The sequence below is a fragment of the Protopterus annectens genome, chromosome 9.part0 (genome assembly GCF_019279795.1).
Source record: "Protopterus annectens isolate FY-2018-M chromosome 9.part0, PAN1.0, whole genome shotgun sequence".
Classification (NCBI taxonomy): Eukaryota; Metazoa; Chordata; order Ceratodontiformes; family Protopteridae; genus Protopterus; species Protopterus annectens.
This window is the reverse complement of record NC_056743.1, coordinates 473,172,884-473,317,062: the sequence shown is the minus strand read 5'-3', so window position 1 is coordinate 473,317,062 and position 144,179 is coordinate 473,172,884. Positions and strand designations below refer to the sequence as shown.

Genomic DNA, 144,179 nt, shown 5'->3' with positions numbered 1-144,179 from the left:
GGTGGACTGTAGTACCAATCTGGATGGTGATGAGGACTGTGAATATGACTGCTTCCACTTGACCACACCTGGGGTGTGCCCTCCTCCAACCTTGAGCAACATTGCCAGTGTTTTGATGGTGAAAGTGGTGATCCTCTTCAAGGAGCTACACGTGGAAGTGATGTGTATCACTACAGACCTCATCACACCAATCACTACTGTGTCTCTGGCCTCCATGTCCTCATGGATGCTTCACAACACAACAATAAGATCCATGTTGGATTGGGTTGCAGCACATTGTGCCTTAATGATACTGTGACACATAAGCTGACTGATTATAATTTCTACTCCCATGGCAGGGGCCACCTGTGACACGTGATGATGCAGAGCACTGTTGCAAGGCTGGAAAATGATGGATATAATAATTTCAGGTGCAGACAGTGCCCCTGCTACCACAACCACACATAGAGCATTGCTGGTGATGCAATCATTATATTACATTGTTACAGGCATGATTAACAGGCTAACATTTTGTTCCTCAGGAAAGTGACTCCACTTCCACAGGAGATTCAAGACAATGGCAGCTCTGCTGCTACCCAATGGAGAGCACTTGCTTGATACATGAAGGAGATGAAGATTATTTATTTTATTTTTTATTTATTTATTTGACATTTGTTAACCAGGTTACCAACTGAGCCAGATGCTAATTTTCAGTGGGGACCTGAAGAGAAAAGATCCAAAAAGTTCACAATCATGCTAAGTTTTTAAGCATAAGAAAAACAAACAGTTGTACAAAGATATAACAAGAATAACACTAGAACAGTTAACATCATTATATAAATGTAGCTGAGATACAATTATAAATAAAAAATAAGATTATGTATTTGGTACAAGATATACAGCATATATTATGATTTATTTCCTTTGTGGCTATTTCAGGGATTACCTACTCAGGTCCTGTAGTGATGCATTTAAAAAAGATGATGCTTTGTATTGTCTGGCTGAGGAGCTGCCTAGGCCATAAGCACTGATAGGATGGGGGGGGGGGGTTAGTGAAGGCTTTCTTTTAACAACCGGAAGTACAGAAACCCTAATCTCTATGAATGGGAAATGGAGCTAAGGCAACAATGCTTTGAAAGGTGTGGTAAGGTTTGGCATTGTTGCTGCTACCAGCAAGTTTCTATTCATATCATCTTAGGATTTAGGTATCTGCTGCTATCTGCATCTTCTGTGTCAGGTGCTGGTGGTGGTACTGGTGTTGAGGTGGTGGTGACAGAGGTGGTGGCACTGCACAATGAATGTGGTTTTCTGTAGGCCACTGTTCTGTGGTGGGCTTATGCTGCACCATCTCCAGATAAATGTGCACTTCCTTGTGTGCTGGCATGTATACCTAAGCCATATTCTAAGTATCTTAACAGATATTCAGGGGACACAAACTTGCCTGCTGTCTGCCATGCAGGTAATGGGAAATACTCATAAGACTGTATCTATCATTTAGCATTTTAGCTTGCAGTTATTATGGTTTACTGATGTCCACTTATGATGCAAATCTTGTCACACTTTTGACAGCAGGCAGGAGACTATTATGGTCAACCATGGTTAGTTCCTCTGACAAGTATTGACATGTCTGGTAAGTATATTCAGTCCACTGTCAGCCTGAATTCACTTATGGCTACCTTTTCATTTTGTCTCCTTATTGGATGGCTGGACAAAACCTTCCGTGGTGCTGCAGCGGTAGCGTTGTTGCCTCACAGTAAGAGGTTCTCCCATTCGATTCTCGGCTGGAGTGCGGGGAGTGCCTTCTGTGTGGAGTCTGCATGTCCTCCCCACGGTTGGGTGGGCGTTCGAAAGACATGCGTAAATGGGCATGCCTTCATTGAAGGTTGAACGTCGAGCTGAAACCTTGGCATTCGTCAAAATCTACTGCCAATCATTAGCGAACCGGAGTTCCACTGTGGCTACCCCTAACCGGGAAAAGCCGATAGACAACAACATTGGATGGCTCAGTGGATGGGAGTTCTGGCTCCTCACTGAAAGGTAGCCCAACTGCATTGTCGCAGATAGCCAGTTATATTTGGAGCAGGTCAAGGAGGCTGTGTGTAGAGATCAGTGGACAGATGTATGACCCAGACAGAGTGCCTCCTTTAGTGAATTGTAGATTTGTTCAACTGAACAGTGACACCCATTGGACCACCAGAGGTAGGTTTAGCCCATAACAGCAGTCACCTTGATCTGTCATATCTTGATGAATCCATGTAATGTCCTTCTGGGTCAGAATGGGAGGCAACACACTAGCTGCTAGTACATTGCCCTATCCCCAGCCATGTGTGCTCCCCTCCACTTGTTTCATGACCCTCACCTCATATGTTATCCAGTTCTCCTGCCACCATTTGTGTGCTCTGTGTTTCTCTCTCTCTCCATTCCATATCACTCCATCCAGTTGTGTGAATTTCCACTCGTGTGTATGTGCGGTTCTGTGTTTGTTTGCATGTCTGCCAAAACAGAAAAAAACACATTTGGAATTAAATAAGCACTTTAATATCCCAATTTAGTGCTGTTTGCATTTATATTGAACAGCTGGACATATAAAGCACTGCATCTTAAATAATAACTAAGGCAAATCTCTTTAATAACCTGTACCCAATCACAACCGGCAACACTTAGTATAATGTGAAATATGTACTTTAAAACATACTTATTGTATAAATATGTATGCATGTCAGATATCAAACCAGAGCTGATTCATTACAGTAGGTGGGTTCAATTTTGTAAAAATAATTACAGACTTGAAACTTTCAACAGAAAACTTCAGTTTTAAAGTAAGGCAATATGATTGGGTTTACACTTAATGCCACTGTAAGGAAATAGTAATTCACCCCACCTCAGATTACTAAGATCACATGTGAATGCTGTTTTTGAGCATAAGACCATGAAAAAAAAAAAGAAGTTATGTACCTACCATAACGTTCCATGTTAGTTGTCTTCATCTTGCCTTCTTTCTTGCTGGTTGGGATCAGAGCTGATCCTCGGCTCCAACTCGGCCATCTTCTCGAGAGCTGTTTACTGGCTCGAGGCTATCCCTTATCCCATGATGCCTAGCGCTAGCTACCCAGATCTCATTTGTAATAGCTAACCCCAGACATAGCCAGAGAATCAACCTGTCCAAACAAACAGGTTGAGCATACCTGTCATACTCTCTAAGTCAGCAGAGGAAACAAAACCAGAGAACACTCAGCCAGTGAAACCAAAACTCCTCTCGATCCAATAGGACAGGGGGACAGGGGGTGGGACGCAAGAAAGAAGGTGAGATGAAGACAACTAACATGGAACGTTATGGTAGGTACATAACTTCTTTATGCTAAGTTGTCTATCTCACCTTCGTTCTTGTTGGTTTGGACAGCGTCCCTAGCACCTACAATCCTGGGTGGCTCATTGGAACAGACTCTTCAGAACAGTGGAGCCAAAGTCAGCTCTGCTCCTGGAGACCATATCTAGCTTGAAATGAGAAATAAAGGTATGAGGATTTGCCCACGTAGCAGCTGCACAGATATAATCCATGGGCAACCTAGATTGGAAGGCTACAGAGGTGGCCAAAGCCCTAGTAGAATGAACTTTTGGTTTAACAGGCAACTCTTTGTTTCTCAATTGATAAATGAAAGTAATACAGTGAGACAACCACCTGGATAAGGTCACTTTGGAAACTGGGAGACCTTGTTTGCCTAGGGCGTAGGAAAGGAATAGTTGGTCCAACTTCCTTATATCCTTAGTTCTATGCAAGTAAAAACGCAATTGTCTATGAACGTCCAATTGGTGTAATTTGTATTCTGCCTTGTTGGTGTGGTTAGGGAAAAACACAGGAAGATCTATAGATTGGTTTAAATTGTTTTCTGAGCAGACTTTCGGAAGGAATGAGGGATTAGTCCTCAGAGCAACCCGGTCCTTATGAAAAAGCAAGTATGGAGTATGAACACATAGTGCCTGAAGTTCAGAGATGCGACTGGCTGAAGTAATAGCTACCAGAAAAAGTGTTTTCCAAGATAGAAACTTAGTGGAGCAGGATGCTGCAGGTTCAAAGGGGGGCATAATTAAAGAGGTTAGTATCACATTAAGGTCCCAAGGAGGAGGGGGATCTCTCACTGGATGTCTAAGGAGAGTAGTCCCTCTTAAAAAGGCTTTACAGAGCTTATGAGACATAATGTTTGAATTAGACAACCCAACATGAAAGTTAGAAATAGCCACCAATTGAACCCTGATTGTAGCAGAAGCAGACCCAGAATGAAAAACTTGTGCTAGGAACACCACAATTTTGTGGACTGGGGCTGAAAAAGGATCTATGTTCCTAGCCTCCGCCCAACAAGAGAAACGTTTCCATTTGCTAGCATAAATCTTTCTAGTTGTGGACCTGTGAGAGGAGACAATAATCTCACGCACGGCTGGGGAAATGCTGGGAAGCCTGGCTAAGGTTGGAAGTGGAGCAACCAAGCTGTGAGCTGGAGTGTTTGGAGGGACTGATGCAGCCCGCCTGATTGATGAATCAGTAGGTCTGGAATCAGATCCAGAGTCCAGGGCTGATCGAGAAGGTAATGGTGCAGGAACGGAAACCATATCTGTCGAGGCCAGTAGGCAGCAATGAGGATCATTTTGCAACCCAATGATATTGCTTTCTGTATGAGTTTCGGTATCAGGGGAAATGGAGGAAAGGCATAAAGAAGTCCCTGAGGCCAATCATGGACCAGAGCATCTCTGGGTGTGTGAGCTGGAAGTGGAGGAAGGGAGAAGTAGTTGCTGCATTTGCTGTTGAAGGGGGTGGCAAAAAGGTCACAGCAAGGCTGTCCCCATTTGCGGAAGATCAGATCCGCAACTACCTGATTCAGAGACCACTCGTGAGGCATGAGAATAGCTCTGCTGAGCCTGTCCACTATGACGTTGGATCTCCCAGGGATGTGCAGGGACTGCCAAAGTCTGAGTGCTTCTTGACACAGGGGGTAGGACCTGGTTCCAGCCCTGCTTGTTGATGTACCAGACCACTGACATGTTGTCCGTTTGAATTGCAATGGTCCCAGAAGGGAGAGAGTCTTGAAGAGCTTGCAATGCTAGGAGAACAGCTCTCATTTCTAGGATGTTTATATGCAGATGGAACTCGTGAGGCTGCCAAGTGCCTTGGACTGTCCTGCCCTGATAATGCCCCCCACCCTATCAGGGAGGTGTCTGTGGTCACCGTGGCAATTGGAGGGGGCTAAATGAAGGGTCTGCCCTGAGTCACTAGTGGGGAGACCATCCACCAAGAAAGGTGCCTTTTGCATGCTTCTGTAATCATGATCATGTGAGACATGGGCAGCTGTTGGAAAGACCACTGTGTGAACAGAAGCCACTGAAGGATCCTCATGTGAAAGCGGGCCAGAGGGATTAGAAAAACTGCAGCTGCCATGGAACCCAGAGTTTGAAGGACGAACCTGACTTGGATCCTTTTGCTCTGCATTAGAATTTGTACTTGCTGGCGAATTGTAGACACCCTTTCTGGCGGTAGCCTTGCGGACATGTTCCTTGTGTCTAAGTCTGCTCCTATATAGGTGATAGATTGACAGGGCAACAAGGCAGATTTTTCAAAGTTTATTGTAATGCCTAGCTGGGAGCAAATTGTGATAGTGTAGTCCCTGGCTTGCAGAAGTTGATGCCTGGCAGTAGCAGTGAGAAGCCAGTCATCTAGATATGGAAACACCTGGAATCCTCGACATCTCAGGTGAGCCGTGACCACTGCCATACATTTGGTGAACACCCTGAGGGCTGTGGTGAGACCAAAGGGCAGAGCTCTGAACTGGTAATGACTGGCTCCCAGCTGGAAGCGAAGGAATGTCCTGGATGATCTGTCAATTTTGATGTGGTAGTACGCATCCTGAAGATCTATGGAGCACATCCAACTGTCCTGACCCAGAAAGGGTAGAATGGACTGTAGCGTGACCATCCGAAACTTTGTTCTTTGAACAGACTTGTTTAGTCTGCTGAGATCCAGAATCGGTCGCCAGTCCCCTGTCTTTTTTGGTACCAAAAAGAACCTTGAGTAAGTTCCGGATCCATGTTGGTCTGCTGGGACTTCCTGGATGACTCTTTTTTTCTAGCAGTCTTAAAACTTCTATGACTGCTTGGTCCCTCAGATTGGGTGGAACATCTGGAAGGAATCTGCTCAATGGCAAGGGGGGGTTGAGAGAAGGGAATTTTGTAACCTCCGGATATAATTGACCGTACCCATTTGTCTTGTGGTAAATTTTGCCAGGCTTTTGGGTACAGTGAAAGTCTTCCCCCGACTGCCTCCAGAGGCGGGCAGCTGGGCAACCCTTCAGGGATGCTGAAAGGGCTTCTCAGAGAAGGATTCTCTGTTGCCCTGGTTCTGTGGACCCCCTCTGCCACGAGGGTGGCATCTATTGTTGTTGTTTTCCCCTCTGCCCCTGGAGGAAAAATCGCTACGTGTGTCAGGCGAGACTCCCTGGGATTTTCGGAACCACATCTTACCACTCTTCTGACCCTTGGGGTATGGTCTGGAAGGAGTGGAAAAACAGACTCCCACGGCAGAGAGAGTCTTACCTTCTTGCTCACACCTAGTCAAAGTGTCTTTCACCTGTGGTCCAAAAAGAAAGGAACCATCAAAGTGGGTGTTGGGGAATGACGCTCTAAAGGGTTCCGCAAAGTTACACAGCCGCATCCATGCATGTCTCCTAAGGGCCACACCCATACCTGTAGCTCTACTTGCACCATCAGCTGCATAGGAAATGAGCCTTATGGAGGAGTTGAATACAGAATTAAGGGTCACCAGATGGGAAGCCTCTTTAGCTTGAGCCCCCTCAGCTGATGGATCTTGAAGGGTGTCTCCGTGCTCTTTAAGGAGATCCCTGTGAAGCGACGTAAAATGGCATAAGTAGTTCAGTGACCTCATAGAAAAGGTCGCTGAAGCAAACATTCGCTTCCCATATCTGTCCATGGTCCTAGACTCCTTGTTAGGAGGATGGACAGATGAAGAGGTTTCCGCTAACTCTTTTTTGGTGGCTGCTGCTACCACCATGGCATCAACAGGAACACCTTTGGTAAGGAACTGCTTATCATCGGGTGCTGTGATGAACTTGCCAGGTCTCCTTGGAGTTGGTTCCACTGTATCCAGGGCTGACCAAGCCTTTCGAGCCACCACAGATATAAGTGGATCGAAAGGCGGAGAAACCCAGGAGGTGGAAGGTTGGGAACCGAATGCATCCAGGAATACAGACTCATCCTCGGTAGGGGCTAGGGGATTCCAGTTCCCTCTCTGCTTAAGCATTTCGAGGATGTCCAAAAAGGAAACATCTTCAGAGGGGGATCTAGGGGACCCTTCCAAATCATCTAAGTCTGTATCAGAAGTGACAGACTCAGGGGAGTCAATGTGCTTCCTCTTGCACTTCTTCTTATGAGGGGGCTCCTCTGAATGATCAGGGGAGGCCTCGGAAAAAGAGGAAACACCCAATGGGGTGCCCTGGAGCACCGGTTCCCCACGCTTGGGGTCTGGAGGAGGAGCAGAGGTTGGCACAGGCACTACAGGGGACGGAGCCGATGGGGCCGATAGTGGAGCTCAGTGGCCAGCACACTCCTCATGACATCGAAGGCGTCTCTGCCACAATGCAGAGAAACCTCCAGTTCCAAGGAAATCGGGTTCGGACAAGGGTCCTACTCACTCCCTCGGAGCCGACGATGGAACCGAAGGAGATAAGTTTAACGGAGCCGACGGTTCCACTACTCAAACCCCAACGAACTCCGGCTCCGAGCTCAATGGAGTCAGAGGAGGAACATCGATAGAAGTGGACGGAGCCGACACCTGTTGAGGAGGGCTGGACAACATTTTGGCAAGTGCCTGCGACTGTAGAAACCTACTGACCACTCTCTCCACGTCGTGATCCGAGAGCCTAGAGGATCAAGAGGAGTGAAAAGATCTGTGACTGTGCTCGCTTTGCAGTAGGGGAGACCGAGGAGCCAAATGTATCGATTCCAGAGAAGGGGACCTCAGCCTCTTGTGGCTCCATGAAGGCTCCAAAGTTTCTGATGGAGCCGACGGGGAGATAGTCTTATCGGTTCCAGCTGGAACCGAAGTAGCAGGTAGAGTTTGAACCAAAGACGGCTCCGAACTTGGAGACGATTTGGTAGTTTTAGGGGATTTCACAGGCTGAGTCTTGGCCGGTGAATCCTGGGGCTTTAAAAGGCCCCTGAGAATAAGCTTATTCTTACACTCCTGCAGAACTCTTGGGCTAAATGCATGGCAGATAGAACAAGAGTCCTGCTGGTGCACAGGGCCTAAACAATAGACGCAAGAAGTGTGCCCATCTGTCAGAGACATTTTCTGACAGCATGAGTCACACTTCTTGAATCCAGACACCTTGGATTCTTTGGAAATCCTGTAACAAAAAATACAACAATAGATAGCCAATCAAAATACAGTCTACAGAAAAAGACAGAGTACACTACAGATAAAGCTAAAGTTTTTTTTTTTTTTTTTTTTTTTTTTTAAGTAGGAAAGCCTCTAACTCAAACGACTAGCCTATTAAGAAGGTAGAAGGAAAGCCTCTACCTTAAATGGCTAATCTGACAAAAAAGGAGTAAGGAGGGGGAGAACTCTCTAAATTAAACGAGTTCTAAAGGGAAGGGAAGGAAGCTACAAATACACACTTAGCTAACACAACAAATATAAGACTAAAAACTAACAAAACCCCCTAGGAAAAGACTATTTCTAGCAAAAAGGTTCTATAAAGAAACTTTATACAAGCCTGAGCCAGAAAAACGACACCTCGCAGCTGAAGTGGCAAATGAGATCTGGGTAGCTAGCGCTAGGCATCATGGAATAAGGGGTAGCCTCGAGCCAGTAAACAGCTCTCAAGCTATAGAAGATGGCTGAGTCGGAGCTGAGGATCGGCTCCGATCCCAACCAGCAAGAACGAAGGCGAGATAGACAACTTAACATCATTAGTTTAAGGAAATAAGGTTTATAAAGGCTGAAAAGTGGGGAATCATTACTATTAACAACACAGATTATATTAAAACAATATTACTTTACCTTGTGATAAAAGTACTTAAAAACTTGTATCACTAAAAGAAATTAACTCTGCATCTAAGCAAATAGATGGGGATCTGCAGAATTTGCTATGTAGTGGCTAACAAACTATTGATTTACATAATGTAAGTGCCCTTTCTAAAAACTTGCATTGTCTTTGGTCTACCAAAAATTCACAAAAAACATGTGAAAATCTCCATTTTGACCAACTGTACCTGCAAAGGGGTTCTGAGAAAGAATAATTTACAGTAAAAACTGATGCCAAGTTAGACATAGTTATGCAGGGAGAGCCTTTGTTTTATAAAGACACTTGAAACTCATTAAAATCTGATATCTCTAAGCATTAGTCTAGGATTATCCTACTGACACCTCCAGGCATCCAATATTGCTTGTTCATATTTACTTTAATAAATGCAAAAAATCTATTAATTGATATAATACAAAAAAAAAGTTACTGAAAGATTTCATCTTATCACCTACGTGATGGGTAACACAACTGCATTGATATCTGAGCTCTGTCTAGTGCAGCTAAACACATATTAAAACTGTTCGTACAGTATTTACTTATATTGCTAGAATTTCTTATTTCCCTAAATGTCTCAACAAGCATTCAACACAGACAGGACTGCTTAGACTCATAAGAAAGCTCACATCTGGATAAATAAAATGCTGCTGACAACATGGTACTGAAGTATTGCATGATGGTTGCAGAAAATGCCGAAAATAGTATTTACTGTGCTTATTTTGACTTATAAAATCCAGTTTAAGAACTAGAATATAATGAATGGCACCACTCTAAAAACTGATTTGTGCTGAACAGTTTGCCATGTATTCTTCGTTGGAAGCACCTATTATTCTAGAGAAATGAACACTTGTTTGCACTGTAAGGATGTAACCTGATTGTTAAAAGGCTGAGGATACAGCCATTGGAAATTTAGAGCTCCACTGCAGGGAATGAGTTAAGAGTGTCGACTTAAAAACTTTAAAGAAAGCTTTTCGTTTTGTTATTGTTGATGTCACGTCATTCTATACTTGCATTCCACAGAAAGAAGGCATTAAAATGATTACAAATTATCTGACTGAACTGACAACGTAGGAGCAGGATGGCGTTTGTTATGTTCTTTGATAGAACTAGTATTAGCAAATGCTGCAGGTGTACAGGTGTGACAATGGTGTTGGCATTATCTACAGCATTTATAAGCCTAGTCCTTGCAGAGAGGAAAGTTTTTTTTTCTTGAGATGATTTATTTAAGTTACTAAAGTACACTAAGATGAATTTTATAAGCACTTTATTGATGAAACCTTTTTAATATGGAATAAAATTACGTGCAAATTGGTTAATTTCATTAGAACTTAGAATAGCTGCATATCATTTTTAAAATGTTCAGTATATTATCATAAGAAGGAAATTCATTTTGTGGATAACACAGTGAAATGTGATAAGTTACAATGTTTTGCATCTAATGTTTATAGGAAACTTACATATATAAATTCTTTACTAGATTATACCATTCAACATTCAGTAAAAAATGTTTTCAGAGACTGACCGATAAGATTATTCAGATGAGCACTCTGCACAGTCATTTTGAAAATGAGGTTAGTAAGCCGGTTGCAATTTTTAGAGATGTTAGAGTCAAAAACTTAATGTTACACAACAGGCAAAACTAGATATAAAAGTAACTTATGCTCTTATACTACCATCTTTAGAAATTAATAATGTGGTAATGCCAAAAGATTTTAATTTGTACATACCCTAATGAATGTTATGTTAATGTTGCAGCCATAAAGAAATGCATTGTTAATAACTGCAAGATTTTATAAAGCAATAATGAAGTTCTTTAGACATTGGATTAATTCCCCTATTTATCTACAAAAGGACTAATGATTGAAAAGATGCCTTTGTAACAGTTCTTGTTCGGTTAATGTTGGATAGACCTGCAGGGACATTCAAATGCTGATGTCTGTCACTGCTACAAGTACATAAAACATGGTCCGGGATCTAAAATCTGTAAATAAAACCCATGGCATGAATCAACATTTTACATGCCATAACCATGGCATATTTGTGTGTCACTGTGCTCAGTCTGTAACAGCATCTACATAGGCAAAACCACAAGGAGGATGTCACAAAGAATATATATTTATGACATTAGAATAAAAGGTAAAAGCAACACTGCATAAACATAGTAGTATATGTTCAAATACAGAAAATGTACATTCTTTGTCATTGCTGAAATAAAGCTGGACAGCAGAGGTAGGGATTTCAGTTGTCTGTTAGACTCTTAACATTTTCAATGGGAGATTTGTTGCAATGCAAGATTCCCCCTGAACAGTTGCACGTGAAACACACACTTAAAGCCAAAGCCCCAAGGTAATTTCACTTGTATTTATTCTATATTTATATTATTTTAAATAAATGCAACATATTTATACTGTTTTTATGTTGCAAATCAACTGGTGCTTGATATTTGACATGCTCAAACATATATATATATATATATATATATATATATATATATTAGGTATATTTATTCTCTGTGATTGGGTATATAGATTAGCCATGTAATGTCCCTTGATTATTGCTTAAAATGCTGTGTTTTACATGTCATATTGTTCTGAGCAAGTTGACAATTACAAAACAACAAAACCAGTAAAGTGGGTAATTAAAGTAATTTGATCATTCCAGCAGTGTTTTTTATTTTTTTATTTATTTATTTTTTTCTGTCTGTTTTAATAAAGGCAAGAGTGGCCAAGTCTATTACTGGCTGAATAATTTCTGAAATTAGACAAGTACTGAGGAAATTCCATTGCTTATGCAAAAGGTCAAAAATGGTATCTCCTTGTTGAACATTGCCTATGTTACATTGACTAACTCTTAGAAATCAGCAAATTAAAGGCACCCACATCCAGATCTAGGCAACTAGAGGGTGATAGCTGAAGGAGATAAATGGCATACCACAAAGAGCGAATAGTACTGCTGTAAATGGCCAAAACCGACAAATACCAACCCAGAATGAATGCATACTGTAAAGAAACAGGACACAGTTCAGCCACTCCAGGTACTGAGTAACACAGGCATGATATTATTTTAGCAGTCAGCTCTTGTAATAAAATATGTGTGATTCTTAAAAATTGTTGTTTTTCCAGTTATAAGAACACCACCACGACAGAGCATCACCATTTTTGCAGACTCAGGTAATAGCTGACCAGTTTGCTCTTACTCTACATTCTGTTTGACTTAGCGGGGACATGAGCTATAGACCATTGTCTGTAGGAATGCATCAGGAGCCTGATAAGCTCCCACATGAGATGCACCAGCTTGCTTATGCACAACCTACTCGTAATGTTCCATGAAGATTTTTTTTTAATTTGTTTTAGTCCCCTAAGACCTCATCAACCAGCCTGGCCCTAGGTGCCCCACACCAGGTCTACCAGTCATCCTCCTACCCCCTTAACTAGTCCAGGTCTGCTGGGGCCACTCATGGATCATAAGGGTGCCCTGGGGGCTCAGCTGTCTGTGCTTCTGTCCAGGAAGTGTTTCTTTTTATATGCCCTAGCGACTCCCCATATGCCCATCAACTACATCCAAAGGTAACACACTCTGTGGAATACCTCCCCTTAGAGAGTGTCATCAATAAGCACCTCCCATTCTGGATGGGCACACCCATCCCTCTATGCTATTCTGTCATCCACCTGAGCTGATAACCAAACTCAGGTCACCTGGGCCATAGGCAATGCTTTATCCCGTTACACCACTGGAGTGGCAGTTTTCCCTGAAGATAATGATTATGTTCACAGTGTGGCCTTTCTGTGGCCTGTATTGTGGTCTGTATAATCAGCCATCCTTAAGTCCTTATAGTGCTCTCTATAGCTTTGTAAAATATGTTCACATTGGTTCCATTATTGTTTATTCACATGGACATTCACATCAGTGTAATACTGTCCCTTCCAGTTGTTTTTGGGGGTATAAACATTGACACTTGCATATGTTCTGCAGATGCACCTAAATGAGCATTTGTTATATTCTGGCAAGTGGAAGATTATTTATATATATATATATATATATATATATATATATATATAGGCAGAGCATGCAGCCTACATATGCAGACTTCTTCATGTGTATACAAGTTGATTTTGAAGTCATTGTGTTATTTCCTGTATGTGTACCATTCTCTATGATATCACATATGTCAAAATAGTTTGTAAGGTTTTGCATGAGGTGAGTTGTGTGTTTTGTCATAAAACATGTATTATGCAATGACTGGCAATTAACATTCAAAATCGAGCACGGTGATTGATCAGCCCAACCAGTGTGCCCATTGTAAATTGAATATATCACAATGGAAAAAAAGTCTGGTTGCGTGGACTTTCTTCCATTACTATACACTATTAAAATTAATCAGAATTCACCGAATTTATCGAGCTAACTTACACTGCTTTAATTGTAAAAACGCTAGAATGAGTAATAAGAAAAAATAATTTTCTCACCACACACGATAATCAGAACAGACATTCTGCTGATAATTACTGATATAGAAATAAGTGTAATAACCAAGCATAAGCAAGAAAACACTACACTCTTGCCTAAAAACTCAACACCGAAGTTTTCTCCGAAAAATTAAAGTAATGGAAATTAACTCAGCAGATATAAACTTCACCTGTTTCCAAAAAGAAAATAAGAGATGCTGCCTGTCCTGTGACATCTGTTTAATGGCTGCAGTATTTTGAGTGTGTGAAGGTAGCATAATCACTTGTCCTTCAATTAGGGACATGTATGAATGGCAACATGAAGGTTCCTCTGTCTCCTCTATCGAATCAGTGAAATTGATTTGCCTGTTCAAAAGCAGGTATTTATCCATAGGCAGAGAAGACCCTGTGGAGCTTTAAACTCTAACGTTAAGCACTAGTGTAAACAAATACTTCAAGTAAACTGACGTTAAATGTTTTCGATTGGATTACTAGGGAGAATAAAAAATCCTCCACAATGAAAGGACTCTGCTATGTATAGAAAAACTCTTTATAAACAAGAACATCTGGCACACCTGACCGAGACAACTGATCAATGAACCAAGTTACCCCATGGATATCAGCACAACCTTTTCTAAAAGTCCCCATCGACAAAAGAGTTTACAACCTCAATGTTGGATCAGGATATCCTGATGGTGGAGATGCTGTCAAGGGTTTGTTTGAGACTTAAAAAAACAAGAGGGATGGGACAGAGACAAATATTAAGATAATCAGGTATGTGATGATAGGAGGTACTGACAGCCATGCTAGGAGAAGTAGGGCAGTGGATGTATGACTTGTGCCAGCACAGCTAGCTGGAATTTTGTAAATAATTATATGTCATTTTTATGTCAAACTGATTTGTACAGATGCGTCTGATGAAAATGTATTTGTGAGGTTTCCTTGTGTTAAAATGTATTAATTGGGCATCCTGCTGGAATGAAAAGAAATGTATATGTATTATTTTAACTGAATTAAATGTATACATTTTAATAGAGGATACTGGCACAGCACAGGTTAACCAGCTAGCTTACTTTAAGAAAAATAAGAGAAATGTAAATGAGCTGTTAAACCATTAAAATATCACCCCACAGTGCTGAATAAGACCGGAGATGGTAGGTCTGGGAGAAGCCTTTGTTCATTAACTCAGTAAAAACAGGGGAAGCCCCAGGCACTGCCATAAGTATTGTAGCCAAGTATGATAAATTCCTGTCTGAGCTTCAAAGGGGGATACTATGAGAACCTAGTGTCAGGTGACCAGATGAGGTCATTTTGTAAGCCATCTTGGATATTATATTTTACAGGGAGTAATCTCTGAGTATTCTGTTTTGGGGAACCTGAATAGAAAGACTGCTCATATATTTCATTGTGCCTTGCTCTATCAAGTAACTTATTAGGGAATAGTGATTTTCCCAGATTCAGTCATGAATATAGTGAAGCTTAGTTTAGATATTGTTTTTCTTTATTTGTCTGAATCTGTCCATCAATGTTCTTTTCAATATTTTCTGTGATTTGAACTCTGTGGTTTACTGTGAACATATATTCAGTATTTTCATGCTCTTTTATTATTTATTATTAAATATATTTAAAACTTTTATTGTGAGGGTCCTTGTAGAAATGATTTAACCATTGAGAGTGCTTACATTTATTTGATGACACTGTGTGGGCCACTCCAGAAGACAGAGATGTCTTGGTCAACCACTACCATTTGTACTGGTGTTAATATTACACAGAGTATAACTGGACACCCTTTGTTAAGGCCCTTAGAGTAGCTGATTGTGGAGTGTCTAGTGGCAGTGATAAATACTTTATACTCTAAGCAGAAGGGGGCACTTTGGGTAAATCTGTATCAGCCTTTCCCAGGTGTGTGTGTGTGTGTGTGTGTGTGTGTGTGAAAAATCAAATCTCTCAGTGTGTGCATGAATCAGCTACTTGGGTCAGGCACACAAAGCACTGGGTTTACAGAGAGGGTGCTGGAGGACTTGGCTTAGACACTCAGCTGAAGACCTAACCCTGCAGCTGTACCAGTGGGAGTCTTACTGGGAACCTGGAGGGAAATAATTATAGAGAAATCCAGACCCTGGGCTGAGTGTGATCACTGTGTACTCTTAAGGGAAACTCTGCTTGATGCAGAGAGGTCTGCATCTGGAAATACTGAGTGCATCCATTTGTATTCCAAGTGCACATCTCTCTCCAGTGTCAGTGGTGAGGATTTAGGCTCCATGGTTACTGATCCAAGGTGGTAACATAACAAGGAATGCTATACAAAACTAAGAGAAATGTATCTGATTATCCTTTTATTTTCTCTGTCCCTTCTCTCCTGTACATTGAAAGTCTCTGTATTTCTTTTTTTTAATTTAAAAAAGAAAAAAGCAATGGAAACCTTCCTTTCTCTGTTGCTTCCTTTACACATCACTGATGTACTGCATAAGCGTGGGAAGGAAATTCCCATATACATGCACAGTACATTAAGGAAGTCCCACAAAGAAGAGCAGCACACTACCCTTATACAAAGACATTATTTAAGAAAAGTAAGTAACTTTTTTTCTTAAATAATGTTATTGTATAATAGCAACAACCCATAGCTAGCGGTGAGTAATGCTGGATTTACCCATGGTTGGTTTTGTTTGGTCACTCGGGCTTTGCCCTTGGGACCAAACCATGCCAACCCTGGGTAAATCCAGCATTACCCACACCCAGCCATGGGTAATTGCTATATTATGCATGTACATATTTTACAAACTACACAGCACTGCATATGCCCACTTGAAGGATACTTTCTATTAGCAGTCAATTTTACTTCCCCCTCAGACACATAATTTCAGTGTGTGTGTGTGTGTGTTGGCATATATATCTTGGTGGCAAAACAACTTGACAAACATCTAGATATCTTACCTATTGTATAATGCATATGTAAGTAGTTACTGCAAGGTTCATCATGATTTTGTACGTATATGCAAATGATTGCATCCATTTTCTTGATATTCCAAAGTGGGAGATTCCTATGTAAGTAGTTACTGCAAGGTCCACCATGATTTTGTACCTATTTTTCTACCATTTTCCTGATGTTCCAAACTGGCAGATTGCTTTTCATAACTTCAATATGCAAGCTCTCATTATGATTTCTTTTTCAGAAGAATAGAAGATTTCACAACCTCTGGAAGAAGACAGGAGGGTTGCGGTACTCAATATGACACTGAGTGCAGTCAGCAGGGAGGGGAGGCAGAGGAGAAAAGGAGGGCTGCAGTAAAGCAGCAGGTGCTATGTGCAGTCAGAGAAGTGGTGGGATGGCCACAAGAGGATAGGAGGGGTGAAATACAGCAGCAGGAGCAGTGTGCAGTCACAGAAGAAGAGGTGGGACTGACACAGGAGAACAGGAGGGGTGTAATACAACAGCAGATGCTGTGTGTCATCAGAGAAGAGGTGGGACAGATACAGGAGGATAGGAGGGGTGTAATACAGCAGCACGTACTCTCCGTCATCAGAGAAGAGGTGGGACAGACACAAGAGAACAGGAGGGGTGTAATACAGCAACAGATGCTGTGTGTCATCAGAGAAGAGGTGAGAAGGACACAGGAGGACAGGAGGGGTGTGGTGTTGGAAAGCTGGTGTGGCTCACTAGGTTAAGGGCATTAGCATGGTTGATGGTTCAAAACTGACCACACCTACAACATTTTTAAGGTCTGTGTGACATTGCGGGTTAATGCAGTGTACTGCAGGTGTGATGGGCTTGGGTTTGAAACAAGGCAGAGGTGTTTATTTGATGAGAGGTTGGCATAATGGTTAAGGTGTTTACCTTACAGACACAAGGTGCAAGGTTTGATTCTCACATGGGATAATTGGTTAGGCTTAAAATGGCCCACAAGGGCAGTTAGCCTAGTACTAATCTATGAACGTATGATGTCAATGAAGATGTGGGATGGACACAGGAGGACAGGAGGGCTGCAATCCAGCAGCAGGTGCTGTGTGTCATCACAGAAGAGGTGGGATGGACAAAGGAGGACAGGAGGGGTGTAATACAGCAGGACATGCTGTGTGATGCCAGAGAACAGGTGGGACAGACACAGGAGGACTGCTTACATCACAAGGTCATCAGAGAAGAGGTGGGATGGACAAAGGAGGATAGGAGGGGTATAATACAGCAGGATGTGCTGTGTGATGTCAGAGAAGAGGTGGGATGGACACAGAAGGGCTGCAGTATAGCAGCAGGTGATGTGTGTCTTCAGAGAAGAGGTGGGTCAGATGCAGGATAGGAGGGCTGCATACCTCTCAACTGTACAGATTTTCGCAGAATGTCCAGATTTTATCCTGATATTTTTGGTCTGTTTTTCATAACTTTTTTCTGGCAAAGTAGTGGCAAATCATTAAAGATTAAAGTTAGAAAATAATGACAGACATTTGAGTTTCAGACTTCATACCCTTCACAAAATTCATGCTAATGGAAAACCTGTTATTCTATCAACTTTCTAAATTTGTAAGAGCAATATTTAAAAATTGTCCTTATTTTTGGGCCTTTGTCCCACTTTTATTTATAGCTTTATCCAGATTTCTTGGGTGTAATATGGCAGGTGCTGTGTGTCATCAGAGAAGAGGTGGGACAGACTCTGGATGACAGGAGGGATGTATTACAGTAGCAGGTGATATGTGTTGTCAGAGAAGAAATGGGAAGGACATCGGAGGACAAGATGGCTAACGTACAGTAGCAGGTTCTCTGTATCATCAAAGAAGAAGTGGGATGAACACAGGAGGACATGAGGGTTGAACTGCAGCAGCAGGTGCTGTGTGTTGCCAGAAAAGAGATGAGACAGTCAAAGGAAGACAGGAAGGGTGTAATACAGCAGCAGATGCTGTGTGTCATCAGAGAGGAGGTAAGACGGACACAGGAGAACACGAGGGGTGTAATATGGTAGGTGCTGTGCGTCATCAGAGAAGAGGTGGGATGGACTCAGGAGAACAGGGGGGCTGCCGTACAGCAGCAGGTTCTGATGTGTTAGCAGAAAGAGGTAGGACAGACAAAGGAGAACAGGAGGGGTGTAATACAGCAACAGGTGCTGTGTGTCATCAGAGAAGAGGTGGGACAGACAAAGGAGGACAGGAGGGCTGCAGTACAGCATCAGGTGCTGTGTGTAGTCATAGAAGAGGTTGGACAGACAGGAGGGGTGTAATATGGCAGGTGATGTGTGTCATCAGAGAGGAGATGGGGCAGACACAGGAGGACATGAGAAGTGTAATACAGCAGGAGGTCTGTTTGATGTCCAAGAAGAGGTGAGACGGACACTGGAGAACAGGAGGGGTGCAATACAGCATGTGCTGTGTGTCATCTGTGTGCAGGTGGGATGGACTCAGAGGGACAGGAGGGGTGTAATACAGTAGGAGGTGCTGTGTGTCATCAGAGAACAGGTGGGACAGACACAGGATGACAGGAGGGGTGTAATACAGCAGCAGGTCCTGTGTCATCAGACAAGAGGTGGGGCAGACACAGGAGGGTTGTAAGATGGCAGACGGTGCTATGTGTCATCAGAGTACAGGTGGGATGGACTTAGAGGGACAGGAGGAGTGTAATACAGCAGGAGGTGCTGTGTGTCATCAGAGAAGAGGTGGGACAGACAGAGGAGGACAGGAGGGGTGTAATACAGCAGCAGGTGCTGTGTGTTATCAGATAACAGGTGGGATGGACACAGGAGGACAACAGGGATGCATTACAGCAGCAGCTGCTATGTGTTGTCATAGAAGGGGGGAAGGACACCGCAGGACAGAAGGGGCTTAGTACAGTAGCAGGTGCTCTGTGTCATCAGAGAAGAAGTGGGATGGACTCAGGAGGACTGGAGGGGTGTATTACAGCTGCAGGTGGTATGTGCTGTCAGAGAAGATGTGGGAAGGCCACAGGAGGACCTGAGGGGTGCAACACAGCAGCAGGTGCGCTGTGTCATCAGACAAGAGGTGAGACAGACACAGGGTAATGGGAGAGGTGCAATACAGCATATGCTGTGTGTCATCAATGTACATGTGGGATGAACTAAGCAGGACAGGAGGGGTGTAATACAGCAGAAGGTGCTCTGTGATATCTGAGAAGAGGTGGGATGGACACAGGAGGACAGGAGGGGTGTAATACAACAAATGGTGGTATGTGTTGTCACATAAGATGTTGGAAGGACACAGGAGGACAGGAGGGGTGTAATACAGCTCCAGGTGCTCTATGTCATCAGACAAGAGGTGGGGCAGACACAGGAGACCAGGAAGGGTGCAATACAGCATGTCCTGTGTGACATCTGAGCACAGGTGGGAAGGATTCAGAGGGACAGGAGGGGTGTATGCAGCAGGCGGTGCTGTGTGCCATTAGAGAACAGGTGGGAAGGACACAGTAGGACAGGGGGGTTGTAATACAGCAACAGGTGCTGTGTGTCATCAGAGAATATACGGGATGGACACAGGTGGACATGAGGGTTGTAATATGGCAGGAGGTGCTATGTGTCATCAGAGTACAGGTGGGACGGACTTAGAGGGACAGGAGGAATGTAATACAGCAGGAGGTGCTGTGTGTCATCAGAGAAGTGGGATGGACACAGGAGGACAGGAGGGGTGTAATACAGAAGCAGGTGCTCTGTGTCATAGGTTCATACTAGGCTATCTGCCCTAGGGCATTTATAAGCCTAGCTAGAATGTGTTTGGCTTTCGCCACCCATTTTAAATTTATTTTGCTATGCCCTTTTTTGAGGTTAGTATACTGTGCCTCTGTCTAACAGTGACAAAGAAGTGATACCCGGGGTAAACCTACGATCTCCCATCCACTCATCAAGATTCCTCTTGAAGAGAGTCAATGAGGGACTCTGCCTAACCTGGACTGGGATTTTATTCCAGAGTGAAGGGAGCCTCTGGGTTATGAATCTGTCCCCTCCAGCATGTCCTATTTATTTCAGTGCTGAGGTTCAAGTCTCTCGAGCGAGTAGCTCGATGGGATTTGGATTTTCTGAGGTGCAGCATGTCCATTAATTCCGGGTTGGACATGGCTTTATACGTCAGGCACAGATCGCCTCTGAACAGGCGGTATGCCACTGAGTAGAGCTGGAGTTTCTTTAACCGGGCAGCATATGGCATCTGTTTGAGCCCTTTGATCCTCTTGGTGAGGTACTTTTGGGGTCTTTCCAGTTGCTGCAGGTGTCTGGTAAGGTACATCCCAAAAGGGGCATTGTACTCAATTATGGGCCTGATGAGGGATGAGTAAAGAGGCACGATGACCTCCCCTGATCTAGATGTGAATCCCTTCATGATTAGGTGGGCTATATAAAATGTTTTTCTAACCACTTTGGCCAATGAGAGATTGCTATCAACTTGGGTCCCCAGGTCCCTAATTACTTCTTCTGTACTTAATGGATTACCACCTATGTGGTAATATGTGGGCTCTTTGTTTTTGCCAAAGGGGATGACTATACACTTTTTGGCATTTAGCTTGAGGCCATGGCTCTGGCACCAGTTGTCTGTTTCTATGAGGCCCTTTTGGAGGATGTTTGTGTTGGCTGGAGAGTCGATTATGGCGCCCAGTTTGCAGTCATCTGCGAACTTGGTCAGCCACAGTCCTTCCGTGTTAGCCTGTACCTCTGAGAAATATATACTGAACAAGAGAGGTCCCAGGACTGAGCCTTGTGGGACACCACTTGTAACTGGTTTGGAGTCTGACATGGCTCCAGCAATTCTAACCATGTGGGTTCTGTCCTTGAGCCAGTTTGCAATCCATCTAGTGACATAGGGATTTATATTTAAGCTGGTGAGCTTATCTATAATGCCCGAGTGGGGTATTGTATCGAAGGCTTTTGCGAGGTCCAGGTAGGCTGTGTGGACCACCTTCCCCTCGTCAATGGCCTTGGTGACTGTTTCAAAGAAATCAACCAGGTTTAAGAGGCAGGATCTGCCCTTAACAAAGCCGAACTGGGTAGGATCCAGTGTCTGTAGGTCCCCAATATCTTTATTTATGAGGTCCATGATGATCCCTTCCATAGCTTTGCAGACCAAGCTAGTCAGGCTTATCGGACGATAGTTTCCAGGATCCATTGAGGCACCACCTTTATGGAGAGGGACCACTGTTGCTGTACGCCACTCTTTGGGCACATATCCTGTAATAAGCCTGAGATTGAACAGTAGTTTTATGTTTGGGTTTAGCTCTTCTTGGAGTTCATGTAGGACGCAGCCCGGGACACCGTCTGGTCCCATTGATGCTGTGTTTTTTGCTTTGGAAAGGGCGGCTCTTACCTGAGCATCTGAGATGTTGGGGGGCAGCACTCTGCTGGGATAGATATTTGCCCTTTTGGTGGGGGGGGGGGGAGTTTGCGCTGAACCTGTCAGCTAGGATGTTGGCAATGTCTGTGGGTTCAGTGTATTTTTGTCATTTTGGACTAATTCTGAGCATATCTGGTAATTACCACCCAGGTTCCTAACATAACTAAAGAAAGCCTTGTGATTATCCTTAGTGTCCTGTGCAATCTTTCTCTCGAAGCTGGCCTTAGACAATTTTATGAGTGCCCGTAGTTTTTGCTAATACTGATCAGTGATGCCTTCCCTTTTTGGGATTTTGCTCTATCATTTAGTAGCTTCCTCCTTCTATTGTATAGTTTGTTTATGGCTGGGGTCCACCAGACAGGACGTCTGCCTTTGGAGGATTGGGTCTTGGTTTTATTTGGGATCGCATGATCCATGCATTCCTGAAGGTGTTCATAGAATGCATTTATAAAGGATTCTGCGGTCTGGGCCATATTTTCCACAGGCCCGGGGCTTTGAAGGATTCCACCTTGGTTTTGAGGAGTGTGAAATTTGCTTTAGAGAAGTTTTTCACTGTGGTTTTCTGGGCAGGGGTGGGGTCGGGATGTGAATATCCAGTGAGATTAGTTTATGGTCTGATCTTACCAGTGAGGGATACACTTCTGGTCTGGAGCATAGAGTCCCCATGTTGGTGATGATCAGGTCCAGTATGTTTTCCCCTCTTGTGGGAGTGGTAACAAGTTGTTCCATAGCATTTGAGTTTATAAATTCTAGGAACCTTTGGGCTAGGGTGTTGGAGCTAGAGTAATGCTCCCAGTCTATGTTTGGGTAGTTGAAGTCGCCCAATATAATGGTGTTTGGAGAGACCTTCATATTTTCCAGTGTTCTCAGAAAGGCCGAGTGGGGTTCCTGGGTTTGGGAGGGTGGTCTGTAGCAGGCTATAAACTGGAAGGCAGTTTTATCCACTGTTAGTTGCACATGGATAGTCTCTGATGCTTCGTGCTTTGCCACCAACCTGGAGGTGTGGGTATCTTTGATGAATATCGATACTCCCCCCTCCTTTTGTGGTTTGGTCCAAGTTTTGGGGCCAAAAAGCATGGTATGAGGTATAACCTGTTAGTGCTGGGGTGCTCTCGGGAGCCCTGAACCAGGTTTCTGTTACTACACAGATATCGATGTTCTCCATGCTAAGGAGAGTTTTGAGTGCATGCATCTTGAGGTTTAGACTTCTGGCGTTGAGTAGCATTACTCTTAGTTTCTTATCCCTTGTGATACCTATGGAGGTGGGTTTGTCTTTTGAGCCTTGCCTAAAAAAGGCACTATGGGGGTAGCAAGAGCCTTTGCCAATATCTGAAAGCCCAGGGGTGACAGGTGCAAGCATCGTGGCTTGTCGAGCATATCATCCCAAGCTGACAGGCATTGGATCCCCTTTGAATGACACCAGTACTTAAGCCAATTGTTGAAATTGATCATCTTGTCTTCATGTTGTGGCATCATTCTTGGTGAGGGTAAGATGCTACTCAAGGTCAGGGTCATACCAGCCTGGGCTACATGCTCAGAGAGCTCCTTTATGTCTCTTTTCATGTAGTTCAGGGAGGTACGTCTCAGGTCATTCACACCAGCATGGACAATGACTGAGTCATATTTGTACTTGCCTTGGAGTGACCTGAGTGCTTGTGTTATGTGGCGGATCCTAGTGCCCAACAGGCTGCTCACCGTGACCCTCTCCTTGTTCAGCCTGGTGAGCGGGACGTCAGTGTGCCTAATGATAGAGTCACCTATTACAAGTGTATCAGGTGTGTTGTTTAGTCTTAAGGGCTGCGACTGTTCGGCACACTGACTTTGTGAGATATGTGTTGCACGTGTTTTGTTTTGGGGTAGCGGTTGCTTGGGTGTCTGCTTTGGAGGTCTCTGCTGCTTAGGCAGATCTTTATTTAGAGCCTCCGAGTACGTTTTTGTGTGATTATGTGTTTGGTTTGTTGTCGTGGTAGGTCTATGTGAGACTGGAATTGTAGTGAGTGTGGTTTCCTTCTCCTCCTGACTGGTTATGCCAGTACTGAGTTGAGAGAGCTTAGCCTCCAGTTTGGCTATATGGTTGCATCTCTCACGTGTTGGAATTTGTTGGGAGGAGAAGAGGATTGTCTGTGTACATGAGGCAGTTGTAACATTGCCTCAAGATTCCCAGATTCACCAGCTGGACCGGAGAGGAGATTGACAACTGACCTTTGGACATGCTAGAATAATATTGGGAATTCCTTAATTGAAAACAAGGGCCAGTGGGGAGTGAGGGTGTAGTGCTTTTAATTTTTAGTGCTGACTTATATAATCAGACAAGAGATGGGACAGACACAGGGGAATGGGAGGGGTGCAATACAGCATGTGCTGTGTGTCATCTGAGTGCAGGTGGGACGGACTCAGAGGACAGGTGGGGTGTAATACAGCAGGAGGTGCTGTGTGCCATCAGAGAACAGGTGGGACAGACACAGGATGACAGGAGGGGTGTAGTACAGCAGCACGTCCTGTGTGTCATCAGAGAAGAGGTGGGACAGAGTCAGTAACACTGGATGGGTGTAACACAGCAGGAGGTGCTGTGTGTCATCAGAGAACATTTGGGATTTCCAGAGATGTAAATGGGTATGGCAGGACCTGTGAGCAGAGCCAAAAGCGAGGCAAGTCAGGAAACAAGGTGAAAGCTCATTTGATGCCCTTGCCTGTAATTAAGGAGTCATTTCAGGGGGTAGCTATGGATATTGTAGGGCCCCCGAGTACCCCAAGTTCCACAGGGAAAATGTATATCCTAGTGGTAGAAGATTATGCTACAAGTTACCCTGAGGCAGTGGCTTTGTCCTCCACTGAGGTAGAAAAGGTGGCAAATACTTTGCTAGAGATTTTTAGCACGGTAGGTTTCCCCAAAACAAAATACTGACTGATAGAGGTGCCAATTTCATGTCAGACCTGCTGGCCTGTCTGTGGAACCACTGTGGGGTGAAGCACCTGAAGACCACCCTCTACCATCCCCAGAGTAATGGTCTTATTGAGAGGTTAAACTCTACACTCAAGTCTATGCTACGGCCATTTGTAGACCAGTTTAAAAGGGAGTGGGACAGATATGTGCCCCATCTGATATTTGCTTACAGGGAGGGTCCCCAGGAATCCACAGGTTTTTCACCCTTTGAGTTGTTGTATGGGCATAGGGTGAGGGGGGCCTCTAGACTTAATTTGAGATGAGTGGGAAAATGAGTGTGAATCCCACAAGGAGTCTGTTGTGGCATATGTCCTAAACCTCAGGACAAGGCTCAAGGAACTCATGGGCTTGGCCCAGGAGAACCTAGCAGAAAAAGGTCTGGTATGACAGGAATGTTCGAGGTAGAGAGTATTCTTTAGGGCAGCAGGTGATGGTTCTTATTCCTGTCAGACACAACAAGCTGCAGGCAGCTTTGGAGGGACCCTACAAGGTGGTAAGGAAGGTTAGTGATGTTAACTACATGGTAGAACTGCTAGGCAGGAGGCAGGGGCATAAATTGTACCATGTTAACATGATGAAACCTTACCAAGATAGGGAGGCCCTTGTGCTGAGTATTTGCAGTGGATTGCAGGAGGAGTCAGAGGAAAGCTAGTGACTGATTCCTCAGTGAGGATCGGACTGACACCTCAGTGGAAGGGGTAGCAATGTCCCAGCAGCTATCGCCTACCAAGGTTTGAAACATCTGAGAAGTGTTACAGGAGTTTGGGGACATGTTCACTGGGAAACCAGGGTGCACCACCAGGTAGATACAGGACCCCAAAGGCCTATTAGACAGGCCCCTTATAGGGTGCCTGAGAGAGTCAAATAGACTCTGAGGGAGGTGATACAGGAAATGTTAGAACTAGGGGTAATTCAAGAGCCCAACAGTCCCTGGGCCTCCCCAGTGGTGCTGGTGCCAAAGAAGGATGGCAATACCAGGTTCTGTGAGGACTACAGGAAATTAAATAGTCACACAGAGTGATATGCCTACCCCATGCCTAGGACAGATGAGGCCCTAGATCAGCTGGGTGGGGCTAAGTATCTTACCACCACTGATCTTACCAAGGGTTACTGGCAGGTGCCACTGACTCCCAGTGCTACAGAGAGGTCAGCCTTTGTGAATCCTTTTGGCTTGTATGAGTTCACAAAGATGCCTTTTGGGATGAAAAATGCCCCAGCAACTTTCCAGAGGCTGGTAGATCATATCATAGCAGGAGCAGGAGGGTTTGCCCTTGCTTACCTAGATGATATTGCCATCTACCGCCACTCCTGGCAAGAGCACCATCAGAATGTCAGGAAGGTGCTGGGCAGACTAGAGAGGACAGAGTTTACCATTAAGCCCAGCAAATGTCAGGTGGGTATGGCAGAGGTCTCCTGCCTGGGACATAGTGTGGGGAGTGGTAAGATCAGGCCAGAACCTGCCAAAATGGAAGCTATTCAGGCATGGCCTGCACCTGTTACCAAAAAGCAGGTGAGGGCATTCTTAGGGACAGCCGGGTACTACAGAGTGTTTGTCCCCAGTTATAGTACCATAGCTGCTTCCCTAACAGATCTGACAAGGGAAAACAGCCCAGATAATGTAGTGTAGACCACAGCATGTAAGCAGGCATTCCAGAAGCTTAAAGAAGCTTTGGGAGGACCCCCTGTGTTAGCCAGTACAGATTACAGCCAATAATTTGTTGTGCAGATGAATGCTTCAAACCATGGGGTGGGGACTGTACTTAGCCAGATGTCATCAGAGAGAGAAGAGCACCTAGTGGTTTATCTCAGTCGTGGGATTCAACCTAGGGAGGAATGCTATGTAGCTGTAGAAAAGGAATGTCTAACCATAGTGTGGCCACTGCAGAAACTTCAGCCTTATCTGTATGGAAGGAAATGTTACAGATCACAATCCCCTAACATGGTTACATCGAGCCAGCCAGCAAAATGTCAAGTTACTAAGGTGGAGCCTAGGGTTGCAAGCATATGATATGTCGGTGCAGCACTGCAGTGGGATTAGCAATGCCAACGCAGATGGGCTCTCAAGACAGGGAATGGGATAAGGTATAACCAGATAGATTCAACCCTCTCAAACAACGTTTCTCAACAGTCTCTTGAAAAACTAGCTTGAGTTCTCGGGGGGGGGGGGGTTATGAAGGCTGTCAGCCTACCTAGATAGAATTTTGTAAATAATTCTATGTCATTTTACAACTGTGTATGATCTCATGCTCCAAGACAGGATGTCTGGGCTAGGAAATTCTTTCTATTGTCCTAAGACATAGATAATTACTATGTTTCACATGTAAAATGTCTTTTATTGTTGTGGCTTCCTGGTAGGTGCAGATCAAAAAGAAATGTTAAAATTTTGAGTTCTGTGAGCCTGGGAAACTTCAGCAGAAGTGTCAAGAATGATGTAATTTGAAATGACTCATCAGTAATGTGCATCAATTTAAGGGCTATCTCAGAAAGTAAGAATAGTATTTTGTAGTTTGTTCTGAAGCTGACAACTCACCAGCACTTTGCCTTTGCTTTGTAAGTAGAATTTAGAACAGTGATTTCTCTTAGGGATAGACAGAAATAACAAGAATAGTCTAGCTGCTTTCTATATTTATGTCAGACTATCCTACAATGGTGTTTAAAGTATTTCCTGTGATTTCTAAACTCTCTAGAGTCACTGTGTTGAATGAATAAGTACTGTCTTGTGTTTTTATTTTTATTAAATAGTTTAAACCTTTCAACTGTGGCTGTTTTGTGCAGTGATAATTTAATCTCTAGGGTACTTGCATGTATTTGGTGATACTATATAGGCCACTCCTAAAATAGCCTTCAAGTCTCAGTCACACTTACCAATTGAATAACAGTAACATTGCACAGTAGAATTGGACACCCTTTGGTAAGGGCCTTTATAGTAGCTGATGAGTAGTTGGTGGCAAGTGGTGCTACCATATAGTCTGGGCAGAAGGGGGCATAGCTGGTGAGCCTGTGCCAGCCTTCCCCAGGAGTGTCTGTGAGTTTGTATATAAATCAAATCTCAAAGTGTGTGTGTGTGAGATATTTGGGCAGGGACACAAAGCACCGGACAGAGAGGGTACTGGAGGTTTTGACTTGACTACTCAGCTGAGATCTGAACCCTACAGCTGTTCCAGTGGGAAGTCTTATTAGGAATCTCGGAGAAAGGGAGAAACCAGGACCAGACTGACGGTGATCTCTGTGTGCTCTTAAAGGAAATTGTACTTTACTGTGTGTGTACTTATTATCCTCCCAATGTGGACGTCCCCTCACTGGTGTTAGTGGTGAGGATTGAGGCTCCCTGATTACTGGGCCAGTGCCCGGGCATCACAACCTGGTCTGAATGATAGCTGGCCCACCCACCACTGGAATTCCCTTTTGACAAACCCCAGAACTGGAAAATGACAAGATAAGTGATGGTGATGCCGAGTCCAGATTGTTCTGACATACCACTAAATTACTCTCAGGTAAAGTCTGGCTACAGGAATCTCGAGACTCACAGAATTCATAAAACCCAAAATCCTGAGAAATTCCCTGGTAGAAGCCTGAAATGGCTGGACGTGCCTGGTAAGATTTCCTTGTATTGTACTTTCTCCAGTGGAAGAAAATCTCTTCTAGGTACGAGTCTAGAAGGCATCCCAGAAAAATTAGTGACTGGGAATGGATGCAAGATGATGTCTGCAAGTTCAGTTGAAACCCCAGACATAGCAGTGAGTTTCATGACCCATGTAGGAGAATCTTGATAACTGAAAAAGTGACTGCAAATATTCTAGAATTGTCCAAATAAGCAAAGATGTGAATGCACTGAAGCCTGCAGTGAGAAGTCACTGGGGCCACGCCCTTTATAAATATCCTTGGTGTAGTGAATATACCAAAGGGAAAGACAGAGACCCAATAATGTGTACCAGACACAGAAAATTACTAAAAAAAAAAAAAAAACAGATTAATTCCTTGCGTATAGGAATATGATGACAAGCATCTTTATGATCCAATGTTACATCCCCCGTTGGGAAAATCCCGGTTCCCATGAATTACCACACTGATGATAGTCCACTGAACACAAAAGGTGTTATAAGAGATCTGTGAACACAGGTTGACAGCAACCTCTCTCTTGACCACCACATTGCCACTGTGGTCAGAAAGTCCTTCTATGTGGCGCGTTTCATTACTAAGAGTTTTGCATCCAGGAAGAAAGAGGTCATTGTCTCCCTCGAGTACAATGCCCCATTTGTCATGTACCTCATTAGACACCTACAACAACTGGCGAGGCCGCAAAAGTACTCAACAAAGAGGATCCTAGGCCTTAAACACTTGTTCTATATGGACAGACTCAAAAAAACTCCAACTATTCTCTATCTACTTAGAGGCGATCTCTGCTTGACTTACAAAGCCATGTCTGACCCAGCTCTGTTAGAAATGCTACATCTAAATAAATCCCAATCCCTACACACCACATGCTCCAGAGACCGCAACCTTATTACTATAATCAACAGAATGTGCTGGAGGGACAGGTTCATAACCCAGAGACTGCCCATGCTATAGAATAGACTTCCCATACATGTCCAACAGAGCACCTCACTGGCCCTCTTCAACAGAAATTTTGATGAGTAGATGGGAAATAGAAAATTCACCCCAGGAATTACTCCAGTGACTCTACTTGACATAGGCAGTGGGATGTAAGGTCGGGTTGCACGATGCCAAGGTAATCCTATAGGCCAGGCTTGTAAAGGCTCCAGGGCCATTAGCCTAGTACACATCTATGAACCTATGAACTCTTTGCTGCACAAAATTTAATTTACCATTATCTCAACTCTACCTCCTGCATCATCTTATCTCCTTTATCATCCTTTTACCTTCTCCCCTGCTTCCTTTCTTTGGGCTGCTCTACCTCCTTATCTGAAAAAAATGTTATTCATATACTACCCATGTAACTGTTATTTTTAATCAAAACTGTTTGTAAATGATAAAACTGATGTCAGGATGTCTGAATAATCGAACTGCTTCATAAATAAAACTGACTTTAAATGAGGAAACAATGTAAATGTTGTCCATGATGTCTGTATAATGAAGCTTTTCTCCCTAGGTTTCTGATGAAAATGGGCACTGCTCAGTCAGACTATCCCAGTAAACAAGTGCAAATAAATAAATACATTAAAGAAATTTTGAATTTTAGAATCTTAACAAAAGGAGTGAGATAGGAGAAGTCTAGGACTGGTCTCCAACTCCCCCTCTATCTTTGCTACAAGAAAATTCCTTGAATAAAAACCTTTTCTAATCCGAGCCAAGGGCATAAGTTCTATCACCCCCCTCCCCATCCAACTGGGATGGAAATTTGACTTTAATGCAACATGAAGAATATGAAAGTGAAATGATTGTGCATGTCTATGTCTGAAAGAGAAGTATCTCAAACCTTTCTGACAGCTCAGATAAAACATTCACAGAATTAGCCATCAGAACTTGGATATGCAAAGTACCTATGACTGCCATTCCATGCTTAGGGATTTCGGTGCAACCTAATCTTCATTTTAATCAGAGCTCATTGTCCTTTTTGGCAAGTGGAACTCAGGCTATGACATATTTGCAGGACAAAAAAAGTTTACCCTGTCTAGTGAATTCTATAAGACTTTGTTTTTAAACTTTAGATGTAATTTTTCCATTTTGTATCCTAAACAGAAGTCATACACCTATGTTGAATAAAAACGGAATATTATGCAAAATGCCAAACAGTGTAAATTAAATAATTATGAAATCCTACATTTAGCACTTAAACATAAAAGGTCATATGACAGTCACCTTTCAGAGATCTTGGTAAAGTTTTACAGAACTAAAGCAGGACCTTTGGCTGCAAAATGCACCGAAGACTGCAATCATTGCCTTTAGGGGTTAGTTATTATCTAGTGCTGATTAAAACTACAGCACTCTGATACTCGTGTACATGGCACTCTGGGCACAACAAACGTGCAGTCACAAAACTTATCTGCCTGGAAAAATATATATGATTTGTGCTTCTGATGTAATGGTGCCACAATAAAGAAATAAACTGGACATGGCTGCATTCTGCCATCCTAAGCAGAAGTCATATACTCATACCTAAATTAAATGAAATATAATACTATTTGGCAGTCTAGCATGCTATAATGATTTTCACATCCATTATTGTAGCCTACCAGTGCAAGACTATATATTCAAAAGAGTTTGCCTTGTTTTAATAAATTTATTCTGAACACAAAGCTGGATATTCTGTTATAAACTGTATGTAGGTTGTCCTTTTCAGTGCAAAGGTAATAGAATAACTGCACAATGAACTTCCAGTAATGCTTTATCTTTTTCTTTTCTGTATTAGCATTCCAAATGCTGGAAGGGTCATATTCCAGAGGAAATAAACACTGTTTTAGTAGTTATGCTACAAAAGCAAACTGCACTTAAGATTTATGTATCACATACCACTGTGAGAAGAAATAAAATGTGCTTGTTTATTATCAAATTAATCTAGAGACATTTGCATTAGAGATGTTGTGATGTTATAATAATAAACGAACAACTTTAAACCCAAAGTATGTTCTGTGTACCAGCAGAATATGCCCTTTCTGAAAGGGTATGCTTACTTGGACTGTGAAACAACCACATTTACCCATAAATAAAAGCTATGATGATTTTTTTCATACACATATTCCTGTTAGATATTTTTTATATGCTATCATTTTATATGATTACGTTTTGTACATCAGTTTCTTTCACATATATTTTATATGAACTCTACCAAGTGTACTGTATAACACATTCTTCTGATACAACAAGGGGAATTTCAAGGAATGTGTTAGTACAATGAGTGAATGAGCATTCATTTTGTTTGCGGAGACATGGCAAGAACAGAAAAGAGGTGAAACACCATAATTTAATCTGCTTGGCATGACAAGAACCTTTGGATGTTTCTTTTTTTTGGTAATGACAAGGCATCTCATTTGTAAATTTTTTAATTTATATCATAGATGCCTCTGCTTAAGTTATATTCACATTGCTCCCTGCTTCTACATGACAAGACCTTTAGACATTACTTTTCTCGTTAATGGCTAGGCATCTCATTTGTAAATAATTAAATTTAGATCATATAAGCCTGTGCTTAATTTATATTTTTATACACATTACTTCCTGCTTCTAGCTAAGAGAATGTATTAAAACCTCCTCTCCTAATATCTACAGAAAAACTATAGTACAGAAATAGCTTTATGGTAAGCATCAAAGACTATTCAAGTAGTTATTTTAATACACCCCACACTGTTCTGAAGAAGTCAGATCACTCACTGTTTTGCACAGGGCCAACTCACCAAAATGCAACCACTTTCTGTGTACATTGCAGATATTTGATTGCCATGACAGTGAAAGAAATAATTGCCTGCTAAGACAGTGAAAGAAATAATTGCCACAGTAATGTAATTCATTGTGTTGGTCTCAGACACATACATTTCCCCTGGCAAGTCATATCAATGACTAATTTAACAGTGATCATGTAACTGTCCTTTTCTTGCACAACATACTGCACCTAAAAAGCAACTTTTTGCATATATCTCTGATTGCACAGAAAGTAAATGATACAATAGCCAGAATAGTGTACTTGAATTTGCTGCTGAGAAACACATACACTATGACACCAAATCAAATCAATGGTAGTTAAACAGTGATCAGGTAACTGTTGTTTGGTTTTACACACTGCTGTCCCCCCAAAAGGTAACCCATTTCTAAGGTGTCTGATTGTGATAATCTGAAAGAGATAATGATCACAGTAATGCATTTCATCTTGTTTCTCTAATCCATAAAATGACTCCTCACATGCTGAGCAACATGAATAAGTGTTTAACAGTGGTCATGTACTGTCCTTTTTTTCACATACAGATGGTGGTCACCTAAAGACGGACACTTTCTGTGTATGCCTCCAATGTCTCACTTTAATGAAATTGAAAGAATGGCCACAGTAATGAATATCAATCCAGGGCTGTCAGACACCCATATATGACCTACCTACAAGCCATATCATGATCATTTTAACAGCAATCATGTAATTGACTTTGCATTCACACAGCCTGGCTCCCCAAGACAATGACTTTCTGTGTAAACCTCTGGTGCTTGACTGTGATTAGAGTGAAATAATGGCTGCAGTAATGTATATCAACTTACTGCTTTTATATAAATATGCACTGCCCCCAAACACGCCATATGGATGACTGCGTGGCACTGATCATGTATCAGCCTTTTAATTTCACACACAGCCTGCCCAACAAAAGACATACAATCTTTTCACTTCTGAAATTCTGATTGCAAATAAAGTAAAAAAATAATGGCCACAGTAATATATTTCTAATTGTTCTTGACAGACTTATATAAGCTACCTCCAACAAGCCAGATCAGTGATTGTTTAAAAGTGATCAATTACCTGCCCTTTGCTTTAACATGCAACCTGCTCCCCTGAAGAAAGATAGCCCCATGTATACCTCTGATATCTGACTGTGAATGAAAAGAAACAAATAATAGCCACAGAAATTCATTTCATTTTGCTGCTCTCATACATGATCCTATCCTTCCCCCTCTGACTGCCAAAATTTAAAATAAATAACCTGATCAGATTGATGGTGTTCGCAATATGCACTATCACTGCTCTTAGCTATAGGTGGTTTTCTTGCAGTTTTTTTTACATTTTTTAAACTGGTACAAGACAAAGATATCTAACTCCCCAAATTCCTCTCTGATCACATGCTGGAGCTCTGAACCCCTGTAGGCTTGGTCATCTGAAAGGGTACTTTTAACTGTAGAATCTTACTTGATATATTTTCTTTTCTTACCAAAGTATGACTGACATTGTCTTTTTACCCATGTTCTATATCTTTTACCTGGAGTGTTTTTATTAATTCTTGTTATATTACTATGCTCAGCATACATGATGTAACCTGTTTTGTGTATTATGCTGGATGTACTGTATTTGTATAACTTGATGTTGGAGCTTTTCTCCCCGGGCCTCCGCTGAAAATGGACCTGGTCCAGTCGGAATTTCCCGGTTAACAAATGTAAAATAAATAAAATAAATAAATAAAATAAATAAATAAAATAAATAAATAAAGACTTGAGGGATCTTCTCCCTTAGCTGTCCCTAGTCACTAACAATAGATCACCAGATAAGTATAGCATAATTTGCTTTCAGAAAGCTATCTCAGTTCTTACCTCAGATATTAATAGTGCATGGAATGCTAAACATAACCTGTTACTATATGGCTGGGGAGATAGAAAATACAGTTGTGTAAGTTACACTTACCTATAACATCAGATGTTCAAATTCTTCACTGCTGTAGTAGCCTATGGGTTCTATACTGCCAAGGATACAGCAATTAACTAGCTTCCAAAAGCTTTCAGCCCTTCAACAAAAAAGCAAACTGTATATATATATATATATATATATATATATATATATATGTGTGTGTGTGTGTGTAGATATATGTATAGATAGATCTATATACATAGATATCTGGAGATAAAACAAGCCAACAATATATCCCATAACAACTACATACAAGAAATAGGGATGGTGGGTGAGAGCACTGCAGCAGTGAAGAATTTGAACATTTATTTTTATAAGCAAGTGCCACTTAAACAACTGTAATATGTTCACTATTTTCACTAGCCTAGGGGTAGACTACCGTAGCTTCTCCAACCTGATATTAGTCCTAGCAAAGCCAGCTCAATCTAGCCTGTTGTGCTTTGTAAATGTATGGCTGGAGGACAAGTTACTGCCACTAAAATACTTCGGGTCCATGCCTTTAACAGTATACTATCATAGAAGCCTTTGAGAATGTGAATTAAAACTGCCTGAAATGGACTCTCCATTGTAATAAAAAATAATAGCAGAGGACAACCACCTGGAAATAATCTATTTAGACATAAATTGACCTCTCTTAGTCCCAGAATGGGAAACAAAGAGCTGGTTAGTTTTCCTAAAGGACGTAGTTCTATCAAAATAAAATCCAAATTGCCTATGCACATCCAGAGTGTTTACAATCTTTTCTCCCTTGTTTTTTAGCTCTGGATAGAAAGCAGAGAGATTGGTGGTTTGATTCTGAAACAGTCGTGGGCATAAAAGAAGGATTTATGAGCAAAGTGACCATATCTCTACGGAAAATCAGATAGGACTCTCCCATCATCATGACAGCTTGCAACCCAGATACTCTTCTTACAGATGTCAATGAAATAAGCAGTTTACCAGGTAATGAACTTTAAACCAGGCTGACTGCAGGGTTTGAGCAGTTTACCAGTTAATGAACTTTAAACCAGACTGACTGCCAGGTTTCAGCAGTTTACCAGGTACTGACCTTTAATGACCTTTAAACCAGCCTGACTGCTGGGTTTAAAGGGTGATATAGCTAGTTTTCCTAGGAGAAATTTGAGATCATAAGGAGGAGGAACCTGTCTAGGATGAGGTCTCAGGTGTAAAACTCCTTTTTGAGCCTATTTGACAATAAACAGAGAAAGGGGGATCCATTAGCACACATGCTGAAATGACCACAAGATATGCCTTTGTAAAGGCATAAGAAAAGCCAGAAGATAGTAACTCACACAAATATGTAAGCACTACTAGTACAAAATTCATGATGGGTCCATGGTCATTACCTAGGTACCAACTAGAAAACCTCTTCCATTTGTCAATATATGATTTTCTAAAAGCAGGCTTTCTTGCTTCCTTCAGTAGCTGCTAGACATCTTCATTGAAAGAGGTGCTTAAAAGGTATCAAAATTGCATTACCTAGGTAGTCAGTTGAAATTGTTTGATGTTGGGATGTATCAGACTCCCCTTTTCCTGTGTGAGTAGAGCTAGTCTGTGAGGAAGCTGCTTGTAATTGCTCCTAGCCAATTCCATACAAAGGGGGATTTTTGCCTGGGCCAGAAAGGAGTCAGCACAATGATTTTTGGAGTCTTTCTGAATCTTTAGAATTACCCAGGGAGCCTGCTTGTCTGTTTTGAAAGGAAGTGAAGAGATCTACTTGAGGTGTTCCCATATCTGGATCAACTCTTGGAAGACATCTTCGTTGAGTTGCCACTTATAAGGGTGTGCCCAGGATCTGCTTAGCTAGTCTGCCACCATGTTTTACTCTGAAGGTATGCAAGAAACTATGTTTTACTCTGACAGTATGTAAGAAACTTGAAAATTTAAGGAATGCTGCAGAGCTAACTTCCACGCTTTCACTGCCTGCAGGCACAGAGTAAATAACCTGCTGCCCACCATTTGTTTATGCACCTCATCACTGTGGCGTTCTGTCATGCTGTCTAGGGGACCTGGGTCTCAGAGATGCTGCAGAGACTTTATGGCATGGATCACAGCCAAGATTTCTTTGACACTGATGTGCTTTGATTTGTCTGAACTGTCCCACAAGCCTTGTACATTTATCACCTTTGAAACTGTGCCCCAAGCAAAATTTGAGGAATTGGATAGTACAGACTATGTTGGGTTGGGTTGAGAAAAAGGGAGGCCTGGATTTTGAACCAACTGATCCAGCCATCAATGCAGTTCTCACATGATAAAGCCCATGACTGGAATCTGAAACTCCAGGGGATGAGAATATTATGTCAAAATGTTTTTGAGGTACCACTAATTCTGTTTTATATGTAACCTGTCAAACGAAATCATGAGGATCACAGAAGCCCTAAGGCCTAATACCCTGAGAAATGTTCTGGTCATAGCTTGAGAAAGGTTCAATCCTGACCTCTGGCCAATGCCTGTATGGAGTTTGCATGTTCTGCTTGTGTCACTGTGGGGTTTATCCCATGTCCCAAAATATGTTGAGTGTTTTCAACTTAAATTTTACACCGGAACAGAGTTTTGGGTAGTAACATAGACTCGAGGTGGTGCCTACACGGGAAAGAGTTGTACAGACAAACCACTTTGGGCAAAAACTGAGGTGCACAGTATTTTAAATTGTTCTAGGTGATTCAGTCAAGTTCAATAATGTTACCAAAAAGGGACACAGGTATTTGCCAGTGATAAGTAGGTTGAGGATCCAGCCTACTCCAAACTATGTCAGGGAACCATGCTAATGGTGGGAGGGGTGTGTGTTTCCCTAACAGCCAATGTCTGTCTGCCATAAAGCCCAGCAGCCCTGGTCAGTAAGCTACTGGCTGGCCAGTGTCCAGTTGCCAAACTTGGATTACCATGGATAGCTCTGTTGAGAAAAAGCTGGGCGCAAAACCAATCAACCTACCAAACATGTACTAAGGGTTGCTACTTTCAACGTAGGTTCACTGACAAGATGCAGTTTAAAAGTGAATGACGTAATGGTAAGGAGGAGGCTGGCCATCTTTTATAATAGGAGCCAAGATGGAAGGGCAATAAAGCAAAGACGTGGTTTATGATTCAGAGTCTACTGCTCAGGAGGAAGACAGACTAGGAATGGTGTGGGAAATGTGGTAAGTCAGAGACTTCACAAGACAGTGAGGGATGTCAACAGAATTAGTGATAGACTCATGGCAATCAGATTCTAATGTAAAGTTAAGGCACTATTCAAAATCTCAGCCTATGCCCCACAGCAAGGTTGTGATAGTGAGAAAGAGAGTGCATTCAGGCAGCAGTTGTAGGACATACTGGATAAAGCAGGACAACAAGAAATGTTGGTGCTAATGGGTGAAATGAATGCACATATTGAGACAGACAGAACAGAATGTGAGGATTGCTGGGTCCATATGAATGAGCAACAGGAATAAAGGAGGTGGCTAGGACAGTGTCCTGAAGAAGGAGAGGCCATTCTATACATCTGTCTGGCAAATGAATTAATGCTGGCCAAACAAAAGTTATGCACTTACCATAAAGATAAATTTGTATTGTCTTATTTTCATCCAGTTCAACCTTTCAGACAACAGATCCAACCTCAGCACCTTTTAGTAGCTGTGGATCCAGGGCTCTGACTCCTCCCCTACCCAAAATTCCCTATGTTCCCCAAAATATCTCAGATCGAGTTTGCTTTCTCATACCCAGAAAATTATGCAACAATCCTCATAGTAAGCTAACTTACATGGAAGAGGATAAAGAATGGCCATAAATAGAAAACAATAAAGGGCTGTTCAAGACAAGGTCCCTGGTGAGGACCATATGTTCAAAAAAAGGAGCACCAGGTGTCAATTTCAGAAGGGAGATGGGGGGGGGGGGTTGAACCAGATGAAAACAAAACATGGATCTATCATTATGTAAGTACATAACTTTCATATCCGATGTTTATTTATTTATTTTATTTTACATTTGTTAACCGGGATAGTCTAAATGGATACATGTCCATTTTCAGTGGAGGCCCGGGGAGAAAAGCTCCAAAGAAACACATATGCAAGACATACAAACAAAATATTCCAACATGTTTCTAGTATATACAACCAGACAATATAGATGAGCACACATTATTAATTTCTTGACAAAGACATATAGAATGATCAATACATATACAAATAATATTAAAGTATGTTAAATATTTAGAGTCATATCATGCAACTGAATGTGGTATTGATAAGACTGTGCAGTCCTATCAGGAGATTATGTGTTTAAGGCAAGAGTTACTGCAGGAGTGGAGTAGGACTGAAGTTAGTCTGGTGTGGCGCAGGGTCATAACCATTTGTTGCTGAGATGGCTTTTGATAGATTTTTTTAATTTGGATAGAGAAGATTCCAGGGTAATGGATGAAGGCAGGGAATTCCAAATTTTGGATATGTAAGATAAGTAGAGGGAGTCACCGGCATGGTTGTGGGATCTAGTAACTGTTAATAACTTATCTTTGGAGCGGAGTTGCCTAGGACAGGAATACTGCTGAATTGGGTTGCTTAAAGCTGGTGTTTTATTTGGGTGGGAGAACAGTTTATAAGTGATAAGTTGATTGTAGATTAATAAATTTGGCAGCTCAAGCCAGTACAATTGTTTTAGGTTATGACAGTGATGGGTTCTAAAAGATGAGTTATTAGCAAATTTGGCTATTTGATTATAGCAGGTTGCCAGTTTGCTGGTTTCTGTTTTGGATAGATTTGTTAGGATTGGGGATACATAAAGTAATGTTAACAGCAAGTGAGTGCGAGCAATTATGGTCCTAGCATTATGGGTCAGGAAGGATATGTGTTTGTAGAGACAACCTAGCTTTCTGTGAGTATTTTTAATAGCTAGATTAATGTGAATATCAAACTTTAACTTGTTATCAATGGTGACACCTAGTAGTTTTGTGTGGGATTTGGGTGTGATAAGTGCACCATTTTTAGAGTGAATACTGAAAGTGGCAGTAAGGCTGGTATTTTGTAAGGGGTGAAATAGCAGATCTTGGTCTTTTTGGGGTTAAGAATGAGGCCATTGTCAGTAAGCAAGTTTTCAACTGAGTGGAAATTATCCTGGGTTTTACTGTGTAGTTCTTGCAGGGTTGAGGCACTGCATATTATAGTGGAATCGTCTGCATATTGGATAAGGCTAGTGCTATTTGCCGCTGAGTGGAGATTGTTTGTGAAAATTGAGAATAGCAAGGGACCCAGTATTGATCCTTGAGGCACCCCAAGAGTGACTGGTAAAAGTGAAGACAAGTTATTGTTCCACCGTACTGCTTGTTGCCTGTTCCTAATATAGTTATCGAACCAGGAGATTGATTGGTTGTCTAAGCCTAGGTTTTTGAGGTGTGAGGAGAGTTTGTCATGGCTAACCATATCAAAGGCTTTCGATAGGTCTAAGAAAAGGGCAGAAGTAAGTTTACCATTGTTCCTGTTATGGTATCTGTGAATGCTAACAGAGCTGAGGTAGTACTATGACCTGGATAGAAACCATGTTCAGTTGGAGATATGAGTTCCTGATTTATAAGGTGGGACATTAGTTGATGGTGGATGCATTTTTCTAATATTTTAGCCAGTGGAGGTAGAATAGTGATTGGTCCGTAGTTGGATATGTCATAGGAAGTGCCCCCTTTGTGAGGAGGTATGATATAGGCAGTTTTCCAAATCAGGGGCACTGTAGCTTCAGTGATTGATCTACTGATTAGTATAGAAATTGGTACAGCTATTTCTGCTGCTGCCATATTTAGAAATCCATTGGGGAGTTACCTATTTTTGTCCATTTCAACCTTTGGGACAGATTCCCAAGTTATCAAAAGTACCTGGTTGGTATCAAAGAATGATATTCTGGAGAATGAAGTCAAAGGATGTACAGGATCCAAACTGCACATCCAGCTTGTAATGAGACACACATGTGTGAACAGTGGACCAAGTATCTGCAGTAAAAAATTTCATCAATAGCATCTCTGGACATAATGGCAGCAGAGGTAGCTATTGCCTTGTAGAATGAGCCTTTGTTTTTTTGTGTAAGTAGAGTCCCAGTTTGTTGCAGACAAAGATTAAATAGTCAGAAAGACACCTGAATAGTGTAACTTTGGGAATACTTTGGCCATGCTTAGCTTTAGAGAAAACAACAAACAGTTGATTGGATTTCCTATTATCCTTAATCCTGTAATGATAAAATATGGGTTGCTTGTAAACATCTATTAAATGTAAGGTGCATTCCCCTTTATTAGAAAATCTTAGGAAGAATACTGACAGATTGATGGTCTGATTAAGGTTCATTTTGGAATCCATCATTGAGGGAAAAGTAGGATTTTTTTCAAAAGATAATTTGTCCTTATATGGAGGTTTACATTGCAGTGCTTAAAATGGAGAAACCTTTGCAGAAGTAACAACCACCAGAAAAATGGGTTTTCAGAAAAGGAATTTTAAATCCACTATAGCTGCTGGTTCAAAGGGGTTCTGAGTTGAGGCCTGCAGCATGATAGTTATGTCTCAAGGAGGAATAGGAACCTTACAAGGGACCTCAGTAAAAGGGTTCCCTTCAAAAATGTTTTTGAAATCTTTACTGAAGCTATGGGAGAGTGATTGTGTCCAATGTGGAAGTTGGAAATGGCCACCAACTGACCTTGATCGTTGAAAAACTGGAGTCCTTTTGGAAAAGATCTGACAAGATTTCCACAACTGAAGGAAGAGGCACTGAGAAAAGGTCTATTCCCTTGGAGGACACCCAAATAGAAAACCTTTACCAATTGCTAAGATAAGCTTGTCTAGCATTCTATGAGGTAATGCAGGTGGTAGATTTATTTAATGTTACAGAACTCTTAGCTTAAATAAGTGCAGTTTGTTTTCAAAATATTCAATATTCTTCTATCAAAAGCTGTATATTTTGATAATTTGCTTAGTAATGTAGATATTCCCAAGTACAAGAGGTTCTTACGTACATGTGTCAGAAATTGATAACATGTCTTTAAAGCTGCATAGAAGGAGCTGATACTTTATGTTGACTGTTATGTACCACATTGCTGTCTTTGCCATGTAGCTCAAGTTATGGCTGAAAGGAGTCCATGGACCAGTTTGACTTACCAAGTTAACCAAGATTAAACAAATAAATGCTAAAACTGTACAATCTCATCTTGAAATATGAACAATTTGAAAATTTGGAAGATGTGAAGAACACCAGTATCAATCCTATCTTCCAGAAAGGAGACAAGTTAGCATGACATTACCCAGTCAGGTAAAATCCTTTCCTGTTGTCTTTGAATTCACATTTGTCATTTCTGAAGATAGCCTTCCAATTTCCCCCATCCTTATCTTGGGAGACAACATGCAGGTTCTTCACTATCCAGCAGATTCAAAATACTGTCGGTTGCCTCACAGCCTATGCATGGCTTTCACAAATCAGGCTATATATTTTTTCATCCATCATTTAGGAAGCCTTGTTATAAATTTTGGTAGTGATCTGACTGATCTTCCCAATTTGTAAGACAAACACTTTTGCATGACCAGATAACTGTTAGCATTATCTGTATGAATACTGTATTCTAAAAGTATTTGATTTTCATAATTAGGGAGCTACAATAATTAAGGCATTGCAGTGGGAAATCCAAACTGCACAGCACATCATCTCATTCAGTAACTGGGAACAAAATGGGTCCTTGAAAGATAGAGTGGTGGTCCTCCCTCTATATAGCAAGTAAAAAAAAAAAAACTTCACATTCTGTGAAGCAGTGTTGTTTGCAAAGTCAATGCTTGCTTTTTTATGAGACTAGTGAGCTAAGGGAAGATTATATTCCAGCTGACAAACCCTTTCCTGATGGCAGATGTAGCAGCAGTACACAGGTTTATAAGTCACGCTGAGCCATGATTTTAGTCCTTAGAAACCAAACAGGTAGGCCGACTGAGAAGGAGGAATCGAGGATTCCTAAGAATTGTGCAGAATTTCTAAGGGACCAGGGATTCAAAAGTAATTTCCCATCTTTTTACTCACCTGACTGAGTCTCTTGTAAGGTCCCAGAAACATGGGCTAATTCTCCTTTACACTGACAATCTGTATAAACTGTTATTTTCTAATAACAGAAAACACAAAGTGGAGATGTTTTTTTAAAAAGACAGCAGGAGGGAGCAAATACATGGAGCACAAGGTCATCAGCATAAAGCAGAACATTAAGTAAGAACAGGTCTGCACTGAGTTAATTCATAAAAAGTGTAAATAATAAGGTATCAAGCACAGCTGGAGACTGGGGATCATTTGTGGTACTTACCCTCAAAGGGTGGGCAAGAACAACTGAGGGGAATCACTCACAGAAGTGGGACATATGCCTTCAATACACACCCATTACAAGTAATTCCTTTTGGGCATACCCACAGCATGTCTTTGAAAAGTAACTTCTTAAGTTCATATGTGTATACTACACTAATGACCACTAGGGCCTTTATAATCCTAGCCTTGCAACCCAAATGTGTCCCACAAGTTATATGTTTTAGATGTTCTTATAAGGAGTGATTGTTATGACATGATCTACTGACTGCCTCTGTCAATCAGAGACATAAGCACCAGACCAGGGGTGAATTTTCAATTTCCCATACAATGTTCCATGTTATGACAGGGACTTTGTTTCACATGGATATGGAGCCCATTCCACAAAATGGGAATTCCCTGAAATACATATCTGCCTTTCCAACATGTCCTGCTTATGTCACAAGTAAAATTTAAGTCATTAGCTCTAGTAGTTTTGATACTGTTTTTTTTTTTTTTTTTTTTACTTTTAGGTACATCAGAGTGTTGTCCAGGGATGCCTTTTATGCCAGTCAAAAATCATCTGTCAGTAGTCGATAGGAGACTGAGTATAGAGATGGTGCTTTGATGCAATCTGCACAGACATTGTATTTATGCCCTGTATTCTTTTTGTAAGGAACTTTGACAGATATTCTACTTGCTTTATGTGTCTGGTCAGGTACATACCAAAGGGGGCATTATACTCAATGATGGATCTGATGAGGGCTAACTATTGGGTACAATAACTTTCCTGGACCTAGATGGCATGCACTTTCTTGTAAGATGAGCAATATAGAAGGATTTTCTTACTACCTTGAACATGTAAGTCAAAGGCCAAGTTACTGTCTACATGTGTTCCCAGATCCCTGACTAGTAGGTGAACTCTTAGGGGTGTTTTATCTATTATCTTGTTTTCTGGGGTAGCCAACTTCCCAAAAAATACTATAATGCATTCCTTGGCATTGAGTTTTAAGTAATGACTTTGGCATCATTCATTTGTCTGTGTTAGGTCCTCTTGTAAGATGGTTGTGCCTTGTGAGGATTCTTTGACTGCTCCAAGTTTGCAATCACCTGTGAACCTGGCCAGCAAGAAGCCTTTGACATTGCCCTTGACTTCCTAAAAGTAGATGCCAAAGAGGAGCAGGCCCAGCATGGAGCCTTGAGGGACTCCACTGGTGACCAATCTCTTTGTGGAGGTTGTATCGCCAATCCTAACTTCCTGAATCTTATTTGTGAGCCAACTGACTATCCAGTGTGTTATATAGGGCTTTATGCCTCATTCTGTAAGTTTATTACCAATGCCTGAGTGTGAGATATTGCATCAAATGCCTTAACAAGGTCAAGGTACGCATATGCACCATTTTATCCTCATCCACTGCCTTGGTGAACTGGGCACTCAGTGAAAATTGACATAAACAAAGAAAGTCAACCAGAGAGGATTATGGTTATCAGCTACTAAAAGTTGCTTCATGTACCCAAGGACTGATTACCTCAGTCTTCATTTATCTAGTGTGTGACTCTCAGTAAGTCACTTCACCAGACAGTGCACTGGGTCAATTGGGAAATTGAACTGGGCACCCAAGTGGTTTCCTAGCTCATGTGCCTAGTTATACCTATGAGGAAGGCCATTCAGATTGCAAAGACGACACCTCAGGAGAGAATCAAACAGCAGGAACACATGCTGCTTGTCCCAGCCTACTGAGCTCACCAGTTCCTTCTGAGCACCGTATGATGAGGTAATGCAGGTGGTAGTTATTTAATGTTACAGAACCCTTAAGCTTAAATATGTGCATAGTTTGTTTTCAAAATATTCAATATAAATATATAAAAACAGTCCAAACATTTTTTAGCCAAGGCTGGACACAGGAAAATCCACTTTATAGCACTTGAAAGACTGAAGACAAGTATAATAAAGTTGAGTTGTCTACCTACTGACCAGCCTGGTATCACCACAGTGTTCAAACGTGTATGTCAAAGCTAAGTGTAGCAAGTGTGACACCTGGGAGTTCTGCAACTTTGAAAAATTGACTGACAATGAATATCAAAAATCAGTAATATAACCTTTATACAATTAGGCAAGTGGGGCTTAGCCCCTGCACCAGCTAACATGGTGGGGAGGTATACCTCCAAAATCCCTGCTACTTATACATCCTAAATCCAAACTTGATGTATGTCACAGCGGGGGTTATATTCTGAGGTATTACAACCTTAGACAATATATATTTTCCTATTCACACATGCAGGCTTACTAGTCTAAGGGTCACAATTCCCATCTCTAAAATTTCAGCAAGACCTCCATAGACAAAGACAGTAAAGAAAAGTGGCCAATCATGGAGCCTTATGGAACACCAGTGGCCACTGACTGAGGTGTTACATCATTCAGTTTCACAGAATGTATCTTGCCTTCAAGAAGATGACAAAATGTATTAACTTCTTCCTTGTAATGGAGCTCTGGAAGTTTGCATTGTAACTTCCAATGGGCGGAGCCTATGCTTTTTCTCAAATTTCAAGCAAAATGTTCATATCTCTGGAGCCATAGGGGTTACTAAAGAAGTTTAAAGAACAGGCAAACTAGGTACATCCCAAAAGGGGTGTTATACTCAATGATGCGCCTGATAAGGGAGGAATACAGGGAAGTTATGACTTCCTTGTTCCTGGAAAAAATATCCTTACTAATGAAGTGAGCCATGTAGAAAACTCTCCATACAGTGGAGGCAACATCGTGGTCAAAAGTTAGACTGCTGTCAAGTTGGGTGCCCAAGTCCCTCACAACTGCTTGTGTGCTTAGGACGTTGTTATTAATATAATAATTTGTGGAGATGTCACTCTCCCCAAAGGGGATGATGATGCATTTTTTGGGAGATTAGTTCGAGGCCATGTTTCTGGCACCAGTCATTTGTCTGGGTGAGACCCTCTTGTAGTATGTCTACATCACTAGGGGAGTTGATGACAGCGCCCAGCTTGTAGTCAACAGCAAACTTGGTCAGCCATAGACCTCTGGTTTGCACCTTGGAGAAGTATATCCCAAACAGCTGGGGCCCCAAGACCGATCCCTGGGGTATGCCACTCATTATGGGTCTACTACTTGAGGTAGCTTCCCCTATTTTGACTGAGTGAGTTCTGTCAGTGAGCCAGTTAGCTACTCATTTGGTCACATATGGATTTATGCCAAGCTGGGATAGTTTATCTATTATGTATAACTGCAGAATAGTATCGAAGGCCTTGACCAAGTCAAGGGAAGTGGCGTGCACTGTCTTCCCCTCTTCCGTTGCTTTGGTGACTGACTAAAAGTCGTCTACCAAATTTAACAAGCATGATCGCCCCTTGACAAAACCATACTGTGTAGGATCAGGCATTTGGAGGTTGCCGATGTCCTTGTTAATGTTGTCCATGATGGCCTTGTAAATTAGGCTGATGGGTCTATAATTGCCTGGATTGGTGGATGCTCCATGTTTGTGCAGAGGAATGATGGTGGCCATCCTCCACTCAGCTGGGATGAATCCAGTACTCAGGCTTAGGCTAAATAGCGTGCCCTAATGGTGCTGTGAATTCCTGCCTGAGTTGATGCAGGATACAGCCTGGGATGTTATCAGGTCCCATGGAAGCAGTGTTTTTAGCTTTTGAAAGGGTGGTAATGACTTGTTCCCTAGAGATAAGGGGTTGGGGGCAGGTGCTGGGGATATCCTGGTTACTGATGGAGGGGACAGAGGGGGGAAGTTTTTAATGAATCTGTCTGCCAGCAGGTTGGCTATATCCATGACATTTGTATAAGTGGTGTCCTTAACCATCAGTTCTGAGCAGATTTGGGCATTTCCCCTTAGATTGTGGACATAAGTGAAGAAGGCCTTATGATTGTCTTTAGTAGATGTGGCCAATCTGAACTCGAAGTTAGCTTTGAAAGCCTTCACTAATACCCTTATTCACCTGTTTAGGCCAAGGACAGATTGCTTCCAATTTGCAATTTTTTCCTTTTGTTGTAGAGTTTATTTATAGCCGATGTCCAACAGACAGGTTTACTCTTTCTTGAGGAGGAAGATTTTGTCCTGTCAGGTGTTGCTGAATCTATGCATTGATATAAATGGTTGTATTGTAGTTTGGTGTAGGTTTAGACATTGGTGCCATTTTCTACTGTTGGGTAGGCAGCTGTGAAGCTATTTAGACCTTCCCTCAGGAGGTTAAAATCAGCTTTGGAGAAGTTATTTTTGTTTAACTCTAGTTGGGGAGATGGTCAGGGGAGTTGGTGACTTCAAAGGTGACCACTTTGTAGTCTGATCTTACCAGGAATGATGACACTGTGGGAGGTGCTGCAGTGGTTTCCTTTGTTGGTTAGCACCAAATCCGAGATGTTGCCACCTCTTGTGGGGGTGTCAACCAGCTGGTTCAAGGCATTGGCATTGATGAAGTCAATGGATCTTTCAGCATTTGTGTTCTGGCTCGAGTAGTTCTTCCAGTCAATGGTTGGGTAGTTAAAATTGTCCAAGATCAGGGTATAGGGTTGAATCTTAATAGATTCAAAGAGGCCCAGATAGGTGGTGTAGGCGTCCTGAGTTAACGTTGGGGACCTGTAGCTAACTATGATTTGAATAGGGGTCTTGTCAACCGTTAACTGCACCTGGAGCATCTCCTGTGCATCATACTGCTTGACCAATCTGGAGGTGTGTATATGTTTAATATATATTGAAACACCACCTCCTTTGACTTTGCTGCCTCAGTTTGGGGTCTGTATGTATGACAGGATGAGTAACCAGGTAAGACTAGGGTGCTCTCCACAGCTTTGAACCAGGTTTCTGTAACTGCACAAATGTCAGCATCTTCCAGGGTTAAGAATGCTTGCAATGAGTGCAGTTTCATGTTTGGACTCCTAGCATTCAGCAGCATGACCTTTAAATTGCGTTTAGATTAGATTGTCAAATTGGTAGTTTTGACTTGAACACACTGCCTAAAAAGGCACTATGGAGAGGCAAGAGCCTTTAACAGGAGCCTGAAGCCCAAGGGAGACAGATGCAGGCCATCTCTGGCAAAGCATCATGGTCTGTCAGTCATGTCTTCCCAGGCCGACAGGTACTAGATCCCCTTAGAATGACACCAGAAACTAATCCAATTGTTAAAGTCAATCATTTTTTGTTTGTATTGAGGCATCATTCTGGGTGACAGTAGAATGCTGCTTAAGGCTAGTGACATACCTGCCAGGAACATACATTCAGATAGCTTGATCATGTCTCTCTTCATATAGCCCAGAAAGGTATGTCTCAAGTCATTCATGCCAACATGTACTATGACAGAGTCATAGCAGTACTTGTTGAGGGACTTGAGTGCATGGGTGATGTGGTGGATTCTGGCACGTACCAAACAACCTACCATGACTTCCTCCTTAATCAGCCTGGTGAGGTGCACATCTGTGTGTCTCACAACGGAGTCTCCTATGATTAATATATACTGGGTTTGTGGTTAAGCCTTGATGTCTGTGAGATACAGGCATGTGGACTGTGTGTGGTGTGGTAGACTGTGGAGTTTGTGTATGTGTGTTTGTCTCGGAGGTTTCTTTTGTTTAGGTATGTTTAAGGTAAGAACCTCTGCATATGTGGGTGTTTGTTGTGTTAGAGTGGGTGATGTCTGAGGTGTGGTGTTTGGGCAGCCAACCTTCTCAGTGCTAGGTATACTGGCTTGTGAGGGAGAGAGCATAGACCCCAGGTTTTTAACGTAATTGCATCACTCACAAATTGTGTTCCTAGGTGGTACTGAGAGAGGAACGTCCGTGTACATGAGACAGTTGCTACACTGTCTCAGGATGCCCATATCAACCAACTTGGCAAGAGAAACTGTAGGAAACTGTCCATCCATGTTTGTCCGAATCAGTGAGGGGGATGAGCTAAGGGGGCGAAGGTGGAAAGATCTGAAAGAGTACTAGCAGCTTATGTTTGTACAGAGGCTGTAAAGAAGCTTCACTACCTCAGGATCGAGCGAGTGCTAGTAAGGGAAAATTTGAAGATGGAATACTAGTACAAGATGGCTGTTGGAAACACTGGAAACTCAGTAAGCAAAACAACTAGGCCTGGATGCAGCAGACCTGTATCCAGACTATGGTACTTGACTAGAACACAAAAAAGTCCCAAAAAATGCACATAAAAGCACAGGCAGAGCACTCACAAACAGAAAATACAACTCCAAAGTATGAAAAAAAAAAGACCTTTACAGTTAAGCAATTCAGTAAAAATGCAGCTTCAGTAATGAAACACTAGTTAGCAATGAAAATACAATTTAAGCAGTATAAATCAGTACAAAAAGCAGTGAAACTATAAAAACGTTTCATAACAGTGCAAAATTTAGTAGATTAGCTGTATAGTAAAACTATAAGTGTTAGAAAATGCAATTCAATGAAATAAATGTAAAAAAAAAACATTCTGCTCTTGGAGCCTCAGGAAATTTCTGATATGTCACAGTGATGAATTAGTACTCTAGAGCCTGGTAAAAAAGCGCAGGGTTTAAATACCACAAAAGTTGGAATAATCTAGAAGCTCAGATTACTACGCAATCCTGCTAGCCACTGCACTTTCCACCAATCCCTCATGCTAGAGAAGGTCAGGCAGCCCTGTTACTCTCAATAACAGAAGACAGACTCCTACCAGCACAAGATGGCTGGCAGGAAAAGTACAGTTGTGTACACTTACCATAAACGTAGATGTTCGAGTGTATTCACTGTTGCAGTCATTACATTTGGGTAATCCTGCTGGCAGGTTGTCCTCAGTCGGCCTGAATTCCAAAGTCTTGGGTCCTGACGTCAGGTCGTCAGGGTATAAAAGATGCAGCAGATGCCATTTTCTTCAGTTTTTCTTGCCCCAGATGTCAGGTGCCCTCTAAAGGGTAGCCAAAATTTATATATATATATATATATATATATATATATATATATATATATATATATATATATATAAAAACATACATGCACCGATATAAACTTTACCTTCATCTACAAGCAAATATACCACATAGGTTGTATAGATCAGAGAAGGAAAGATAAGTTCCAGACAGAAATAAGGGGATGGCGGGTGGGTAACCTGGACTGCAACAGTGAATACACTCGAACATCTACATTTATGGTAAGTGTACACAACTGTACTATGTTCTTCGTGTTTCACTGTTGCAGTCATTACATTTGGGTAGAGTCCCAAAGCTATGGTTGGGAGGCTGGAGCTAAACAGCATTAGGAGTGGCTATGAGGCCCTGCAGAACTGTACTTTCAAAGCCTGCCCTGGATTTAGAGTAAAGTGGCAGATGATAATGCTTTGTAAAGGTGTACAGTGAACTCCAAGTAGCAGCCTCTAAAATGTCTTTAGTTGGTACTCCCCTGAGAAAGGCTGCTGAAGTGGCTGCAGCTCTGGTTGAATGTGGGCTAATGCCCTTAGTCACTGGCTTGCCATGCTGTGAATAGCAAAAATGAATGCAGTGGCCTATCCACTTTGAAATAGTCTGCTTGGAGATAGCCTTTCCTTGTGATCCTGCAGCATATGCCACTAGTAATTGCTCTGTCTTCCTGAAAACTTTAGTTTTGTCCAAATAGAATCTAAGCTGTCTGTGTACATCCAAAGAATGCAGAATTCTCTCCTCCTTGTTCTGTGGATTTGGATAAAAAGTTGGCAAATGAATAGTTTGGTTAAGGGCCACGCTGGACACCACCTTTGGCATAAATGTTGGGTTTGTCCTCAGAGAGACCCTGTCTGGATAAAAAATGATAAAAGGTTCCACAGCCATGAGTGCCTGTAGCTCTGACACTTGTCTTGCAGAAGTTATTGCTAGGAGCAGAGCTGTTTTCCAACATAAAAACTTGATAACAGCAGTAGCGTCTGGCTCAAATGGAGGTAGGGTGAGTTTTTCCAAGACATAATTGAGGTCCCATGCAGGTATTGGCGATCTCCTTGGAGGCCTTAAATTTTTGGCTCCTCTGAGGTACTGCCTTAATAAAAGATGAGAAAAGATTGGTGGCTCTGTATTGTTATGAGCCGAAATGGCAGAGGCATGAATTTAAATTGATGAAAAAGACAGGCCTTTATCCAGCATCTCAGTTAAGTATTGCAAAATCTGAGGAATATTTTGTGCAGCTACATCAGCTCCTTGTGCCTGGTTCCAAGCACAAAATCTCTTCCATTTTCCAGCATAAGATTTCCTAGTACTAGGCCTTCTGGCTTCCAAAATGACATCCATCACAGCTTTACTGAGAGGTGTGCTTTGTATGGCTACATTATCCGCCATGCTGCCAGGTTTAGAGTCCTGAGTTGGCTGTGCAGGATCTGATTGTTTGGTTGGGACAGTAGATGAGGTATTTGAGGTAAGGTCCAGGCTGGGCATAGAGACAAGTTCCTTAAGATCGGATACCAGTACTGGCAGGGCCAGTCTGGGGGCAATCAGTATCATCTTTGGTTTCTCCTGCCTGACCTTTAGGAGTACCTTGGGGAGGAGAGGCAGTGGAGGAAAGGCATATACTGATAGTTTTTTCCAGTTGAAAGATAAGGTGTCCACTTTCCATGCTTGTCTGTGATAAGTCCTTGTGCAGAATCTTTTTAGTTGGTAGTTGTGAGGGGGGGCAAATAGATCTATGTCCGGGCATCCCCATTTCCTTGTTATCATGCTGAAGATTTGTGGATCCAGCTGCCACTCGTGGGGATCCATGAGGTTTCTGCTTAGCTTGTCTGCCAGAGTATTTTCCTTTCCTGGCAGGAATTGTGCCTGCAGATGAACTTGGTAAGTCAATGCCGTGTCACACAAAGCCATGGCTAGTCTGCAAAGGGGGTAAGAATGTGTGCCCCCCTGCTTGTTTATATACCACATGACCGTGGTGTTGTCTGTAGTTGTCCCGGATGAAGTAGGTCCTTGAAGGCTGTCAGGGCATTTTGAACAGCTAGCATCTCTTTTTGATATGTAGATGCATTTGGTTTGTGGACCAGGTGCCTTGAATGCATCTTCCTGCCATGTGGGCCCCCCAGGCATAATCTGATGCATCCGTTGTTAGGTTCTGCCTGGCTGGGGGTAATGTGAATGGCTGTCCCTTGTTTTAGTGACAACCCTTCACCCACCATCGAAACTCCTGTTGCAGGCAGGGAATGAGAGTAATCAATGTTTCCAGGCTGTGGTAATGTTGCGTCCAGACACTTTTTAGGTACCATTGAAGTTTCCTCATATGCATTCTTGCATATGGAATTAGTAGGATGCAGGACGCCATGAAGCCCAAAGCCTGCAGAATTTTTCTTGCAGATAACTGGGCCTTTGTTGCCAATCTGCTGAAATAGGTAGTCAGTTGCCTTTGTTTGTCTGGCGTGAGATAAGTTATCTGGGCAGTTGTATTTAAGCTTGAACCCAGGAATATTATCTCTTGAGAGGGTACTAGTTTTGATTTCTTTTCATTGACTATGTACCCTAGGCATGTTAAAAGTCTTTTCATAAACGCCAGATGCTGTAGTAGAATGTCCTTGTTCTCTGAATTAGGCAGTCATCCAAGTAAGGGTATATTTGTATTCCTCTGTCTGCAGAAAGCAATTACTGGTGCCAAGCACTTTGTAAAGACCCTGGGCGCAGTAGATAAGCCAAAGGGCAGTGCAGAGAATTGGTAATGCATTGAGCCAGCCTTGAATCTGAGGTATCTTCTGCATGATTGCCTGATTGGGACATGCAGGTATGCCTTTTTTAGGTCTAAAGTCATGAGCCAAGCCTTTTTGCCCAGCATGGGCAGAAGCTGCTGCAAGGTCAACATTTTGAATCTTGGTATATCCAGGAATGTGTTTAGAATAGATAGGTCCAGTATTGGTCTCCAGGCTTTGTCCTTTCTGGGTACCAAGAACAATCTTGAGTAAACTCCTTGTGCCTGCTCTTGCTGTGGTACTTGTTGAATAGCCCCCATGTCCATGAGGGATGAGACTTGTTTTTGTGCCTCTGCCCACTGATTTTTTGGCAGATCTGGCCAACCATTTACCTTTGGCAGGGTATGGAAGTGAAACTTGTAGCCTTGTGACACTATGTTTAGAACCCACTTGTCCTGGGTTATAATGTGCCAATTTTGAGAAAAAAGTGCTATTTTTCCCCCTAAGGGTGCTGCCAGGAAATAAGTGCTTGGTGCAGGCAGAGGGAAGTCATCGAGACTGTTTCCTGTATGATTTGTCTTCTCCACTTTTGGAGGTAGAAGCACCCCATTGCTTTGACCTGTATGAACCTTGCGCCTGGGATCTGCCCCTTTGAGGTCTGTCTGACACTAGAAAGGACCAATTCTTTGTAGGCTAGTGTCTACTAAACCTAGGTGGCTGTACTTGTAAAAAATCTTTGACCGTTTGCATAGATTTAGCTTTGTCATCCATTTTCTTTAACACTTCTTCTGCCTTAACACCAAACAAAGTATCGTGCTGTAAAGGTGCATCAAATAATTTAACTTTGACATGATCAGGCAGATTTTGTTCCTTTAACCAAGCATGCCTCCTCATTACAGCACCCGTAACTGCGGCCCTGCAGGAGGCCTCCAGAGAATCAAAACCACATTGCAAAGTATGCTTTCCAACTTGTTCAGCTGCATGCAATAAATTTTGCATTTCCTTGTTTTCTACACATTCAGAGCTTAACAACATTTTCTGTTTAAGCAATGTCATGACATGTTGCTAATATCTGAGCATATGGAACTGATAGTTTAAAGCCCTTATAGCCAAGGTAGCAGATGTGCAAACCTTTTTTCCCCATCTATCCAGTGCCCTAGAATCTCTGTCAGAGGGGGTAGGGTTTTTTGCAACAGAATCTTTAACCCCTTTGGGACCCTGTGAAATAGTCTCTGGGTCTGCAGAAGGGTTTTTGTAAAGGAATTTATGAGAGTCAGGAACTCTGTAATATCGGTCAGGCTTAACAGGAGCTGGTGATAAGGAGTCAGGGGTCAGACTAGACTCTGAAAACACATCATCTACAATGTCTAACACAGGTGGAATGGCTAGAGGCCTGTGTTGAGGTAGTAAAAGGAAGTCCCTGAGCCTCTTTTTTAGATTCTGAAAAATCTTGGCTCTCCCAGTGGAAATGCTCCCTCATGGTATGCAAGGTTTCCCCCAAAAGAATAGTCCTCAGGAGGAGAAGCTGAAGGAATAGATTCTTCAGCATCAGAATCCTCATGGAGGGAAGTGAATATTCCTGATCAGAAGAGGAATCAGAAGAAATAGAAACCTGATCTGAAGATTCATAGTCTGTCTCTTGCCTAGGCCTCTTATCAGGAGGTGGATGGGAAACCCTGATCAAGGTAATCAAATCTTCGGCCATTTTGAGCATCTGTTTTTTGGGCATGGAGGCCTGTCCATGTGGCTCTTGAGTTTGTTTTTTTTGTCTTTGAAGCTGAAGTCGGTTTAATGTATAGATGTTTAGGTCTGAATACACCCTCAGAAGCTGGTGCCTGCTCAGCGGCTCCGGACCCATCTGAGGGAATAGTGTCCGAGGCTCCAATACCTTGAGTTTCCAGCGGCATAGCCGACTCCACGTGGGAGTCGGTAGCGGCCTGCGACTCTAAAGTAGCAGGTGTCAGGGGCTGTGAAAGCGCCTCACTGAGAACCGGCGACTGGCTTAGGAGAAGCTTTGTCGGTTTTGGGCCTCTGTTGTCTATCCTTTTCTTTGCGTTTTTTGTGAACTCCCGTAGTCAGATGGCTATCCAACGACATTTTATAATTAAATCTGCGCCCAAAATAGTTTAATGCAAAATCATACCAACGCTTAATAGTGCGTTGGTTAAATCTAACACAAAACCGACAACTTGAAACGTCGTGGTCAGGGCCTAGGCAAGGAATACAGTAAGAATGAAAGTACTTGTGAGGTATTTGCTTTCCACAAGAAATACAATTATTAACTTTTTCTGACATCGGTCTGGAGCAAGAAAAAAGTTTCTCCAACAAGTTACTTAGCTTTATTGAAGACATTGGATATGAAACTCGAACACGAAAATCTCAGGAGACGGCCGACCGGCACTTGCAAACTGCTTCTGCTTCGGGCACCGCGCGGTAAGAAAGACTGAAGAAAATGGTGTCAGCTGAATCTTTTATACCCCTGACGACCTGACATCAGGGAAGGGGTGACAGCAACCGACACAGGACTCAAGACTTTGGAATTCAGGCCGACTGAGGGCAACCTGCCAGCAGAATTATCCAAATGTAATGACTGCAACAGTGAAACACAAAGAACATCTCAGCAAGCAAAACAACCAGGCCTGGATGCAGCAAACATGTACCCAGACTATGCTACTTGACTAGAACACAGAAAACTCCCAGAAAATAAACAGAAAGGCACAGATGGAGCACTCACAAACAAAAAATACAACTCTCAGTATGAAAAAAGCAGTTTACAGTTAAGTAATTCAGTAGAAATGCAGTTATAGTAATGAAACATTACTTAGCAATGAAAATACAGTTACAACAGTATAAAATAGTACAAAAATGCCGTGAAACACTAAAAAAAAGATTTATAGCAGTACAAAATGTAGCAGATTAGCTGTATAGTACAACTATAAATGTTAGGAAGTGCAATTCAATGAAATAAATGTAAAAAAAAAAAAAAAACAAACAACCTTGAATAGAGTCTGGACTCTGTTTTTGTGTATGGATTGGATGACTCTTTTCAAGTTACTTAGCTTTATTGAAGACTGTGGATATGAAACTCGAACACGAAAATCTCAGGAGACGGCCGACCAGCACTTGCAAACTGCTTCTGCTTCGGGCACCGCGCGGTAAGAAAGACTGAAGAAAATGGCGTCAGCTGAATCTTTTATACCCCTGACGACCTGACATCAGGGAAGGGGTGACAGCAACCGACACAGGACCCAAGACTTTGGAATTCAGGCCGACTGAGGGCAACCTGCCAGCAGGATTACCCAAATGTAATGACTGCAACAGTGAAACACAAAGAACATCTCAGCAAGCAAAACAACCAGGGAAGGGGTGACAGCAACCGACGCAGGACCCAAGACTTTGGAATTCAGGTCGACTGAGGGCAACCTGCCAGCAGGATTACCCAAATGTAATGACTGCAACAGTGAAACATAAAGAACATCTCAGCAAGCAAAACAACCAGGCCTGGATGCAGCAAACATGTACCCAGACTATGCTACTTGACTAGAACACAGAAAACTCCCAGAAAATAAACAGAAAGGCACAGATGGAGCACTCACAAACAAAAAATACAACTCTCAGTATGAAAAAATCAGTTTACAGTTAATTCAGTAGAAATGCAGTTATAGTAATGAAACATTACTTAGCAATGAAAATACAGTTACAACAGTATAAAATAGTACAAAAATGCCGTGAAACACTAAAAAAAAGATTTATAGCAGTACAAAATGTAGCAGATTAGCTGTATAGTACAACTATAAATGTTAGGAAGTGCAATTCAATGAAATAAATGTAAAAAAAAAAAAAAAACAAACAACCTTGAATAGAGTCTGGACTCTGTTTTTGTGCATGGATTGGATGACTCTTTTCAAGCAGCTTGGAAATTTCTACTGCAGCCAATTCCCACTCACTGGGTGGAACATCGGGAACCTTCTTCGTTCTTATTATGGAGAAGTAAAAAGGAATTGAGTAGCCCCTGGAAATTATGTTTAACACCCAGTAATCTGTTAAGTCTTGCCAGGCTTGTAGGTACATGGTTAAGCACCCCTTGACTGTCTCCACAGTGCAGCAGTAAGGCACCAGTAAGGTGTTTCTGTAGAGAAGATCCTTTGAGGGGTGGAGAAATTAATTTCCATGGCAGAAAGTGTTTACCATCCTGTTGACTACTGGTTCCACCACTGGACAAGTAATCAGGAGCCTCAAAGCTCACCACTGGCAACAGTGGGGGACATATGCTGGGAGGAAAACAGGTTCACACACAGTATTTCCAGAGGCAGCTCTCTACATTAAGTGCAATTTCTCTTAAGAGCACACAGAGACCACAGTCAGTTTGGGGCTGGTTTCTCCCTCTTTCACCAGATCCCCAATAGGACTCCACACTGGCACAGCTATAGAGTTGAGATCTCAGCTGTGTGGCCAAGGCAAGCCCTCCAGCACCCTCTCTGTCCAACCAGTGCTTTGTGTCCCTGGCCCAAGTAGCTGACGCACACACTCTTTGAGGTTTGATTTACACACACACAAACACCTGGGAAAGGCTGGCACAGGTTTACTAGCTATGCCCCTTTTGCCCAGACTATAAGGTAGTTATCACTGCCACCAGCCAACTCCACATCAGCTACTTTAAGGCCTTAACAAAGGGTGATCTTACTGTATAATATTAATATTAATACAAATGGTTTTGTGACCAAGAGCAAGGCTATTAGGAGTGGCCCACACACTGTCACCAAATAAATATGTAAGTACTCTCAAAACTTAAACATCTCTAGACAGATCAGCCACAATGAAAGGCTTAAATATATTTAATAATAAATAATAAAACAAGACAATACTAGATATATATTCACAGTGATAATAAGAGTTTGAAATCATAGGAAATATTTAAAACACTGCAGGGCAGTCTCAAATAAATAAAAAAAAATATCCAAACTAAGCTTCACAATATTCTTCACTATATCTAAGAGAATTATACTATTCCCTAGTAACTTACTTACTATAGAGCAACGCAGATAAGGCAAATGGATCTTCTTTAGTTGTTGTCAGGTCCAAGACAGAATGCTCTGTCGCACTAATACTCCTCAAATTAATAAAATGTTACTGCTGGGACAGCTTGCACAATGACATCATTTGTTGTCATCTGACTCTATCCCAGGTGAAACCCCCACTGCTGGAAGCTTGGCATTATTTAGCATCTACCTGTGAAAATACATAGACCTCAGATCTTTGGCAGATGCTGGAAGTCATAAAACAATTGCATTCCTTCATACTTTGACAGGTAGTAATTAGTTCACTCCAAAGACAATACAGAAAGCTTCTCAGTACAGACTCTGTCTTTCTCACTGCATTGAAAACTGAAAGATACCATATTTTATTGTGTAGCCATAAAGTAATTTTATTATAGTCATGTTTCTGAAGTTAACCTCCTGTATTCCATTTTCCACTGTTAAAGTATATACATTTAAACAGTTACAACAGTGCAAGTACATTTCTGTTCTTTCCAGTAGGACACACTGTGGTTACATTTTAAGCATAAGCACTTTATAAAATAACTTTTTAACACACGTCTGTACAAATCAGTTGAGATACACATGGCATACAGTTCTAATACAGTTGTAACACAAGCATTTTATATAAATCATGTTGCTATTGCTATTCACAAATGACATGTAATTATTTACAAAATTCCAGATGGCTGTGCTGGCAGTCTCCCCCTTTGTCACAGGGACATTAACGAAGGATGTCAAAGCTTTCCGTGAAGTCATAAAGACGCATTCAGGCTTGGCGGCTTACTGTAATACCGGTGCCCACTGCCCTTGCTGTACTATCAGCTGCATTAGATAGCAATCGCATGGCAACATTCGATATAGGCTACTCATTTCCCTTTTCCTTTCTCATAGCGTGAAGCTGTGGTGACAGCAGCACTAGTACTAGCCAGGCAGTAGCCAATCAGGCAAATCCTCTCTTTTTATATTTCTTGACAAAGATAATTCCTTCTGTTCAATAAGTACTATTTGATTGGCTGCTGTCTAACCTAATGTCAGAATAGCTCCCTAAACAATTCATCCATAAATCATCAGGGTCTACGTATTAGTTTCCCCCTCAAATGTTTGGCAGTGTGGTGTATAGATGCAGACAATTTGAGTTGACATTTTTCCTGTAAAAGCACCCTTGAAATTTCACCAATACCTAGTTGCACACAGGGCAGCTACTTTGCAGTGACAAGAACTGGCCCCAGATTACAAACAAGGTAAAGACTCCTGACATTACTTTATATTCTCACTGCAACTGCCTAATCAATAAAAAAGGGTCTGTTGCCATATATATGAACTTTCCCACTATCTCTTGTTAGCAGCTTGGTGGATATGAGCATCCTGAGGCAAAGTAGCAACTGCATCATGTTTACTGACAATTAGCTAATTCTCAAACTGATATGGTATGTGACAGATGTATTTATACAATGTCACTGGAGATTAAGCTCTCACATAAAAAAAATCTAATGTCAATCAGGTTGTCAGTAGTACACATACTGCACCCATCACACACAGTTCAAAGTAGACACATAGACCTATATGCTGAGGCACTTAAATGTAACCTTCCTAAACCTCAAAAAAAATATCACAAATGTTCTCCAGAAAGGGCGGTCACAAATAACTGCTGTCAGAGCCATAGATAAAAACTAAATGCAAAGAAACCTCAAAAAAAAAAAAAAAAAAAAATCACAAATGTTCTCCAGAAAGGGCTGTCACAAATAACTGCTGTCAGAGCCATAGATAAAAACTAAATGCAAAGAAATGCATAATAGTATCTTTAGGGAAGTCATATACCCCTGGTAACTATCATATTGACAACGGGTTCAGTACAAAATTTCAAAATCCCAAAATCTCGAGTTGCAGAAAATCGAGATCTTGGAATCTCGAAATTGTGAACCCCCCCAAAACACCACCCAACACATTAAAACATGTGTATGGAGGGGGGCAAGCCCCCCCTGCACCACCCATGTGGGGGGCTGCACTCCCACACTCCCCGCAACTTAAATATACCAACTCCGAGATCGCACTACAGCGAGGACAAAGGAAATCTCCCAGTCCGTGCTGTATGCCAATCTCCGTTCAGGATTTTGAAGTTTTGAAACTTCGAACATATGATCTTTGATCATATGAAATTCGAAGTTTTGAACTTCGAAATTCTGAACGGAACCCATTGACAACACACTCATAAGAGCTGTCCCATTAGTCAGGAACTTGGAGACACACGCACACAAGACGGTAATCTAGCTTTTGACAATCATGTGACTACATTAGTGAGGAAATCAGTCTATATTGTGCAACTTATAAACAAAAGTACAGTATAGCATCAAAGTCCAAGAATGTCATGGTTCCAGTGTATTTGGGATTCTTCAGACCTATCATTGAGTACAATGCCATCTTTGGTATGTACTTAACCAGGCAGATCCAACAATTGGAATGTCCACAGAGGTTCATCACTAAAACAAAACAGGGTATAAGTAACATGTCCTATGCAGACCACTTCAAAGCCCCAGCACTGTATTGAGTCTCTTTACAGGCTGTTGACTGGAGATCTATGCCTGGCATACAAAGTACTGTCAGACTCCACCCTGATGGACCAAAACACGCAGCACCAGAACTACTCATTGTAAAGACTTAAACCTCACCTGTGATATAAACAGAACCTGCTGGAGATAAGTATATATCCCAGAGACCACCCCTTCTTTGGAACCGGCTTCCCATCCATGTGAAGCAGAGGTCCTCTCTAACCCAATTCAAGTGTAACTTGGACAACTGGATGGGGAACAAGAAATTCATCCCTGGTTTGGTGCCTATGTTTCTAATGGATACATTAAGCCAGTAATTGGTTCTTCTCCCAGGTCCTTGCTTGTAAATGTTTCATTTCTCAAGCCCTTGCTTACATTTATCTAGGATACCATTACTTGGCAGAGATTTGGAATTCATGGCTAGGCTTAAAAAGGCTCTTATGGTCATTAGCCTAGTACACACCTATGAAACTCTGGAAGTACACAGTCTGCTGAACACCCACAAGCAAGTTGCATTAGAGAGACTTGGAGAGCTCCTTAGTCAAGTCCCTGTGAAACTGAGTTACACAAGCCAAATAATTTAGTGCTCGAAGTGCAAAAAAGAAGTTATGTGCTCACCATAATGTTCCATGTTTGTAGTCCATCTTACCCTTCATTCTTACATATGGGCTTGGAGCTGATCCTCGGCTCCGACTCTGCCTATTTACAAGCTGGAAGTCTTCTAGTTGGCTTATGGCTAGGTAGGTATCCCATGGTGCACCAGTACAATCCCCAGATCTTGTTTGCTGCTAACTAGAAGAAATAATAACAAATATACAAAAGAAGCCAATACTAAAAGGTCTCCATAAAAAAAATGATAATTTCTGTCTCCAGGTACTTCCAGGATGGGGGTAGGAGGGTGGGTTCGTAAGAATGAAGGGCGAGATGGACTACAAACATGGAACGTTATAGTGAGTACATAACGTCTTTATGTTCTGTAGTCCCAGCTCGCCTTCATTCTGGCATATGGGACAGCGTCCCTAGCACCTTATTCTTGGGTGGCTCAAGAAAAAATATTCCTGAGTTCCATGGAGCCAAATTATGCTCTACCCCTGGATGTTAAATCCAATTTGTAATGAGTGATAAAAGTGTGAGGGGCAGCCCATGTTGCTGCTGCACAAATATTATCAAGTGGGACCCTGGCTTGAAAGGCTGCAGAGGTAGACTGAGATCTGGTAGAATGAGCTCTGATTTTGAAGGGTAAAGGTCTACCCTCAGAGTTGTAAATGTAAGCTATACAGCTAGAAATCCAATTAGAGAGGGTTACTTTGGAAACTGGTAGGTCTGACCTGGATTCGGAGAAGGAAATAGATAATTGGTCTGATTTCCTTAGTTCGATGTAAATAAAAATGTAATTGCTTATAGACACCCAGCTGATGAAACCTGTATTCAGCTGCGCTGGAAATATTTGGAAAGAACACTGGAAGTTCTATGGATTGATTTAAAGTGGCATGGGAACAGACCTTGGGGACAAAGGAAGGATTAATATGAAAGGACATCCTGTCTTTGTGAAAAATCAGGTAAGGGGGTTTTCACAGACAATACTTGTAACTTTGACACCCATCTGGCTGACGTGATAGCCACCAGAAACAAAGTTTTCCAAGACAGGGATTTCAAAGGGGATGAATGAGAAGGCTTGAAGGGCGGAGAAGTTAATTTGGATAGCACAAAATTTAAATCCCATGAGGCAACAGGTACTAGAAAGGGGGGTCTCAACAAAGTGGCACCTTTAAGGAAAGTTTTGCACAACCTATGTGACATCAGATTAGAATCTTGAAAACCTAGATGAAAATTTGAAATCGCTGCCAACTGAACCCTGATAGTGGCAGCCACAGATCCCTGGTGAAAAAGCTCAAACGGGAATTCCAAAACCACTGGAATGGAGGCAGTGTAAGGGTCAACATTAATTTTCTCTGCCCAGATAGAAAATCTTCTCCATTTACTGGAATATAGTCTCCTAGTGGAAGGTTTATGAGAAGACGTAAGGATACGAGTCACGGAGGGTAAGAAGTCGTGAAGCCTGACTAGGGATGGAACTGGAGCAGCCACGCTGTCAAATTGAGTGTGTGTAAGGAGGGGTGAAGCGAGCCCGACATGAGAGTCAACAGGTCTAGAACTGGGTCCAGAATCCAACGGTCTAGGAGAAGAGGCCCGAGGAAGGGGAACCAAACCTGACGAGGCCAGGGAGGAAAAGCATAAAGGAGACCCAGGGACCAATCGTGAATGAGTGCGTCTCTCGGTGACTCCCCCGAAGGGGGGATGAGGGAGAAGTAGCTGCTGCTGCATTTGGCATTGACTGGGCTGGCAAAGAGATCGCAGCATGGCTGTCCCCATCTACAGAAAATCTGTTCTGCTATTTCCTGTTTCAGAGACCACTCGTGAGGCATCAGGATTGCCTGGCTGAGCTTTTCGGCTATCACGTTGATTGTCTCTGGAATGTGCATTGCCACCAGAAAACGCTGGGAAGATATTGCCCATTTCCAGACTTGCATGGCCTCTCGACAAAGTGGGTAAGATCTGGTTCTGCCCTGTTTGTTGATATACCATACTACTGACATGTTGTCTGATTATATTGCAATAGTCCCCAGAGGCAGAAGGTTGTGGAGTGCTTGCAACGCCAGGAGCACCGCCCTCATCTCTAGAACGTTGATATGCAGGTGAGCCTCATGATCTTGCCATATGCCTTGGACAGTCCTGCCTAGATAATGCCCCCCCAATCTGTGAGGCATCTGTGGTCACAGTGGCAACAGGTTGGTGAGGAACGAATGAAGTGCCCATGGTTAACTGATTGGGTAGTGTGCACCAAAGGAGATCCTTCTTGCAAGACTCTGTCAGCAGAATGTGATGAGATAATGGTAGGTGCTGAAAGGACCATTAGGACGACAGGAGACACTGAAGAATTCTCATGTGTAGCCTGGCTATAGGCACTAGTAATATGGTGGAAGCCATGGTCCCTAGAAGCTGCAGAATAGTCTTGGCTTTGACCTTTCGTAAGGGGAGAAGATGTTGAATTTGAAGAACCAGATTCTGTGCCCTTTCTACAGGAAGACAAGCCAACATGTCTACTGTATCTATCTCTGCGCCTATAAAAATCACAGAATGAGAAGGCAATAAGGCAGATTTTTCCCAATTTATAGAAATTCCTAGCTGGGCAAAAAGTTGAATGGTAGCGTCCTTGATCTGAAGAAGTAGATGCCTGGTGGGGGCGGTCCAGAGCCAGTCGTCCAGATACGGAAACACCTGGAATCCTAGACATCTCAGGTGAGCTGTCACTACTGCCATACACTTGGTGAACACCCTGGGGGCTGTGGTGAGACCAAAGGGCAGAGCACGAAACTGATAATGACTGGCTCCCAGCCAGTAGCGTAGATGACTCCTTGACGCCCTGCCCATTTTTATGTGGTAGTAGGCATCTTGGAGATCTACTGAGCACATCCAATTGTCTTTCCCTGATAATGGGAATATAGACTGCAGTGTCACCATCCAGAACTTGTCCTTCTTTACTGATTCGTTCAATCTGCTGAGGTCCAAGATGGGCCTCCAGTCCTCTGTACGTTTTGGCACTAAAAAGAATCTGGAGTAAGTTCCGGATCCTATTTGGTCTGCTGGGACAGTTTGGATGACTCTTTTTGACAGCAACTTGTTGACCTCCACAGTTGCCAGATCCCTGTAATTGGGTGGAACATCCGGGATCCTCTTGGGAACAAAAGGTGGAAGAGAAAAGAGTATGACATTACCTCTGGTAATAATTCTTTGTACCCACTTGTCTTGAGTGAAACCCAGCCAGGCTTCTGGATACAAAGAAATGCGACCCCTGACCGGTCCCAGAGAAGCACAGTCGGGCCCCACATTAGGAGCGCTGGTAAGGCCGGCCCCGAAAGGAGTTGTGACCTCCCTGGTTTTGTGGACCACCCCTGCCTCTAGGGCAACATCTACCATTTCCTCCTCATCTGCCTCTGAAGGAGGAGTCACCCTGTGCATCCTGGAAGAACCTCTGGGACTTCTTGAACCACATTTTACCACCCCTCTGACCCTTAGGGTATGGTCTAGAGGGAACAGTAAACTGTACTCCCACAGCAGAGTGTTTTTTTCCTTCTTGCTCACACCGGGTGAGAGTGTCCTTTACCTTGGGTCCAAACAATGAGGAACCGAAGGAGGCGTTGGTAAAGGTAGACTTGAATGGTTCCGCAAAGTTACACAAATGCATCCAGGAATGATGCCTTAGGGAAATTCCTCAACCCGCTGCTCTACTCGCTCCATTGGCTGCATATGAAATAAGCCGCATGGAAGAGTTGACGATAGAGTTCAAGGTGGACAACTGGGCAGACACCTTATCAGGGACTCCCTCAGTACATGTACCTTGTAGAGAATCTAACTCTTTAAGGAGATCTGTCTGAAGCCTCGTGAAGTGAGTAAGATAGTTCAGTGATCTAAGGGTAAATGCCGCTGAAGAGAAGAATTGCTTCCTGTATCAGCCCATCGAGACTCCTTATTCGGCGGATGAACAGAAGAAGTCTTAGCTAGCTCCTTCTTAGTGGCCGCCACCACCACCATGGCCATCTACGGGAACACCTTTTCTGGAGGGTGCAGAAAAACCTATTCAGTCTCCTGGGGGCTGGCTCCACGGCATCAGGAGTATCACACACTTTTCGACTTACTAGCTCCATCAGTTCATCAAAGGGCGGAGACACCCAAGAGGCTGAAGGTTGAGATCCGAAAGCCTTCAGGTACACTGACTTCTCATCAGAAGGGGGTGACAGTGGGCCAGCCACACCTCTGTTTAAGGATTTCCAGGATGTCTACGAAGAAGACAACAGAGGACGACTTATGGGACCCTTCTGACTCCACGAGGACAGTGTCAGAGGTCACAGACTCATCCTGGGAGTCTACATGCTTCCTCTTACATATCCTCTTCCGTGGAGGCTCGGGGGATGTTTTGGAAGAGTGGGGGCCACCAGCTGGTGGCTCCTGAGGCTGAGGATCTCTGCCATCCATGGAGAGACTAGGAGGTAAGACAGAAGTAGGTGCCTTAGGGGGAAGAGTGTCGGTACCCCTGGTAGGAGTAGACGATCGGGACAGCACACTCCTTATCTCGAATGTTGACCTCCCCGGCTCCAAAGAGGCAGAGGATGCCGTCGGCTCCAGGGCCATCAGCTCCGAGAAAGACATAGGATCTGAACTCACCCTAGCCGACGTGCCAAGAGGAAGACTCGGAACAGAAGAGGCTCAGTTCCAAGCATCCCTGTCGGGGCCGACCGGGGAGTTTCGGCTCCTAGACACTACGAATGGCGCCGAGAGTGTCGGAGCAGAACTCTGCTCCAAAACAGCCACAGGGGGAGCTGGAGCTGAGGGTCCCACCAGTGGTACTAAACACTCCGGCTCTGAAAGACCATCATGGCTCGAAGGAGGAATGATCGAAGGGGGCTTAACGGACTCAAGTAGCTCCAGAACCGACTGGGTTGGAGCCAACAATAATTTAGGTAAAGCAGATGACTTCAACAGTCTCATTACTACCCTCTCCACATCTTTCAATAAACTCCTGGAAGACCTGGCTAGAATAGGAGAGCAGGATTCTCAGCAGTATTGGAGACTTCAATATAGGGGAGAACGTTAGAGGATCCATAGACCGGCTCCGTGAAATGCTCTCAACAGTCGGCTCCGAAATACTTGGAACCGACCCTGTAATCACAGTACTGCTCTCGATCGGCACCAAGCTCTGTGGAGCCGATGAAACAGTGGACTTATCAGATTTAGTGATTTTAAGAGGTGGCTCCGAGACACCAGCCGGTGCCGAGGAGGGCCTTTTAGAGGATTCTGACTTTTCCTTTTTAGATCCCTGGGATCTAAAAGAGGAGGAAGAGCTGGTCAGATCTTCCTCAAAGGAAGACTTTTTAGGATGAGCTCATTTTTTCTTTCCTGCAACACCCTAGCACTGAAAGAGTGGCAAAATAAGCAAGTTTCCTGTAAGTGGATGGCCCCCAGACAAGTAAATGCATTTCTGTGGCCATCCATTATGGACATCTTCTGTGAGCATTTAATACATTTCTTAAAGACAGATGGCTTACGGTCCTTACTTTCTTTAGACATTCTCACAGAGATGAGCGCACACATGCACAGAAAGAAGAAAAGGGAGAGGACTAAGTCCATTAAACGGGCCTAGCTGTGCAGGAAAAAGAAAGACACCATGAGGACTAGGTCCTCTAACTTAAAGGGGTCTAGCCCGGGCAGGAAGGGAAACGGAAAACAACTAGGTCTTCTAACTAAAACAGACCTAGGTAAGTTACAATAGGCAGGGAAGTCACATACTCAAACAGGAATACAGTGAAACTTTCAATTTACTCAAGAAACAGAACCTCGTTCTGTCAACTACACTAATCAAAGAAGCAAGCGGAAACCACAAAACTCAGACTTATGACTAAGGAAACAAACAGAACCTCATTCTTTTAATGACGCTAACAATTTAGCAAGTGGGAAACCGCCAAAAACTTAGACCTATGCCTAAGAAACAACACACATCCTAACTGGGCGAAAAAGCAACTATAAATACTAATTCTATTAATAACACGAAAACCACCACACAGGATACCAATACAATGATGCCAAAAGGCCAATTTACCAAAAGATTGCACACAATGGCGCAATTATAAAGGGTAACTATACTAAACTACGCTAAATATGACTAACAAATAAAATATAAAAGTTTTGATTAGAAAGTACAAAAAATTTTGAATAAATTCAAAAACTTACCCAGAGCCAAAGAGAAGCACAACCTAACTCGAAGTGGCAAATGTGATCTGGGGATTGTACTGGCGCACCATGGGAAATCTACCTAGCTACGAGTCAACTAGAAGACTTCCCGCTTGTAAATAGGCTGAGTCAGAGCAGAGGATTGGCTCCAATCCCATATGTAAGAATGAAGGCGAGATAGGACTACAGAACATGGTCAATTTCCCAAATCTGTCCAATGTGCTAGACTGTGTTAGGAGGGTGGACAGAGGAACTTTCCCCCAGTGTTTCCTTCTTGGTGGCCACCGGTATCACCACAAAATCTACTAGTGGACCTCTGCTCCTATGCTTTCTGTCTTTGGGTGCTGCCAAGATTCTATCTGCCTTCTTTGGTACTGGTTCCACCACATCAGGGTCCTTCCAAGCCCACTGATTCACAAAATCAGTCAGGGGATCAGTGGGTGGTACTAGCCAGGATGAAGTTGAGCCATAACCAAAGCTGTTGTGGGCATGGCCCCAAGAGAGAGAAACACCTCTAATAACTTTGGAGTCGACTCATTGCCTTGAGGCCTGTCACTGACACTTCTCCTTCAAGACTCTTCCTGATCCAAGCAACATGGCTCAAAAGAGACAGGGATACAATCAGAGTCGAAGTAGCAAGCCTTGTTGGTTCCAACAACGGGACACTGGGAAGGGTGGGATACATGATACTCATATCCAATGGGTGGACTGGTACTGGAAATAGAAGAGGTGGGCTTGTTGGATTGGTACTTGGTGCGTTTAGGGTGACAGCATCAAGAGCTCCCTAAGCTGAATTTGCATTCTCAACAACTTCCTCATCATTCTATCCATATCTTGCTTGGTGAGGCTTCTGACTGAAATGAAGATACTGCCAATGGTGGTCTTAAAAATCTTTTCTGCAAAAATGCAAACTTGGAATTATAGGCTCTGGTGAAAACTGGAACCAAGGAGAGGAGGGTTGAATCTGAGGTACTGATCGATCTGACCTCCTTGGTACTTTAGGCTCTGGACTGACCAAAGAAATGGGATCCAGAGACCTCTTCTTGGATTTCTTAAGCTCTTCCTTTTCTCTTTCTTTCTCTCTCTTCACCTTCTTCAACCTCTCTTTCTCAATAGTCTTGTATTTTTCCTTTGTTTTAGACTTGTCCTGATTCTCGGCTGGAGATGATGCAGCAGTGAATGATGAAGTAACAATGGAAAGACCCTGTCTGAGGTGGGAGAAGACCTTTAATTATTAACTTTTCTATTTGAGTTTGAAAGGTCCTAGTACTGAAAAAGGCATATGCTTCAGAACTGATATCAAGATGGGCAGCACCCAAACAGCAAACACACAATGAATGTGGATCTTGACACGGAATTTTGTGGTCGCATTTGACCCATTTTTTAAACCCCTGACCATTGATCCAAACATCATCACGAAGATCCTAAGTGACACACACACACACACACACACACACACACACACACACACACACACACACACACACACACACCAGAAAAACCTGAAGAAAATAGCTAATAGGACAACTATTACAAAAAGATGAAGGTAACCACTACAATATGAACTAACCATATTCTGTAACAATAGCTGAGCTTTTTTTCTTTCCTTTTTTTAAACTTAGTCTGAAAAGAAAAAAAAAATAAAATAAAGAAAACTGGACAAACTAGTCTCTCAGTAGGTGAGGATTTCGCAAGATTGCTAATGTCCAAGAAAGGATACACTTTAGGAATACAGAGCCTTCATTCGAAAAATACATCTGATGCTTCAGATGACAAACAAGATCCGAGGTACTAAGACAGACTGCAGGGAATTATGGGTAGGGGAGGAGTTACAGCCCTGAATCAGTGAGATCAGATGTGACTGGATTCAACAATGACAAACACTGAATCGGACAAAAATAGACTACAAATGGATATCAATTTTCATAATTCATGTCCTCCCAGTGGTCGAGTGACATTAAAAGACATGCAGGTAGGTGCGTGTGTGAATGGGTGTGCCTTCTTTGAAGGTTGGGCATCGGACTGGCAACTCGGCACCGTAAAAATCCACTGCCAGTCATTAGCAGACCAGAATTCCGCTGTGGCGACCCCTAACCGGGAAAAGCAAAAAGACATTACTTTTTACATACTGCATTCTGCAGTAGCAACAGTTGCTGTTATGATTATTCTAGAATCTAATAAAACCACAGGCTGTTATAGATATCATAAGACAAAGTAAATGGACTGCTGGGATTCAGTTCCAAATGTTATCAAAGTATGTACTCACAGCACATTTAAGTACAGGCATATTCTGCTACAATGCACTTGCAAGGCCCCTGGAAAGTGTTGAGAACATCTGATTAACAGGTTCCTTGACAAAAGCTTTCTTCAAAAAACTCATGTGGGAGATAGAAAGCTCCACTCAATAAATGAAATGAACCAACATATCAGAAGCACATTTCGTAGAGATTAATCAATCAAGGACATTGACCATTCAAAACAAAGTTAACTTGCTTGTTCCCCAACAGACAGGGACATTATGTTATGGTAGAATGCATCATGTAATTGGCATGTACTAGAACTGTCAGCACCTCAACCTTATAAACTGGGAAATAATGTGAATACTTAATGCTCACATCCCAAAATGTCACGCCACAGCAACATGCACCACCCCTATAATGAATGTGTTGCAAGGCTTGAGCAGACAGAAAAAAATATATGATTACTTCTCACTCCACGTAGCATCCGTTCTTGATGCAGAGCACAACATTAGGAGGACAAGAGTGACTTTTCATTGTTTTGGAAGCAAATACCTTAGGTGATCCATATTGAGTTTTCCAGATATGGGTCAGTGGTGGCTTGTAAATGTAAAAACCATACTCCCCAAAGCCAAGAACACAGCATCCATGGAACCTGACAACATCCCAGGCTGCGTTCTACATGAACTGTAGAATGAATTGGCACCCCACCTAAGCACCATGTTCAATCATAGCCTCACCTCAGGCTTTGTGCCACTGAATGGTGCACAGCGACAGTTATCCCACTCCACAAAGGGGAAGCCACCACGGACCCTGGGAACTACCGCTCTATTAGCCTAACAAGCCTGGTCTGCAAGGCCATGGAACGTATCATCATGGAACTTATAAACAAAGACACTGGTAATCTCCAAACTCTGGACCCCACCCAGTTCTGGTTTGTAAAAGGCAGATCATGTCTCCTAAACCTGATAGACTTCTTTGAACCAGTCACCAAAGCTGTAGCTGAGGGTAAGGTGGTTCACAGAGCCTACCTAGATCTCGCCAAGGCTTTTGACACCATCCCCCACTCTGGAATTATAGGTAAACTCACTAAACTAGGTATAAATCCCTATGTCACAAGACTGATTGCCAAATGGCTCACTGACAGAGCCCACACAGTGAAAGTAGCAGACTCCAAATCAGACTTCAGACCAGTGAGAAGTGGAGTACCACAGGGTTCAGTTTTGGGTCCTCTCCTGTTTGGTATCTACTTTTCTGAAGTACAGGTTAACACAGAATGTCTTTGGCTAACAAAGTTCACAGATGACTGCAAACTAGGAGCCATAATCGAAACTCCTAATGATGTGGACATCCTACAAAAGGGCCTCACTGAGACAGATGCCTCGTGTCAAAGCCATGGTCTCAAGCTCAATGTCAAAAAGTGCATTGTCATCCCCTTTGGTAAAAACACTGTACCCATGAGCTACCACATAGGTGGTAGTCTACTTAACACCAAAAGTATGATATGAGACCTTGGTACACAGGTGGACAGTAGTCTCTCCTTTGATAATCACATCACCACAGTAGTTAGGAAATCCTTATAAGTGGCACACCTCATCACAAAAGGTTTCTCATCCAGGAAAAAAAGAGGTCATTGTTCCCCTCTAATTGTCACTCATTATACCCACTACAGAGTACAATGCCCCTTTTGGTATGTACCTCACAAGACATCAACAACTGGAAAGGCAGCAGAAATACCTCACAAAGAGGATTACCAGCCTCAAACGGATGCCCTACGCAGACCATGTCAAAAAACTCCAGCTTTATTCCATCGCATATCGCCTACTCAGAGGCAATCTCTGCCCAACATACAAAGCTATGTCAAACCCGGACATGCTCCACTTAAAGAAATCCCAATCCCTCCGAACTACACGCTCTAGGGACATAAACCTTGTCACCACAATAAACAGAACATGCTGGAGGGATAGATTCCTGTCCCAGAGACTTCCCATACTCTGGAACAAACTATCTATCTATATCAAACAAAGCTCATTAGCACTCTTCAAGAAAAATCTTGATGACTGGATAGGAAATAGGAAATTCACCCCCGGGGATCACCTCTGTGGCTCTGCTCAACAGGGACACAGGAAACATTTTTTCTTGGGTGATGAAAGCCAGGGTACCTTTTTGGCTAGGCTTATACAGGCCCTAGGGCCAACAGCCTAGTACCTACCTATGAAGCTAGGAGACAGGTGGAAGCCTTACATCAAGAAAAAAATGAAGACTATGAATTTCCAGTCAGTTGGGTTTACTAACAGACAAGACAGAAAACAGTCATCACACATTTTTTTAATCATTTTATTTTTTACTGAAAACCATTACATACAAACATTATTTACAAACTTTCACAAACAAACATTTACAAATTTTTAACAAAAACAAATGTCTAGTGTTCTTAAATTCAATGTGCTGTATTCTGCATCCTGTTCTTCTGTTCAGCCTAAATGGAAACACAAATAGCTGTGTGAGCATTAAAGGTCTGATAGAAAACTCTTTCCTTGCATACAACAGCAATGCATGAAAAATGATCTCCACTGTGTTTTCTTCTTACAGGAAGAAAACAAAACAATGCAAGTGATGTCTGTTGATATTAATGGCTGGGGTTTAGCACTCCTTACAGAATAATAGTGAAAATTTATAATAAACTATTTACATATTCAAAGCATAAACTGACATGTTCTTATAAAATTAAACTTAACTACCATCACACAAACTGGAAATGTGGCACCTTTGTAATGTGTAATGTACAGTTCCATGCAAGTACACTTGCCTTAACTGTAGATCTTCAAAGAAAGATGATAGTAATATTAAATTAAAACATTTGGGTTTTATCCCACCCACCTTGCTGGACCTCAGCAAGTTTTCACCTAAACCTCCTTTTTTCCTATATGAAGCCTCACACCAGTCCCTCACAGTTATGGGCCTAATAGAAACCTGGTTAGTATATGAAGGAGTGAACCAAACTAACACTAATGAAGATTCCAATAAGGTGTTTGGCCCAACAGTAGGTAAAGCTGCACCTCTCTGGGGAAGTCACTATCAGGTTTCGACAGGATTGATGGGTTCCCTAAGATGATGTGCTCCCTGTCCACATATTCCCTAACCGCTTCATTATTCTTTGCTACAACTTTATTCAGATCAAATACAGTACTAAGTGTTTATGCTTACATTCACAACCAAAAATTCTGCATTTTAAGATGCAAAATAAATGTGCAAATGCAGATGGGCATTTCTACCTTGCTTGACTCATCCCTTTCAATTATTAGTTTGGTTACTTTTTGCTGCTCCATTCAGCTGCAATTGAGTGGGATGGGATAGCACAGATATTATATAACAGAATTAAAGAAAGGTCCTATAATTCACATATTAAGAAAAAAACTACAGAACATATGTCTTGAAAAGTTATTGGGAAAAGATGATGAATATGCTTAACAGATACTTATGCTATCTAATCTGAGGGATAATGAATTGAAATGACAGTAGATTACTACCCACCGAAGTTCGACTGCCATTTCCTGGCATGGAAGAATCTGTGTTTCCTTAGAGGTATTACCTTATGAAAGAAGGAAAGCTCCAGGGGGTGATTTGTGCTGTCAGCAGCTTGTTAAAATGGATTAAGTATTGTGTCTGGAGAGACTTAATGGTCAGTCAGGTGGAGTAGATGGAGAATACCAAAAATTTCTTATCACACCAGAACTCTGAAGCTAAAAGTCATTCCTATGCACATTAGGAAAATATACAATGCTGATGGTGTTTAAATCTTAGCAATAATGTATCATATTAAACAGCTCAACATAGTTAGAAAAACACAAGTGTGAATAACTAAATGCAACCCCCATCCTTAGAGACTAACTTCCAAGGCGACAGAAGGACTTTTTAACTGTTACCTACTGATGACAGCAAAACATGCATTTAAATGATACCGACTAAGCAATGCTAGACTGTACATTTATTTATTTTTATTTTACATTTGTTTACCGGGCTAGTCCAACTGGATACATGTCCATTTTCAGTGGAGGCCCGAGGAGAAAAGCTCCACTACAATATTACTAACGAGATTAAAAATTTTGGCAAAATATCAAAAATTCAAGATATCAGATTATACAGGAAATATGCAAAAAAAAAATACACAGAACTGTAAGCCTATGTTCTACTACAATACTTCTAAACAGGTAAAAATATACAGAAAAAAACAGAATTGTAACACTCCAACAGGATGTGAAGTCATTCACATTCTTGAGAAACTACTAAGTCTCCTTGTCAGCTGTGGTATAATAAGGAGCTATGTACACAAATAAGCCATGTCAGCTTTTTACTCAGATCATAACTAATAAAAGTTGCCTAGTATCCTTAAAAGTCTTCAGTCCAGCTTTGCTTAATGAAGAAAGGTGTTGCTTCACTAACAATTTAATTTTGAAACTGATAAATGATGTAACACTGCACCATAAAAAGGTATTGCTTGCAGCTTAAGACATTAGAACAGTTAAAATCTGTTACCTGATAAAATTGAGGAGAGCAGCAATTAAAATTGCTGATTTTCATGTATGGTTCTTCAGTGAAACTTTCTTCTTCATACTGGTCATCACATATAGGAGCTGTACGGGCTAGAAAAGAAAACATGTTTTTCATAATTTCAACCTTTGTTTACTCTTATTTCTGTTTTAAATCAAGTTGTTACCCACCAGCAATTAAGTTGTGTTTCCTAAATCTCCCCACAGTTTTAACCCATTAAGTAAGCACAAGACAATGTATATTAATCCTCAGGACAGAACAGGTCCAGTACAGTAACAGGCTCCTTAGGTAGCTGGTGGCAAATCTTTTGAGTAACTCCTGGTATCTTATTGTTCTTTACTTACTCTTCTTCAGTTCCATGTGGTAACCACTGACCAGCTGGGTGGGATGACTCACAGTCTCTAACCAGCAGGATTAGCAGCAATGGCCCCCTACGCAGCAGTACTGCAGGAGAACACTGCAGCTCTCCCTGACTAGAGATGTGCACCATATGGAATAATTCATCCTGCCCCACAGCAGATGGCCCACTGACACTTAACCCTTACTTCTGAAATCAGTACCATATAGCTGCCAAATAAACAGAAGTGCAGTACCTGTAGTGGGCAGCTATGCACTATGTCTGAACAGAAGATTATAAATGCACATCTCTGTGGTTGATTCAGTCTAAAAAAGAAGAATAAACATTCAGTGTATAATTGGAATCATATTAGCTCCCTGTTTATGCACATTTACTTCTGTTAGCCAGACACTTGCAGCTACCAAACTTGTCTTTATACTCAGTATGGAGAAGCCACGATACCAATGCAAAGTGAAGTGATGTACCTTTCTGATGGCAAAAGAATTCTGCAAGAATGGAAATACAGGTTCTATCTGATGTTAGAATACTAAAAAAAATACATACACAAGAAACTGTTATGAAACAGATAAGTAACTACAAATCAACAAATGTTCAAGTGTAAAACTATCAGACTTTCACTGAAACATCTGGATGCTGAGAGAATATTCTGCTAACAGCACTGACACCTCAGAGGAACTTCTAGCCCCATGAAGTGTTTATTCAGATAGCTTTCTACAAAGAATATATGTCATATGACATGCAGCCCTCGACAGCTGGGTACTAACATACATAAAATTGTGCACCCCCATATACTGCTTACTGTAACTGTAAGCATCACAGACAGCAAGGTAAAAGGCACACAAACTAGCTATCAGACTTAGAAATGAAGCTATAAGCAAAATGAAATAATTATCAGCAGAAAGTTATGATCTAGGAAATATTTTGCCAAAACGTTAAGGAATTCCAATCACATAACATATTGTAAACAACTCAGTTCTCTACTCAAGAATAGATTGGGATGCCACAACAATTAAACAGTAATAGATTTCAAGAGAATAGCATCCTAAATAAATTTTTAGTTCCTGTCACACTGCTATTTCATCACAGTTTAAAGGTTTTAGGTTGGGACTACATCTTTCTGAGCTGAAGTAACATTATAATATAATAATGAATCATTACCAAATATTACAATTTCAACACTTTCAGAATTCCACAAGTTAAGTTCTAGTTTGATCCTAAGAAAAATACTCTGTGTACACATCAATCAAAACTATACACTAAGAAATCAAAACTAACAAACCACTGCTGATCTGAGCCCACCGGTTAGTTAACTGCAATCAACCTAAAAAAATTCTGTATCAGAATTCATTCTCTGAACACTATTGCTGCAAAATACTTCAGTTCTTCAGATACAATAACTGTGATCCCCAACCAAGCACCTTTTTTGTAGAAAGCTAAGGAGGCGAGACTGTTGAGCAGCTATGGCCTATTAATCTACTGTGACAAAAATCACAACACAGGCGAGCCCAAGGAAGGAACAGTAAAGGGACAACTACATGTCATGACATAAGAGGGGCAGGATTTGGAGACAAAGTTTGCACGGCAGCGGGCTAGTGAAGGCTTTACTGGAAAGGCTCAACCAGACTCTGCTACAGTTTGCTATCAGGAAAGGTTAGTTTGCTTTTTATTTGTTGCATTTTGTATTACTTATTGCCTTTTTCTATTTTGTATACTGTGATTTGTTTTCTTTACACTGTGTTTTACTGGTATTCTGCTTTTAACTGCATATTAAAACTTGAAAAGAGACCAGAGCTCTGTCTCTTGTGAGTAAGACCGAAATTTTTACCACCCTCCTACCCAGTTACTGTTGTGTTCTTAAACACCACTGCCTTTCTAGTTGCCTGCCCCTTATGTTAATTTGACCATATATCTAATTTTCTCTCTGCTTTTACTGGCTGGTGTGAGTAAGCACAAAATTATCATTTTGTGAAATACTCCCCTTCAGCTATTTAAATTTATTGGCCGTCCTACTGCATTCCATAATACTGGAATACAAAAGTGACCTCCCCCTTTCAATCTATCTTGCTGTTTTACAAATAGCGACTCTCCACTAAAACTTAACGTTGTAGACTGGTAAAATAAGAAGTTATGTACTAACCATAACGTTCCATCTGAGTAGGTAAACTTCATTTGTCAGCAACCTATGGGTTATCGGATCCACATCGGATCCGAGCCGGCAGTTTCCAACAGCCAAGATCTGAGCTCCAAGCTCCTCCCCCTTACCCATAACTCTCTGCTATCCCTTCCTGACCTCAGATCGAGTTTGCCTAAAAGCAAGGCTTGCAATCACCACCTGTCTAGGGTAAATTGGGTCCAATCTTCCGTGAAGCAAGATCAAGAACATCCGAAGAGGACAGGGGGACGGAGGGAGGGACGGTTGCTGACAAATAAAGTTTACCTACTCAGATGGAACGTTATGGTGAGTACATAACTTCTTAATCTGAAATAGTTAACTTCATTTGTGCATCAACCTATGGGACAGAGTCCCCAGCTACCTGAATCTTGGGAGGCCCTTAAGGAAGGATGTTCCGGAGTACTGCGGAGCCAAAGGACGCTCTCCCTCTGGAAACCAGATCTAACTTATAGTGGTTTATAAATGTGTGAGAAGAGGCCCACGAGGCAGCCAAGCAAATGTCATCCAACGAAACACTAGCTCGAAAAGCAGCAGAAGTAAAAACAGACCGAGTTGAATGGGCATGGACTCCCTGAGGAGCAGGCCTGCCACAACTCTCATAAGCCAAGAGAATACACTGAGAAATCCACCTGGATAGTGTGACTTTAGAAACAGCTTTCCCCAAACTGGATTTAGCAAAGGACACAAACAGCTGAACTGAACGTCTATAACTGGCTGTCCTGTGCAAATAAAATCTCAACTGTCTGTGTACATCCAAAGAGTGTAACTTGTATTCACCTTTATTTTGGTAATTGGGAAAGAAGACTGGCAAATTAATAGACTGGTTAATGTTAGCCTCGGAAGCAATTTTGGGAAGAAAGGAGGGACTGGTCCTGAGGAATACCCTATCCTTGTGGAAAGTCAAGTACGGAGGCTTGGCACAAAGGGCTTGAAGCTCCGAAACCCCTTTTCGCCGAAGTAATAGCGACTAGAAAAGCCGTTTTCCAGGATAAGAATTTGAGATTTACCGAGGCAGCAGGCTCAAACGGAGAAGCTGTTAAGGCCTGGAGTACCAGCGATAAGTCCCAAGGAGGGATCACATCCTTCAATGGAGGCCTTAGTAGGAAGGTGCCTTTTAAGAAGGCCTTACACAATCTGGATGAGGTCAAGGGGCCAAGATCACATCCAACATGGCGATGAGCGATTGCCGCCAACTGTACTTTGACTGTGGAAGAGCTAGCACCTTTATCAAACAGTCCCGATAGAAACTCCTGCACAGCTGGTAAAGGAGCTGTGAAAGGATCCAGATTCTGATGGTCTGCCCAAACAGAAAAACGTTTCCATTTGCTACGATAAACCTTCCTAGTAGACGGCTTGTGAGCCGCCACTAGGATCGCTTTGACCGTGGAAGAGATACCGGGAGTCCAAACTAATAGTGGAACTGGATCAACCAAGCTGTGAGCTTGAGGTTGCCAGGTTCGGGGTTGGTATCAGATCCGGGGCAGGATCTAGAACCCAGGGAGGATTCACTAGATGAGACCACAGATAAGGGAACCATGCCTGACGAGGCCAGAATGGGGCAATAAGGATTATCATGCTCCCCAACCGCCTGGCTTTCTGCAGAAATTTCAGCATCAGGGGAAGAGGTGGGTAAACATAAAGTAGACCGGGAGGCCAAGCATGCACCAGAGCATCTCGTGGTGATTCCCTGGGTGGGGGAATTAGAGCGAAGTAGGTGTTGTACTTCGTGTTTGAAGGAGAAGCGAAAAGATCACAACAAGGTTGACCCCATTTGGAGAAGATCTGTTTCGCTACTTTGGGATCCAGAGACCACTCGTACGGTGAGAGGATGGTGCGACTCAATTTGTCCACTAGGATGTTGGACCGGCCTGGAATGTGCGTCGCTATGAGAAAGCGGTTGGTGGAAATCGCCCATTCCCAAACTCTCATGGCCTCTCGACAAAGTGGATAGGACCTGGTTCTCCCTTGTTTGTTGCTATACCAAACGACAGACATGTTGGCCGTTTGGATCGCAATAGTCCCGACGGGAAGAAGGCTCTGAAGTGCTTGCAACGCTAACAGCACCGCCCTCATCTCCAGGACACTGATATGCAGTGAGGTCTCCGTCTGGTTCCACATGCCTTGGACGGTCCTGCCGCAACAATGCCCCCCCCACCCGAGGCGAGAGGCGTCCATGGTCACCGTGGCTAGGGGAGGGGACATGGAGAAGGGGCGCCCCTTTTGGAGGTCCGGAGACTGGAGCCACCATAAGAGGGCACTCCTGCAAACCCTGCTGAGAGGGACAGGATGGTTCAGGGGATAACGCAGGAAGGACAATTGGACTTGGAGGGTCCACTGCAGAATTCTCATATTTAGGAGTGCCATGGGAAGGAGATTGATGGTAGCCACCATCAAACCTAGGGCCCTCAGGACCAGTTCCGCTGGAGGGGTCGGACAATGAAGAATGGCCTGCACATGGAGTCTTGGGGATCACATCTGGTCCGGAGTTAAGAAGGCTAAGAGCTGGTTTGTGTCCAACCTGGCTCCGATAAAATCTATGACCTGAGTCGGGAGTAGTGAGGATTTTCCAGCGTGGATCGTGATTCCCAGCTGGGGAGCTAGGTGAAGAAAGAAATTCCTGGCTGTATAGAGTAGATGCCTTGTGGGGGCGGTCAGGAGCCAGTCGTCCAGGTATGGAAAGACCTGAATTCCCTGGAGTCTCAGGTGGGCCGCTACCACCGTTAACACCTTGGTGAACACCCTGGGGGCCGTTGTGAGACCACAGGGGAGGACCCTGAATTGGTAATGGCTGGCTGCTAGCCTGAAGGGGAGAAACCTCCTGGATCGTCTGTCCATTAAGATGTGGTAGTACGCATCCTTGAGGTCTATGGAGCACATCCAGTCGTTCTCCTGCAAGAGGGGGAAAATGGATTGAAGAGTGACCATCCGGAACTTTTCTTTGGCTATCGCCAGGTTCAAGAGGGATAAGTTGAGGATCGGTCTTAAGTCCCCCGTCTTTTTTGGCACCAAGAAGAACCTGGAGTAAAAGCCCGAGCCGTACTGGTCAGGGGGGACATGCTGGATCGCTCCTTTTTCTAGCAGCTGCCGAATTTCTGCGGCTGCGGCCTCCCTCTGATCGGGTGGGACATCGGGGAGGCACTTGGGTCTGAGAGGGGGATGGAGAAACGGAATCTCGTAGCCTCTGGATATGATCCGAAGCACCCAGCGGTCTGTCATGATGGACTCCCAAGCTGCCAGGTGCTTCGAGAAACGCCCCCGACTGCCTCCAGAGTGGAGCAGTCGGGTAACCCTTCAGGATTGCTGTGTGGGCCGATCAGAGAAAGGTTCTCTGGACCCAAAGTTCTCCGGGCCCCCTCTGCCTCTAGGGCGGCATCCACCCTGTCCTCCTCTGCCTCTGAAGAACAGGGAGTCCGGAGCAAAACAAGATTGCTGAGACTTTTGGAACCACATCTTCTTCTGTCCCTTTTGGTTCCTAGAGAAGGACCTCTGGGGAGCAGAGAAGCGGACTCCGATGGCAGACAATGTCTTCCCATCTTTCTCGCTCTGGACCAAGGTGTCGCGTATGGTCTTGCCAAAGAGGGCAGAACCATCAAACGGGGCATTAGCGAATGACACCATGAAGGGCTCTGCAAAATCACAGTGGCAGAGCCAGGCCTGTCGCCTTAGTACGACGCCCGCTCCGCTAGCTCTAGGTATTGGAAATCGACCTGAGAGTGGCCATTCGGGTACAGTACACCTGTTTGTCCCCTGCCGAAATGGACTCTGGGGGCGACCCGGCATATTCTTTAATAAGATCCCGCTGGAGCCGTATGATGTGTGCCATGTAGTTCAGCGACCTTATGGAGAAGGTGGCTGAAGCAAACATCCGCTTCCCCAAACGGTTCATCGCCTGAGACTCCTTGTCAGGGGGATGGACCGAGGGACTCTCTTGGGCCAGTTCCCTTTTGGTGGCCGCCGCCACCAACATGGCATCTACAGGGGTTCCCTTGCTCCAATGAGACCTGTCCGAAGGGGGGCTGAGAATTCTGTCGGGCATCTTAGGGACGGGCTCCACACTGTCTGGCTCCTTCCATGCCCTGGTAGTGATCAAATCTATCAGGGGATCGGCCGAAGGGGACACCCAAGAGGTAGACGGGCCTGCTTCAAATGCCTCCAGGAACACGGACTTGTCAGAGGTAGGCTTTGGGGCAGACCACCCCCCCCCCCTGATCCTGAGCACCTCCATGATGTCTCCAAATGAGGCGTCTTCGGGGGGTGATCTTGGGGAACCTTCCCCCTCCTCCAAATCCGTGTCCTCTGTTAAGGACTCAGGGGAGTCCAAGTGCCTCCTTTTGCACTTGCATTTGTGAGGAACCTCCTCGGGGGGGCTGTCCGTGGAGGCCTCACCAACCACATCCTGTTCCAACAAGGGAACGATCTGGGACGTCTGAGCAGGCTGTCCCTGGGGCCGGGTGATGGAAGTCGGACCTGTTTGCGAGGGAGTGCAGGGTGGAGCGGTAGCTAAGGCTGGGGGCCTGGAATCCCTCGACAGAACCCTCTCCACTACGTCGAATGCCGAAGAAGAGCCACTCTCTCTAGGATCCGAGAGCAGACCATCCCTCGGATCCGACGAGCAGATCGGGGCTGGATCCAAAGGGCCAGTACGCTCTGACCTTCCTGGAGCCGAAGGCATACTGACCACCTCGGATCCTAAGCTCAACTCTCGGCTCCGAGAGCCTGGATCTGAAGAAAAGGAACCCGAGAAGCTCGAGGGCGCTGTTGGCGCCGAAGTACCCGACTCCATCGGCGCCAACATTCTCCCGGCTCCGACGCTACTCGGCTCCGTAGAACCCGAACCTGGAAAGCGGGTCGGGGAAGGAGCAATCGGGGTGAAAAAAGGGGTCGAGCTCCCCCCCCGGGGGGGGGGGCAGGAGCACTCCCATCTACAGCTGGGCCTGGAAGAACCTTCTCATCATCCGGTCCAAGTCTACATCTGTTAGGCTTCTGGTGGATCTGGAAGAGGCCACCGAGGCGGGATGGGAGTGCCGCCTCGATGACCCTGAAGGAGACCGGGCCTCATCCTCCTCTGGCCCCGGCAAAAAGCTGGGGGAACGGAGCCGGGAAGGAGAAGGTCCTGACGTCCCAGGGGGAGAAGCTCGCTTAGCTGGTGGGGCCAAAGCGGAGGCCTCGGCCCACCGCTTGTGTTTTTCTCGGCGCATCTCCCTCCTGGCTTCCCTATCCTCCTGGCCCAAGGTGGAAGGTTGAGTCCCGGCCAGAGGAAGGGAAGCATCCGTCGGTGCTACCGCAGCTGAGGCAGGAGCCACGGAGCGACCACAGGACGGAGCCGAGTCCGGGGGCAGGAGTCCCGCCAGAATCAGCTTCGACCTCCGGTCCCTGATAGCCCTGGGGTTTAACACTGCACAAATAGAGCAGCCAGAAGACAGGTGTTCAACCCCAAGGCACATCACGCACAGAGTGTGGCCATCAGCCGGGGAAAGCTTATGGCCACACTCGGTACACTTGGAAAAGAAGGTTTTGGCGGCCTCAGACATCCCAACTAAAAACACACATGCTAGGCCCCAAAACACACACACACACACACACACACCTTAACGCTGACGAGAAACGGGGGAGGAAAGGCTAACAATTACACTAAAAACTAAGGATAGGTAACTCAACACAAATTCACTCAAAAAAAATTAACTATTTTACAAAGAAAGATTTTCTCACAGAAAACCAACTCGCAAAGGCCTGGAAGCTCGAGATCAAGCTGCTGGTAGTAACCGCGGCAAACTAGATCTGAGGTCAGGAAAGGATGGCAGGGAGTTATGGGTAAGGAGGAGGAGCTTGGAGCTCGGATCTTAGCTGCTGGAAACTGCCGGCTTGGATCCAATGTGGATCCGATAACCCATAGGTTGATGCACAAATGAAGTTAACTACTTCAGATCTTAAGTTACCTACTTTCACATTTAACTCCTCTAGTGCACACTGCAGTGTTTAGGATAAACCATTTTTTTTTCATCTTACCTTTAAGCATCTATTGCAAGACCACCAGTTATTGGAGAACTCACATTCTGCCTCTCAGTAGTCATCTTGGGATTAGTGATTCTGTTTTCTCCTGGTGAGAGGAGTGCAGTTACATTATTTCCTGGAGACTGCTGATCACCGGAAAGCTTAACAACTGCTTTATAGGTGACAGCTTGGAATCTGTGCTTATATTCTGATCCTGGTGAGAGCAGGAGCAGAGTGCATTGATTTCTGACTCTTTCTGATTGGAGAGTGAGTGTGCTTAATGTACCTGATTGGTCTGGTTGCTATTCGAGGCATCTACATGGGACAAGACTGTGGCTCACCAAACAGTTCGTGGCCTGCTTCTCTTCTTGGGATTAGTGCTAACATTTTGCTTCTGGTGAGAGAAGCAAAGGAGTACTGTATCCCAATAGAGTGAAGCTGTGCTGAGACCAGCATTAGTAGTAGCCATTCATGTGACTTTTTATCATTCTTGACAAGCTAATTCTTTATTTTTCAGCAAGTGCTGCTTGATTTCTTTCTAACTTCAGAATATCTGCCTAAATACTTCATCCTTAAATTTTCAGGGTCTGTGTATTAGTTTCCCCTCAAGTGTTTGGCAGTGCTCTGTACAGACTCAGACACCTTGAATGACATTTTTCCTGTAAAAGGAATATATAAGGAACGGCTCCAGTACTTATAATAATGACCATCCCTTCTGGCATGTCTAAAGGTCAGCTCCCTGTGCTTTTTCCTATTAACCTGGTGAACTGGGCATTCTGAGGCAGTGTAGCAACTGCCTCATGTACACAGACAACCCTCTCCTCTTACCTCCCAACACTCAGACTTGTGAGAGATGCCCTTATATATCCAAATTGGAAGCCATGCACTCTAAAGCCTAGACCGGAATAGCTGGTCAAGAGGTCAACATCTGCACCACACTACATGCAACACATAACCCTCCAGAACAACCATCACAGCTCTCACATAAAAACACAAACCCATCTTCGCGGAGGCTCTCAATATAAATCTACCCAAACAGCAGAGACCTCCAAGGCAGAAACGCACTCGACCACCACAACACAGCACAAACCACAAGACATGTAGCTCACCTACACAGTGTGCTCTCAACCTAAGCCCCTAAGGCAAAACAGCTTGCCCAATACACTAATCATAGGTGATTCGATAGTGAGGCACACTGCTGTCCCACTCACTAGGTTCAATAAAGAGAAGGTAACAGTCAGCTGTCTATCAGGTGCCAGACCTACCTGGACTACATGAAAAGAGATGTGGAGGAGTTCTTGGATTATGAGGCCCAGGCAGGTATGACCCTAGCCCTGAGCAGCATCCTACCAGAATGATACCGCAGTACAAGCAGAAAAAGATTGACTTCAACAATTGGCTACGTTTCTGGTGTCATTCTAAGGGGATCCACTATCTGTCTGTTTGGGATGACATGATTAACCAACCTCAATTGCTTTGCCAGAGATGGCCTGCATCAGTCACCCCTGGGTTTCCGGATACTGGTTAAGGCTCTTACCACCCCTATAGTGCCTTTTTTATGCAATGTTCCAAAAACCAAATTACCACCATAACAGCTATAGATAAATGCAATCCGACGGTCAATGCTAGAAGTCTAAATCTCAAGATGCACTTGCTCGAAGCACTCTTCAACATGGAGAACATCAACATTTGTGCTGTAATGGAGGCCTGGTTTAAAGCAGCAAAAAGCACCCCTGCACTACCAGGCTATAACTAATGCATTCCACACCTTTCGGCCCCAGGACATGGACCGAAGCTCCAAAGGCGGTGATGTCTCCATATTCATAAACATATACACACCTCCAGACTAGTAGCCCAGCATAACATATCTGAGATACTTCAGGTACAACTAACATTGGGTAAGACGGCGATTCAGGTAGTAGCCTGCTATAGGTTTCCAACCATGTCCCAAGACTCTCACTCTACTTTCCTAAGCACCATGGAAACTATCAACATTCTCATACTAGGTGACTCCAACTACCCCTCCATCAACTGGGAAAACTATTCATGCACCAGTACACTGGTCCAACGCTTTCCGGAATTCATCAATTCCAATGCCCTGGACCAGCTCATTCTTAACCCACTAAAGGAAGCAACATCCTTGACCCAGTTATTACGAACATGGGCAACCGTTGCTCTACACCAATAGTCAATTCCTCCATGGTTAGCTCCAACCACAAACTAATCACCATCGAAATCCACATCTCACCCACACCCTCCACAAAGGTAACCACCATGAAAATCTTCTCCAAAGATGACTTTGGGCTCCTACAAACAGAGGGGGCTAACTTCACGGCACTCATGTCAATGGAAAATAGATGCATGACTTCCCAATAATACACCATTGCAATGTACGAAGACATACATAAATGCATGGAACTAGCCATACCCAACAGAACCAAGAAGCTCTCCTCCAAAAAAAGGAAGTCAATCTGGTGGTCCCCTGCCATTAATAAACTCTACAACAGAAGGAAAAAACTGTTGCAGAAAAAGTGACATCCCAAGACTGGAAAAACTCCCTTACTAGCCTCAACAAAAAGTTGAGATCCCTCATCAAACCCTCTAAAGCCAGCTATGAAGGCAGAATTGCGGCAGACACTAAAAACAAACACAAAGCCTTCTATAGTTATATCAAGAATCTCCACGGCAATATCCAGGTTTCCTCTGAGTTACTGCACAATGGTACTCCTATACTGAGCCAACAGATATTGCCAACATACTGGCCGACAGATTCAGTGCCAACTTTACCCTTCTATCCCCCCCAAAGGACCAATCACAATACCGGACGAATGCCAGGCACCCAGCATTACTGCAGCACAGGTTAAAGCTGCATTGTCCAAGGCCAAGAATACAGCTTCCATGGGACCTGACAATATCCCCTAGATGTGTCCTACATGAACTACAAAGTGAACTGGCACCACATCTGTGTGCCCTGTTCAATTACAGCCTCATCTCAGGCTTTGTCCCTACCGAATGGTGCACCGCTACAGTCATCCCTCTCCATAAAGGGGGAGTGACTACAGACCCTGGGAATTATTGCCCCATTCGCCTGACGAGTCTGATATGTAAGGCTATGGAGAGCATCATTCATGGACCTAACTAACCAGGATATAGGGAATCTCCAAACTCTAGATCCCACACAATTTGGTTTTGTAAAAGATAGATCATGCCTGCTCAACCTGGTTGACTTCTTTGAGTCACTCACCAGGATCCTCTTCATGACGACACATTTTTTGGCATTAAGCTTAAGGCCATGGTTTCGACTGCCCATACTCTGGAATAGACTTCCCATACATGTCAAGGAGAGCAACTCACAGAAACTTCAACAGAAATCTTGATGAGTGGATGGGAAATAGAAAGTTCACCCTGGGGATCACTCCAGTGGCTGTACTTGATAGAGGTACTGAGAACTAACATCGCGTGGCACGATGCCAGGGCACTTCTATGGGCTAGGCTTGTAAAAGCCCCAGGTCCATTAGCCTAGTATGAACCTATGAACAATACAGAATACGAGTATGCTAAACACTGAAGTGGGCATGAGTCTTTGTCATAGTATCAAATTATTATCATCTTTTAATTTGAATGGGGAAAGGAGATTTGAAAGCACCATATTTTAGTTCAGTCTGCTGCACCTTTGACAGGACAGTAGTCTATCACTGATGAATAAACTATGCTTTGAAAGAAAGGCATGTGTTCCTTTTATATAGTCTCTACCAAGATTACTTCTGCTATCACACACTGCAGCATGACAGCATCGAGTTATAAGAAATAGAAGCAAATATGTACCAATGACAGGCAACTAAAACAGTGTTTTTGTTTTTACTATAGCAGTCTGCTAGGAATTGTGGTTTGTTAAATATATCACTTCAAGTATGACTAAAATCACCAAAAGGTACTACTTCAGCTCTAGTTTTCATATACATTTGTGAGGTGGAATGCCACCACACTATTCCCCTCTAAAAATGTGCTACATTTGTTCCAACTCAAGATTATTTCCCTTAACTCAAATAGGTTTTATTTACTGAAAACTGTTCAAACCCACCTTCTAAAGAACAGCAATCACTAAGAAATGATTTATATTATTTTACGCATTAAATATTTCACCAAAGTAACATTTTTATTCAACTCTGTATATAATGTAGGTACAAGTTTTAAGACAAAGCTTGCACTTACCATGAAAGTAGCTTCTCTCCTTACATAACAGATCTAAAGCAAGCTCTGGCTTTTCCTCCTGTAGTCTATTCCACTCCAGATTCTTTAAGAAGGGATGCTGCTTCACCTCATGTGCTCCAGCTGCAATGATGATTTGCAACGTTACCAACTACTCTGTACATCAGTGATACATTTGGAACAATGGTACCCACTACAGTGAACTTCATTCATAAATTTCTAACAATATTACCAATTACACTGTATACCAATGATGAATCTGTAACAAGCGTTACCAAGTACTCAGTACATCAATGATGAATTTGTAATGTTTCCAAGTACTCTGTACATTGATGACTTTGTAGCAATGTTACCAGGTACTCTGAACATCAGTGATTAATTTGGAACAATATTACCAGCTAATCTGTACATCAGGAACCACAGATTTTTTTCCTGCAATTGATTTATTTCTGTTTATCAGGAAAGCTCATCAATGTAAAAACTGTTTTTAGGCACCAATGAGCAATCAGACAGACCAAGTTCATAAGCATTGACCAATGATAAACAATATAATCTTAAACTAAATCAAACAAAAAAACACCAGACTTGTAATGCATGCCAAAGGAAATCAAACCTAACAACCAAATACTCCATTAAGGAATTTCTAAAGTCATGACTTATTTAGAACTTTTGTCTTTTACTGTCAAGACTGGTCACTGATCTTAACTGTAAGCAAATAGGTACAGCTTAGTAAAGCAGCAAGTGACAATCACAAGTTTCATTCTCAGCTGGGGTGCACTCTTTGTGAATATGCATGTCCTCCCTGTGTATACACAGTTTTTCTCCTACTGCACCAGTATCCTCTGACCTCCCAAAAATGATATAGTGTGAAGGCATTGTATAAACTGCTCATACCCTTAAGCACATAGTGGGTGCATGAGTGAGGGTGAAACTTTTGCAACAGACCTGCTCCCTGTCCAGAACAAGCTTCAGTGCCTAGTGCCCAATGACTCTTAGGACACATTCAGACATCCAGTAACCCGTAACTTATAAAGTGGGCTATCGGAAAGTGAATGCGTGTTATATGAAAACAAGTGGGTTTGGCTGATACTAAGCTCCAATGCAATACTACCATAATTATTAAACATATAAAGTAAACTGCTACCAAATATAAAAGACAATATTCATAGCACGTTCGGCTCAGACTTTATCTCATCCTTTTGGAGAAGGCAGAACATAAGAAATTTTGGTTGGTGACTGTGAAGCTACAATATAAAAACATTCACAAGCTTTTCTCTCAACATTTGTTCCTCTACTTGACCAAAAAAAAAACAGAAAATAGTAATCTTTTAAACAGAAGCCTTTTCAAGCCAAATTTTTCTACAAAGATTATTTATTTCATGAGAAATATCAAAATGATGAAGCTGCTCACGTTTTCTAGCCATTATGAATGCTCTTTAGACTGGGATTCACATCCATATATTTGAGGGGTTTTTTTGCCCCTATTTGCATGCCCCTCCAGCTACCCATTAGTGCACCCCAGCAATATTCTTATAGCCTCTGGTCCTCTCTCTGGTGCTGAGACTTCACCAGTCATGTGTTGGGAAGGGGAGGTGGACTGGAGAGGAGCAGCTGGCAACATCACAATAGCTATCCTGCATGCCTGAGCAGTTTTACTGTGCACCCTAACTGGGTGATGCTACTGACATCACAGGCACATACAAAGACGTTATGTGCTCACCATAACATTCCATTTGTGTTGTCCATTTTCATTCTTTCTCAACTGTTGGGTTCTGATCATCCTTGAAAAAAAAGCATAACATCTGTATTTCACATTCAAATACAAGAGGGATGTTCAAATGTGGTTGTTGCCAGCAATGTAAGTTTATACTTACTGGTCAGACTTGTTCTATCAATGAAAAGAAATATTTCCTTAATGCTAAATATAATTGTGACAGTAAGATGGTTGTATATGCAGCTTTATGCCAACAATGTAATAGATTTTATATAGGCAAAACAGAGAGAAAATTCAGGCAGAGGGTGTATGAACACATATATGCTATTAATAAATGTGATCTTAATAACGCTTTAGCTAAGCATGTCTCTCAGCATCCATCTCACTCATTTAAATTTATTATTCTCCAACAAAGAATTTTGAATATCAGAGGGGGTCCTTGGCAGTTGAATTTAGAATTAGACGAACTTAAATGGCAAATTTCGACAAATGCAGTCATATCCTGGCTTAAATGAAACTTTGTCAATTAAATGTATGCTGAAATTATTGTCACTAAATAGGTAGATGAAATAATTTTGTCCTATATGGGCGTTTAAGTCTCCTTACACATATATATTTCTTAACAATATTGGAATATATATATATATATAAATATGTAAGCCTATATTTTTATATATTAATGTTTATATACATATATTATAAAGTTCATATAGTACAAATATGTATGAACATCCATCTACTGAATAACATATAAATATGTTATAAGTTTAGGCCTTGTTAGTGGTATATTTATGTACTTATATGTATGATTTCAAGGCAACAGGTTTAGTATTTATATGTTATAGGAACATATGCATTTATTCACATTTGTCCTTATTTTATAAGGATTTATTATCTAATGTATCCATGACCTTAAAGATGTAAATTTGTGGAATTAATATATAAATTTATATAAATTCATGTATTTATATTTTGATAGAGTAGTGAGGTTTCTAGGTTTGTTTTGAAGGTTAAATTTAGATTTGTATTTTAAAAAAATTTTTTAGCTAGTGAGCATTTCCCTTTTAATTAGGATTCATCAATTAACTAATGAATGTATTTAAGGTGTTAATACTACTGTATTCACTGTTTGTCTGAAGAAGGCTTAGTAAGGACTAAGCCGAAAGCGCTTACAATAAACGGTGATTATTATTTTGGGTCCATTCTCATTGCTTCCAGTTCCATTTTGTTTGTCTTTTTACCAGGGTTCTGATCTAAACCTTGGATCTGACTTGGCCATTACTAAAGCTTGTGGTAACCAAAAAGTTCTTGAGTTTCTTCCTTACCCATAATGCACCAACCTCTAACATACCTCAGATCTTGTTTGCTGATTTTACTAGAACTGTTATCTATCATTATGTGTGCATACATATATTACACAGGAAAATATATCTGGAGCTTACACAATGTCTCATTCTTCCAGATGTATGGGGGTTGGTGGATGGGAAGTTGAGGAAAATGATAATGGACAACACAAATAGATTGTTATGGTGAGTAAGTAACTTCTTTACCTGACAATTTTCAGTGCATCTCCAACTGTTGGGACAGAGTCTCCAGCTACCTAGAAACTCCGGGTAGACTCTAAGGAAGGATATTCTTGAGCACAGTTGAGCCAAAAGCTGCTCTGCCCTTTGAGACAAGATCTAATTTGTAATGAGTGATAAAGATATGAAGATTCACTCGGGCTACAGCTGCACATATGTCGCCCATGGAAGCTCTGGATAGAAAGACTGAAGAAGTTGCCATGAACCTAGTTGAGTGGGCTAGAGTTACTTTTGCCACTCACCTTCCAAATTTCAAATCTGCAAAAGAAACAACTGGTCTGTCTTTCTGATTTATTTTGTCCTATGTAAATAAAATGCAAGTCTCTGTAAACATCCAACAAGTGCGGCTTTGATGACAAGGACCGACATTCTGAAATTATTCTAGCTGAAGTAATGGCAAACAGAAAGACAGTTTTCCAACTTAGAAAGTTAAGGTCACATTTAGCTACTGGTTCAAAGGGGGGATGAATTAAGGCTTGCAGTACCAAGCTGGGATTCCATGGTGGAGTAGGGTCTCTATACGGTTGTCTCAATATAAGAGTGCCCATCAGGAATGCTTTGCAAAGTTTAGAAGAAAACACAGAAGAATTCTCAAATCCAGTATGAAAATTAGATGCTGCTGCTAATTTAACCTTAATGATAGAAGAGCTAGACCCTTCATTAAAGATCAAAGCCAAAAATTCAAGTACATTATGTATCGGGCTGAAAAGGGGTCGGTATGTTTTTGTTGTGCCCAGTAAACAAACCTTTTCCATTTACTTGTATACAGCTTTCTCGTATAAAGCTTGTAAAAAAAATAAAAGGATATGACGGACAGGGAATGAGAGCATCAGTTATGTGGGTATTAATGAACCATGCTGTTATAGGTGCATAGGTAGGTACTAGGCTATCGGCCCAGGGGCCTACATAAGCCTAGCCAGCAAGGTTCCATGGCTTACGCCACCCTGGAAAGATAATTTCCTGTGTCACTGTCGAACAGAGACACAGAAGTGATCCCCGGGGTGCATTTCCTATTTCTCATCCACTCATCAAGATTTTTCTTGAAGAGTGCTAATGAAGAACTTTGCTTGACATAGATGGGTAGCTTGTTCCAGAGTATAGGAAGTCTCTGGGACAGGACTCTATCCCTCCAGCATGTCCTGTTTATTGTGGTGACAAGGTTTAGGACCCTAGAGCGTGTAGCTCAGAGGGATTGGGATTTCTTTAGGTGTAGCATGTCCAACAGCTCTGGGTTTGACATAGCTTCATATGTTAGGCAGAGATCACCTCGAAGTAGGCGATATGCTATGGAGTAAAGCTGTAGTTTTTTAAGGAGGTCAGTGTAGGGCATTTGTTTGAGGCCAGTAATCCTCTTTGTGAGGTACTTCTGTGGCCTTTCCAGCTGCTGCAAATGTTTTGTGAGATACATTCCAAAAGGGGCATTGTACTCTATAATGGGTCTAATGAGTGTCGAGTAGAGGGGATCAATGACCTCTTTTTTCCTGGATGAGAACCCTTTTATGATGAGGTGTGCCACGTAGAAGGACTTCCTGACTACTGTGGCGATGTGACTATCAAAGGAGACACTACTGTCCACCTGGGTCCCAAGGTCTCTTATCACACATTCGGTGTTAAGTAGATTGCTGCCTATGTGGTAGTTCATGGGTACAGAGTTTTTACCAAAGGGGATGACACTGCACTTTTTGGCATTGAGCTTGAAGCCATAGCTCTGACACCAGGCAGTGAGGCCCTTCTGTAGGATGTCCACATCATTTGGGGACTTGACTATGGCTCCTAGTTTGCAGTCATCTGCGAACTTCGTTAGCCAGAGGCCTTCTGTGTTAGCCTGTACTTCAGAGAAGTAGATACCAAACAGGAGAGGTCCCAGGACGGAACACTGTGGTACTCCACTTGTCACTGCTTTGAGGTCAGATTTGGAGTCTGCAACTTTTACAGTGTGGGTTCTGTCAGTGAGCCAGTTAGCAACCCATCTTGTGACGTAGGGATTTATACCTAGTTTAGTGAGTTTAGCTATAATTCCCGAATGGGGGATGGTGTCAAAAGCCTTGGCGAGGTCAAGATAGGCTGTGTGAACCACCTTACCCTCATCCACGGCTTTGGTGACTGCCTCAAAGTCGTCGATCAGGTTCAGGAGGCATGATCTGCCTTTCACAACCCGAACTGGGTGGGATCCAGAGTTTGGATGTTACCAATGTCTTTGTTTATGAGTTCCATGATGATACGTTCCATGGCCTTGCAGACCAGGCTAGTCAGGCTAATAGGTCGATAGTTCCCGGGAACAGTGGTGGCTCCCACTTTGTGGAGTGGGATAACTGTTGCTGTGCGCCATTCAGTGGGAACAAAGCCTGATGCAAGGCTATTATTGAACATGGTGCATGAGGTTTGAAAAATCTGGATGAACAATGTCTGTTGGATGTGAAATGGATATCTGGAATCTGATCTAGAATCCATGGTTGGTAAAGACGGTGAGGCAACATGAAAGGGAGCCAAATCTGCTCTTCAACCTGGCAGCTTTCTGCAAGAACTTCGGAATTAGAGGGATTGGCGGATAAGCACAGAGTAGACTGGGGGGCAATCATGAAGTAGAGCATCCTTCTGACACTCCTCTGAGGAGTTATTAGGGGAAAGTAGCTGCTGCATTTGTTTTTTTTAACAGAGAAGTAAAAAGATTGCAGCAAGGCTAGCCCCATCGGTGAAAATCATTTCTGTCACTTTCCTGCTGATGGACCACGAGGTAGCAGAATGGAACTGCTCAATTTGTCTGCTATTACAGTAGGTTTCCACAGAATGTGCACTGCTATGAGAAAGCAGTTGGATGAAACCACCCACTGCCACACTTAGTGCTTCTCGACACAAGGGGTATGATCTAGTCCCTCCTTATTTGGTGATGTACCAAACTACTGACATATTTGACTGATGTACCAAACTACTGACATATGTCAGTTGGAATTGTCATCATTCCCTGAAGGGAGCACATCCTGGAAGGCCTGCAATGCTAAAAGCACTGCTCTCATCTCCAGGTCACGGACAGGCAAGTTGGCCTCTTTGGGGGACCAAGCATCTTGGACTGTTCTCTCCAGAAAATGTCCCTCCCACCTGATCTGGGAAGCATCCGAGGTCACTATGGCCATGGGCTGAGGGAGAACAAAAGGATAGCCTTGTAGAACTTGATCTGAATGAATCCACCATCAGTGGTATCTCTTACATGCCTGAGTGATCCTTGTTTGTGTTGACATGAGCTGGCAAAGAATGGACCACTGTGTTGCTAGCACCCATTGAAGAATCGTCATATAAAACCTTGCTACAAGAACTAAAACTATGGCAGCTGACATTGACCCCAAGGCCTGTAAGATCAACCGGGCTGAAACATTGGTACTGCAAATTATTTTCCTTACTTGGAATCCTATAGTCTGGACTCTTGAGAGAGGCAGAAAGGCCGTCACTGTTGTGTTGAAAACTGTTTCCATGAATTCTAAAATCTGAGTTGGTTGTTGGTGAGACTTGTCGTAATTTATGGTCATCCCCAGATGAAAGCAAATCTGATGTACTTGATGTCTTGCTCTTAATAACAGATGCCTGATCAGGGTGGTAATGAGCCAGTCGTCTAGATATGGAAGCACTCATAATCCTTGCAGTGTCAAGTGAGCTGACACCACTGCCACATAATAAGCCTCCTTTTACCTTCCCTTCCTCTCCCCTCCCCTAGCCACCATGCCTCACACTGTCTGATCATTGCATTTTTTCCTCTGCAGGCTTTGGCTCACCCTTTACCCTCCCCTTTCCTCCTCACTCATTCTCTCAGACCTGTTATAACATGCTTAACTACCTCACTTCATCTCCACTCCAAATACATATCCAACTGACTTACACCTAGCTTCCTCTCACTACCACATATACTATTCCAAGTACCAAAACAACAGAAAAAACACATTGGTTACACACAGCAGGCAACTTTAATCACAAAAATAGTAAGTGCTTTCACAGAATCCATGCTAACTGACAGGCTAACTGATGAAGCGGAAGGATTCTGTGAAAGCGCTTACTATTTTTGTGATTAAAGTTGCCTGCTGTGTGTAACCGTGTTTTTTCTGTTGTTTTGGTACTTGGAGTTTTTCGTTCGCTACTTTATCCATTGCTAAGGAATCTTGTTTTCCACATATACTACTCAGTCTCCTCTCTTACTCCTCTGTCTTCCCCTTCCATCCCATTAGCCCTTCTAGCTTGTTCCACCCTCGTGTGGAGCTTCTGCTTTATATCTGCTTGAGTTTAGTACAATATTTGTATATAAGATTTAGGTATATATGAGTTTAGAACAGTATCTGTTTGAGCTTCATACTATCTGTATATACATCCTACCTTTATTCCTAGCCTTTAATTAGATATTGGTATATCTGTTCACTACTATGTTTCATATTGTATGTATAGCTGTTTGCTGCAGTATGTATTATTTACTATTGTATGTATATTTAATTGTTCTTCATGTACTCTGCTGCTCATGTATTGTTCTGTGGAGCTTTTCTCCCCGGGCCTCCACTGAAAAAGGACCGGTGTCCAGTCGGAATTTCCCGATAAACAAATGTAAATAAATAAATAAATATATTTGGTAAACACCCTGGGGGCTGTGTTGAGGCCATAGTGCAGTGCTGTGAACTGATGGTGACTGGCTCCCAGCCGGAAGTGTAAATACCTTCTGGATCATCTGTTCACTTTTATGTGATGGTACATCCTGAAGGTCTATCAAGCACATTCAGTTGTCCTTGACCAGGAAGGGTAAAATGGAATGAAGCATGACCATCCAAAACTTTGTAAGCCAAACTGACTTGTTCATGTTGCTGAGATCCAAAATTGGTCTCCAGTCCCCCATTTTTTTGGCATTAAGAAGAATCTACAGTAAGTTCCGGATTCTATCTGGTCTGGCAGGATGCCTTTGATAACTTTTTTTCTAGCAGCTTTTGCACTGCTAGTGCTGCTTCTTCCCTCTGACTGGGTGGAACATTAGGAATTTTTCATGGAAGGTGGAAGGGAAAAGGAAATTGTATAACCTCTGGAAATAATCCTCTGCACCCAAGTATCTTTTCTTATGCATAGCCAGGCTCTCTGGTGCAGGGACAGTTGACCCCCAATTGCCTCCAGAGTGGGACAACTGGGCCTCCTTTCAGGAGTGCTGGTAGGGTCTATCAGAGATGGAATCTCTGGACCCATGGTTTTTCAGGCCTCCTCTGCCACTGGGGTGGAGCCATCCATTTGAGTCCCCCCCCCTTCTTCCCCTATGGGAACATTCCCCATGTGTGCCCTGGAAAGGACCCTGGGACTTTTTGAACCACATCTTTTGACCACCCCAATGATTCCTAGAAAAGGATCTTTGAGGGGTCAAAAAATGTATGCCTAGTGCAGAGACTGTCTTTCCATCCTTCTCACACTTTGATAATGTGTTCTTTACTATGCAGCCAAAGAACTGTCGTCAAAGGAAGCACTGATGAACAAGGACTTGAAAGGGCTCCACGAAATCACATAAGCGCATCCAGGCATGTCTCCTAATAGATATGCCTGAACCCACTGCCCTTGAGGCACCTTCGACTGCATGCAAGATAAGCCTCATTGATGAATTTGAAATGGATTGGAGGGTAGCCAACTGATAGGCCACAGACAATTGGGCCTCAGCAGTAATTGTCCCTGAAAGGGATTCTGAAAGTTCCTTGAGCAAGTCCTTTTGCAACCTACTAAAATACTTCAGCGACCTAACACAAAGGTCACTGAAGCACAGACACGTTTACCAAATCTGTCCATTGCTTACCAAATCTGTTAGGGGGATGAACAGAGGAACTTTGTTCAGCAAATTCTTCTTGGTGGATACCGCCATGACCGTGGCAGCCTTGGGCACCCCCTTACCCCAAAATTCCTTCCCTAAAGGTGGAACCAGCATCCTATCTGGCTTCTTAGGTACTGGCTCAACTGAGTCAGGCTCCTTCTATGCCCACTGAGCGACCAAATCAATGAGGTCATCGGCAGGCAGAGTAACTCAGGAGGTAAATGGGGCCTGCTCCAATGGCCTCCAGAAAAAAACAACTTCTCCAGTGAAGGGTTTCTGGGGGTCCAACCGCCTGTCTGTTTCAGGATCTCAGAGAGGTCTCCAAATGAGATGTCTTCTGGAAGTAATCATGGGGAACCTTCACCCTAGTTGAAGTCCATATCCTCAGTGACTGACTCTTGTGGACAGTCCAACTGGCTCCTCTTGCACTTTCTTTTCCTATGGTCTTCCTCACTGGGGTGTTCTGGGGAAGTGTCAGAAGAGACTATGAAACCATGCTGGGTAGTCTGGAGGTCTTGAGCTGCTGTCCCTGTGGCGTTGAATGATGAGGCTCCAAGCGCAGAGACATCTGGTAGCTGGATTGGAGATCGGAGGAGATTGAATCCGTAAGTCCTGTCAAGGCAGAGAATACTCTCTTCACAGCCTCAAAAGCAGACCACCCTGGAGAAAGAGAAGACCCCAGCACCGAGAAGGCAGGCTTCTGCATCACTGTCTTCTCCCAGCCTGACAGCAATCTCCCCAAGGGGGAAGTGGGAGCTGAGCTGTCAAATTCTGAGGCCCCAAGGAGCAGAGACTGCTCCCACATCTTCGGAGTCAATCCCAGCACCTCACATCCAACAAGTAAGCTTTGGCTCAGAGTTCTCTGGATCAGAAGATGTCAGAACTGGGGAACTCAGAGTTAACTTTGGATACAAAGATAATGTTATCTTTGGATCCAAGTCAAATGGACCTGGAAAATTTAGATCCAGGGACTCTGAAACAAACAAAGGGAAGAGAAGGAGTCTGAGGTGGTGAAGTGGTCAACAGATGGGCCTCCTGACCCAAAGTAGAAGGAACTGGTAACACATCCATCGGGATCCGTGCCAAGAGAAACTTCCTCATCATCCAATCCACATCTTCTTCAGTCAAATCCCTGGATGAATGTGATGAGGCCAGGGAAGGTGACTTTGTTTGGAACGTTTACATAAAGGGGGAAGGGAGCCTGGAAGGCACGAGATCAACAGAGAGAGAATATCAGGTCCCTGGCAAAATAGTAGGATCCAAAGTAGTTAGATCCAAAAGTTTCTTGGTCAGATCTGAGGATGTAGGATCCAGTAACCCCTTTTTCTTCAGATCTGAGAGGGAGGAGGTTTGAGAACTCCTCAAATCCAATTTACACCTCTTCCTGGAAGGCTCAGAAGACACAGCTGAGGAGTTGATGGAATCAGAGATTTTGACTCCTTAGACTTTGGTTTGGGGGATTGAGCCCCAGTAATAGCTTCACCGAAAGAAGAAAGTAGTAAGCCTTTCAGAATCAGCTTATTCTTTCTGTCCACAAGTGCTCTGGGATTAAAATTAAGGCAGAGCAATTCTCCTGCAGGTATTGTGGACCTAGGCAATAAATGCAGAATGTATGGGAATCGGAAATAGGCAATTTGTGCCTACACTTCAAGCATTTTTTAAAGTTGGAAGGTCCCTTCTCGGGCATACTAAGATAACAACAAAGCACAATATAAGAACAATAAGAGTTTTATTTTTTATTTTTAAAGAATGTGTTAGAAAGAAAAGTATTACCAACAATAGTACTTAAGGAATACACAAGTGTGTAAAGAGTGAAATTAGGGAAAAAGCTAAAGTTTTTTGAAGAAAAAAATTTCTCTCATCTGCTTAAATAACAACCGAAACTCAAGAGCTATGGCTGACCACATCTTATGGGAAAAGCGGCAAATGAGATCGGAGGTATTTTAGGGGTTGGTGCATTATGAGTAAGGAAGAAGCTCAACAGCTTTTTGGTTACCATGAGCTTTTTTAACGGCCAAGACTGATCTGAGGTTCAGATCCAAACCCAACAGTTGAGGACAGAATAAAAATTAACATCAGCCACCGGCAACTGTAATCTGCCCTGTGATTACAGCACTATTCCAATTACTAGGGATACCTGATCACAGACAATCACCTCCATCCCTCCTAGAGTGAATTAAACTGAAAAAAGCTGCTCTTTCCCACCCCACTCCACCCCAGCTTATCCAGCATGTGTTTTGAACATTTTCTGATGTGTGTTATTTCCCTAATTCAGATAAGGTATTAAAGAACAAGCCCAAACGTTTTAATAAAACTTTGGTTTTCAACAAGTGCGTTTGTACACATCTTCATGTGAACATTTTTTCCAGAGAGAGTTTTTTTTTTTACAACAAAAGAAAAGTATTTTTGCAGAAACCAGTTTTGAAAACACCAACAGATCCAGAAGTGCTATATGAGTGGCTCCTGATATCCTGCAGCAATTTTCACATTCAGGCAAGACATACTTACATCACTGTTCTGGTAAGTGGTAATTACAGCCAACTGCAGTATACCATGTAAAACAACGAAGCAACTGCCAATCTGCTGAATTAGCAGTTTTCCAAAAATCAACCACTTAGTTTTTTACTAGACTGTAAACTTACAAGTTTGGCAATTACCTAATTGATTTAGCATTATTTATATATTAAACAACCCACATTTCTATTTAACCAAACAACAATGTAAGACTGTCTTGACTGAACGTAATACTAAATGAAGGAGATCACAAGGCAGTCATTTAATACCTATGTGTTCGGTGGACTTTTTAACACGTTACATTAACACTTGAAAAAGAAAAATGCTTTTTCAATAAAATGGTGTTTACCTGTTTGAAAAAATAAACTATTTATTAAAATTGTTGCATTTCATCTATGAATTGCACAAAATACCACATAACTGCTACATTTTTATAACATATGAAACTAGCATAAGGAGAAAACATAACAGTAAAGAAAAATTGAGAGAACATTAAAACTCATCCAATTTCAAAATAAACCTGCTAACTCCTGGATGGCATACATACACGTTTATGTGCTATACTTATGCATGCTCACAATGAAATTAACACGGTACTATATATTTATGTGAACTCAAGTATATAAATAGCAAACAAAATACAAGGTCTGAGAGAGGGCTTTCCATAAAGGGGGGGGGCAAGGACTTTTACTGAAATTATCAGTCACTTCTAAGCAAACACAGCTACAGAAAGCACAGAGAAAAAAGCAGGGACAAACCACTCACTAAAAAAGGCTTTCATTTTATTTTATACCCTGCATATATCCTATTCTACATTCACAGCTAACAAAAAGGAGGCTATTGTCGGGCTCTGTCAGTGTACCACTGTGTATCTGATATCAAAACAAAACAGTATAAAACACCACATTAAAAGTGTATTCTATAAAATAACACCAATTAAATTAATCCCACTAGAAGGCACAGATCATTATCATCCCAGTAATATAATACCAAACGTGTCATACTTGTGCCCAGTCGTTCCACTGGATCTTTTTTTAACAATTTTTCAATCATATCTTTGACACTTGCTGGCAAACGGCGATTTGGCCAAGGGATACCATCTGAAAAAAATCAGCCAAGAGAGAAAAATATTCCATTACTTAAATATGTAACACTTTTTGCAGAAGTACTATTTCAACTTTATAAAACTAAATCAGTGAAACAAGCACCATATGTTAATATACATGGCTGTGTTACCAACAGGCAAGTTTACTGAAAGTAAAGAATATGGGTCACTGATTTCAGTTTTTCCTCCCTTATGTTGGGCTAATTCAGAGAAAGATACAGCCCGCAGTGGTGCAGCGGTAGCGTTGTTGCCTCACAGCAAGAGGTTCTCCCGTTCGATTCTCGGCTGGAGTGCGGGGAGTGCCTTCTGTATGGAATTTGCATGTCCTCCCCGCGGTTGGGTGGTGTTCGAAAGACATGTGTAAGTGGGCGTGCCTTAGTTGAAGGTTGAACGTTGAGCTGGCACCTTGGCGTTCGTGAAAATCTACTGCCAATCATTAGCGGACCGGAGTTCCGCTGTGGCGACCCCTAACCGGGAAAAGCCGAAAGACAAATACACAGCCCACATATTAGCTGAACTGCACTATGCTTCTGCAGTGGTTAACTCCTAGAATTTCCTCTTATGCAATCAACAGCTCAAGAATTAAAACTGCCTCCAGGTCCAGCTTCAGGGGGGCCTCCACCTTTGCAAAAATACCAGATGATATACTTTTATGACATATAGTAAATTTCAAACATCAAAATCAGATGTAGAAAATGTCTAGATACATGGCAAGGTAGTAATGACCCATTGCCTAACTGCAAATTAATTGGTATGGTTAACACACATTTAATATATCCAACTAAGGAGGTTTTCTATAGCAAATGAATTTTAGGAATGAGGTCAAATAAAACCTACCTAAGTGGCTGAAGCTGGTAGTAAATTAAAAGGTTAGGGCAAAAAAGGCAAAACCATAAATTACATAAATAACTAAATAAATAAATAAATGACATTCTAAAGGAGACCCAACTCCAAGAATCAAGGCCCCCAGCAATAATGTTTGGTAAAAGTTTGAACAAGTGTACAACGGGGACATGTGAAACAAGCAGAAGGAGCAGACAAATCTCTGACAAAGGGACCTTAGATGCAACTTTTTCCAAAGGGTGATTTGTTGCCTTATGTTTAAAGACAATACAGTTAGCAGCCCACTTCAAAAAGGATTTCTTAGTTTCTGTAAGTCCTGTTTTACCTGCAGCAAATACAAACAACTGAGCTATCTTTCTGAACTTATGTATCCTCCTCAGGTAAATCCAAAGTGGGGGACGTACACTCAGTGTATGAAGTGCCCTCTTCTGTCTGTCTCTCTTTTCTTTCCCCAGGATTAAAAGGGTAGATAAATGGATTGATTTGATGACAGTTCGGACACTGCTTTTTGAAAAACCTTTTTATTTGCAAAAGATCAGAGATGCCCACAGATGAGATAGCAACTCATGGATTCTGCAAGCTAAGATGGCCATAAAGAAAAGTATCCTCTATCACAAAAACTTTAAAGCTGAAAAATCATCCTATATAAATGGAGGATGAGTAAGTTTGTCAATCATTAAGTTCAATTATTTATTGACATAAATAAATAAATAAATAAATAAATAAATAAATAAATAAATAAATAAATAAATAAATAAATAAATCAAGCTGAAAGATATTTTTTAAACAAAGGCTGCAGTAGTATCCATTGTACTTATCTCACCTTCCAGCTTTTCTTATTAAGACAGAAGACTATACAGGCCACTGTTTGGAATAAATTCAGCTTAAAAGTTTTTTCCAGGTTGGAAAAAGACAAATAGATGGTGAAAAAGAATAACTGGTGACTCAGTCTGATGGACGTGGTCCTGGCAATGCAATTAAGTTGCAGGTTGACATCCAGTAGATGCAGTACCCCCCCCCCCCCCCATCTTGTGGTTTTGGGGAAATGTCAGGTGTTGTACTATCTTTTTAAGGCTTACCTCCAACACCACTTTTGGCATAAAAGTGAGATTAATCCTCAAACTGACTAGGTCTTTGTGGAAACCATATACGGTTCCCTGTGCAAGATAAACTGAAGTTCATAGATTCTTATGGCTGATGTAACAACTACACAAACATTTCTTGGATGTAATTTATGAAGTGCAGGAGTCCTATGCTCAAAGGGAGATAAATATCAGCTGCAGCAGTACAAACTTCAAGTCTCAAGAATGTGGGATCTGTTTCCTTTAGTTTTATGTGGAGGAACCCCTTAAGAAATGGTATAATCAAGCTATGGAAAGATAAAGGGCTTCTACAGGAAGCATGCTGAAAGGGCAGAAAGCTATATTTTGATGGATGTATAGGACAGACCTTTATCTAGTAACTCAGCCAGGAACTGCAAGGTCTTTGCCACTTTGCCACTAGGCAATATTTGGGTGATATTCCTAACACCAAACCAATCTGAGAACCTTTTTCAGTTTGGTCAGGTATGATTTTATCATATCGGCCTCTTTGCCTCTTGTAAAATGACAGACATCTCATCCAGGAGGCCAAGACATTGACTTCAAACAGAATATCTACTGAAGACTTCAGCGAAAGCTGAGAAGCCAGGACCACGATCTCCTCCCATATGTGGGAGATGTGGATGCTGACAGACAGGCAAACGTTTTTGTTAATATCAAAATTAAAAGTTGGCTCCGATTATATTACTGAAGCAGAATATTAAGCAAACTTGTCTGATGAAGGGTTCTTTGACAGTTCAACAAGTAGTAAATTAATGACTCCTAATCAACCAGTGGTACTTGGTAATTGCTAAAACCAGTGGTACTTGGTAATTGCTAATTTTTATAGGATGACCATATAAAGATAATTTGGCAAATATCAAAATGAACTCATCACCTGGGCCTAACGGAGATTTCTTTACAAAGGATAACGGATAATTTGTACTTGTGTTTAATATATTGTTTGAAAAAACTCTAACTGAAGGCTTTGTGCCAGATATATGTAAAGAGGCAATCGTTATTCCAATCCATAAGCCACACTATTAATGATTACAGGAATATTAGCCTTACCTGTATCTTGGGGAAATGATTTCAGCAAACAATGAGCTTATATTTTAAATACATGTTCAATTTTAGTAAATATACTTTCCAACATGGATTTATGTCTGGACAATCAAGTTTATCTAATCTGATTAAATGTTATAAATACTTTATGAATTCCATAGATAAAGGTTTGGCTATATATGTGGTATATTTAGAACTTGCCAAAGCCATATCAGTTTTCAACCCTTTTTTTGCTGATATTTTGAGGAAGTCATTTGAGGAAGTCAAATATGAATGAATATGCAGTACGATGGGTAATAAACTGGTAACTAGGCAGGAAGTGTAGCGTTAGAATTAGAATCAAATGCTCTAGAGACAAAATTATTTGGAAGGGTCTACCACAGATATCAGTATGAGGACCATTGTTATTTGGTTTATAAATATGTGACTGTCCAACTTTAGACCATTTGTAGCTAAATTAATCTACTGATAATTTAAAGGGTGGCAGTATTTTCATTAACATATTGGATCATTATTTTCAAAAATATCTTGATAACTGAGTGGGTATAGTTGAAGGGTATAAAATTTAACAATAATAAATGTACAGATAAGCACTTTGGGGCTAATGACCATAGCTATCCTTATACTCGAGATAATTTTGCTTGTTCTTCATCTAATCAAGCCAATGACCTGGGTTTCATAGCCAAGTCTTCCTTGTCATTTGATTTGCACACTAATAATAATATTAAGAAGTGCTAAAGTTTCATTAAGATATACTTTGTAGTGTTTTTACTAGGGAAAGGGATGGTATGCTTAAAATACACTTAGTATATGTCCAGCTGTTAAATATGCTGGACCCTTTTACATTTTTGGAATTTCTCAGCTCAACAGATTTGAGCAAATGCAAATGCAAAAAAAAAAAACAAACAAACATTTATTTGGCAAGTAGCTGGATTTGATCATTTGTCTTATGTTAACAGAGTAAGATCTGTCTCATTGCTTCATCAATTTTAGATTGCTGAGGGTGGATTTTGTATAAAAGTATCCAAGTGATAAAATCTTAGCAGCAATCTTGGGGACAGATTTTCTGCACCACGATTAGAGAATAAGACATAATAACATGTTGGTGTAATTACCAAATTTAGGTTCAGGCTAACAGGGTCATTTTTTTTTTCCATTTTTTGGTAAGCTGTGGAATTCCTTGCTTAATTATGTAAGATCTGCTAATTATTTTAAGACATTAAAACAGTTTGATATATCTTGTTCAAAGATGTTTTTTATATTCCTCAGACAAAAATAAAGCAAAGTCTTAAACTGCCAACAGAGGCCTTAAGTTTGAAAAAAAAAACACTTCTTTGAATCATTGTAAGATTTTAAAAGATGAAATCATGCATATCTTTTGCACATTTTTTCCAAATTTTTCTAATGAACCCAGGTGTCTAGAAGATTATTTGTAGCCTTTTGACTGCTATAAGCATGGGAGGGATAGATAGCTACAGAAATCAAGATTTTGACATGGACAGCGGTGAGATGGAGAAAGAGAACTTGAGAGGGAGATGAGAACCATAATACGGAAAGAGAAAAGAGCAATGGAGAGGAAGACAGCAATCGTGTTCAAACAGGGTGCTTAGCTTGGGGGTACTGAACGTATTATTTGTTAGGAGGACATGAACAGATTCAAGTAATTTCTCCGTTACGGAAGCCATTACATTTTGGCACTTTCAGTAGCAATATTTTGAAATGAGTATGATTTTTTTCTCGTTGTTAGGAAAGGACTCCCTTAGCTGGAGCATTTGTGCTCAGAAGCTATCATCAGTACAAAGTAGTTTGTTTCCTGAGGCCTGAAAAGCAAAAAAAGATGCTTAAGGAAAACGTAGCTAGCCATACACTTCAAAAGGCTTTTCCTAGCTACTGAAAGTCCTATTTTATAGTCCACAGGTTGTACACAGAAATCAATAAAAACTGAAAACAGCCATGAAGAAACAAGAAACACTCAATGAAGTAAATTTAAACCAACATCTGGGGGAGAAGTGAGGTGGAGATGGGAACACACTTTCTTTGGCTATAACCCTACAGAAGTCGGAGAAGAATACAAAAACACAAAGTCTATACATGAAGGGCTGTAAGGTCTTCCCTAACTGAAGGAAGAGACTCCTATAGCTTTATTCAAACCAACATATGTGGAGAATAACTAAGGTTCATCTGGAAACCTCTTTCTTTGGCTACAGTCCTTCAGATGGCACAGATCACATAACTGAAAAGTACACTTGTGTAAGTTGAACTTACCGTAATAGTAGATGTTTAAATGACCACTGCTGCTGCAGTAGCCTTAGCTATACAACCAGCCAGTTTACAAAGCTTCAGGGCACTTTCCAGGAGCCCAAACTGTCAGGCAGATTCAGCTGAACTGAGTAAAAGACAAGCCTGGGCATGAAGACCTTGACAGCTTTCCTGCCAGCATACAGAACGAGGCTGACCTCTAAAAAAGGGCAGTGCTACCAACAAAAAAAATATAAATGCCCACATCCTTCCATGAAAATCACACCAAAAAAAACCCCAAAGGGAACGGAGGAAGGGAGAGTATTACAGCAGTGATCATTCAAACATCTACTGTTATGGTAAGTTTACTTATACAACTGTACTGTGGCCATCATATTGACCATTACTGCAGCAGCCTTAGCTATACGGATAAATTACCCTAGTTTACTACACTTGGGAGATGGCAGGAGAAGAGTCTGGGAGCATCTAGAGAATGGTCCTAGCACCGCTTGATATGGTCCTAGAGAAGGAATCAAAATTAGTGCTTATATAGCAGCTTTTAGAATACTTCTAAAATACCTTTTCCAAACAGCCATAGATAAAGTCAAAGCCCTGGTAAAGTTGGCCTTAACCATGCCTGGGACAGTTTTGTTATGGTGAATATAACAAGAGGTAACAGCCTTAGACAAACATTTGAAAATGAGTGTTTTGACACAGGTTATCCATTCCTCTTACCTTCACAAGAAATGAACAACTGATCCAAAGAAGTACACGATTTAGTTCTGTCAAGACAGTACCAGAGTTGTCTGTGGACATCCACGGTATGGTGTATCCTTTCTCCCTCATTTTTAGGTTCATGAAAGAAAATGGGGATTTAGATAATATGACAAAGTCAACTCAGACACCACTTTAGGCATAAAAGTAGGATTATTTCTCAAAGAAACCTTGTCCCAACGGAAAATGAGATAGGGTTGACTCACCATAAGAGCTTGCAACTCAGATACCCTTCTTGCAGAGGTCAGAGGAATCAGTAAAACTGTTTACCATGTAAAGAACCTCACATCAGACAGATAAGCATGTTCAAATGGAGCAATTGTTGGCTTCTCTAACACAAATTAAGATCCCAAGTAGGGGCCATCAGTTTTCTTGGTGTCATCTTGTGCAAACCCCTTTCATGAACATTTTGATATTAGACTGATTTGAAAGAGGAGGATCCATGGCCAGACATGACAAAATGGCCAATAAATGAAGTTTGATAAAAGAATACGAAAGGCCAGTGGATATTAATTCACACAAATATTGTTAAACTAGAGAACAACTAGCCCTTAATGCTTGCTTGCTTATATTGTTGGCCTCAAATAGAAAACCTTTTCCATTTGCTTGTCATAATGGGTAAGGTGTTTGCCTTACAAACACAAGGTGCAGGGTTTGATTCTCACATGGGGTAATTGGCTAGGCTTAAAATGGCCCACAAGGCAGTTAGCCTAGTATTAATCTATGAACCTATGAATGTGTGTAAGCAGATCCAGTCTGTGAGGAAGTTTGTGGTAATTGCCCCTAGCCATTTCCAAAAGAAGGGAAAACCAAGGCTGCCTGGGACAGAAGGGAGTCAAGCACAATGATTTTGAGGGATTCCTTCTGAATTGGCAGAAGTATCCTGGATATTAGAAGAAAGTGTAAAAAAGCATACAGGAACATTCCTGTTCAAGGAAAAGAAAATGCATCTGTCTTCCAGGGTTTTTTTTTTGCAAGGAGTCCTAGAACAGTCTTGCCAGTTGATTGCTTGGGGGAAGACAAAAAGGTCTACTTGAGGAACTCCCCACAGAAGGATCAAATCTTGGACGTCCCCTTGATCTAGTTTCCATTCATGAGGATCTTCCCTGGTCCTGCTCAGCTTGTCTGCCACACAATTTTGCTCTGGAAAAGGGATGGAGAAGGGGAGACACTGATTTAAGGATATTTGCTGTCTCCACCAAGCGATTTCTCTTCTCACAAACCCCAGCACTGGGATTTGAAAGGACAAAGTATGTCAGTACTGGGACCAAAGAGACTTCTGATACCACTGCATCTTTCTCATGTGGAGTCTTGCGAATGGTATCATGAAAATTATAGATGCCATGACCCAAAATCTTGAGGTACTCCCTTGCAGTGGCAGAAGTCCGAGTGAAAAACATTACAAACAGATCTAGATATACACACCCCACGTACAGAATCCTATGTGGAGTCAAAAAAGATTTTTGAATGTTCTCTTGGAATCTCAGTCTGTGTAGGAGAGCTCTCACCCAAATGAGAGATTCCAGACACTTTGAAAAAGTCTCTGCAAAGATAAAAACAATTGTCTAAATATGGAAAAATTTGGATCCCTTGTAGCTTGCAATGAGCTATAACTGGAGCAATACACTTTGTGAAAACTACTGGTGCAGTGGATAGTTCAGAGGGTGAGGCAGAGAACTAGTAATGTGATCCAGACACCCAAGACTCTAAGACACAACTAATGTCTGGATGAATAGGCATCTTTTAAATCCAGTGTTACCAGGACACTTGAATGAGGAAGAAGAGGTAACAGATTATACATTGATATCATAAGTGTTTACCAAGCTAATGACCACAAGGGCCTTTTTAAGCCTAGCCATGCATCCCAAATCTCTGACAAATTCTGATACCCTTGATAAGTCTAAGCAGGGACTTGGGAGATGAAACATTTACAAGCAGGGGTCTGGGGGATGAACCACTTACAGGTTGTCTGTGTCCATTAGAGACATAGGTGCCAAACCTGGGATGAATTTCCTGTTTTCCAACTAATTGTCCAAGTTGGACTTGAACTGGGTTAGGGTGAAAACACTGCTTTACATGGATGGGGAGCCTGTTCCAGAGACAGGGTATTCTCGGGGATACATACCTGTCTCTCCAGCACGTCCTATTTATATCTTAGGCAAGGTTTAAGTTTTTAGAACAGATAATTCTGGTGCGTTTTGTTCTAATGATATGCAAGAGGTCCATCAGAGTGGGCTATGACAATGCCCTGTATGTCAGGCAGACATCTCCCCTCAAAACCCTGTAGGAGACCGAATAAAGGGATAGGGCCTTGAGGCAGTCTGCATAAGATATTTTACTTACGCTCTGTATTCTTTTAGTGAGGAACCTCTGTGGATGTTCCAATTGTTGGATATGGCTGGTTAGGTACCTACCAAATGTGGCACTGTACTTAATGAGAAGTCTGATGAATGCCGAATACATTGGAACACTGACTTCCCTGGACTTAGATGCCACATTTTTGTTTAAAGGTTGTGCAACATAGAATGATTTCATCACCACTGCAGACACATGATGGTCAAAGGATAAGTCCTTGACTACTGGGTTAACTCTAAGGGGTGTTTTGTCAGTATGATGGTTACCAGGGATGGATGAATTCCCAAAGGATACCATTATGAATTTCTTGGTATTTAGTTTTAGTCCATGGCTCTGACATCAGTTGTTTGACTGTGTCAGAATTTCCTGGAGGACATTTGTATCAGTGTGGTGTTCAATGACAGTTCCTAATTTGCAATCATCTACAAATTTAGTCACTCAGATACCACTGACATTGGCCATGACTTCAGAGAAGTAAATGCCAAAAAAGGAGCGATCCAAGGACCATTCCCTGAGGGCCTCTACTTGTGATTGCCTTTTTGTAGAGGTGGACTCCCCAATTCTAACTTCCCGAGTCCTATCTGTGAGCCATATGGGTATCCACTGGGTGACATATGGGTTTGTACCGAACCTCTTGAGTTTGTCAACAATGCCCAAGTGGGGTAGTGTCAAATGCCTTGGCCAGGTCAAGGTAAGAAGTGAATCATTCTGTCCTCATCAATTGCTTTGGTGACCTTCTCAAAGAAGTCCACCAAGTTGAGTAGGCATGACCTGTCCTTAACAAAATCAAACTGGGTTGGGTCCAGTGTCTGGAGGTTTACTATATCACTGTTGATCATTTCCATGATACTTCTTTCCATGGCTTTATATACAAGACTAATGAGGCTTATAGGTTTGTAGTTTCCAGGGTCCGTAGATGGCCCACCTTTGCTCAGAGGGATGACTGTTGCTGTTCTCCATTCGTGAGGCACAAAGCCTGTCTGGAAGCTACAGTTAAATAGTAGTTCCAGAGGCCCTTGATATAGGTCATGTTTCATGCTATTTTATTTATAAGGCATCCTGGGATATTGTCTGGGCCCATTGATGCAGTGTTTTTGACCTTAGAGTGAGCATTGATGATCTGTTCTCTAATGATAGGGGTGGGGGGTTACATTTGATGGTATTTCCTGAGGAAAGTTTGAGGGGGGAGAGAAGGGTAAAGTTGAAGTTGAATTTGTCAGCCAGTAGGTTTGCTATACCTTCTGGCTCAGTACAGGTGATTTCATTTACAATGAGCTTTGCACACAACTGTGTATTGCTTTTGAGGTTCCGGACATAGCTAAAGAATGCCTTGTGGTTGTCCTTGGCTTGGGAAGTCAAATTTACCTCAAATTTAGCTTTGGTAGACTTCATGTATCCTACAAGTTATTTAGTTTGGTGAGAGTGTTTTTATCCTGCTGGGAGTAGCACTTCCAAATTTTTACCATGATTTTCTTCCTTCTGTTATACAGCCTAATGATTTCGTGATTCCACTAGGGTGGTTTGTTTTTTGAGCTAGTTCTGTACTGCTTCCTGGTGGGTACAGCTGCCTCTATGCAGCTATTAACATGCTTGTAAAGGGTTTCTGTGAACAGTTCTGCATAGCCAGCAGTGTTGTCATGGTTTATGGGGGCTTGAAATTCTGCCAGGTTATCATTTAATAGCAGGAAGTTGGCCTTAGTTTAGTTCTTGAACATTCCAGGTTTTGCTTTTACTTCTAAAGAAGCCATTTTGTGGTCTGACCTTACCAGGGAAGACATTATAGTAGGAGGTGTGCAGCATTCTATCATATTAGTGAGGGTCAGATCCAGTATGGTTGCACCCCCGGTTGGTGTATTGACAATCTGGTCTGGAGAGTATGTTTACAAAATCCAGGAATCTCTGTACCTGTATGTTTGGCAATGTATAGGTTTCCTAGTTAACAGTGTTAATGCAACAGTAATTACAGTCACCCATGAATATGATATTGGGTTGGATGGTGAGTGTTTCCAATAAGTCTAAAAAAGAAGTTATGTTCTTACCATAACGTTCCATCTGAGTAGTAGACTTCATTCTTTTCCACATATGGGTATACGGATCCGATTCGGATCCGAGCCGGCAAAACTTTTCAAGCATCAGCTACGAGCTCCAAGCTCCTCCCCTACCTATATTACATCACTTCCTCCTATCTAGCCCCAGATCGAGTTTGTGTTACTAAAAAACAACATAACCACGACCCTAAACAGGAAACCCTGAAGAGTGAGGAAGACAGAGGGAGGGAAGGTGCAGAAGAATGAAGTCTACTACTCAGATGGAATGTTATGGTAAGAACATGACTTCTTTATCTGAAGTAGTTGACTTCATTCTTTCTGCACATATGGGACAGAGTCCCCAGCTACTAGTATTCCTGGGAGGCTGTTATGGAAGGATATTTCTGAGCACTGCAGAGCCAAAGGATGCTCTCCCTCTAGAAATAAGATCCAACTTATAATGAGAGATGAATGTGTGCGAATTGGCCCAAGTCACTGCTGCACAGATATCGTCTAATAGAACTCTTGACGAGAAAGCTGAGGAAGTGGCCACTGCTCTAGTGGAATGAGCCTTCAGTACACAAGGAGGAGATAAACCTTTGTCCTTATAAACTTGTGCAATAAAAAAAAGTGATCCACCTTGCTAAGGACACTTTTGAAACTGCTTTGCCCAAAAATGGTTTTGAAAAGGAGACAAACAATTTATCCGACTTCCGGAAGGGCTTAGTCCTATGGAGGGAAAAACGAAGCTGTCTATGGACATCCAATAAATGAAGCTTACGTTCACCGCTATTCTGAAAATTTGGGAAGAAGACTGGCAAATTTATAGATTGATTAATATTGGCTGCTGAAGACACTTTGGGAAGAAAAGAAGGATTCATACGCAGCGAAACCCTATCCTCGTGGAAAACCAAACAGGGAGGCAAGGAGGATAAGGCCTGCAACTCTGAAACTCTTTTAGCTGATATGATGGCGACCAAGAATGCTGTCTTTCATGACAAAAACTTCATCAGAACAAAGAACAAAACCGGCTGGCTCGAAAGGGGGAGAAGTCAAGGCCTGAAGGACCAAAGTCAAATCCCAGGGGGGCACTGTTTCTTTAACTGTTGGTCGCAATAAAAAAGTGCCCTTCAGGAAGGCTTTACACACTTTGGCAGAAGCCAGAGCGACCTTATTTTCACCTACATGAAAATTGGAGATGGCAGCCAGTTGAACCTTGATGGCAGAAGCACTTGCGCCAGACCGAAAAAGATCTGCCAAAAAATCCAATATGACCAGAACAGGGGCTGTAAACGGGTTCTGATTGTGCTGAGAGGCCCAAACGCAAAAACGTCTCCACTTGCTATTGTAAAGTTTCCTAGTGGAGGCTTTAAGAGAAGCTACCAGAATATTCTTAACAGGGGACGAAAGTCCGGGAGTCCTGATGATCATGGGAACTGGAGCAGCCAAGCCGTCAGCTTGAGACTGTCCAGGTTGGGGCAGGGGCAAGCCCGATGGGTGAGAAATTAGATCCGGACATGGATCTAGAGTCCATGGAGGAGCCAACAGGTGAGACCATAGGAAGGGAAACCACACTTGGCGCGGCCAGAAGGGAGCTATGAGAATGACTTTGCACTGCAGCCGGCAAGCTCTCTGAAGGAACTTCGGAATAAGAGGTAACGGGGGATAAGCATACAGTAGCCCAGGAGGCCAAGCATGGACTAGAGCATCCCTTGGGACATTCCCCGGAGGGGGGATCAGAGCGAAGAAATGCTGCACTTCGCGTTGGAAGGAGATGCGAAGAGATTGCAGCAAGGTTGACCCCAAACACGGAAGATCTTCTCCGCCACTGATTGTTTCAGAGACCACTCGTAAGGCAGAAGAATTGCTCTGCTGAGACTGTCCGCTAGAATGTTGGAGCTTCCCGGGATATGCGTTGCTATGAGAGACCGGCTGGTGGATATGGCCCACTCCCAAACCCTCATGGCCTCGCGACAAAGGGGATAGGATCGGGTCCCTCCCTGTTTGTTTATATACCAGACTACAGACATGTTGTCTGATTGAATGGCTACCGTTCCTGGAGTTAGGACAGGATGAAAGGCTCTCAACGCTAAAAGCACTGCCCTCATTTCCAGGACATTGATGTGTAGCTTGGTCTCTGGAGGGGACCACGTGCCTTGGACCATTCTTCCCAGGAAGCACCCCCCCCCCAAGCTGGGAAGCGTCCGTGGTCACCGTGGCTTGAGCCGGAGGGGCTAGGAAGCTGCGCCCCGCAAAAATGTATGCCGATTGAAGCCACCACTGGAGTGACATTCTGCATGTCTGATTGATTCGGATGTGGAAACTCATGGGAAGGTCTAGCCAGGACCATTGAACAGCCAGAGTCCACTGAAGAACTCTCATGTGAAGACGTGCAAGAGGGAGGATAGAGATTGCGGCTGCCATCAAACCCAAGGCCCTGAGAACATCGGCTGCTGTGACTACAGAGTGCTCCAAGATCGCTGATACATGGAGTCTGAGATTTCCTATTCTTTCCGGGGTGAGAAAAATCTTTGACTGAATCTAATCCAACCGTGCCTCGATGAAGTCTATGATCTGAACCGGAGTCAGGTGGGACTTGTTGAGGTTGATTGTGATGTCTAACTTGTGAGCCAGACCAAGGAAGTAGTGTAGGGCATAACACAAGAGACGTTTGGTGGATGCAGCGAAGAGCCAGTCGTCTAGGTAGGGGAATACCTGAATGCCCTGAAGTCTCAGGTGAGCCACTGTGACCGCCATAACCTTGGTGAACACCCTGGGGACTGTGGTGACTAAAGGGTAGGGCTCCGAATTGAAAGTGACTGGCCCCTAGCCGGAAGCAGAGAAACCTCCTGGAGCTCCTGTGGACCTTGATGTGATGTAAGGGAGGAAAAAGGGAAGGTATTCACACTCAGCAATTAGCAACAAAGGACCAAAAACCTTACCAACTAGCTAGGAGCTCAGAGACCACGATGCTGACTCAGAGCGGCAAATGCGATCTGGGGCTAGAAAGGAAGAAGTGATGTAATATAGGTAGGGGAGGAGCTTGGAGCTGATGCTTGAAAAGTTTTGCCGGCTCGGATCCAAATTGGATCCGTATACCCATATGTGCAGAAAGAATTAAGTCAACTACTTCAGATTAGATGGTATGGGTTTCCTGGGTCATTGAGGGGGACCTGTAGCTTCCAATGAAGTGGTACTGGATTTTGCCTATGGTGATTTGAACATGGAGCAGCATTGTCCTGTTTGACCAGCCTTGAGGTATATTTATTTTGATGTAAATCAAGACACTTCCACCTTTAGTCTCTGTCTGTGTAGTAGCTAGTCTAAATGTGTGGAAGGCATTATAACCTTACACTGCTGGTGTGCTCTCTGCGGCTTTAAACCACACTTCAGTGACTGCACAGACGTCAGCATTCTCTAGGGTGAAGAAAGCTTCTAGGGAGTGAAGTTTTTTGTTTAGACTCCTAGCATTGAGCAGTAATACCTTTAGATTTTCTTGGTTTTGATATGCTGTGTTGGAAGTACTTTCAGTTTGGCACTATGGCGGAAGACAGTGCTTAAGCAAATATTCAACAGCCTAGAGGGGAGAGGTGCAGACCATTTCTGGCACAGCAGCGTGGTCTATTGACCAACTCGTTCCAAATATTGCACCCCCTTATAATGACACCAGAAACTAAGCCAATTATTAAAGTCAGTCATCTTTTGTTGGCCTTGCGGCATCATCCTTGGAGAAGGTAAAATGCTGCTCAATGCTAGGCTCATGTCAGTCTGAGACGCATATTCTGAGAGCTCCATGATGTCACTCTTCATTCATATAGTCTAGGGAGGTACGTCTCAGGTTATTTACTCCCACATGGGCAATGACCGAGTCATACTGGTACTTGTGGTCCAATGACCTGAGTGCATGCATAACATGGTGGATCCTAGCCCCTGATAAGCAACTGACTGACTTTCTCCTTACTCAGCCTGGTGAGAGGGACATCAGTGTGTCTCAGGATGGAGTCTCCACTGACCAGAATGTTAGATTGTGTGGTGGCTTGCCCTATAAGCTTAGAAGTAGAGGCTCCATGAGATGTAGCTCTGTGTTGATGTGGGTGTTGTTTTGAAAGGTGCATTTGGGGCTGCAGAGGCTATTCGTTATGTGTACTTCATCTAGGAGGGCTTTGTGGTGTAGGAAGGTTACATTTAAGTGTCTCAGCATATGTGGGTCTAAATGTCTACTTTGAATTGTGTGTGGCGGGTGCAGAATGTGTACTACTGACAGCCTTATTGACATTACGAGTACTTTTATGTGACAGTTTCGCCTCCAGTGACATTGTGTAAATACATCTCTCACATACCATATCAGTTTATTTGAGAATGAATTGGCAGTCTGTAAACATGAGGTAATTTCTACATTGCCTCAGGATGCCCATATCCACCAAGCTGTTAATGGAAATAGTGGGAAACTTCACATCCATGGCAACAGTCCCTTTTTTATTGACTAGACAGTTGGAGTGAGAATATAAAGCAATATCAAGAGTATCCAGTTTGCAACTCTGGGGACAGTGCTTGTCACTGCAAACTAGTGGTCCTGTGTGCAACTAGATATTAGTGAAATTTCAATCATGCTTTTACAGGACAAATGTGACTCAATGTGTCTGCGTCTGTACATGGCATTGCCAAACACTTTAGGGGAAACTAATACACAGACCCTGAAAATGTAAGGATGAAGTATTAACACATTTTGAATTTGGGCTTTATCACAAACAGGTTGAGGAAAGAAAGTTCTAAAACTGGCCTCCAAGCACTTTCTTTCTTTGTTACTAAAAATATCCTCGAATAAAAACATCTCGCACCCATGAAGGAGGAACTAGCTATATCAATCTTGGGACAGCATGCAATAAATTTTAAGTGGAAATAAAACAGACTGGTCTGGCAGATGAGGGATTACCTCCCTGGAAAGGAGGAATTTCCTCCCCCTGTCATCTATAACCTTGATGAATGATGTTTAGAACTTATTATCGTAAACGCTCTCTTCCCAATGAAAAAAGTGGAGATTCAGACCTTCTGAGAGGAAAAAGGGCAGCAAGAGTCGGTGAGGGGACAAGGAAACTGAGCTCTCCTTTGACAGTGAATCATGATTATAAGAAAACCCTGTATCTGTCCTTTCATCTTCCTGTCTTGATTTAGAATCTTGAATGTTTTGAGGAAAAGATGCATCTCTGTTTTACCAGAAACTGCTTTATAAAAAGGATCACTAGCCTGAATTAATCCCTTAGGTGACCCAGAACACTACTGCAAGCCTTTTGTGGACTATTACTGACAAGGGAAATATGAGAGAGATACACGCCAACAGCAAATGCTTCCCCAGGGAAAGACACAACACTGACAAAACAAGGAAAACGTCCATGTTCCCTCTCCCAAGACTACAACACTGTCTCTCTCTCTTGCCCGTTAAGAAGACTCCAACAGCCTCAGAGGCGTGGCTAATCCTCGGTCCATAGTGGCTATAGGTGCTATACTAGAGATATTCAGGCCAAAAGATGAGTGGCCTGAGGTACAACTAATGGCCACAGCAGTCTCACCCATCTGCACATGAGGCAAATTGTTAGCCTGTTGTGGTAGCAAAGGCTGTTTGCTTGACTTTTCTTTTTCTGGCTGGAAGAAGGACCAACTACAGACTGACAGTTTGTTCCATGGTCAAGCTAGTGTTAGGTAATGGTGCTTCTTTCTCAGGGAAATCAAGCAGCAAAAGCTGGTAAAACTTTATTCAAATGTCAATTTTTTTCACATAAAACACAGTAAAAAGTACTTGACATTCCAACCAGCCCTAAAAAAAGTAAAATAAACAAAATTTCTCCACAGAAAAAATGTTTTTTAATTAGTTTAAACAATTTTTAAACTGACAGGAAAAACAGTGCTCTCTTAAAAGTACAATACAATCTCTTGATAGTCCATTAAAATATAAACTCCTTGCTTTTAAATAATTCTCCCGAACAGGAAAGTATGATTAAATAAACCTCAAATGGAACTTACCTGCTCAGCAAAGGAGCACCACAAGCCAACCATCAACCCTCAAAAGTCTCAGAGGAGCATACACTTCTGTAGCAGGAAAGCTCGACACTCAAACCTATCATTTTAGTCAGCTCAGCTAAAGCCAGCCAATGGCTTGGGCAAGTAGAAGGTGCCCTGAAGCTTTGGAAGCTGTCTGGCTGTTATATCCTATGCAGGATATAACCCATATAGCTAAGGCTACTGCTGCAGTAATCAATATGATGAACATCACATGCTATAATATTGGCTGTCCTCAAGGTTTTTTTCAAGTCTTGACTGCAGAGAAAGGGCAACCCAACCAATATGAATCTGGTAGCATTTATTGTCAAATGTACTCCTCAGAGGCTGGGGAACTGGGATTTAGATTAAGGTAGAGACAGGAAACAGAGGTAGGTTCAATTTGGTTCTTTGCCTTGATGATTTCTTCTTTGCTGTCTAATTTCTAGTTTGGCTACAATGGTCCTAGGGTCCTTAAACTGATCCAACCTTTAACGCTTCACATAATATATCATTTGGCATCTTTGCAGCAGTCTGAGGAGAGGCTCATGAGAACTGTGTACAGTGTAAGTCTCCAGGGCCAAATGTGAAGTGACTCAATGTACATTCAAATAAATGACAAGCACTTCAAAAAGTACACCTCTTGTTATTGCAGGAGTTACTAAAAGATTCAAACTGAGGGAAGTAATAGTGACCTGCAACTCAAAAGATGATACACCCTTAAGGAAAACAAAAAACAGACTAAATGGTTTTACACCTCATAACACTACTTTGTTAGTATGAAACCCGATTTAGTCAATAAAATGCTGTGTAATATGCAGCCAAATGTACAGCTAGATTTACGCTTTAAGTCAACTCCGATAATAATTCTGTTTCAAGTAGAAAGCATCAGCATTAACATTAGTGACCATAACATACCAGCGATAACTTTTAATAATGTCTCATCATGGGAAGCACCACAGAATGGAAAGAAGCCAAGAAAGATCTCATAGAAAATAATGCCCATGGCCCACCAATCTACTGGCTTTCCATATCCAAGTTGTAAAATGACTTCAGGGGCCATATATTCTGGGGTTCCACACATCTGTATAAGAGATATCAAAGAAAGATAAAAATCAGCAGAATATGCATGCTATAATATACTTTTAAAATGAGATTCAAATTTGCATCGTCATCAATTCAGAAACCATCTTACAAGAATGAATAATGATAAAAGACTGCATTTATAAACTGATATGATTTTAGACAAATGCACTGGAAGTCCTATAACAGTAACCAAATTCTGACCATATTACAGGAGCTGGACTTAGGTTTGTCAGCGGCTAACACTAAATAGATTTAAGCAAGTAAATTATATAGCAACAAGAAACAAGAACTCTGATTGGGCAGTCTATGCCTAAGAACCCGATATCACTGAGTACAATATTAACTGATTGACTATTGCACAATTGTATCCAAAATTACAACTAGGATCAATATGCAGCTGCATGAATGCACTCCAAGATGGGGATAATGGAACTTCCCATGTCTTATATGCTCAAGTTATGCTGGTGAGCCTTCTAACACACATAGGGTGACAGTAAATCCCTAATCAGCTTTGTACATTTATACTTAAATTTGTTAGTAAGTGGAAACTGATTTTATCAGATATGATATGCAGTGAACCCTTGGACGAGGTAAAAGATTTTATCAAAGCCATGTGATTCTTGGACAGCTCTGACTTGACTTTAATCAACATGGCAGAACACCAGTGGTGCTATTAAGTCCTGCAGCTACCATTTCATTCCTTTCTGTATTTCCTTCAAAGGTCTATCTCTACACAACTGCATCCCTATAATGAGGATTCCTTATTACATAGGTCCACTACCCTTACTTCCTATGAAAATCTATGTGGCTTCATCTTTTTCAAACTTAAGCCCCCTACCCATATTTGGCACCTCTTCACTCCACATCTTCCAGCCGATTGATGTTTTTATCTCAGTACAGACTGCAGAGCCGTAAAATCTATTCCGTATGTAACTGCATCAGGACTATAGAACATAGTTCATATGTGGCTGTAGAAGGGTTACACAACTTATTTCATGGGTGGCCACAATAAGGCTACATAACTTATTCTGTGTGTAGTTGTATCAGGGCTACCTAAGATTTTCCATATGTAGCCATATCAGGGTTACAGAACCTATTCCATATGTAGCCATATCATAGCTACGCAACTTATTCCATATGTAAACATATCAGGGCTACACAACTTATTCCCTATGTGGTTGTATCTTGGCTACACAACCTATCCCAAATGTAGCCATATCAGAGCTACAAAACTTATTCCATATATGGCGGTAACAGTGCTACACAACTTATTCTGTGTGTTTGTATCAGGGCCACATTTGTTTTTCCATATGTAGCCATATCAGGTTTATACAACCTATTCCATATGCAGCAATATCATAGCTACACAACTTATTCCATATGTAAACATATCAGGACTACACAACCGATTCCATATGAAGCCGTATCAGGGTTACACAACTTATTCCATGTGTGACCGCATCAGAGCTACACAAACTATTCTATATGTAGTCATATCAGGAATTACACAACTTAGTCCATATGTGGCCGTATCAGGTTTACACAACCTATTCCATGTGTAAATATATCAGGGCTAAAGAACTTGGTGCATATATAGCTGTATCAGGGATACACAACTTAGTCCATATGTAGCCGTATAAGGGACACACAACTTATCCCATATGTGACTGTATCAGGGCTACACAACTATTCCATATGTAGCCATATCAGGGCTACACAAACTATTCCATATGTAGCCATATCAGTTCTACAGAACTTAGTTCATATGTGACCGTATCAGGACTACACAACCAACCTATTCCATATGTGGTCGTATCAGGGTTACAGAACTTAGTCCATATGTGGCCGTATAAGGGCTACACAACTTAGTCCATATGTGGCAATATCAGGGCTACACATCCTATTCCATATATAAGCCACATTACGGCTACACAACTTATTCCATATGTAGCTATATCAGGGTACACAACTTATTCCATATGTGAACGTATCAGGGCTAAATAACCTATTCCATATGTGGCCATATCAGGGATACACAACCAATTCCATATGTAGCCATATCAGGACTACACAACTTATTGCATATGTGGCCATATCAGTACAATATGCAGCAGAGGAATGAAACATGCTTGCGTCTAAGTCTACATCTCTACATCATACAGTCCAATATCCTTCTGGCCTTAGCCACACCCACCAGCACTGAGTTACATAAACAAGTTCATATGTGATGGTTACTACCAAAGCCATTTTTCCTCAGCTAACAGGACATCTGCACTTTAGAAAACAGAGAATACAACATATGGACTTGTTGTGGTGCCAGAGATCAAGTGTACATGTTATTTGTAAGTGTGTGTGTGTGTGTGTGTGTGTGTGTGTGTGTGTGTGTGTGTGGTTTGGGGGTAGCATAAGAAAGAACAAGGAAGAGCAATTTGTAAGTCTATACTTAAACATAAAATACCAAAAGTACATAATTATGTATTTTACATTAAATCCAAATAGCCGTCTATCTTCTCAAATCGTTAGACTGACTAGGCGCTTCTGAATTCATATTTTTCCCTCCATGACTACTGCGTGAGCTTTTATGCAGTCAGTGGAAAAGTAATCCTGCATTTCGGTCTCCAAATTATAATGGGTACGAAGGACCAGAACAGAGTCCATTCAGTTCCTCAGTTAAATGTTTCTTCCCAGACAGCTCTTTGCACCATTATTAGCCTGCTTCTTGTCCACCTTTCTAACTTGTGTTTCATCACTTATCTTCTCTACCAGCCTCCTGTGGCAGAGTGTTAAAATGTTTTCGGAAGTTTTAACTATACAATATGCATATGATAAACTTTGTGTACCTCCAGTACAAACAAGGCACAGAATTGTACTATGCTGGACTGATTAGATTCTTAACCTGTTAAGAAATCCTGCTACCTTTCAAGCCATCAAGATCAGACACCTGGGCAGCCTACTCCACAGAATTTTTACATTGCCATTTCAGTAACTGACCTGAAATTGAACTATCCTTTATTACCTGACTCCTTCTTGGTACTCTTGTAAATAACTGAACTGCTGCAGCCATCATCTTCTCATCTAGTCCCACTATCAGTTCACAGACTACTATGCAACCTTCTCAAATAGATTCCCTGTACTGATAAAGCATGGCTTGAATACTTACACTGACAATTCATTCATTTCCATAGCCTGTCATCTGTTAACACAATGAACTCATCTCTACTCTACCTGGTCATCACTCCATTGGCTCAGCTTCTCCTAATCTAGCCCACGTCTTGCACTCTCATATCATGCTTCCTTATTTATTCATGAGGAAACAGAAGTATCTGTTTAGCTCCACTGCCCCCCCCCCCCAATCTAGCTTTTATCATACTACTTCTGATCTGCTTCCACTGGTCTATGCTATATGGTATAGCCATTCCAAATAGCCGTTTCCTCAAAGACCATTCATTCTCTCTCTTTACCCATAGCTCTTACCTTCTTAAAATGTACAATTTCCTTCTTAACAGGTCTCTCTAGTATTTCCTTCTATCTCTTTTGGCTACTCATCTGCCTCATATCCAGGAATCATAGCACTGCAATATGATCCATTCCAAATCCATAAACTACACAGAAACATGATTCAACCAAATTGAGGGATCACAAATGCCACTCTGATGTGGCCACTATTACCACCTTAGTCCTCAGGCTAAAATTTTCTAATCCCATTGATGGTATGGACTAGATCTAGTAAATTATTGCCTCTCTACTGTTGGAATTTTAATTCTAATAGCCAAAGCGTCACCATCAGATTCTTGTCATTTAGTAATCACAAAGTCAAGATTTTTGAAATGGAAAGAAAGTTGAGATCTCACACTTTTATTGTTGTTCTTTTTTTTCCCTTGTTCTCAAACTCTGTTTATAAGCCTTTCCTTACTATTTCTGCTGAATCTGATGGCACATACAATATGGCCAGACATCAACATTTTCCATTAACCTTTCAGTACTGCACAGCACTAAACTCTAGTTTTTTTTTTCTTAGCCCTCATCTCCCCTTCTTAATCCTTTTGTTTCCCCCTTACTCAATTCTCGTTCTCCTCCCAGGGCTCTGTTCTTATTGTCATCCACTTCCATTGGGTTAAAGGTTCCACCACCATCACAATGTACCTTTACAGAGCCCCTGTTTGCACTACTGCTGGGGATGAGTTGGGGATTTTACTTCCCATACAAGTAATCGTCCTCTCGTGTCCTCTCCAGTCTGAAACTCACTGTGCATTAACTGACATTTGCACTACTCTGTCCTGTTTATAAGTGCAACATCAAAGAAGACAATTGTCCTTCCTAGGTCTTGGATTTCCATATTACATGTCTAACCCAACATTTATCTGTCTACTTATTCTTATGTTGTGCTAAGCAGCTCTAAATGGAATGGGGCCCACTTTCAATGGCACAAAGGAAGCACTGTCTTGGGACCCAATTTCAATGGCAGAATGGCAGCAGCGTCTTAGGGCCCACTTTCAATGGCATACTGGGAGCAGTGTCTTGGGACCACTTTCAATGGCACACTGGAAGTAGTGTATTGGGTCTACTTTTAATGGCACACTAGGGTCAGTGTCTTGGGCCCACTTTCAATAATATGCTGGGGGCAGTGACTTGGGGCCCACTTTCGATCGCACAGTAGGAGCAGTGACTTGGAAGTCCATTTTCAATGGCACACTGGCAGTAGCGTCTTGTGGCTCAATTTCAGTGGCACACATTGGAGCACTGTCAGGGTAATTGAAAACCAGGATGCCAAAATGAAACTTATTATCAGAATCAGGCCTTAAACATCTACACTAAACTACTTTATTAAGTCTACACAACAGGGACCCATTAGCTAGCACAGGAGAATTAATGCAGAGTCCAGACCCTAAGTGGACTGGTGTATAATTGAGCTAATAAAGCCTCTGGGGCCTATGTTTTGCATAGACTACCTTACCCAAGACTACATTACTAATCACACACTCTAAAGACACGTCTTCATTGAGATAGCTTTTACTTCTCATTACTGGCTACCACAGAATAGTGCTTATCAAATTATGGTGTATGTTGCTTCCCCATTACACAGTGTATAAAATGGTTTATGCAAGCAAGTAAAATAAAGTGAAATATTCCTAATGCTTTTACCTGATTACACCTTCAAATTATCAGGAATAATTGAATAGCACTTGCCACTTAACAACATGCCACCAGATGTTACTTCATTATACAGTGCATTACGTCAAATTATCATCACAATGAGAAAGATTTCTCACATATTTTATTTTTACTACTCATTATCAGGAAACAAAATCGGCCCTTAGCAAACAGGCAAAACCATATTGCTATTTGTTGCTTTCCCATTAAACTGTGTGTGAAATAAGTTGTCACTACAGGTCAAACAAAGATGGTAGACACACATTGGTTTATCATGGAAAGCCCTGCACAATATTGGTAAGTAAGCAGTATTAAGTACTTGACAAGGGAAACAAGAATATTTACTTTTGTTTCCGAAAGGTGTAAATGGCTGGGCATCTTATGGTCGTCGTCATCTTTTGATTAGTGTTATACTTATGCTCCCACGTGCCCAACAATATCTGCAAACATGGTAAATAAAGTGAAATGTTCCTTCTGCCTGTATTTGGCTATATGCCTCAATGTGCAGTATCAAAGAAAAGTGCTTAATTGAGTGGTAAAATTAGTACAACCTTTAGATATTAAGCTTCTATGTGCATGACAAACTTAATACAACATCTAGGGGTTCATAGGTAGGTACTAGGCTATCTGCCCAAGGGCATTTTATTAGCCTAATAATCCAAAAACAAACTACAAGACAAAACCCCCCGGAGACACTGGTACATAGATATCCACGTTTTTCTGACTATTCTGGTACCTCTGCTCAGATAAGCCTTCCAAGGAATAAATTCATCATCTGGATGTTCTGTTTATTGTTGTGGCGAGGTTTAGCTCACTAGAGCTCGTGGCTTGCAGTGACTTGGATTTCTTTAGGTGGAGCATGACCATCAATTCTGAGTTGGACATGGCTTTGTAAGTCATGCAGAGATCACCTCTGAGTAAGCGATATGCCACTGAGTACAGCCGGAGTTTTTTTCAGTCGGGCTGCATTGGACATATGTTTGAGGCCAGTAATCCTCTTGGTGAGGTACTTTTGTGGTCTTTCCAGCTGTTGGAAGTGTTTAGTGAGGTACATCCCAAATGGGGCATTGTACTCTATGATGGGTCTGAGTGAACAGTAGAGGGGCACTATAATCTCTATTTCTAGATGCGAACCCTTTAGTAATTAGATGAGCCACATAGAAGGATTTCCTAACTACTTTGGCAATATGATTGTCAAAGGAGAGATTACTATCTACCTGGGTCCCCAGATCTCTTATTACTGCTTCTGTATTAAGGGGGCTGCCACCTATGTGGTAAGTCATGGGCGTTTTGTTTTTCCCAAACGGGATGACTATGCATTTTTTGGCATTTAGCTTGAGGCCATGACTTTGACACCAGGTGTCCGTCTCAGTAAGGCTCTTTTGCAGGATGTCCATGTCAGCCGGAGAGTCAATTATGGCTCCCAGTTTGCAGTCATCGGCGAACATGGTTAGCCATAGTCCTCCTGTGGTTGCCTGTACTTCTGAGAAGTATATGCCGAACAGTAGGGATCCCAGGACCAAGCCTTATGGGAAACCACTTGTGACTGGTTTAGAGTCGGACCTGGAGCCTGCTATTCTTACCGTGTGAGTTCTGTCTGTAAGCCAGTTGGCAACCCATCTCGTGACGTAGGGGTTTATGTTCAGGCTGGTGTGTTTTTCTGTAATACCCAAGTGGGAAATGGTGTTGAAAGCTTTGGCAAGGTCAAGGTAAGCTGTGTGAACCACCTTTCCCTCGTCTATGGCCTTGATGACTGTCTCAAAGAAGTCAACCAGGTTTAAGTAGGCATTATCTGCCCTTAAAGCCGAACTGGGTCGGGTCAAGTGTTTGGAGGTTCCCAATATCTTTGTTAATAAGTTCCATGATGATGTGCTCCATAGCCTTGTAGACCAGGCTAGTCAGGCTTATGGGGCGATAGTTACCAGGGTCAGTTGTGGCCCCTCCTTTGTGGAGAGGAATAACCGTTGCTGTGAGCCATTCTATGGGCACGCAGCCTGCACAGAGGCTGAGGTTGGACAGCGTGTTTAGGTGGGGGGTTAGTTCATTCTGTAGTTCGTGCAAGACACAGCCTGGGACACCATCTGGTCCCACTGACACTGTGTTTTTGGCTTTTGAAAGGGCTGTTTTCACCTGTGTCTCTGTGATTTTTTGGGACACTACACTTTTCCGGTATTGTTGTGGGCCCTTTTGGGGGTGAGAGGGGGGTGAAGTTTGCACTGAATCTATCTGCCAGGATGTTGGCAATATCAGTAGGTTCAGTATATTTTGTGGTATTTTGCAGTAGTTCAGTGCATATCTGTGAGTTGCCACTTAGATTCTTAACATAGCTAAAGAAGGCTTTGTGGTTATCTTTTGAATCCTTGGCTATTTTTCTCTCGAAGCTAGCCTTGGATGATTTCATGAGGGACCTTAGTTTCTTACGGATACTGATTTCCTTCTTGGGATTTGCCTTTTTTCTGAACTAGTTTCCTCCTTCTATTGTATAGGCTGTTTATGGCAGGGGTCCACCAAACTGGTTTCCTTCTCTTAGAGGAGTGAGTCTCGGTTTTGCTAGGGATGGCACGATCCATGCATCCTTGTAGGTGCTCACAGAGTGCATTTGTAAAGGTTTCTGCATCTTGGGCAGCGTTATCCTTTAGCGTGGGGGCTGTGAAACTTACCACCTCTGTCTTAAGTAAGGTGAAGTTAGCTTTAGAAAAGTTTTTTACCGTGGTTTCCTTAGTTGGGGGTGGTGGTAGGGTGTGGACATCCAGAGTGATTAGTTATGGTCTGATCTAACCAGTGACGGGTTGACCTCCGGTGTGGAACACCTGTCGCCCATGTTGGTGATGACCAGGTCCAATATGTTTTCACCTCTGGTAGGGGAGTTTACCAGCTGATCCAGGGAGTTGATGAATTCCAAGAAGCGCTGGGCCTGGGAGTTTGTACTCGAGTAGTTTTCCCAGTGAATGGTAGGGTAATTGAAATCAACAAATATTAGGGTGTTCGGTAGGACCTTCATGTTTTCCAGTGTTTCCAGAAAGGTGGAGTGGTGGTCCTGGGTCATGGAGGGTGATCTGTAGCAGGCCACAATTTGCATTGCAGATTTGCCCGATGTTAGTTGCACATGGATGATCTCAGAGGTATCATACTGCGCCACTAACCAGGAGGTGTAGATATCCTTGATGAATGTGGATACACACCCTCCTTTTGTGTTTCGGTCTGTGTTCTGTGGCCGAAACGTTTGGTATGAGTTGTAGCCCGGTAGTGCTGGGGTGCTCTCTGGAGCCTTGAACCAGGTTTCAGTTACTGCACAGATGTCGACGTGCTCCATACTAAGGAGTGCTTCGAGCGAGTGCATTTTGAGATTTAAACTCCTGGCGTTGAGTAACATAACCCTCAGTTTTTTGTTAATTGTGCTGTTTACGGAGGTGGGTTTGACTTTTGAGCCTTGCCTAAAAAAAGCACTATGGGGGCAGCAAGAGCCTTGGCCAGTATTCGAAAGCCTAGGGGTAACAGGTGCAAGCCATCTCTTGCGAAGCAATGTGGCTTGTCGAGCATGTCGTCCCAGGCTGACAGACACTGGATCCCCTTTGAATGACACCAGAAGCTTAGCCAATTGTTGAAATTGATAATGTTTTCTTTATACTGAGGTATCATTCTTGGTGAGGGCAGGATGCTACTCAGGGTCATACCAGCCTAGGCAACATGATCAGAGAGCTCTTCCATGTCTCTGTTCATGTAGTCCAGGGAGGTACGTCTCAAGTCATTCACACCAACATGAACAATGACAGAGTCATATTTGTACTTGTTCCGGAGTGACCTTTGTGCTTGTGTTATGTGGCGGATTCTGGCTCCCGACAGGCAGCTAACAGTAACCTTCTGCTTGTCCAGCCTAGTGAGTGGGACTCACTATGCACTTACTCTTAGCTGTATATTTTCAACCACATTTTATCCTTGCATTCCACTGTACTCTAATGCAACACAACCAGTATTTTGCAAGCTGACATATGCAAATGACAAATTCATGTTTTTTGGTCAAGCTTTTTATCATCTTACCTCTCCATCCTGGAATTCACACGCAATTTTCTCTATATCAGTAGTGGAATTCATTGCTCCAATTTTACACATTCCAAAATCAGTCACCTTAATGTGCCCTGTTGAAGTTATTAGCAAACTAGCATGCAAAAAGGAAAAAGGTCAGTGAGGCAATAACATAATAGTTATATGGTTTATGGAGAAACTATGTTCCTTAGATATGGATTATCAAGTAAAAGTGGGTCAGTTTACTGGTGCTATAATAATGTCCTATCAAAAATGTAATACTCAAAACTGGAAGATGAACACTTCACCAGGAAACTAACTACAAGAATTTATGCAACAAGAACGCCCTGAAGAATACAAGACACTGAAATAAAAGTGAACAAAAAATTTGATGCGGTTCTGAAATGCATGGCCCCACAATGCCATTATTTCATGTGACAGTGGATTACAACATGAAGTCAAGATTTAAATTTAAATCTCAAAACAATGTATTTCTTTTAAAAACTCTATGACAATCTACATTGTAATTTTCATGACATTATATGGTTTTGTAGTACTCCAAACATGTTACAATTATAAATTTAAAAGTGTGGCATGCTGTGATGGGATGGGATTTGATAATCTTACTTAATGTGGGTAATATCCACCTCTGATATTTTTCAGTACAGAGCCGTAGGGAGTAGCTACCCCAGGTGCAAGATGTTGGGGGGGGGGCATGATTGGCTGGTGCGTTGTTTTATGAATGCTAGTACTGCATCTGCAATCCTGGCTGAAATGCTGAATGTGGCACAAGCTGTTTGTTACATTTGTGTCAAGCACCACGCTACAGTTTCAAAGCAGACTGTTTTTTTTTGGTCTCCATCTGAGATGATTCCCGTCAGTTTTGCATTGGGGGGGGGGGGGCTCCACAGGATGCCAGATAATATTACTACATTTCTATGTTAGTAACTCTTACTGTCTTAATATCGCTACAATTCTACATCAGTAATTCTTACTGCCTTACAGGTACTTTGTTACCTTTAATTATACAATGGAAGGTAATTAGCTTTCAAAACCATGTGCACTGATTGGCTATAACAATCACTGCACCCTATGTAAATGTAGAAATACCCACAGGAATAACACTGGATGCTAAATATAGCTAAACTAATAGAAATCACTGTGACTGGAGTCCCTAAAAATAGCTACTCACCATTTTCTCCATACTACTAAACAAAGAACTTAAACTAAAATGCAGCTAAAATAAATGTTCCGCTTTGCTACATAGCGCAAAACAGGTCCTTCTGACAGAAAAACACATACAACTATTAAAAGTAAAAAAAAAAAAACGACACCAGGAGTGTCTAAGCAAAAGGTTCCACAAACATGGCTCCTGACTCCCTTAGAAAAGGAAGAAACTGTATTTAACCTATATACTGTGCAAATGTTGGCACTTACCTGCCCAACAGATGTGCAGTACATACCTTAGACATCCCCTACATGGCAGAAGGCAATAACAGCACTGAAGCATATTTACTAAATGACATTAGAAAAAGTAACTGACTTCTCTCCTAAAGTTACTGTATAAAAGCAATAACTTACAATTAGGTATGGGTAACACACAGAATAGAGTCAAAGGTTTCACGACTAAGATAAACCTGTAGTTATTTCTTGAAAATTACACAATGGTTAGACCTTACTCTGTAACATACTTTATAAAACAAGTACATAGCCTGTGGCCTACCTTATTATCCAGCAAAATAAAAGGTAAACAGTACCTATCTGCTACCTGTATTTTGTTAATACATATTATCTGCTATACTCACTTATATATTTATTTTGAGCTTTTCCTTTGAGGACAAGTCATGGCTGACAAGGATCTGATAGCCATATCACCCAAGTGATTAAGAAATAATTAAAGAAAGCAATGCAATGTGTATTACTGTTGAACACAAAGTAATAAATGTTCTTGAAGCAAACCAGTTTCAGTTCCTAGGGGCAGTGATACAGACAAGGCTTAAATAACATTGTAGAAGTCAAAATGATTAACTTCACAGTGATGTAAGCCATGTTTTCTGGGAACCACAGCCTTTTGCTGTAACTACACCTTCAGACTGTAGTCCTGAAAGAAGTAACACACATTATTAAAATAAAACAAAGATAAATAAAATTGAGAGGTCATACTTAGCAGTTTTGAGATCCCGGTGTACAACTCCATGGCTATGGAGGTACTCTATAGCCAGAGTAATTTCTCCGACATACAGCTGACACAAGCGCAGAGGGAGAACACCAGCATGCTTTAATAGTGCTTCACAATCTCCACCTGCCAGAAAATTCAAAAAGTTATCAGGGCTTCATTAAAAATACAGCAAGATGTAAAGACAGCTGCTATATACCAACAATTATACAATGACTGGTCATTAATATTTAAAAACGAGCATGCTGATTGGTCAGCACAAACAGCGTGCCCACTGTGAATCCTAGCATATACCAATGGAAAAAGGTCCGGTTACCCGGACCTTTTTCCATTGCTGTATACTGTAAGTTTTATTTATTTTTCTTACAAAAATAAAAAAATCTGTAATCCGGACTCCGAACATAGCAGAGAGAGACAGGATGGAGAAAATACTAGGAAAATCAGGTATGTTATTCAAAACTAAAGACACATACCTGATTTTCCTTGTATTTCCTCCACACTGCTTTGTTATATCTGGGGCACAGTAATGCTATCCATAAGGTAGCTCACAGGGAGAAGCTGGTATACCTGTGCATACAGACATCTTGCATATCCCAGACACATTCCGTACACTATACTAAAATTACAAGTTTACCTTTACAATGGCTGTTCTAGGTGGCAGCTTCTGTTCTACCTGTCCCACTGCATCCTTTATGTTACTGCTTTAAGCCCCTTTTCAATAGAACATGTGTGGTTATAATAATTTCTTAAATTTTCAGAACTTACTTATCCTGTTACGTATTACCAATGGAAAAATAACAAAATTAAAGTTAGTAAGATCCTCACATTTTTCTTAGATTTCCAAGAATGTGGTAATTAAACTATACACTTTTCTTAAGTTCTTTTTCTCATGTCGACATTTGTCATTTTTTTTCATGTGTCAGTGCAAAGGCAATTTTAAACTATCTGCTTGCCTAAACCAGTGAGTATTTCCTATAATAAAATAGCTGGAAGTATATTACTTTCTATTTGTGCTTGGACAGAGATAGAAGTAATTTCCATTTTTATTTGGTACTTAGCAAGAGTTGGAAATGTGTTGCTTTTTATTTGAGTTTAAAACTTTTACATTTTACTGGCATTTTTGAATGTTAACATTGCCTAAACTCTTCTAAACTATTCAGTTTGACTTCTCTAGTCACTGCAGGTTTCTGACTAGGCAAAATTCTGAAAAATATATTTGTTTCTATCATAGTATCTTTCATCACCCTGACTGCCAAAATCTTCAGTGAAATTTTTTTTAAGTACATAATCTTTCAGTGGAACTAATCAAATATTTTCAGAACTTAATTGGTGAGTTAAACCTTTCCTATAATGTATGTCGTTTGGCTTTTCCCGGTTAGGGGTCGCCACAGCGGAACTCCGGTCCGTTCATGATTGGCAGTGGATTTTACGGTGCCGAGTTTCCAGCCAGACGCCAAACCTTCAACGAAGGCACGCCCATTCACGCTCGCACCTACCTGCATGCCTTTAACGTCACTCGACCACGGGGAGGGCATGCAAACTCCACACAGAAGGTGCTCCAGCAGAGAATCAAACGGGAAAACCTCTTGCTGCGAGGTGACAACGCTAACCGCTGCACCACCGAGGATTAATTAAACCTTTCCTATAATACATAATTTAAATAAATTCAGTGATTCTTTCAAATTTTCCTTTATTAAATGCTTTTTCACTTGCTCATTTGTTTTCCCAAATATTTTTATGTGCATTCAAAAATACATAACATGCACTGCACAATCCTTTTTCTAGCAAAACTGCTAGAAGCTACTGCTGCAGCTTAACTGCATGGAATCACTAGATATGACACAAACGCCACGTGTTGAATGGTTCAACACTATGGTAATTGTGGTTAACCCAGATCTATAAGGAATTACACAGACCTAGAAAATCTCAAAAAATGGATTCAGAAATACAAGCATTACAGGCTTGTCAAGAGGTTGTTGCAGCTATGTCAAATGCAAAGTTCTTATTCTGGGTGAAAATTAATGATTTTTGGAGGAATAAATTGGATAAGGCAGTCTTGAAGCTGTGCACACTTAAATCCTCAGGTAGGTACAGAGTTTGAGATGGGGAACTTCAACAATACGAGAGTTACTTCAGCATCTGGTGGTGCACATGATTGAGGAACTGGGAGGTGTTTTGAATATTATTGATGACATTCTAGTTTGGGGTACTACAAATCAAGAACTGCTAGAGAGAATGAGGTCCCAGAGTTCAAAGCTACATAAGGTCAAGTGTCAGACTGAAGCTACATCTTTGAGGCGCACAGGTTATCTACTTACTACTGACGGATTACAGCCGAATGCTCACAATGTGCATGCCAAGGTAAACATGCAAACTCTTACTGATGAAACTCAATCCGATTCTTGGGGATAGTACAATACCTCTACAAGTTAGTTAATACCTCACTTGTCACATATAACTGCACTTCTAAGGGAACTGCCCTAGCATGATACAGAAAGCTGTTCAGAGAATCACGCCAGACGTTCTGAACTACTACATAGGCTAGTAACTACTACAGTAGAGCCAAGATATAATGATGTAGCCTTGCCAACTGCAATATAAGTAAATGCAAGCCGGATAGGGCTGGCAGCAGTGACAATGGAGAATGGCAGACCTGCTGTCTATGCACCAAGAGCTCTGACAAATGCACAGCAACAGTATGCACAAGAAGAGAAAGAAATGTTCGCAGTAGTTTTTGATTAAGAAATTTCAGGAGTATGACTCTGGGGAAGTACTGAGGCTGAATCAGCTCACAAACCCTCAGAGTATATTTGGGAAATGTTTACATAAAGCACCAGCTAGAGTAATTCAAATGATGACAAGTCTTCAGTGATGTGGACATGAAATGCAAATCAGAAAAGTTGATGTGCAATGTTGATACACTGCGCTGGGTCTGTCTGAGTGAATGGAAGGAAGATCTTACTAAAGAAGACTTAGAAGCCCTATGGGTTTGATACAGATATCAGTAACAGCTAAGAAATCGCAGGAGCATAGCACTGCAAACAGAACTGGTACAAAGATGAAGCCATAATGTCCATACAGGTTGATGGTGTGAAGTAATTTCATCCACTAATTAAACCATATTATATGTTCCGAGACGAATTAGCCTGCATACAAAGTCCCTTGTTTACAGGTGATAAAGTCATTCTTCTGTCTCAGCAAAGAAATGCTGCTGAAGATACATGGATCACATCCTGGAACATCAGAATGTAATGGCAGAGCTAGAGGTCTCATGTACTGGTACATTACTGTACAAATACAACATGTGTTGCACAACTTCAGTTTTTGTGGCATGTATAGGAATCTAAACCAGAAAAAAGAAGTTAATTCCACACAAACTTCCAACACTACTTTAGATAAAGCTAGGAAATAATCTTGTACTATTAACTCAAATTTCTACTCTATGCTGAGTACTTCTCCAAATATCCAGAAGTTAAAGATACAACAGCTCCTTGCGTGATTAGTGCATTCAAAGCAGTATTTACAAACATGATATACCAGAGCAAGTCCTATCAAACCATGGTCCACAGTTCTCAAACTAGGAGTTCAAAAACTATTCCAGAATCTGGAAATTCAGCATCTTACAACAAAACCAACACACTGACTATCTCTAAAAGATAGGTTGAGTGTATGATTCACACTGGGAAGAAAGTCTCAAGAAATTTTATTTTATTTTTTATTTATATTTATTTGCATTTGTTTACTGGGAAGGTCCACTGGGCCGTAATGACCCCCCCCCCCATTTTCAGTGGAGGCCCGGGGAAAAAAATCTCCACATTACCAATCATATACAACAGAAGTGTAAGAGTTGAGTATATAAGATCCAAGTAACAGCTGAATGAACAAAGATGGAAGTTATACACTGACAAGTTCCAGTACAATGTTAGGGTCCAATATAAGAGATGTGGTAGTGTTCACAGTTAAAGTCACTGTTTGGTATAAGTAACTTAACATGGCAGTAGCTTGAGTTCTGATGACATAGTATGAATATTAACACTTATGAAGGCCTAACTTAAACATAGGACAGAATGTATAACAGTGCCAGCACTGCTTTTAAATAAATATTATTACTGTATCACAAGAGTTAAAAGCTTTCACTCCATTCTGTATAGAACTTCATCAGAACTACATACAATAACTCCATTTGATTTAAATAATCTGTGTAATCGCACAGGTTCATAGAGGGCTATTGGCTAATGGCCCTAGGGCCTTTACAAGCCTAGCCATGTAATAACCCGTGTACCCTTACTGACCACAGTTAGAAGGTTGTTGTTAGCAGAGGGATTCTGGGATCAGCACCAACTGCCCTATCCGTGAGGGACATAAGTTCCACCCACAGGGTGAATTTACGGTCCCTCATCCATTTGTCAAGGTTGCGCTTGAATAGGGTCACTGAAGAGCTCTGCTTTGAGTGGGAGCTTATTCCAGAGGAGCTGCAATAGCTGGGAGATATATCTGTCTCTCCAGCATGTTCTGGTAATGTCACAGGTTAGGTTGAGATCCCCGGAGCGAGTTATTCTTGTCCCATTTGATTTGTGAATATGCAACATTTCCATTAAGGCAGGGTCTGAGACTGCTCTGTAGGCCAGGCACACGTCACTTCTCAGTAGCCTGTATGATGCTGAGTACAGTGACAGGGCTTTCAGTCCTTCCATACAGGTCATATTTTGGAGGCTCTGAATTCTCTTGGATAGAAACCTCTGTGTTCTCTCCAGTTGCTGCAGGTGTCTGGTGAGGTATGTACAGAAGGAAGCATTGTACCCAATTAATGGTCTGATAAGGATCGAGTACAGTGGAGTTATAACCTCCATGGTCTTGGATGCGATGCCCTTATTTATGACACACGAAATGTAGAATGCTTTGCTTACCACTATGGACACATGGTGATCGAAGTTTAGATTGTTATTAACCTGTGTTCCCAAGTCTCACACCAATGAGTTTGAGCTTAGAGGGGTGCTATCTATATCACAATTAGCAGGGGCTACTTATTTGCCAAAGGGGATAATGGGGCATTATTTGTGTGTTAAGTTTTAGTCTGTGAGTTTGGCAACATCATTTGTCTGTGTCAGCCATTTCTGTAATATGTTAACATCATTGGGGGACTCTGTGATTGGGCCCAGTTTACATTCATTTGCAAACCTGGTAAGCCACAGGCCATCTACCTTCGTTTGGACTTCAGAGAAACAGATTCCAAACAGTACAGGGTCCAGCACAGATCCTTGTGGTACCCCACTGATAAGTGGTCTACTGGTGGAGGTCGACTCCCCAACTTTGAGAATTCTCTACGATACCTGAATAGGGGATTGTGTCAAAGGCCTTGGCTAAACCAAGATGGGTGGTATGTACTGTTTTGTCCTCATCCAGGGCTTTGGTGACATTCTCAAAGAAGTCCACTATGTTTAATAAGCAAGATTTTACCCTTGACTACACCAAACTGGGTTATGGCAAGGGTTTGAAGGACACCTATATCCTTATGGATAAGGTCCATGATGATTCTTTCCATGGCCTTGGAGATAAGGCTGGTTAGGCTCATGGGTCGATAGTTCTCAGGGACAGTTGATGGACCCCCTTTGTGCAAGGGGATTACTGTTGCTGTTCTCCACTCTGCTGGGACAAAGCCAATGCTCAGCTATGGCTAAAGAGAATACCGAGTGGTTCTGTTAGGTCTTGGTTTGGATTGTTTAGTAAACAGTCTGGAATGTTACCTCGTTTCACAGAGGTCGTGTTTTTGGCCATGGAGACTGCTTGTATGACCTGTTCTTTAGAGATACTCTGCAGAAGAATGGTGTCAGGAATGCTTTGGGGCATGTCTGGTGGGGACAGAGGGGTGAAGTTATTGCCAAATTTGTTAGCTAGCAGGTTAGCAATTTCCTCAGGTTCAGTGTGAGTGGTACCGTCCACTATAAGTTCGGCACACAGCTGGGCATTCCCTTTTAGGTTTCGGGCGTAGTTAAAGAATGCCTTATGACTGTCTTTAGACAGGGATGCTAATTTAGACTCATAGCTAGCCTTTGAGAACTTAAGACATCTGATTTGCTTGATCAAGCTGTGGAGTCTATTCTTTCTCTGAGTAAGTTCCCTCCTGTTCTTAGACATTAGTTTCTTTCTTTGGTTGTACAGCTTATTTACACTTAACGTCCACCATGGTTGCTTGTTTTTTCAGGAAGACCTGGTTTTGTTCCCGTTAGGTACAGCTGAGTCAATGCATTTTTTTAAGTGTCTATATAGAGCATTTGTGTATTCTGCATAGGAGTCATTGTTGGCTATGTTGGCAGGAGCTTTGAAACTTTTAATACCATCGCTTAGTAGGCAATAGTTTACTTTGGAGAAATTTTTCAATTTTATTACTCCTGTGGGGGTGTCAAGTTTGATCTTTACTTCAAACAAGACAGATTAATGGTCTGCCCTTACTAGGGAGGGCAACACACAGGGGGTAGTGCAGTGACCCCCCCATGTTGGTGAGCACTAAGTCCAGGACATGAGAGATCCTTGTGGGGGTGTAAATCAACTGTTTCAGGGCAATGAATTAAAATCCAGGATCCTTGTAGCGATCGTGTTTGTGCTCATGTAAGTCATGCAATCGATAGAAGGATAGTTGAAATCTTCCATGACCAAGATGTATGGCTGTGACTCTAGCAAGTCCAGGTAGGCAAAATGCTTCTCCTGGTTCATGGTGGAGGGCCTGTAGCTAGCAATGATGTGGATGGGTATTTTACCTGTAGTTATTTGGACCTAGAGTTGCTCAAGAGAGTCATACTGTTTTACCAGTTTTGAACTGTATTTGGATTTAATGAAGATGGATACACCTCTACGTCTGGTTCTTTCATGCTGGTTTTGGGGTGTGAAAGGCATTGTAGCCTTGCACAGCCGGGGTGCTCTTGGTGGCCTTGAACCAAGTCTCAGTGACTGCACAAATGTCAGCATCTTCCAAGGTGAGGAATGCTTCCAAGGAGTGCAGTTTCCTGTTTAAGTTCCTAGCATAAAGCAGCATGACAGTGAGTTTGTCTTTAGTAGATTTCTTTAAGTTGGAAGTTTTTTAATTGTTTGGACAATGCATAAAAAAGGCATTATGCTGGAGGCAAGCATCTTTGCCAGTATCCAAAAGCCTTGAGGAGACTTCTCTGCAAAGCAGCGTGGATTGTTGACCATGTCTTCCCAGGTAGACAGATACTGGATCTCCCTGTAGTGACACCAGAAGCTAAGCCAATTGCTGAAATAAATCATTTTTTTGTCTGTACTATGGCATCATCCGAGGTGAAGGTAGAATACTGGTTAGGGCTATGGACAGACCTGCCTAGAACAAAATCTAAGAGATCGGTCATGTCACTCTTCATATTTTCTAGAGAGGTACGTCTCAAGCCATTCACACCAACATGTACTATACTACGGTACTTACTGCGTGATTTTACGGATCCTGGCACCTGACAGGCAGCTGACCGTGACTTTCTCCTTGTTCAGCCTGGTGAGGGGAACATCTGTGTCTTGCTATTGAGTCACCTATGACCAGAACATTAGGTTTTGAGGTATTTTACCTTAGGAGCTTAACTGTTGCGACACTGATATGTGTGTTGTTATGCATAGTGTTATCTGTAGTGGTGGATTCTGTTTGTGTACCAGTATGTGTATGTTGTTTACGCTTGGGAGGTCTCTGGTCTTTGGGTAGGCTCCTAGTGAGTACCTCTGCATATGTGGGTTTATGTGTCTTGACCATCTACTCCAGGTGACTTTCCAGTAGATAGGTTATACATAACCATTTTTGTCTCATCTCCTCCTATCCTGTTAGCAACTGGCATATTTAATTCTTCCGTACCTCTAACCTTGGCATATTCAATTCTTCCATAAACATTTCCATTTGTACTTTTTCTTGATTTCTATACTTCTCTGCTTTAGACAGACTTTCACAGAATTTCTGAAATGATACATTAAGCCAAATGAACTGCTCATTGACATTAATGGAGTTTAGTAATGCACTGTTACAGGCTAAAGGACTTTTGCCACCTCAGTTATTGATAATGAGAAGGCTTATAACAAAACTTTTAATATCACTTTTTCTACTAGCACTGGATATCATCAATAGAACTTCTACACAGATGGGAACTCAGAGAAAAACATATCACTCTCAAAGGAAGTACAAGAGGTCAGAATGATGCAGGATCATGACTCTGGGCAAAAGTTACATCTATGACTGTCCAATATCTGAACCTAAGGTATTATCCGCTCCAGAGAGATAACATACAGCTGTATAAATGAAATGGTATACCATCTGTTGAAAATACCAGAGCAAGTAGTTACGCTAGGGAAATTTTTTTTTATTTATTTAACATTTGTTTACTGGGAAAGTCCGATTATGACAGAGCCCAATTTTAGTGGAGGCCTGAGGAGAAACGCTATAGACGCATGTCTTTGGAATATGGGAAGATACCAGACCACACCCAGAGGAAACCCACACAAACACAGGGAAGACATGCAGACTCCACACCTTGAAGGTACCCCAGCTGAGAATCGAACTGGAGAACCTCTAGCTGCACCACTTCACCACCCAAAAAGGTGACTAAGAAAAAATTGCCAGAGATTGCAGTAACATCTTCAGTGAATCAGTCCTCAGCTGCAATGGTGTCTGCAGCTACTGCATCACATCTGGAACACAGCAGTGAACTATTTACTGAACTGCTGCAGTCAACCTCCCATCATGGTGACAGTAAGACTGGAACAAGACTGAAACAGGACAGTCCACAATACACTCACTATAACGAACAATTAAGAAACTACTCTGCTTTCACGACTGTATTTAGATGCAATTAAATATCAGCATAACGAGTTTTTTATAAAATGTAACAGTCCCAAGACTCACCCACCATAGTCATAAGACTACATTATTAAACCAAAGGAATAGAATAGCTGTAAATAGTGTTTAAAGATATAAAAGGGCATATTTGCATTTCAGATAAGAGGAGGTCATATATCGGGTATGTAAACTTCAAGTAGTCTGGGATGTGAGTCATGTGACTTTGAGAGGTTTTAGCATTTAAGATTAAATGAGGAAACAAGTGTGTGTGTGTGTGTGTGTAGGTGTGAAGTGTTCTTAAGCCTTCATGCTTCAGCCTGATTTACTAAGAGGTCCTTTCCATTCTAGGTTGAAAAGTAATGCTGGCTAAACCATTAAAACATGAACCCAGAGATACCAAGCATTGTTGCAATGAAACTGGAAGTCTGATGTATACATTTATCAAATTTGAGTAAGCTGATCCATACTGAGAAATTTCCAGCCAAGATTCAAACCCAAAAGCATAGTTAACAATTGCAATAATCTCAGCACTTTACACAGCAATTTCAGCCACTACTGCTGTTAGCTGACTATAATAAAACGGACGTCTACAGCATAGCACCTTCCACTTCTGACAGTGAGAAATATGTGGGGTACACAATAATGGCAGCAATGCAGAGAAGCAAAACCTAGATCTTTTCATCATGAGTTCCTTTTCCATTTTCATATCTTTATCCAATGGGCATGTGCAGTACTCACCATATCAATCAATCTCAGCCTGAAAGCAGATTACACCACATCCTGGAACAGCTCTTACACGGTACAACAAAATAAACACCATGCTCAGTATCTAACACAACTGAAAGGGACTCGAGCAATGCAGTTTCAGCCTAATTATTAAGTAAATATTACATGGTGCATGTTGTCAAATGGTCACTTATTCTGACTTCTCTTACAGCAGTGTGTTGTGAGTGTGGGTGAGTGTGAGTGTGAGTGTGAGTGTGAGTGTGAGTGTGAGTGTGTGTGTCTGTGTGTGTCTGTGTGTGTGTCTGTGTGTGTGTCTGTGTGTGTGTCTGTGTGTGTGTCTGTGGGTGGGTGTGTCTGTGGGTGGGTGTGTCTGTGGGTGGGTGTGTCTGTGGGTGGGTGTGTCTGTGGGTGGGTGTGTCTGTGTGTGTGTGTGTGTGTCTGTGTGTGTGTGTGTCTGTGTGTGTGTGTCTGTGTGTGTGTCTGTGTGTGTGTACTTGCAGTTTCAAGCTTGGATACATACCCTCTACATAATCCATAACCATACAAAGGTGGTTCCTTGTGTCAAAAGAACAAAATAAGCTGACAACAAAGGGACTGTCTGCAAAGCAGAGGACATCTCTTTCGATAAATGCACTTTGGATCCAGTCGTCAAAAGCCAGACTATGTTTTTTAATCTTCTTCATTGCGAACAGCTGTCCTGTTTCTTTGTGCCTCACCACATCAACAATCCTGCAATACAAACACATGCATGGCTCTGAATCTATTAAATGTTTCCATTCTCTTTACAAATGACTATCCAATCTAATCAGACCTTTGACTCAAATAACATTTCTAGAGCAATCAAATGAAATAATGTCTCTACAATTAGTGAGCTACAGTGTAGAATTCCAAATAATACTATTTTTTCCATTCATAAAACATTTTTCACTTCATCTGTACAGCCCACCACTACTTATTTTTCTCAGATATACAATTTCATACTAACATCACGGTAGGAAACGTGGAACTAGAAACAGTCATTTATTCTACCTGTGCTTCCCCATTTTTACAAACCAATGTGTAAGCTACTTTACTTTTCTTATTGCTTCAACAAGAGATCCAGTTCTTTTCTCACTTTGCAAACTAGGTGTTGAACAATTAATGCCCGATATTAAAATATGGAATATTAAATTATTGAAATCATAAAACAAACAACTGCACTTCTACATTAGAACTTTCAAAGAAGTTTACAGCTTATCCAAAATGTTTTTTTACCATATCAAAAATTTTAACCACCTGCAAAATCATTATGTGCTATAAACACACAGAAAAATAATCAGGTGAGAAACAATGGAGGAATAAAAAACAGACTAATGTGTCTAACATATCCCATTTAGATACATTTTATTTATTTATTTTATTTGCAGTTTGTTTGCCAGGATGGTCCATTGGGTCACGAGGAACCCATTTTCAATGGAGTCCTGCGGATGAAAGCTCCAGCAAAAAATACAAATGACTTAATAGAAGCATGTTATGAGAATAGAAAGTACAGCAATACAGGTAAATGTCATTAGTAAAATGCAAAAGCAGAGAAATCTTTAAAAAAGACGAAGTTATATACAAAGTTTGTTAATTCCATCAGTTACTTAACAGAGTTAACAACAATAGGAGGACATTTATAGATGTATTAGTTCTTGGAGTATAACTTAAGTTAGGGGACTTTATGTAGGATGGGAACAGGAGCATTCCCAGTGGGATGTTAGGTGGGTGTGAAGTAAAATTTTGAAGGAACAGAAGTTGCTAGTGGTACGGATAGGAGGCGGGAGTGAATTCCAGAAGTGAACTAGAGAGAAGGACAGAAGATGTTTGCCTGGTGGGCGGGAAGGTTTATCCAGTTCGATCAGATTTTGGGAGTTAGATCTTAGGAGTCTATCAGGCTGATGCATTTTAAGGGTACTGGCAAGGGAGGGACAGAGAAAGGGACTGAAGATAAATTTGTGTGCTTGGATACGTTGAATATAGGAGAGGTAATTGGGTAGCTCTAGCCAATTCAGTTTCTGAAAGGCAATACAGTGGTGTGTAGAAAATCTGTGGCCTGTTGAGAATTTTGAAATTTTATTGTAACAGGAGGAGAGTTTTGTCTCGAGGGAGGATTGCAGGTAAGCAAGAAGTGGGGCACCACACAGCAGGGATCGGATGAGGTATGTGGTAGAGAGAACAAGCTTAGTAGAGGGAGAGATGTAGCACTTGTGATGATAGAGCATGCCAAGTTTGAGTTTGTTTGATATTTACTTGTAGATTAGTATCAAACTTGAGCTGGTCATCGATGAGGACTCCTAGTAATTTTGCATTAGATACTATTTTCGAGAGGTGTATTGTTCTGACTGGTGATAGAGAAAGTGTTTTTGTCTAGGGTGGTGGTTTTGGAAGGGGTACAAATCATGAGTTTGATTTTAGAGGCATTAAGTGCTAGGTGACTGTCTAGCATCCATTTTTCAGTGGAGGAGAAGGCATCTGGAGTTAATTTTGTTAGTATGGAGATGGAGGTGGCAGAACAGATTATAGTTGAATCATCGGCGTACTGGATGACACTAGCATTAGGGATGGTCTGATAGAAGTCGTTTATGAAAATGTTAAACTGCAGTGGACCTAGAATTTAACCCTGGGGTATTCCTGTGGGAGTGCTGAGGAATGGGGAGGTAGCTTTTTTCCACTTTACTCCTTGTTGCCTATTTGAGAGGTAACTGGTGAACCAGTTGATAGAGGAGGGGAAAAGATTTAGTTTAGAATGTTTGGTAAGGAGAAGATTGAGAGATATAACAAAGTCCTTTGAAATGTCTATTAGGAGGGTGGATACAATGTGGCTGGAGTCACTGGCCTTGTTAACGGTTTCTAGGAAGGAGAGGAGAGTGTGGTAGTGCTATGGGCAGGTCTGAATCCAGGTTGTGTGGGAGTTAGAAGATGGTTGTTTGTGAGATAGGGTAAAAGTTGAAGGTGGAAGCATTTGTCAAGAAGTTTAGAAATATGGGATAAGGTGGCGATAGGTCGAAAGTTTGGGATGCTATTTTTATTACCCCCTTTATGGAGTGTAATAATAAAGGCCTTTTTCCAGAGTTGGGGTACATAGCCTTCTGTGATTGATTGGTTTATTAGAATGCAGATGGAAGGGCTGTGGTTTCCACAGCTTTAAGAAGTAGGAGGGGATTTGATCAGGGGTATTAGAAGTTGGTTTCAGGTTTTGAAGAAGTTTTTGTATAGTAGATATAGAGATGGGATTTATGGAGAAGGGAGGAGGCTGAGGTACTAGAGGAGGAGGGAGTAGGTGAAAGTAGGAGTGTGGAAGTAAGACTGTTGGTGAACGTAGATGTTGGTTTGGCTATGGAATCAATGAAGAAAGAATTAAACTGGGTAGCTTGGTCTATGTTGGCAGCATTTGGATCGGGGGTGGGGTTTTCTGTTTTACCTGGTTTAGGGAGAGAGGAGATTCCATTCCAGAATTTTTGGGGGTTTGTATTGTGATTGCTCTGGAGTATGGAAAAATAGGACTTTCTGTCTGAAATAATAAGTTTTTTTTTTTACTTTGTTTCAAAGTATTTTGTATTCATTGAGGGTGGTTATAGTTTTGCTTTTGTGGTAGCATTTCCAAGCTTTATCTTGGAGTCGAATGAAGCTTAAGGTGTCTTTGGTTAGTCAAGGGACGGATTTACTTTTAATATGTTTTGTTTTCAGGGGGGCAAGGAATCTAACAAGTTTAGGAACGTTTTATTGAAGTAGGTAAAGGCATTATCTAAGGGTAAAGTTTTTAATGGGTTCCAGTTTATTTCTTTGAGCAAGTTTATGAATGTATTGGGGTTAAGGTTTTTTAGGGACCGAGTGGAGATATAGGTGTGGGGAAGTTGTAAGGAGGGGGAAACATGGTGGGCAAAGGTGGTAAAGTGATCGCTGAGTGGGTCAGGAAGGGTACCACTATCAGAGATGTTGTGAGGATGAGAAACAAGAATTCAATCAAGGGTACTTCCAGTGGAGAAGTCCTTGGAAGATCTGGTTGTGGCACTGATAAGTTGGGAGACATTGTAGAGATTTATATTTAGAGGGTTTGTGGGAGACAGAATAGCGGCCCAGTTAATATTTACATCACCCAGGATTATAATCTTACTGGTTACATTGGTGGAGAATCAAGAGAGAATGCCTTCAAGGATTGGGACATTGTCTCCAGGAGGGATGCAAAGGGTAAATATGCAGATGAGCTTGTGTTTGTTTATCTGAAGTAGGGCTGGAATTAGTTCAGTGTTAGCAAATTGGGGAATCGGTTTGGTGTAGGGAGTAACTAAGAGGGAGGATGAGTACAGGAAAGCGACCCCACCCACCTTTTTATGACTTCTATTTTTTTCTAATTATGCAGTAGTTGGGTGGTATTAGTTCAGAGTCTTTTATATGGGGTTTCGGACAAGTTTTGGAGATCGACAGGATATCTGGCCGATTGTGGAGAAACTAGGCATGGAGGTTAGGGATCTTACTACTTATGCTCTGAGCACTGAGAGCTGTGAAATGGAGTGATTTAATAGTGGGGTGGGGGGAAAGAGAGGGGGAGGTTGAGACTTGAGGGGGAAGGGGGCCAGGGTTTGGGTGGATATCGCTATAGAGAAGGATGGTGATGGACTGGCAAATATGGGAAAAGAGGTGTTTAGATAGCTTAGTATCTGGTTTATGGGTTACTAGTTTTGTAGGAGAAGTACTAGTAAGGATGAGGGTTGTAGTTTTGGAAATGGTTTTGAGTTTATAGGTGAAGAGTAAACTGGTGTTGAAGTAGAGACAGGAGGAAATGAAGGTTTAGGAGTGTGCAGGTTTTGTGTAGAATGGATTAGTTGTATGAAAAGGAGGAGAGTGATTAGCATTAAGAGGTCTGGTAAGACAGCTTAGATAGCATAGGGTGAGAAGAAATAGCCGAGTTAGAAATAAGGAAGATTTAGTAGGCATGGTGTTTGTTCAGGTTGTTAGCAGGGTGTGAGTTTAGATATTATTAGTCGCTGGGGTGGGCTGCAGTAAGTGAGGTTGGATTTATTGAATGGAAAGGGGTGGGATTAATTAGTAGGGGTGAGGTGGGATAAATTGAATGGGGGTTAGAGGGGGAGGGTGTGGTTTATTGTCTATAAATGTAGAGGTGCTGAAAAGAAGAAGTTATGTACTCGCCATAAAGTTCCATGTGAGTTGTTCATCTCACCTTCATTCTTTACTGATGGGTTCGAAGCTGATCCATCGGCTCTGGTACTGCCGTTTTGCAAAGCTCGAGGTCTTCCAGTAGCTCGAGGCCAAGCCCCTATCCCACGATGCACTGTGAATTACCTCAGATCTTTTTTGCTGAGTGTACTATAACCATATAAATTAGCTATCCTCCTATGGAGAGGAAGAATTGAGCAACCAGGATGAGACCAACATCTAGGTCAACTATCAGCCAGGAGGGGAAAAGGAGGGAGGGGACGTAAGAATGAAGGCGAGATGAACAACTCACATGGAACAGTATGGTGAGTACATAACTTCTTAATGTGAAGTTGCTCAATCTCGCCTTTCATTCGTTATTGATGGACAGCGTCCCTAGCACCATCTCGGGTGGCTCACGGGAGTACATTCTTCAGAACCGTACACCCAAAAGAATCCCTGTCCCAGGAGACCTTATCAACTTTGTAATGAGTGATAAAGGTATGAGGTTTAGACTAAGTGGCTGCTGCACAAATGTTATCAAGGGGCAATTTGGCTTGGAACGCAGAGGATGTAGAAACTGCTCTGGTTGAGTGAGCTTTAATCTTGTGCGCAAAGGCATGTTAGCAGCTGAATAGACAAAGGGGATACAATCAGCTAACCATTTAGAGTTGTTTTAGCCACTGGTCTACATTTTCTGGCTTCAGAGAATGAAACAAAGAGCTGGTCTGATTTCCTGATATCTTTTGTTCTATCCAAATAAAATCTGAGCTGTCTGTGAACATCAGGTTTGTGCAGCATATACTCCAACTTATTGGAACGATTAGAGAAGAAAACTGGTAACTCAATGACTTGGTTGATATTAGTTTCTGAACAAACTTTGGGCAAAAAAAGAGGGGTTTATCATAAGAGAAACTCTGTCAGCATGAAAAATCAGATGAGGAAGACTGATAGAGCTTGAAGTTCTGATACTCTGCAGACAGAAGTAATAGCTACCAGAAAAATGGTTTTCCACAATAAATATTTGAGGTCACAAGATGATGCTGGTTCAAACTGGGGAGGGATTATACGGGACAGCATAAAATTTAGATTCCATGGAGAATAGGGAATTTTCACAGGTGGTCTCATATGAAATGTTCCCTTGAGAAAGGTCTTGGATAACTTGTGGGACATTATATTTAGCCTGTCAATTCAGACATGAAAGTCAGATATAGCAGCCAACTGAAACCGAACTGTTGCGGCTGCCGCTTCTTTATTAAAAATCATAGTCCAGAATTATTAAATATCATAGTCAAGAATTCTAGTATGGATGCCAAGGGGGCTTGGTAAGGATCAATGTTCTGCTTAGAAGCCCATATGGAAAATTTCTTCCAATTGCTAAGATACAATCTTCTAGTGGACAGCTTATGAGAAGACAAAAGGATCTGTTTTGTCTCACTGGAAAAGTTATGAAGCCTAGCTATAAGCGGAACTGGAGCAGCCAAACTTTTAGCTTCAGTGACTGCAGAGAAGGATGGAGGTTCCCAGACAGATGTGTCAGAAGGTCTGGAACTGGGTCCAGAATCCAGGGATCCTCCGATAGATGATGCTGAAGGAATGGGAACCAAATCTGCAGAGGCCAATGAGGGGCTAAAAGAATGACGGTCCTGCCCAGGGACTTTGCTTTCTGTAGAACTCTGGGTATCAATGGGATTGGTGGAATTACACAGAGGAGATCCGGGAGCCAATCATGTACGAGTGTCTCTCTTGGGGCTTCTCCCAGAGGAGGAATCAGGGCAAAGTAGCTTCTGCATTTCGTGTTGATGTGGATGGCAAAAAGGTTGCAGCAAGGCTGGCCCCATCTGCCAAAAATCCTGTCCGCAATCTCTTTGAGGGACCACTCGTGTGGCAACAAGATTGCCCTGTTCAGTTTGTCTGCTATCACGGTGGATCTCCCCGGGATGTGCGCTTCCAACAGAAAGCGCTAGGAGAAAACAGCCCACTGCCAAACTCCGAGGGCTTCTTGGCAAAGGGGGTAAGACTTGGTTCCCCCA

General features: G+C 42.2%; 1 protein-coding gene across 1 annotated transcript; it reads right to left on the bottom strand.

Moving 5' to 3' along the window:
• Window positions 1-70,936: 70,936 nt before the first annotated feature.
• LOC122811279 (microtubule-associated serine/threonine-protein kinase 3-like) lies at window positions 70,937-125,734 on the bottom strand. The gene is made up of 6 exons (XM_044083014.1): window positions 125,261-125,734; window positions 115,904-116,069; window positions 98,471-98,566; window positions 85,850-85,969; window positions 73,101-73,207; window positions 70,937-71,043 (listed from the first exon to the last, which is right to left on the bottom strand). Exons 1-6 carry the CDS (start codon window positions 125,330-125,332, stop codon window positions 71,005-71,007), a joined length of 600 nt encoding a protein of 199 aa, XP_043938949.1. The 5' UTR covers window positions 125,333-125,734; the 3' UTR covers window positions 70,937-71,004.
• Between the last annotated feature and the right edge of the window lie 18,445 nt (window positions 125,735-144,179).

What these genes read in the sequence shown, in the direction of transcription:
- LOC122811279 (XM_044083014.1), bottom strand. Translation starts at nt 125,332, where the DNA reads ATGTGTAAAATTGGAGCAATGAATTCCACTACTGATATAGAGAAAATT. An exon ending in GTGAATTCCAGGATGGAGAG is followed by an intron (nt 116,070 to 125,260) that starts GTAAGATGATAA and finishes TCTCTTATACAG; the next exon opens with ATGTGTGGAACCCCAGAATA. An exon ending in ATTATTAAAAGTTATCGCTG is followed by an intron (nt 98,567 to 115,903) that starts GTATGTTATGGT and finishes GATTTTTTTCAG; the next exon opens with ATGGTATCCCTTGGCCAAAT.